We start from the raw sequence: 144,179 nt of genomic DNA on the forward strand, positions 1-144,179 counted from the left end.
TTATGGACTCACAAGACCCCTGTATTTTTTGCGGCTTTATGGATTCCGTGGACCATGCATATGTAAGTTGTTGTAGGCCTTTTAGTTACTTTAGTTATTTTTTGCTTTTGTTTTGTTTGCACTTCAGTCCCACGCTCCTCCAGGCACCTGGTGCGGAGGGGGGGCCGGGAGGGAGGAGGATCTCTTCATGAACCTGCTCCTGGGCTTGGTCAAGTTGGCCATCAAAAGGTCCAGGCAGTGGGCTATCGAGTGGGTCATCCGACCCGACTGTCAGCCCCTCTTCTACAGCTAGTTCATGGCTGGGTGTCCCTGGAGAGGGAGCACACGGTGTCTGCCGACACCACTGGGGCATTCCATGCTTGGTTGGCACCGCGGGGACTGGGGTGCTTTATTGACCCCTTTAATCACATTTTAATTTAATGTTTGTATGTTTCCTTTAAATTTTGTCTTTTGTTTTTACATTTTTCCTTTAAGGGGCTGCCTTTTAATTTATCCCTTGATTTGTTAATTTAGTTTATTTGGTTTGTAACAAAAGAGTTACATCTTCTTAACCTTCCTAACCCTGCTGCTATGTCTTGGTGCTCCCCTGACATCCACAGCGGAGGTGGAAGCAGCCTGTTGACTGTGACGCCATGTCTGTGATGATCTTCACGGGTGTCCTCTGGTGGGCTGAGACATGGAGGGCCCCGGCTTGCTTTTGGGGTCCTGCTGTGTGGCAGTGGCATCCTCCTCGGCCTGTGGAGCTGCAGCTGCAGAGGTCACAGAAAGAGGGGATTTGGATGAACCGGACACTCCTGGAGTCATCTGGGTGGATGGTTCAGGAGTGTGCACCTGCTGATCTCCTCTCTGTGGGTGCTCAAGGGCCCCTGGCTGACTCCTTGAGAAGGGAACGTTGGAGTGAGATCAAGCACCCCTCCCACATTAACACTGTTGGAGGCCAACTATGGCGTCAGCAATGGAGTTCAGCCTGTGCAACAGTGCAGGACCAATGTCTCCATGGCAGCCGCCATCCTGCCAGTTTTGGGCTCGGTGAGTTGACATGACAGCGTGATCATCTCGGACTGAAGGCAGATGGACTTCTCCATCGTGCCTTGCAATCTGAGGAGTGCAGCAGTCAGCCCTTCCTGCTGTTACCGTGATTGTTGCTGCAGCACCAACAACTGACTGAGGCTCACCATCTGACTCAGACTCAGCAGATCCACTGCCTCAGAGTTCCAGCGACCTCGGGTGTCCCTGCCCCTACCTGCTGTGGAACAGATTGTGTGCTGTGCCCTCCAGATAGTGTACCCGAGCCTGCTGTACATCTAGGTCCCACCGAGGTGTGTGTCACTGCGCTGGTGAAGGGTGTGTATGAGCGCTGTGATGGGTCTTCGAGGGTCCTGTCCTCAGGGTCCTCATCCGAGGTGCTGTCGGCACTGGAGTCGAGGCCAAGGTTGCCTGAGGGCAACGTGGCAGAAATGCCTATGAGAGAAAGTGGAGATTATTAATGCATGGCCACCACAGTACAAAGAACAGTGGACTCACAGTTGAATTACCAGAGGGATGATCTGGTGCATGATCCTCGCTTGGATGCTTAGCACTGACCTCACCGTCGCCGCAGGAACTGTCCATGTCCTCTCCGGCCAGCTCTTGTGCATGGACTTCAAAGGGAGTGAGGACCTTGATGTCTGGCACTCCACCACCTCCCCCACCCCCCCAGTCTGGGACTTCTCCCTTTTGTTGTGCGCGATCTTGTCCTGCATAAAGACAGATGGAGAGCAAGATGCATGCCTGGCCAAATGGGAAGGATGCCAGATGTGCATTTGTGTTGTCTGAGTGGAGACATGGACGGGATGAGGAGGCGATTTCCAGAGGCCAGATGGATATGTGAGGGTGTGTGTGAGAGAGCAAGTGGTGATGTCCCTTGAGTTGGCAGTAAGATGCAAGTGAATGTGTGATGGGCTTGTGAATGTGTTTAGAGTGATGAGACGATTGACTTACCCTGTCAGCACGGGTGAAATCATTCATCCTCTTTCTGCGCTGGATGGCCGCCCTCTTGTGGGCAGCATTGGCACTGACCACCGCTGCCACTGCCTCACAAGCCAGATTGGTGATGTTGCTGGCCCTCCTGCAGCCAGAATAGGGGTAGAGGACATCACGGTGGGCCTCCACAATGTCCAAAAGGCATTCCAGAGACGCGTCAATGAATCAGGGGGCTGCAGTCTTCTTGCCTTTTGGGGCCATGTCTTCTGTGTATCAGTCCTGGGCTGGAAGCTCTGAGAGGTGTGTGCATGGCTGCACTTTAAATATGGCGTCTGGTGTGAGGAAGCGGCGAGGACATTTGCCCGCCAGCATTACTACATGTTTCCTGGGAATGCATGGTTAATGAGGCGGGATTGGGATGATATGGTGTGAAAACTCGCCATTGCAGCCAGCAGGTAAAATGTCCTTTTTCCTGCCTGCTACCACACTTAGTGCAAAGCTGGGGCAATTCCGCTCTAAGTATTTTTGGGTTGTGAAACAGTTGCTTCCTGGCTTTTGCTGGATTTTTTAAACTGCTGATGCTTTAAAAAAAAATTTTCTCGATCGGAGCAAGTCTGGCACCACATATTCAGCCACCAACTCAGAATTTGGGCTATTCGTGGTGTGCTTTAAAATGGCTATTCTGACCGCTGCTGACTTGAAAACTTTTAAAAACTCGTTCTGGCCAAGAACTTAAGTTTTTTGGCTCTCCCCTGCTAGGACTTCTGACTCTGCATTCTTTGGGCAAAGAAGTTGAACTTCCATGGGATTCATTGGATTCTTCTGCTGCAATATGGAATTTTATTTCTGCCCACTTCCAATTCTGCTTGGGGCTTTTCTTTGGCGATCTCCTGCAGCTTCACCTCTGGTGTTTTTTCATTGGGTCAGATTTTTCAATCTTCCAGGTTTTAATTTTCTACTTCAGCTTCTATGAGGTTCTGGGTTGTTCTGATAGCTGCCACCATATTGTAAGATGTGGTGTGTAGTTCGATAGGTCTCATGAAGAGTTTCTGAGTCTTGTAACAGTAATTGTTAATTAACTACTAGTAACTATATACATATAGACAATGTAAGGTCTATGCTAGGTGCTGTCTCCATGCTTGCCTCTTTACACGTCTCTGTCCAGTACAAGACTGCCCTCTAGACTTGGTTCACGTGTTCCTTTACATCACAGTGTGGGTGCTATTGTACCCAGTCCCACATTAACCCTTTCTATGCTAGATCCTTATACAATAGGTACCTATTTCGGGGATAGATCTTATTTTAAAAACAAACCTTAGCAACATATGTTTTTAATACTTATCATACTTTATCTACATTATGGCAGTATTACATAGTTATGTCAGCTAGAGTTTCTGCTTTGGGTATAATCAACAATTTGGGCAAAAATGCACTTGTTTTCATGAAGTGGGTTTTTTGTTCAACTTTCTGCTCTAACTGATTTGCATATCATCAAACATAAAGTTTGCCATCAACCAGTACATTCGGGCAACATCTTAGAACATTTTTTTGCATTAAAAATATTCCTTGATATATTTAAGAATGGAACTTCATTAATAGAGATTAGTAAATTTTGTGTGTTCAGAGGGACCTTGTTAACATATAGGCACAACAAGCAATTGGGAAGGCATGTTAGCCTTTATTGCAAGGGGATTGGAGTATAGCAATAAGGAAATCGCTGAAATCATATAGGGCTTTGGTGAGAGCGCACCTAGAGTGCTATGTATAGTGTGGTCTCCTCAGCTAAGGAAATATATGCTTGCCTTAGAAGTGCAAAAAGGGTTCACTAGATTGATTCCTGGGATGAGAGGACTGTCCTACATGGAGAGAATGAGTAGAATGGGTCTATGGTCTCTGGAGTTTAGAAGAATGAGAGGTGATCTCATTGAAATGTATAAAATTCCTAGAGGGTTTGACAGGATAGATGACAGAAGGGCTGTTTGCCTTGGCTGCAGAGTCAAGAATTAGGGGTTATAGTCTCAGGATAAGGGGTTGGCCATTTAAAACTACTGAGATGAGGTGAAATTTCTAACTCAGAGGGTTGTGATTCTTTGGAATTCTCTACCTTAGAGACCTGTGGATGGTTAGCCGATTGAGTATACTTAAAACTGGGATTGATAATTCTTTGTGCACTAAGGAAAACAAGGGATATGGGGACAGGATGGGAAATTGGAGCTGTTACAAAAGTTCAGCCATGATCTGACTGGATGGTGGAGCAGGCTGAAGGGGCATTATGGCCTATTCCTGCTCCTATTTCTTATATCATTATGCAATATTGCTGAAAATGGTTTCAACACAAATCATAAGCTTTTTCAATCAGAGTTTGTAGTCCAGTATTTGTAAGTAAATTGATTTTAAATAACTGAACATAACGTGGAAAAAAAAACTACTTACCAGTTACAATGGTGCATACTAGTGAGTTCCTTTGTCAATTAAGAAAGGCTTTTAAAAGGTGCCTATTAGTGCTCTTGCCCCTAAAAAAAGAATAATTTTAAGTGTCTCTTCAAAGGTCCACAATAATTATCAGAAACTCGGCATGGTGATTAATTTGATCTGGGGAAGTGCCCTGTTTCGTGGGCAGGGCTGGCTTCCAGCACAATATTTTTCAAATGAGCAAGAATAATCAGAGAAGCTAGATTTACACTGTTTGTAATTTGCATCTGAAATTCTTTGATCTTTTGCACTAGTTTGGCTGATTTGATCCAGCGGAAACTCAAGATCCTAATCTTTACAGCATAGAAACAGCCCATTCAGCTGAACTGGTCCAAGCTAATTTTTTATGCTCCACATGATCCTCTTCCCGCCTTTCTTCATCCAGCCCTATTAGAATATACTTCTATTTATTTCTCCCTCATGCTTTCAAAATTATCAGGGGTCAGGACACAGTAGATGGGGAGAAACTGTTCCCATTGGCATAATGGTTGAGAATCAGAGGACACCAATTCAAGGTGAATGGCAAAAGAACCATTGGCGACATGGGGGAAAACTTTTATGGAGCGAGTTGTTAGGATCTGGAATGCACTACCTCAGGGAGTGGTGGAGGAAGATTCAATCATGGCTTTCAAAAGGGAATTAGGAACATAGGAACAAGAGTAGGCAATTCAGCCTGTTGAGCCTACTGCACCATTCAATTAGATCATGGCTGATCATCTACCTCTACTCCACTTTCCCACACTATCTCCATATTGATGTCATTAGTATCCAGAAATCTATCGATGATGAGCTTCCACAGCCCTTTGGGGTAGAGAATTCCAAAGATTCACCACTCTCTGAGTGAAGAAATTCCTCCTCATCTCAGTCTTAAACGGCCTACCCTTATTCTGAGACTCTCTGCTGGTTCTAGACTCACCAGCCAAGGGAAATATCTTAGCTACATCTACCCTGTCATGTCCTGTAAGAATTTCCAATAATTATCTGGAAAGAAAAACTTTCAGGACTTGGGGGAAAGTGGGACTTGTGAAAGCCGGCATGCATGTGACGGGATGAATAACCTCCTTCTGTGTTGTAACTATTCCATGGTTTTATGATCTAACTTTCCCTTAAATACATTTATGCCATTCATCACAACCACCACTTGTGGTCTTGAGATCCACATTCTAATCACATTCGGGGTAAAGACACTTCTCTTGAATTCCCTGTTGGATTTATTAGTGACTTTCTTATATTAACGGCCACCAATTCTGGTCTCTCTAACACTGAGAAAACTTCCTCTATGTCTCCTCTATCAATGTCATCTTAAACACCTTTATAAAGTCACCTCAAGCTTTTTTCTAGAGAAAAGAGACCTACCCTGTTCACTCTTTTTGATGGGTATAATCACTGAGTTCTGGTACCAATGCAGTAAATCTTCTCTATCTGCACCTGTATCTCTTTTGTAATACTAGACCATGCACTCCAAATGTGGTCTAACCAAGGCTTTATACAAATTTAACATGTCTCTGCTGCTTTTCATTTCTCTCTCTCTGGAAATGAACCCCAGAAACTAACCAGTGCTTTGTTTGTAGTGGCCTTATTAACCTGCATCACTACATTTAGTGATTTGTGTAACTGTACCTCCAGATCACTCTGTTCCTCTACTCCATTTAGACACTTATTTCCAAGAAATATGTGGCCTCCTTATTCTTCCTACCAAAATGTACCACCTCACACTTATCTATATTGAAGTTCATTTGCCAATTACACATACATTTTAAAAAGTTTAGTAATGTCTTCCTGTATTTTGTCACAGTCCTTCCCTGTATTAACCACACCCCCAATTTAGAGTCATTTGCAAATTTTGAAATTGTTCTTCTGATTCCTGAGCCTAAGTTATCGATGTAAATGGTGAACTACAACATCCCCAGGACCAATCCTTGTGGAACACATTTTGCCAATCCAGTAAACCAACTATCTTTAGCCTTAATCTTTGCTTTCTGTTTTGTAGCCAGCTTGCTATCTATTATGCTACTTGTCCCCTGACTCAACAGGTCTGACCTTAGCCATAAGTCTACTATGCAGTAACTTATTGAAGGTCGATTTACAATCCAAATATATTGGCCTAGATCTTCAGGTCTTCGGATCATTGGAGACTGGTTGTATGACTCAAAATACACGTTGGGACCCCGTGGAAATCTCGACATGCTCTCGCCATGGGAATTGCCTGGGAAGTTTGAACTTTGGATGGGCAATTTCCCTGATCCCTTGGTCCCTCCGAAAATATCTCCAACTTTGAGTTGGAGTCGGAGACTTTGGACATTTCCACAGTTACCTGAATAGTTACCCAGGAAAATCCTAGTCTCCTCTGTAACTATACAGCTGACTTCCCAATCACCCACACTGACCCTCTCTGACTCTCTCTTCGACCCCCAACTACCCCCAACCTGACCTGACCAGCCTGTATCACGTGACTACTCCCCAATCAGACCTGACTAGCTCCCACCACCCAATTAACCCACCCCAACCTGATATAACTAGCCACCTCACCACCAGACTACCCTTCCACCCCAATCTGACTAGCTCCCAACCTGACAAAACCTCCTGACCTGACCTGTCTACGCCTGACCCACTCACCCACCTGTCATACTACCCACCTGCCACCATACCCACTTAGCTCACCCCCCCTACCCACTTAGCTCATCTCCTATCCTACCAATTCACTCATTCATCCAACACCCATTCACTAACATTCACATTGGACATTTAAACTTACCTTATGGCAGCTAGTGCCATAAAAAGGTGGTGTGTCATCTGTGCTGATTCTCTTCCCTGCTTTCTGTGAGAATTGCTTCACAAAGGGAGTTCTTCTGCATCAAGATCAGAAGTCTGGTCTTTCTAAATATATCCAGATAAGCAGGCAGTTTTCTATCTGATCAGTGGTTTCAATTATGATCAGAAGATTTGGGCCAATAGTTCTACGGTATTACCCTTGTCTAGACTACCTGTTATTTCTGAAAATAATTAATTACTATTAATCAGCCACGACCTTCCCTTCTGAAATCTGTGCTGACTACTTTTTATAATATTTTTCAGTTTCTATTTTTCTATTACACCTTTAAAGATTCCATTATCTTTCTTACCATTGTCATTAAACTAATTGGTCAATAGTTCCCTGGACTTGTTCTCTCCCCTTTTTTCTTAAATACAGGAATCACTTTAGCTGACCACCAGTCTTCTGGCACTATTCCTGTTTTATATACAATAGTGTTTCTGCTATCTCTTCACTAACTTCTATTATATGTGGATGTAAACCACCCGACCAAGGGTTTATTGTTTAAAAGTTTGGTTAGTTTATCAATTATCTCCTTTCTATCGTACATGTTTTTGAATCATTTTTGAGCACTTCTTCTAATGTGATATGCATTTTGTTGGCTTTTCCTGTAAAATACTGATGCAAAGTAAGTATTTAATATTTCTGCATTAAGATGAAAGCAAAATACTGCAGATGCTGGAAATCTGAAATAAAAACAAAAACTGCTGGAAAAAATCAGGTCTGGCAGCATCTGTGGAAAGAGAAACAGAGTTAATGTTTCAAGTCCATACGACTCTGCTGCTAAATTTTTCCAGAATTTCTCGTTTTTATTTAATATTTCCGCCATTACTTTATCATGTTTATCACCTAGAGGCATGATCTTATTCCACATTTTTTTTGTTATTCATGTGTCTGAGAATACTTTATCTCTTCTTCATATTCATCCTCTCCTTTGGTGTATATGTACATAGTGTATGCCTTTAGTATGCTGTAAAGCGCCTCAGTGAATGTACACACTGGGAATTTGGATTCAATATATCTAACAGAGATTAGAAGAGACACATACTGGTTGTTAATGAAGGTCTTTCCACCTTACCCCTGATGCCTTATATTGGATGGATGAAAAACTTACACTTGGAACATCTTGCAATAAATATTGTAATGTTTATTGAAAAATTTCTAATTCTTTTAAAAAATAAGGAGGCAGTAGGCCCTCCAATGTTCGGTTGTATCCTGATAGCACTCAGAGGCTATGGTGGAGACTTTACTCTTCATCAATTATATTTGAACAAAAGCCATCATTATCAGAATATCTGTCAGTGAAACTGTCAGTTTATTTGGGATGAAAACACAAAATGCGGAAAAACTCAGCAGATCTGGCAGCATCTGTGGAGAAAGAAAAAGAGTTAAAGTTTCGAGTCCGTATGACAGTCAGACTCAAAACGCTAACCTTATTTTTCTTTCCACAGAAGCTGCCAGGCCTGCTGAGTTTTTCCAGCATTTTCTGTTTATATTTCAGATTTCCAGCATCTGCAGTATTTTGCTTTTATCTTAGTTTGTTTGGGATGCCTGCATTTTGTGTGGACATGGACACTCGTCTGCAGTTGTTAATTCTACTGGATTAGGAAACCTTTTTGGGTGGGAGCCAAGCGCCATTTTTGGAGATTTGCCTGGGCGGTAATAATGGGGGCTTTCGACATTTTGTGCCTTTGGAGTTTGGGATGGTCGGAGTTTCATGTCCTCTCCTGTTCTTTGGATGTATTGGACTGAGCCAACATGAGCTCACAGTCGATATATTTGCACCAGAACATTTATCATGGATTACAAGCAAGCAGCCTTTGAATAAAGCTAGATTTAAATTTGCTACATCCACTGTGTAATGTATAATTCATATTGACTTTGATTTGACAGTTAAAATACAGAAAAGGTGAAATCTTGTTTATCAATTTTTTTGTTGTGGTTATTTGGTGATTTCAGAGTGAATTGTAATGCTTTTCTTTAGTTCCAATTTGACCTTATTTCTTTATTGAGCAAGGCAGCGTCATTACTGGCTGGCTTGTTCTTTTTTAGTGCAATATCTTTCCCCTGGACTCTATTGATCACCACTTTAAAGTTTTCCCTTGCTATTCTACTTCATTGTCACTAAATTATTTCTGTTTATATTCCCAAATTACACTCTCATCTTCCTAAAATGAGTCTTTTTCCAATTTATTACTTTGGTCCAAAAACAAAATGTTGCAGATGCTAGAAATCTGAAATAAAAGCAGAAAATGCTGGAATTGTTCAACAGGTCAGGAAGCATTTGTGGAGAGAGAGAAATGGGGTGGAATTGTACCAGATTTGTACTAAGTGTGGTATCGACGGGAAAAAAGAATGTTTTACGTACTGGCAGCAATGGTGGCTTTTCACGCCGTATTGTGCCAATTCTGCCTCATTAATCATGCATTCCCAGGAAACACGCCCGGTCGCTGGTGGAGCGTCCCCTCATTCGCCACACCGCCTTCACATCAGGCCTTCAGTAAACCGGGTGCCATATTTGCACAGAGCTAGCACTCTCTAAGGCATCGGAAGCAAAGGCAGGAAACATGCTGCCCCCAGAATTAGTGATGCTCCCTCAAACGCCTACTGGACGCAGTGGAGGCCCGCTGCGAAGTCCTCTACCCCCACTCTGGTCAAAGGCCAGCAAGCAAGTCACCCACTACCACACTCTCAAACCCATCACACTTCCACAGGGATCTCACACTTCAAAGGACAACACCACTAACTCCCACACACACCCTCACATCTCCACTAGACTCATATCCTCTCAAGCTGTCCAGGGCTCTGCTCACCACACAAACATTCCATGCAGTGCCATGTGTCCTGCTCACACTCTCTCCATCTGTTTCATGCAGAACAGGCTGGCTGACAACAGCAGGGAGACATCCCACATGGGGGCGGTGGAGTGGCCCATATCAGGCCCCTCAACTCACTTTGAGGAGCGTGCCATCGTGCTGACTGGTGAGGATGTGGATGATGCCTGTGGCGCTGATGAGGTCGGCGGTGAACACCCACTCTCAACCCTCATCCCTCTCTCAACACAAATGTGAGTCCTCTCTTTCCTGCTTTTGAATCTATTGTTATGCATTAATTATCTCTACTTTGGTTCACAGGGAGCTCTGCCAAGTGACTGATGTCCTCAGCCAGCTGCTCCCTCAGCTCCATCTGGGTCCTCACTTCCAGCTAAGAGGATACTTTCCCTATTGAAGATCTGGAAATAAGCATCCAGGAAGACCCGTCACAGCGCTTACTCACACTCTCCATCAGCGAAGAGACACACATCTCTGTGGGACCCAGATCTAGAGCAGGCTTGGGTTCACATTCTGGTGGTCAATGCACAGACATGTGTCCGTAGCAGGAAGAGGTAGGTTCAGATGAGCTCACCGGCACTAGGAAGACTGCAGGGGAAGAGGCATCTGTGAGGTCTGATTCAGACAATGAGCCTCTGGATTCAGCCTTCCCCATTGTGGAGAGTCAGCTGAAGGCGGGGGAAAATCACACAGAGCTGTTGGAAAGACTCAATAGAGTGGCGCGTGAGACGGAGGAGTGGATCCGCCTGCTCTCTGATGAAGTGGTGCCCACATGCACGCATATGGAGGTCTCCATGGGAAGGATGGCGGATGCCATGGAGACCCTGATCCAGCAGAATGTAGAGATGTGTGCAGAACTGCACTCCATCATGGTAGCATGGGTGACTTCCCGCAGTGGCAACGTGAAGGGGAAACTGGGCAACTCCAGGTGCTACTTCCCCTCAAGGAGTCAGGCTGGGGCCCTCAGGCACCCAAAGGGAGGAGGAGAGGCAACTGTAGACCTCTGGGTCATCCAGTCAGGAATCTCAGAGGCTGTTGTCTCACTCCAAGTCCTCTTTGCCTGTGACCCCCTTAATCTTGTCCTCTGTCAGTGCAGAGAGAGCAGCTGACCCACAGGATACAGCCAAAGCAAGCCAGGGCTCTCAAGGCCTGTGCTCTACAGAGGACACATGCTGAAGTTATAGGAGAAAATAGGGCCAACCATTGCAGGGGCTGACTCCACCCCTACTGCAGATGTCAGGGCAGCAGCTAGAAGTGTTAGGCCTAGAAATGTTAAGATATTCTGATCACAAGTGGCTGCAGGGGTGAACATATTTTGTCGCTTTATAATTTGAAAATATATTCACTTTCACTGAATAATGTGTAATGTTGTCTTTCAGCTTTATTGACAGGCTTCACAAGCCCTCCCCCTGCACCGCCCACCTCCCCCCTCCAACCCTGGCAGTTCAGCTGTATGCAGCTGGCCCACGAATGATTCTGGAGGGAGACGTGTGTGTGTGACAGAGCCTTTCGGAGCTTCGTGCAAGCACTCTCCCACGCATATGGATCCTTCCTCCATCACACTCATCTCAATGTACTGAGCATTTTCTTTGCTGCCTGCTGGGGTTTGCTTTCAGTTGTCCATCTGAGCTGATCTGCATCTCCGCCCACCCACTGATCACACTCCCATACAGCACCTGTTCCTGCCCAACACGAGTCTGCTCGGTTTTGGTTTTAGAAGCATGGTGCTGGTAAAATTTGTCTTCAGCTCCCCTGTCCTTTCCCCTCCCCGAGTCACCCATGTCCTTTTCCCCTGTTGACCATCCCTGGCATCACCTTCCACCTCTCCACCATCACCTACTAGCTACAACACTTCTTTCAGGGTGTCCAGATGAATATGCATGTTTCCTACCTTCCAAAGAATCCCACCCCCATTCACATTGACCTCCCTGATCTCCTTCCCAACCCCAGGGTCCGTGTCTGCCTCCGAGACCCCACCAACCTCCCTCGCCGTCCCTTCTACTGCTACCTTCGCACCCTCACCCTCCCACCCTACCGGCTCATTCTGCCGTCTCTCATTCTCACCATTCTCTCCTACCACGCCCACCCTCATTTCACTGCCCAGGCGGCAGTCATCGACTCCACAGATCCCTCCCTCGCACATTCACCTGGACATATGCTCCCCCTGCTCCTTCCTCCCCACTTACTCCTTTCTCCCCCTGGACTCCTTTCCCCACCCCCACACTCCTTCCCCCTTGCAAACTCCTTCCATCTTCCTGACTCCATCCCTCTGACTCCTTCCTCACCCTGGACTTCTGCCCCCCTGCTCCAGACTCCTTCCTCCTCTTGGACTCCTTCCCCCCTAGGAATTCTTTCCTCCACATGAAGCCCTTCCCCTCTCCGAATTCCTTCATTTCCACCTCCGATCTCTTTCCCCCTCCAACCTCCTTCCCTTACAACATCCTCCCTCCTCACACCTACATCCCCAGTAGCCGTTTTTTCCCCATTACACCCTATTCCCCTGTATTCCCTCCCCCCTCCCAACCTCAAACCCCCCGACACCATTGTACCCCCACTCTCAACCTCACCTCCGACACACCTTCCTCTCCCAGTCAAGCCTGGATCTTCCTCTCCACCGCCTCGATGATCATCAGTAGCAGACCATGGCCAAGACACTGATGTCCTGAAGCAGGCCCTCAATGGTGACCTTCCACCTTCCATGGGCTGCTTCGTGGTGGAGCCATGTCCTTGAGAATCTATGCAGCATGCATGGCACCTTACTCCAGGATCCGATGGCTGTTGGGCTTCAGCATCTTCTGCTCCACGGATGCTGCGAAGTGAGCCCTGATGTTAAGTCCCGACTTCTGCACATCATGCTTGTCAAGACGTGTTCTGTACCAGCGTGTTTTCCCGACGATGTGGGTGGTAAATTTGACATGGGGGGGGGTGGGGAGGGGGTGATTCTGGCGAGTTGGACTTAAAATGATATGTAGATGTAATAAAATGAAGATCCTGACATACAACAGCGGGAATAGTGGCTTGACATTGATTGCAAACTGATTTCATGACGTCGTGAAACCAATTTCTGGCATTCCTGTCATATTTCCACACCCACCATGATACTCAACGTTAACGGGCACGGAAAATTCCACACATGGAGTTAATGTTTGATATGATGATAGGACCTGAAATGTTAAACTCTGCAGGAAGAATAGAAAAGCAGCATATTACTTAAATGGAGAGATACAGTGGGACCTGAGTGTCCTGGTACATGAATCAGGAAAAATTAGTATGCAGGTACAAGTGATTAGGAAGGCAAATGGAATGTTGTCATTTATTGCAAGGAGAATGGAATATAAAAGCGGGGATGTTTTGCTATAGTCATACAAGGCGTTGGTGTGACCACATCTGGAGTACAGTGTACAGTTTTGTTATCCTTATTTAAGAAAGGATATAAATGCATTAGAAGCAGTTCAGGGAAGGTTTACTCGATAGATACCTGGGATGGGGTTAGTTATCTTATGAAGAAATGTTAGACAGGCTGGGCCTGTATCCATTGGAGTTTAGAAGATTGAGAAGTGATCTCATTGAAACATATAAGATCCTGAGGGGACTTGACAAGGTGGATGCTAAGAGGATGTTTCCCCTTGTGGGAGAGATTAGAACTAGAGGACACAGTTTAAAAATAAGGGGTCTCCCATTTAAAATGGAAAATCTTTGGAATTCTCTTCTCCAGAGAGCAGTGGAGGCAGGGTCAATGAATATTTTTAAGACAGAGATAGATAGATTCTTAAAAACAAAAAAACTGCGGATGCTGGAAATCCAAAACAAAAACAGAATTACCTGGAAAAACTCAGCAGGTCTGGCAGCATCGGCGGAGAAGAAAAGAGTTGACGTTTCGAGTCCTCTTGACCCTTTGACAGAACTTGAGTGAATCCAAGAAAGGGGTGAAATATAAGCTGGTTTAAGGTGTGTGTGGGGGGGGGGGGGTGCGGTGGGCGGTGGGGTTGGGTGGGGGGGGAGAGAAGTGGAGGGGGTTGGTGTGGTTGTAGGGACAAACAAGCAGTGATAGGAGCAGATCATCAAAAGATGTCACAAACAACAGAACAACAGAACAAAAGAACACATAGATGTTAAAGTTGGTGATATTATCTAAATGAATGTGATAATTAAGAATGGATGGTAGGACACTCAAGGTATAGCTCTAGTGGGGGTGGGGGGAGCAAAAAAGATTTAAAAATATTTAAAAATAATGGAAATAGGTGGGAAAAGAAAAATCTATATAATTTATTGGAAAAAACAAAAGGAAGGGGGAAGAAACAGAAAGGGGGTGGGGATGGAGGAGGGAGCTCAAGACCTAAAGTTGTTGAATTCAATATTCAGTCCGGAAGGCTGTAAAGTGCCTAGTCGGAAGATGAGGTGTTGTTCCTCCAGTTTGCGTTGGGCTTCATGCAGCAAGCCAAGGACAGACATGTGGGCAAGAGAGCAGGGTGGAGTGTTAAAATGGCAAGCGACAGGGAGGTTTGGGTCATTCTTGCGGACAAACCGCAGGTGTTCTGCAAAGCGGTCGCCCAGTTTCCGTTTGGTCTCTCCAATGTAGAGGAGACCACATTGGGAGCAACGAATACAGTAGACTAAGTTGGGGGAAATGCAAGTGAAATGCTGCTTCACTTGAAAGGAGTGTTTGGGCCCTTGGACGGTGAGGAGAGAGGAAGTGAAGGGGCAGGTGTTACATCTTTTGCATGGGCATGGGGTGATGCCTTTGGAGGGGGTTGAGGAGTAGGGGGTGATGGAGGAGTGGACCAGGGTGTCCCGGAGGGAACGATCCCTATGGAATGCCGATGGGGGGGTGAAGGAAGATGTGTTTGGTGGTGGCGGAAATGGCGGAGGATGATCCTTTGAATGCGGAGGCTGGTGGGGTGATAAGTGAGGACAAGGGGGACCCTATCATGTTTCTGGGAGGGAGGAGAAGGCGTGAGGGTGGATGCGTGGGAGATGGGCCGGACACGGTTGAGGGCCCTGTCAACGACCGTGGGTGGAAAACCTCGGTTAAGGAAGAAGGAGGACATGTCAGAGGAACTGTTTTTAAAGGTAGCATCATCGGAACAGATGTGACGGAGGCGAAGGAACTGAGAGAATGGAATGGAGTCCTTACAGGAAGCGGGTGTGAGGAGCTGTAGTTGAGGTAGCTGTGGGAGTCGGTAGGTTTGTAATGGATATTGGTGGACAGTCTATCACCAGAGATTGAGACAGAGAGGTCAAGGAAGGGAAGGGAAGTGTCAGAGATGGACCACGTGAAAATGATGGAGGGGTGGAGATTGGAAGCAAAATTAATAAATTTTTCCAAGTCCCAACGAGAGCATGAAGCAGTATCGAAGTAATCATCGATGTACCAGAGAAAGAGTTGTGGAAGGGGGCCGGAGTAGGACTGGAATAAGGAATGTTCCACATGCCCCATAAAGATACAGGCATAGCTGGGGCCCATGCGGGTACCCATAGCCACACCTTTTATTTGGAGGAAGTGAGAGGAGTTGAAGGAGAAATTGTTCAGTGTGAGAACAAGTTCAGCCAGATGGAGGAGAGTAGTGGTGGATGGGGATTGTTCGGGCCTCTGTTCGAGGAAGAAGCTAAGGGCCCTCAGATCATCCTGGTGGGGGATGGAGGTGTAGAGGGATTGGACGTCCATGGTGAAGAGGAAGCGGTTGGGGCCAGGGAACTGGAAATTGTTGATGTGACGTAAGGTGTCAGAGGAATCACGGATGTAGGTGGGAAGGGACTGGACAAGGGGAGAGAGAAGGGAGTCAAAATAACGAGAAATGAGTTCTGTGGGGCAGGAGCAAGCTGAGACGATCGGTCTACCAGGACAGTTCTGTTTGTGGATTTTGGGTAGGAGGTAGAAGCGGGCCGTCCGAGGTTGGGCGACTATCAGGTTGGAAGCTGTGGAAGGAAGATCCCCAGAGGAGATGAGGTCAGTGACAATCCTGGAAACAATGGCTTGATGTTCAGTGGTGGGGTCATGGTCCAGGGAGAGGTAGGAGGAAGTGTCTGCGAGTTGACGCTCAGCCTCCGCGAGGTAGAGGTCAGTGCGCCAGACAACAACAGCACCACCCTTGTCAGCGGGTTTGATGACAATGTCAGGATTGGACCTGAGAGAATGGAGTGCAGTAAGTTCAGAGAGAGAGAGATTAGAATGGGTGAGAGGAGCAGAGAAATTGAGACGACTAATGTTGCGCCGACAGTTCTCAATGAAAAGATCAAGAGAAGGTAAGAATTCAGAGGGAGGGGTCCAGGCCTCACCTCAATGAATTTCGGGCTCGGCATGATGCTGAACTCTTCTTGTGCCATCTTCGTCTCTGGGCTCACTTCTTTGGGCAGGAGTCCTCTCCCCGTTCAACGGATCCTTTCACCCACCTCCAATATTCTCCCTCCACCTGGACCCCTCCCTCTGGATTCTTACCTTCTCTTGATCTTTTCATTGAGAACTGTTGGCGCGACATTAGTCGTCTCAATTTCAAGTTCTCTGGCCCCAACTGCTTCCTCTTCACCATGGACGTCCAATCCCTCTACACTTCCATCCCCCACCAGGATGGTCTGAGGGCCCTTAGCTTCTTCCTCGAACAGAGGCCCGAACAATCCCCAACCACTACTCTCCTCTGTCTGGCTGAACTTGTTCTCACACTGAACAATTTCTCCTTCAACTCCTCTCACTTCCTCCAAATAAAAGGTGTGGCTATGGGTACCCGCATGGGCCCCAGCTATGCCTGTCTCTTTATGGGGTATGTGGAACATTCCTTGTTCCAGTCCTACTCCGGCCCCCTTCCACAACTCTTTCTCCGGTACATCGATGATTGCTTCGGTGCTGCTTCATGCTCTTGTCGGGACTTGGAAAAATTTATTAATTTTGCTTCCAATCTCCACCCCTCCATCATTTTCACGTGGTCCATCTCTGACACTTCCCTTCCCTTCCGTGACCTCTCTGTCTCAATCTCTGGTGATAGACTGTCCACCAATATCCATTACAAACCTACCGACTCCCACAGCTACCTTGACTACAGCTCCTCACACCCGCTTCCTGTAAGGACTCCATCCCATTCTCTCAGTTCCTTCGCCTCCGTCGCATCTGTTCCGATGATGCTACCTTCAAAAAGAGTTCCTCTGACATGTCCTCCTTCTTCCTTAACTGAGGTTTTCCACCCACGGTCGTTGACAGGGCCCTCAACTGTGTCCGGCCCATCTCCCACGCATCCGCCCTCACGCCTTCTCCTCCCTCCCAGAAATATGATAGGGTCCCCCTTGTCCTCACTTATCACCCCACCAGCCTCCGCATTCAAAGGATCATCCTCCGCCATTTCCGCAAACTCCAGCATGATGCCACCACCAAACACATCTTCCCTTCACCCCCCCTATCGGCATTCCATAGGGATCGTTCCCTCCGGGACACCCTGGTCCACTCCTCCATCACCGCCTACTCCTCAACCCCCACCTATGGCACCACCCCATGCCAATGTAAAAGATGTAACACCTGCCCCTTCACTTCCTCTCTCCTCACCGTCCAAGGGCCCAAACACTCCTTTCAAGTGAAGCAGCATTTCACTTGCATTTCCCCCAACTTAGTCTACTGCATTCGTTGCTCCCAATGTGGTCTCCTTTACATTGGAGAGACCAAACGTAAACTGGGCGACCGCTTTGCAGAACACCTGCGGTCTGTCCGCAAGAATGACCCAAACCTCCCTGTCGCTTGCCATTTTAACACTCCACCCTGCTCTCTTGCCCACATGTCTATCCTTGGCTTGCTGCATTGTTCCAGTGAAGCCCAACGCAAACTGGAGGAACAACACCACATCTTCCGACTAGGCACTTTACAGCCTTCCGGACTGAATATTGAATTCAACAACTTTAGGTCTTGAGCTCCCTCCTCCATCCCCACCCCCTTTCTGTTTCTTCCCCCTTTCTTTTGTTTTTTTCCAATAAATTATAAAGATTTTTCTTTTCCCACCTATTTCCATTATTTTTAAATATTTTTAAATCTTTTATGCTCCCCCCACCCCCACTAGAGCTTTACCTTGAGTGCCCTACCATCCATTCTTAATTAGCACATTCGTTTAGATAATATCACCAACTTTAACACCTATGTGTTCTTTTGTTTTGTTGTCTGTGACATCTTTTGAAGATCTGCTTATATTTCACCCCTTTCTTGGATTCACTCAAGTTCTGTCGAAGGGTCATGAAGACTCGAAACGTCAACTCTTTTCTTCTCCGCCGATGCTGCCAGACCTGCTGAGTTTTTCCAGGTAATTCTGTTTTTGTTTTGTTGTAGATGGATTCTTGACTAACAAGGGCATCAAAGGGTGGGGTAGGCAGATTGAGGCCCCAATCAGATCAGCCATGATGGAACAGGCTCGAGGGGTTGAATGGCCCACTCCTGCACCTAATTTGTATGTTCGTACAAATATTTGTATTTTTCTCCATAGATGCTAACAGACCTGCTGAGTAGTTCCAGAATTTTCTGTTTTTATTATTGGTCTTTGTCTTGCCCATATCTTTCTCGATCTTTATTTTAAACCTTATTTTGAAGATTGCTATTGTTTACATGTTTCCTTAAACTTATTTTCTTATTTGTCTGTTTAAGTTTTCATCATTATCTCCAATAGTATTCTCTCACTTGTTGAACTTTTTACATACAATCCACAACTTAAAATTAAAGCTGGTCCATCATCTCCATCACAGTAAAAGCTGGTCCACCATCTCCATCACAGTAAAAGCTGGTCCACCACCTCCATCGCTGTAAAAGTTGGTCCACCATCTCCATCACAGTAAAAGCTGGTCCACCACCTCCATCGCAGTAAAAGCTGGTCCACCACCTCCATCGCAGTAAAAGCTGGTCCACCACCTCCATCACAGTAAAAGCTGATCCACCACCTTCAAAGCAATAAAAGCTGGTCCACCATCTGCATCACAGTAAAAGCTGGTCCATCACATCCATCACAGTAAAAGCTGGTCCACCATCTCCATCACAGTAAAAGCTGGTCCACCACCTCCATCACTGTAAAAGCTAGTCCACCACCTCCATCACAGTAAAAGCTGGTCCACCACCTCCATCACAGTAAAAGCTGGTCCACCATCTCCATCACAGTAAAAGCTGGTCCACCACCTCCATCGCAGTAAAAGCTGGTCCACCACCTCCATCACAGTAAAAGCTGGTCCACCATCTGCATCACAGTAAAAGCTGGTCCACCATCTCCATCACAGTAAAAGCTGGTCCACCATCTCCATCACAGTAAAAGCTGGTCCACCACCTCCATCACTGTAAAAGCTAGTCCACCACCTCCATCGCTGTAAAAGCTGGTCCACCACCTCCATCACAGTAAAAGCTGGTCCACCACCTCCATCACAGTAAAAGCTAGTCCACCACCTGCATCGCTGTAAAAGCTGGTCCACCACCTCCATCACAGTAAAAGCTGGTCCACCATCTCCATCACAGTAAAAGCTGGTCCATCACCTCCATCGCAGTAAAAGCTGGTCCAGCACCTCCGCCACAGTAAAAGCTGGTCCACCATCTCCATCACAGTAAAAGCTGGTCCATCACATCCATCACAGTAAAAGCTGGTCCATCACATACGTCACAGTAAAAGCTGGTCCACCATCTCCATCACAGTAAAAGCTGGTCCACCACCTCCATCACTGTAAAAGCTAGTCCACCACCTCCATCGCTGTAAAAGCTAGTCCACCACCTCCATCACTGTAAAAGCTAGTCCACCACCTCCATCGCTGTAAAAGCTGGTCCACCATCTCCATCACAGTAAAAGCTGGTCCAGCACCTCCATCACTGTAAAAGCTAGTCCACCACCTCCATCGCTGTAAAAGCTGGTCCACCACCTCCATCACTGTAAAAGCTAGTCCACCATCTCCATCACAGTAAAAGCTGGTCCACTACCTCCATCACAGTAAAAGCTGGTCCACCACCTCCATCACTGTAAAAGCTAGTCCATCATCTCCATCACAGTAAAAGCTGGTCCACCACCTCCATCACTGTAAAAGCTAGTCCACCAACTCCATCGCTGTAAAAGCTGGTCCACCACCTCCATCACAGTAAAAGCTGGTCCACCACCTCCATCACAGTAAAAGCTGGTCCATCACCTCCATCGCAGTAAAAGCTGGTCCACCACCTCCATCACAGTAAAAGCTGGTCCACCACCTCCGCCACAGTAAAAGCTGGTCCACCATCTACATCACAGTAAAAGCTGGTCCATCATCTCCATCACAGTAAAAGCTGGTCCACCACCTCCATCACAGTAAAAGCTGGTCCACCATCTCCATCACAGTAAAAGCTGGTCCATCACATACGTCACAGTAAAAGCTGGTCCACCATCTCCATCACAGTAAAAGCTGGTCCACCACCTCCATCACTGTAAAAGCTAGTCCACCACCTCCATCGCTGTAAAAGCTAGTCCACCACCTCCATCACTGTAAAAGCTAGTCCACCACCTCCATCGCTGTAAAAGCTGGTCCACCATCTCCATCACAGTAAAAGCTGGTCCAGCACCTCCATCACTGTAAAAGCTAGTCCACCACCTCCATCGCTGTAAAAGCTGGTCCACCACCTCCATCGCTGTAAAAGCTAGTCCACCATCTCCATCACAGTAAAAGCTGGTCCACTACCTCCATCACAGTAAAAGCTGGTCCACCACCTCCATCACTGTAAAAGCTAGTCCATCATCTCCATCACAGTAAAAGCTGGTCCACCACCTCCATCACAGTAAAAGCTGGTCCACCATCTCCATCACAGTAAAAGCTGGTCCATCACCTCCATCGCTGTAAAAGCTGGTCCATCATCTCCATCACAGTAAAAGCTGGTCCACCACCTCCATCACAGTAAAAGCTGGTCCATCATCTCCATCACAGTAAAAGCTGGTCCACCACCTCCATCACAGTAAAAGCTGGTCCACCATCTCCATCACAGTAAAAGCTGGTCCATCATCTCCATCACAGTAAAAGCTGGTCCACCACCTCCATCACAGTAAAAGCTGGTCCACCATCTCCATCACAGTAAAAGCTGGTCCATCATCTCCATCACAGTAAAAGCTGGTCCACCATCTCCATCACAGTAAAAGCTGGTCCACCATCTCCATCACAGTAAAAGCTGGTCCACCATCTCCATCACAGTAAAAGCTGGTTCACCACCTCCATCACAGTAAAAGCTGGTCCACCATCTCCATCACAGTAAAAGCTGGGCCACCACCTCTATCACAATAAAAGCTGGTCCATCACCTCCATCACAGTAAAAGCTGGTCCATCACCTCCATCACAGTAAAAGCTGGTCCACCACCTCCGCCACAGTAAAAGCTGGTCCACCACCTCCATCACAGTAAAAGCTGGTCCATCATCTCCATCACAGTAAAAGCTGGTCCACCACCTCCATCACAGTAAAAGCTGGTCCATCACCTCCATCACAGTAAAAGCTGGTCCACCACCTCCGCCACAGTAAAAGCTGGTCCACCACCTCCATCACAGTAAAAGCTGGTCCATCATCTCCATCACAGTAAAAGCTGGTCCACCACCTCCATCACAGTAAAAGCTGGTCCACCATCTCCATCACAGTAAAAGCTGGTCCATCACCTCTATCACAGTAAAAGCTGGTCCATCACCTCCATCACAGTAAAAGCTGGTCCGCCACCTCCGCCACAGTAAAAGCTGGTCCACCATCTCCATCACAGGAAAAGCTGGTCCATCACATCCATCACAGTAAAAGCTGGTCCAACACCTCCATCACAGTAAAAGCTGGTCCACCACCTCCATCACAGTAAAAGCTGGTCCACCACCTCCATCACAGCAAAAGCTGGTCCACCCCCTCCATCACAGTAAAAACTGGTCCACCACCTCCATCACAGTATATGTCAAATGTAAAGAATCAGGGGAAATGTGCAAGCGAGCTATGGGACAGATATGGACATTGAGCAAACAGTGAAACAAACTTTGCCTCAGTGATATATAAAGAATGTAACTCTTTGGCTGACAATCTATTTTTACATTTTTCAATCAAAGCATGAGAAGTGGCAGCATTATGCATCCCTCCATACAAATGTTCAATGCAGTGTCAGGTTATCTTTCATTTTACTCCATTGGTCATTTTTCTCCAGCTTTTCTGTTCTTTTGGTTATTTTACCTTCCATTTTTTGAAGGCAATTCTATGGTAGATAAACAGCAATGTTTATTTTTTACATCATCAATAATGCAGCCATGAGTGCTAGAGTATCCTTGAACTGTACAGTCAGTCCTCACTTTAAGTCATCCCACTTAAAGTCATTTCGTTTTAATGTTGTTTATTCCTTATGGCTTTTAAAAAAATTTGCGTTGTCATTTTTGGTTTTACATCATCTGTACTCTGGCACCGGACCCACCCACCACCCCACCCCGGCACTCTTGGCCAGCCACCACCATGTCCTGATGTTGGAGCTGCCACCACAGTCACCAGAGACCCAGGTGGCAGGGGGAGTGAGGCACAAGATCCAGGAGCAGGAATGCAGGGCAGGGATAGGAAACTGCTGGCTGCTGAAGTGTGAGAAACCTGGGAGGCGATGGAAGGAGGGAGCAGGGCTCCAGTACCATAGGTGGTTCTTTCCATGGCCCCTCTTCAGGATAGGACTATGACCCCTGCAGACTGTCAGGAAGCGTCCAGGCTCCAGAGAAAGAGAGAGAGAGAAAAAAAAGAGTGGAAAAAGAGAGAGAGAGAGAGAGTAAGAAAGGAGACAAAGAGAGAGAGACAGATTGGGAAAGGAAAGATGGAGACACAGTGGAAAAGACAAGCAAGCAAAGCTGAGCTTCAGAAGTGCTGTGGGTGAGACATAGAAGCTGTGCTACTCGGGGCTTGTTTAGGCAATTTAGTATTATATAATTTGAATGTATTTAGCATCCCTGTTATAGTCAGTGATTTATTTTATTTTGCAAGATATTCCAGCTAGGAATACACAGAGCTGCACAGGTACAGTGCAGTATTTCAACTTGTACATTGGTTTTTCTAGACAAGAAATGTCCAAAGAAATCTAACTCCAGCTTTACTATTGATTCCAATGGGAACCCATGATTCACTTAAAGTTGTGATTTTCAGGAATGCAACCATACCTAAGGGAGGACATACTGTACAGCACCATCAAAGATGCACATTTTTACTCTTCATAACTACATTTGTAATTATGCAAAACAGGAAGTCTGATACCAGCTATGGGGTCCAATAATCTGAAAAACTTGTGAAGCTTAATAATGGCTCTCTTTACTACAATTAGGGGGAGACGGTGGTGTAGTAGTAATGTCACTGGACTAGTAATCCAGAGGCCAAGGCTCTGAGGACATGGGTTCAAATGGGTTCCACTGCAGCAACTGGTAGAATTTAATTTCAATGAATAAATCTGGAATATAAAGCTAGTCTCAGCAATGGTGACCATCACAGCTACCATCGATTTTTGTAAAAACCCATCCGGTTCACTGATGTCCTCTAGAGAAGGAAATCTGCCATCCTTACCTGGTCTGACCTATATGTGACTCCAGACCCATAGCAATGTAGTTGACTCTTAACTGCTTTCTGAAATGGCCTAGCAAGCAAACTGCTCAGTTCAAGGGAATTAGGGATGGGCGACAAATGCTGGGCTTGCCAGTGACACCCACATCCCATGAAAGAATTAAAAAAAACATATATTTAGAACTACAGTATATTACATTTATTAATTCTGTACATATAAAACACTAGTGGAGGTGATATAGAACAGTTTGAACTGAAAGAAATCCCACTCAGGCAAATAGAACACTAGTTCCTGTTTCACTTCAATTTTCAGCAGGGACATCATGTGCGGGGACATCAAGTGCTTTTGATGTAGGCCTGCAAGCAGTCACAAACAAGGAGCTCTGTATCCTCTGGTCCTCCCAGCAGGAACAGTGCTGTAGGATGAGTCAGTCAGGTGTAGGATAGCAGGTTGACATCGTAGGAACCATCCACCTGTGGACAGAATATATATAAAGTATAGTAAGGTTTATTCCTCCATATTCTGTCTGCATCTCAGTTCCTTGTCTTTTTTAAATTTTTCAATAATCTTCCTTTCCTTCCTGAACATCCATTGTACACATTTTAATCCCCTTGCTGCTCTTTTCCTGTGGCCTTACTTCATGTAAGAGCCCAGACTGTTAGCACTGACAAGCTGACAGATTGCAGAAACCATCCAAACACATCCTCAATCCTGTCTTCAACAACATCTACACAAAAGGACTTCCAGCAGGAGTCACTGAATAGTGATTGGGAACAATGTCTCCTCTAAGCTGTGTAAAAGTGAAGGGCCCATTCATTTAAATCATTCAATCACAAATTATAAAAACCAATTAGAAGGTACTTTGACCAGGAGTGGGAACTCTGGCTGATTTTCTTCCTTCATAGCCCAGGGCTGCTAAGATCAACTGTAGTTGCCCTAAACTGACAAGCCAGCTGAAACTAGCTAACTGAGCATAAACTGTGGTTTGAACCTGTAACCTTCTGGTCTGAAGATATTGGTGCTACATCAGGTCATCACTTACCCCTCTGAGCCACGTTTTTACTTTTAAACAACATCATATTGTTGAGACTGCCCCTTTAGACTTAATAAATATAACGTTTATTAGCAGTGTTCACTTTCCATTCTGCCTATTTGTAAACGTACACTGAGAGGGCGATAACAATACTTACATCAAACCGTCCGACGCGGTTAGTCGTTGGATTGTTTCGGACCATTTCAGTTAACACCCACATCTGCTGAACATTGGAAGCTACAACCTCTGGATCTGGTAGTCCCTGTGAAAGGATGTTTATAACTGAACAAAAATGAACAAAGTGTAATGACTGCACCTTGTCCTCCACAGTCTTGTTTGTACACTGGTAACCCTCACACACAATTTTGTGCTGACAGTGTTCTTTACCATGGTCCTTCAATTCAAGATGGCACTCTCTTCTCACCTCTTCAGTGCTGCCACTAACTCCTTTTTCTCCTCTGTCTCCGTCCTCCTATTTTGCTTTCCTTCACACAAGTTTCATTGCCACTGCATCCTTTTGTACTAGCCCCTCCCTCACACCCACTTACTCTCTGTCCATTTACCCTTTTAATTTCCCCAATGCTTGCTCATCTTGCATTTTCTTACACTAGATCTAATGATCTAATAGAATTGCAGAACAGGCTTGAAGAGCTGAATGGCCTACTGCTTTTCCTATGTCTCCTGCTATAGCACGAAAAAATAGAGTAATAAACTTTCTATAAATAAAACACCATTTCCAACTTAGTGCTGAGCAAGTGGTGAAGAACAGGAAGTGGGAGCAGGGATGTGGATGGTCGGAGGGTAGGTGGGTGATATGATACATGGAGAAGGGCAAATGGGGCAGGTGGATTATATTTATTTCTTAAAAGACTAACAAAAGAACAAAGTTACATTTTTAAAAATGATATCAGATGTAGTTACATACTCCAAGAAATAAAATGTTATGAAAGAAACAACCTGTAGCATCCCTTACAAATACTGCACTGGGAGACAGAGGCTGCAGGAGTCTATTTTGTTAGGAGGACTAAGGGTAAGGATAATGGGAATCACAAAATATGTAACCGTTAAACACAGTACATTGTCTGACTTTAGAGGGGAGCATGCATGATGCAGCTGAGAACGCCACTAAGATCGTCATGTAAAGCCACAGTTAGCAAGGCTGATGGTGGGCGCCAGGTCAGTTCAGCCCTGTTCAAACAAGGGGAGTACTTTAAAGGTTTAAGTACTACTTACTTATACTCAAAGGAAGGGCATCAAAGTACAAGTTCATTTAGGACACTATTTTGCCTGAGGCCGACACCGTTATTGAGTATAACTATAACAACTCCTTGTTTAGTCCTGAAAAACTGCGCAATGGTGCACCGCGGAAGCTCATAGTTGCCATAAAGAGCAAACAAAAACAAATAAATATTTACATGTAGAATACATTTTGTCATTCTCACAACTATGTGCCTGGGTACAATGCAAATACTCTTAAAAAGGTTGATCAATATAATGCGAGTAAATTACTTTAAAATGAAAAAGTGAAACAACCTCATTCTGACTTTGCAAATACTTTAGCTGAAGCTGTGGACAATGCTGAGTCCTGTAGAAAGAAATAAGTGAGAAATAAAGAATGAGCACAATTATATAGAATTTGGATCTATGGGATTCAGTGGCAGACAGCTGCAATGTGTTGTGTGCTTACAAATTTTGTCCAATGAAGCAATGAAACCTACAAAAACAAAGTAACACCTCATAACAAAACACCTAGAATAGAAAAATAAATCAAAAAACTTACTTGAACCCCCAAAAAAAACCCACAGTTGTCAGAAAACTCAAGTGACAAATGTAACATTGGTTCTGGAATAAAGCTCTGACAGCTTTCTTCTTAACAGTGTTTTGGATTGCTAGAAGCAAGAAGACCCATATGATTGGAAAGGAGACCATCCTTCCAGCTACTGTAGAAATGTGTAAAGTGATGGTGAGTGAAGACGCAGCACAAAAGTTGAAGACTTTCCCACTTTCTAATGACTCAGTTAGTAGAAGAGTCAAGCAGTGTTCACGAGATATTTGCAATTCGGATAAAAGAGACAACTGATGTTGGGAGTGTAGCACACTATGTTCGCTGTTTGGTTGGGGGGGAGTTTTAGAAAGTTTTCACTTTTGTCAGGTGTTACCAGAATGAGCAATGGATGATGAAATATTACTGGAAACAGAACTGAAGTGGGAGAACTGTATTCCTGTTTGCACAGAAGATGCTATCACAGTGATAGTCAATAGGAATCATGTTGTTGCAAGAGTAAGAGCTGTAATAAATCCACAGGTAATCATGACACATTATATGTAGCATTGCCACGTTCTCGCTTGAAAAAGAATGGAGTCCAAATTACATGCTGTGTTAAATGCTGTGACAGCTGTGAATTTTGTGAAGTCCAGACCTGTGAATTCACATTTATTTGCTAAACTGTATTCTGAAATGGATGCAGGATATGAAAAAAATATTGTTTTACACTTAAATATGTTGGTCACCACGCAGCAGAGTTTTAGGAAGAGTTTGAGCTTCGAAGGGAGCTGCTGGCTTTTCTTTCTGTGCCCAATCCTGCATTAGCTGAAAACATTTCTAACCAATTATAGATAACGAAACTTGTATACCTTGCTGACATTTTTAAACCTGCTGGATCTATCCACATAAGGGGCAATATAACCATAATTGAATTGAGTGACTCGACTGTATCATTTAGGAAGAGAATTGATATTTGGAAAACCAGACTGAGCAATGGAGTTTCAGATATGTTCCCACTACTGATAACTTCTGGATGTAAACACAATAGAGTTGAGTCTGTGAAAGAAAAGATCATTGCTCATCTTGCAACATTGACAGAATACTTCAGTGTTTATATTGGTAATTGAAAATTATAAACAGGTTAGTAAGATTTGGTTTGGGATCTATTTTCAATGTGCACAACAGAAGCAGAGTTAGTGGGACCGTGGTGCGAATGCTCACTTAAAATTATGTTTCAGGAATAAACACCTTTCCAGTTTTTGTGATCTGTTGCTGTAGAGTGTACAAAGTTAGCCAAATAAGTGATGAAAGTGTTGCTACGTTTCAGAAACATCATTCTCTGTTAATGGCAGCAATGAAGATGAAGAACAGGTCCTACCTGGAAGTGCAGAATGATTTACAATATCACTGTCAAACATCACATCAGACTCTGCAATGAGAAGCAGGCATACCCTTCTCACCAATATCTGTAACCAAATATCTGTTTTCTGAAAACATTACTAGAAGGTTAATCAGAAGTTAAAAATTCTTTGTTCTTGAAAGTTTCTCTAGATTGACAACTCTTGCCTCCTGTTTTTGTCTCAAGATTGAAAATACAGTGTAAAATAACCAGCTTTGTTTCTATTTTTGTATTTTTTTCTTGTGACTCCTCATTCAGGATATTGGGCCATTCCTCTCAAATTTTTTCATTTGTGTATAGATATAAATATATATAATTAAATCTGTATATTCAAAATCCGGTGATTTTAATTAAGCAATTTAAATTAAGAGCATGAGTCCAACTTAAATGAACAGATAATTTGAACTAAGCCACAAACTAAGAGGGATAGACTGTAGATAGACGATAGCGAGTCAAATAGAAGGGACTTCCCTTGGTGGTCTGTGTGGCATACATAGAAATTATTCTGAGTTAATTAAGTGAGTAATTAAATTAAGTTAACTAATTCACATAAGTAATAATGGCAGGACAGGTGTTATGTTGCACCTGTGGAATGTGCGAGCATTTGGACGCCAAGGTGATCCAGGAGAAACACTTCTGCAGAAAGTGTAAGCAGCATTCCAGATCAGGATTATTGATCTGGAAGCCGAACTGCAGACAATACACAACATAAGGTAGGGGGAGACATACCTGGACACTTTGTTCCAAAAGACAGTCACACCCCTTAGAATAGGGTAATCTGTTTTGGTTAGCAGTGAAGGACAGGAGGATGTGACTGTGAACGAGGCAGGTAAAGGGACCAAGCAGGCAGTAGTGGAGGAGCCTCAGACCTTGCAATTGTCAAACAGGTTTGAAGTGCTCACAATCTATGTGGACGAAAATGATGTCTGCAGGGTGGATGAGCAGGCTGGCCATGGCACCGTGGTACAGGAAGGTGTTCAAACCCGGGGACCAAACAGGAATGTAGCGGCAGATGGGGACAGCAATAGTGAGGGGTATTGACACTGTTCTCTGCAGCAAAGAGCGAGAGTCCAGAAGGCTGTGTTGTCTGTTTGGTGCCATGGTTTGGGACATCTGCTCAGGGCTGGAGAGGAACTTGCTGTGGGAGAGGGAGAATCCAGTTGTCGAGTTCCATGTAGGTACAAATAACAGAGGAAGGAAAAGGAAGGAGGTTCTACATAGTCTGTATGGGAAGCTAGATACCAAATTAAGAAACGGAACGTCAAAGGTGCCCTCATGGGGCACTGGCACTAGTGCTGGGGAAATTGGTGGCTGTACTATTGGGACGGTCTATACCTGAATTGTGCTGGGATGTCTGTTCTTGCGAAACGCGTAAATAGGGAAGAAGAGAGGGCTTTAAACTAAACAAGGTGGGGGGAAGGGCGAGGAATCAAGCTTGGGTAGATGTGGCAAATCAAGGGGTAGATTCAAAGCTGGAGATAATAATAGTAATATGGGAAATGAGCATCATTAGATAGCAGGAAGGGACAGAGAGATAAAACCTAAGAATACACCAAAAGTCAAGACTAGATGTTACAAATATAACAAAAAGACCAAATTAAAGGCTCTGTATCTGAATGCACATATCAGTCATACCAAAGTAAATGAATTGATAGAGTACATTGAATATATAATCTGCTAGCCATTACGGAGACATGGTTGCATCTTCATATAAACCTTTTCAAGGGCAACTAGGGATGGGCAATAAATGCTACCCTGCCAGCAAAGCCCAAATCCTATGAATGAATTTTAAAAAATAACAAGGATTGGGTCCTGAATATTGAGGGGTACATGATATTCAAGGAAGCTAGGTAAAGGTGGAGGGGTAGAACTGTTAATCATGGATGGCATTGGTGCATTAGTTAGAGATGACATTGGTTCGGGAGATCAGGATGTCAAATTGATTTGGGTGGAGATGAAGAATAGTAGGGGAAAGAAGTCACTAGTGGAAGTGGTCTACAGGCCCCCTAATAGTAAACAAACAGTAGGACAAAGTATATAAGAAGAAATATTGGGTGCTAGTGATAAAGGGGCGGGAATAATCATGGGTGATTTTAATCTACATATAAAATGGAAAAATCAGACTGGCAGTGGTAGTCTGGATGAGGAGTTCACTGAATGCTTGAGATAGCTTTTTAGAGCAGTACATTCTGGAACCAACTAGAGTATAGGTTATATTAGACTTGGTACTGTGTAATGTGACAGGATTAATTAATGACCTCAGAGTGAAGACACCCTAGGTAGCAGCAAACACAATATGATTGAATTCTACTTCCAGTTTGAAAGGGAGAAGAGTAGATCTAAGACTAATATTTTTAACTTAAATAAGGGCAACTATGTGGGCATGAAAGCTGAGCTAGCCGAAGTGAACGTAAATACTAGGCTAGGGGATAGATCAATAGAAAAGCAGTGGGAGACATTTAAAGGGATATTTCATAATACACAATAAGTTCATTCCTACTATAAAGAAAAATTCTAAGGGGAAGACCCACCGCCCGTGATTAACTAAAGAAGTTAGGAAAGCATCAAACTTAAGAAAAAAGCATATAACTGCGCAAAGATCAGTGGCAGGTCAGATAATTGGTTAGAATATAAAGAACGACAGAGAATGACTAAAAAGTTAATCAGGAGAAAGAAAATTAGAGTGAGAGGAAGCTAACTAGAAATGTGAAAACGGATAGCAAGAGTTTCTACAGGTATTTAAAAAGGAAAAGAGTAAGTAAAGTGAGTGTTGGTCCTCTAGAGAGTGACAGTGGGGAGTTAATAGTAAATATTAAGGAAATGGTGGATGAAATAAACAAATATTTTGCTTCTGTCTTCACTACAGAGGATACAAAAACATTCCAGTAATGGCTGTAAATCAGGAGGTGGAAGGAAGAAGGAAGCTTGGTGAAATTACAATCAGTAGGGAAGCAGTATTGAGCAAACTGATGGAGCTGCGGCTGCCAGCTGTCCAGCTCCTGCTGGACTTCATCCTAGGGTTTTAAAAGAGGTGGCTAAGGAGGTAGTAGATGCGTTGGTGTTAATTTTCCAAAATTCACTAGATCCTGGAAAGGTTCCATTAGACTGAAAAGTAGCAAATATAATCCCTCTATTCAAGAAGAAAGGGAGGCAGAAAACAGGAAACTGTAGGCCAGTTAGCTTGATGTCTGTTGTTGGGAAGGTGTTAGAATCGATCATTAAGGAGGTTATAGCTGGGCACTTAGAGAAACTCAAGGTAATTGGGAAGAGTCAGCATGGTTTTGTGAAAGGGAAATCATGTTTAACCAATTTATTGGAGTTCTTTGAAGGAATAATGTGCTGTTGCTAAAGGGGAGCCTGTATTTGGATTTCCAGAAGGCATTTGATAAGATGCCACATCAAAGGTTATTGCGGAAATTAAAAGCTCATGGTGTAGGGGGTAACATATTAGCATGGATAGAAGATTGGCTGGCTGGCAGAAACAGACAAAATGCATAAATGAGTCTTTTTCTGATTGACAGGATGTGACGAATGGGGTCTGTGCTGGGGCCTCAACATTTTACAATTTATATCAATGACTTAGATGACAGGAATGAAGGCATGGTAGCTAAATTTGCAGATGACACAAAGATAGACAGGAAAGTATGTTGTGAAGAGGACATAAGGAGGTTGCAGACAGATATAGATAAGTTGAGTGGCAGATGGAGTATAGAAAATGTGAAGTTGTTCACTTTGGCAGGAAGAATAAAAAAGCAGAGTATTACTTAAATGGAGAGCGGCTGCAGAATTCCAAGGTACAGAGGGATCTAAGTGTTCTTGTGCATGAGTCACAAAAAGTTAGTATGCAGGTACAGCAAGTAATTAAGAAGGCTACTGGAATGCTATCCTTTATTACAAGAGGAATTGAGCATAAAAGTAAGGATGTTATGCTTCAGTTATACAGGGCATTGGTGAGACCACATCTTGAATACTATTCGCAGTTTTGGTCTCCTTATTCAAGAAAGGATGTAAATGCGTTGGAGGCGGTTCAGAGAAGGTTTACTAGATTGATACCTGGAATGAGCAGGTTGTCTTATGAGGACAGGTTAGACAGGCTGGGCTTGTTTTCATTGGAGTTTAGAAGAGTGAGGGGTGTCTTGATTGAAGTACATAAGATACTGAATGGTATTGACAAGGTGGATGTGGAAAGGATGTTTCCTCTGGTGGGTGAGTCCAGAACCAGGGGGCACGGTTTTAAAATTAGGGGTTGCCTTTTTGGAATAGAAATGGGGAGAATTTTTTTCTCTCAGAAAGTTATGCGACTTTGGAACTCTCTGCCTCCGAAGGCGGTGGAGTCAAGGTCATTGAATATATTTAAGGCTGAAGTAGATAGATTCTTGTTTAGCAAGGGAATCAAAGGTTATCTGGGGTAGATGGGAATGTGGAATTCAAAACACAAACAGATCAGCCACGATCTTATTGAATGAATCGAGGGGCTGGATGGACTACTTCTGCTCCTATTTCGTATGTCACTGCACTGGTGCGACTGCAAGGTTTCAGAACTGATGACAGCCAAATAACTGAAGAATAATAAGGTAGGCTGCCTAACTTTGTTTTTATGATACCTGATTTTGCTGATACCTGGCAAATTAATTAAGCTCAGTGGTTCTCAAGTTCTCCTTGCAGTAGCACCAATACTGTGACTGCAAAAACTGTAAGTTTCCCTTCAAGCCGCTCAAATATATTGGAAATATATTGCCGTTTCACTGTTCACTGTCACTGGGTCAAAATCCTGGAAATCCCCCCTAACAGCACTGTGGGTGTACCCACACCACATGGACTGCAACAGTTCAAGAAGACAGCTCACCGCCACCTTCTCAAAGGCAATTAGAGATGGGCAATAAATGCTGGCCTAGCCAGCGATGCCCACATCCCATGAATGAATTTTTAAAAATAGGGGTATCTTCTAGGCAGCCATTACACTAGTCAATCTATAGGTCTGTGATGTGGGTGACTTCCATGGGTACTGTGATCAAGAGAAAACGAGTGAGGAACCTCCAGGAGGTATGTCTTCTCCCCCATGCTCCTATTCTCATCCTGCTCCTCTTGTGCTCTCTCCAGGCTCCTGCTCTCCCCCAGTTTCTGTCCTCTCCAGGTTCCTGCTTTCTCCGGGCTCCTTTTCTACCTGTCCCTGCTACCATCCTTGCTCCTGTTCTCTCTGTGTTCAGTTCCTACAGTGCTCTGCTTTCCCCCTGCTCCTCTAGTGTTTTCTCCGAGTTCTGCTCTCCCTGGGCTCTTGTTCTCTCCATGCTCCTGCCAAGGTGTTATGACTCGGCAGATGGTGTGGATCCATGAGGGAAACTTGATCATGCTATCACAACGGTTTTGCAATTTGTATTTATTTCGAGACGCATGCACTGATTTCAGAAGTAATAGGTCCACTAAGACATTTTAGAGATTTAAAAAAAAATAAATTAAAATATTTATTAACAAAAGAGATTTCAAGCACATACAGAGAACTATAAATTACTACTATAATAACTCTTAAAATTCTAATTAACCTGACTCCCAGTTACACCCCCTTTAAGGCAACAGTCGAAAAATAGATTTTAGATTTTAAACACATCTAGCAAATCAACACAATACCCTGGACAGCAGAATTCAAAATGGCTCTCTCCAGCCTCGGTTTCTGTAGACAGCTGGTTTATGCATAAATACTGGAGGCTTCACACACTTCTGTTAGATCTTACAGTGCCTTCCTGTTAGATCCAGTGCCCTTGGTTTGTAGGGACTAAAGGATCCGGGTTGCATGCTTGTTTCGGGGTGACCAAGTTGGTACAGAGAAAGAGAAGTTCAGGAGATTGCTGTTTATTTATAAACTAAACTCTGCAGCTACACTTGTGTGCTCATAACATAAAACCCTGTCTTCATTCATCAGTGACTAATTCAACACTCTTTCACATAGAGGTAGCCCGCACTACTTTACAATTGGATATTAAGATCATGTGACCTTACATTCCAATACTTGTCTTAAAGGTATATTACATATCAGATTACTACATCCTTCCCCCTTTCCTGAAAAATACATTTTACAATTTTTCAAGATATCAAGTTATTTACACAGATCAATTTTTTACAATGTCAGTCTCTCTGAGGGTTTCCTTATGCGTGTAGAACATCTCAGCTCTGCAGCTTATGAAGTTTGCTTTGGAATCTCCTTTACTGAAGTCGTCTGAGCATCTGGTTCTACAGTAGGTACTGCTAAATTTGTTTCTTTGACTCTTTCGGGTACAGTAGGCCCTTCAAATATATTTGTACTTGGTTGAGTTCTTTCAATAGCAAATATTGATTTAGTCTCGAGCACAGGTGGAATCACTTCCAGATATTTGGTTTCTCCACTTCGTATGTGATCCACACGTCTCCTTACTATTCGATCTCAGACTTTCGAGTGGTAGAAAAAAGGTCCCGTTCGGCCACTTATTTCACCGAACAACCATGCTGGTCCTCCTCTAAAATCTTTCACAAATACCTTATCTCCTACATGAAATGTTCTGTCCCAACTTTCCTGCTTTCTTTCTATCTTCCCCTGCAAAGTTTGGCATGATTAGGCTCAGTCTCAATTGGAGATGGGGCTTCATTAACAATTATGCAGGTGTGACACCTGTCGTCGAATGAGGGGTGATCTTATAATAGATAAGAAATTGTGTTAAATTAATCACAATTGAATCTCCAGATAATTATTTCATACCAGATTTGAATATCTGAACTGCTCTCTCAGCGAGTCTGTTTGTAGTAGGGTGGTATGGAGATGTTTTCACATGAACAATACCAATGAGGTGTGTTTTGGTTAAATTCAGCACTTGTGAATACTGTTCCATTATCTGATACTAGCATTGAGGTAATTCATTTATAGCAAAGCTTTGTCATAGATTGTCTATTGTCGCTGAAGATGTGGGTGACCTCACTTCATATAGATCCATCCATTTTGAATGACAGTCTATGATAAGGAGAAACATTGTTCCCAAAAAAGGTACCACGTAGTCGATGTGTACTCATACCCATGGCCTTCCTGGCCACTCCCAGGGTTGTAACCGAGCTATTGCAGGTAATTTTTGTACTTGTTGACACCGCATACAACTTTTCACTAAGTTTTCTAATTCTCCATCCATTCCTGGCCACCACATATAGCTATGTGTTATTGCCTTCATTTTAGAAATTCCGGGATGTGCACTATGAAGTTCAGATAACAATAGCTTTTGTCCTTTTAGAGAAACAATCACTCGAGCTCTCCACAATAAAATACCTGCTTGGCTGGTTATCTCGTATCTTCTCTGGAAATACGGTTTCATTTCATCAGATTCTTGTGTTTGTGACCAACCATAAAGAACTTGATTTTCTCACTTTGGGTCTGGGTTTGTCCAATCTTTTATTTGTTTAGCACATTATCGGTGATGAGTCTAGGAAGTTCAACAACAAGATATATTCCTGAGGAATTGGGACATCCTCGTCTTTTACTTGCAATTTGATTCCCTGGTCTAAGAATAAAAGTGTACTCATACGCTGCTAAAATCAACGCCCATCTTTGTACTCTTGCTGAAGCTATAGGGAGTATAGCCTTGTCTTCACCAAATAGTTCTAAAAATGGCTTGTGGTCCATTATAATATTAAAATGACGACTATGTACATATTGATGAAACTTTTTAACAGTGAAACTGATTGCCAGGCCTTCTTTTTCAATTTCTGAGTACTTTTTCTCTCAGGTACTAACAGTTTTCGACACATATCTAATGGTTGTACTGATCCACCATCCATTCGATGGGAAAGCACTGCTCCCACTCCATAAGTTGATGCGTCACACATTAATATCAACCCTTTCTTTGGATCAAAATGTACCAGCAGTGTAGAAGATTGTAGCAAGTGTTTCACTTTTGTGAAAGCTTCTTCTTGTGGTGTTTGCCATGACCATCGCTGGTTTTTCTTGAGCAAGTAATACAGTGGTGTCAGTTCTGTTGACAAATTAGGCAAGAAACGTCCATAGTAATTGATCAACCCCAAGAATGATTTCAATTCAGGTGTACTCGTTGGCACTGGGGCTTCCTTAATGGCTTTCAGTTTTTCTTCAACTGGATCTAGGCCTTGTGAATCGACCTTGTGACCTAGGTAAGTTATTTCTTTTACCTAGAAAGTGCACTTTTCCTTTTTCAATCTCCCATCAACCTGTGAGAAACGTTTCATAACTTCTTCCAAGTTCATCAGATGTTCCTTTCAGTGAGTCCAGTCACGAGAACATCATCCAAATAAACTACAACATGGGGCAATGCTTGTAGTAAGCTTTCCACAGTTCTTTGGGATGTGGAGCAAGCAGAAGATACACCAAATGGTATATGGGTGTATTGGTACAATCCCTTGTGTGTATTCATGGTGACAAACTTACGGATGCCTGCTCTAATTCCAACTGTTGGTAGGCATGACTCGTATCTAACTTTGTGTAGGCTGGTTCACTTGCCAGTTTCACATATAAATCTTCTATTTTAGGTATGGGGTGTCTATCCAATTTTGCCACTTTGTTAACTGTTAACTTATAGTCCCCACAAATTCTAATGCTTCGTTCAGGTTTGAGGACAGGTACAATTGGTGTTGCCGATTCTGAAAACTGCACTGGTTGTATCACTCCCAGTTTTTCTAATCTGTCCAGTTTGGCATCTACCTTATCCCGCATTGCATAAGGTGCTTGTCTTGCTTTCATGAATCTTGGTGTTGCCTCTGGGCCTACATGAACTTATGCTTCTAGCCATTCAACTTTTTCAAGTTCTTCCTTGAAAACTGAGGCATATTTTTGTAATAGCTGTGGTAGCCCATTAGTTCCCAGTTGGAAGATTTCAACCCATTCCAATTTATTTTCTTTCAGCCAGTTTCATCCGAGGAGACTAGGTCCCTCGCCTGCTACCACCATTATGGGTAATCTCACTGTTTGACCTTCATAGTGTACCGTGACTTTACATACGCCCTTGACCTGTATGTCTTCTCCTGTGTAAGTTTTTAATTTTCCATCAGTTTCTTCTAAATTCAACTTATGTTCTCCATGATTCAGGTATTTGAATGTATGCTCACCAATCACTGTAGTGGCTGCTCTGGTACCAACTTCCATTCTGAGAGGACTTTCATTCACTCTCATGGTTATATAGATAGGCTCTGTTTTTCCTACCTTTAAATTATACAGCGAATATGTATCAACATCTATTACTTCAGGCTTTTCAACACTGTTTGCCTCATCGAGTTTCTGCCTTTGCCTGAAAGTCTGCCTGATTCTATCTTTACAATATCTCATGAGGTGTCCATTTTGATGGCAGAAGAAACATTCAATCTTTTTAAACCGTTTTTCATTACAGGGCTGTCTGCTTCCACCTCTGTCACTATTATGCCATGTTTTTGCTGAAAAGCTTTCCCTTTTAATTTGTCTGCTAGCGGTAGCCACTTCCAACGTTGGAACAAAGCTCTGCACTTCCGTACTCTTTTTGGTTGAAGCTCCCTGCCCAACGTGGAGGACAGCGCCATTTTGCACTCCTCGTATGGCTTCTGAGTCTCGCACTGCACCTTCCAAGAGCGATTTCCAATGCCTTCTCAAAATCCATATTTGATTCAGCCAACAATCTCTTCTGAATTGCGTTTTAGTTTATACCTCACACATATCAATCTGTAAGCATATCATTAAAAGAAGTACCAAACTTGCAATACTCAGTTAATTGCTTCAGACTTGCCACATAACAAGTGGCTATCTCCCCTGCAGCTCTATTTCTTGAGTTAAATTTAAACTGACAGCTTGGGCTGGTAATGATAATGTTGGAGGGAAACCTAAATCATTAAAACTTTGTGCCTGGGGCACTGGGTGCCAACAGATTCTGAATTAGTACGTATCTCTTACTCCCACACGTGGACAGAAGGATCGTGCATCTCTTCTCCCCCACCCCCGCAACATCATTTGCCTGGAAGAAGAACACAAGGCATTCAACATAGTGAGACCAGTCGTCCAAGGTAGGATCGAAAGGCTCCACTCTTCCAAATTGCAGCATGCTCAAAGGAGATTACTTTGATACTCTGAAGGAAACTTTCTTTCACTTATGACTACCATGCGAGATACGGCCCGATTTAGTTTCTTATGAATTCTTTCGCTTTTCCTTGCTTTTCACCTTGTTTTTATGTGGTTTTTTTGTACTTTTACTCTCATCACCAGTTTGTTGGATCCAGTGCCCTTGGTTTGTTGGGGCTAAAGCATTTGGGTTGCACGCTTGTTTCGGGGTGACCGAGTTGGTACACAACGAGAACTTCAGGCGGTCGTTGTTAGAACAAACACATGCTGTTTATTTACAAACTAAGCTCAGCAACTACACTTGTGTGCTCACAACATAAAACTCTGTCTTCACTCATCAGTGACTAACTCAAGACTCTTTCACTTCCCCAGCACATTTTTAAAAAATTCTTCATTCACAGGGTGTGGGTGTTACTGGCTGGGCCAGCTTTTATTGCCTATTCCTAGTTGCCCCTGAGAAGGTGGTGGTGAGCTGCTTTCTTAAATAGCTGCAGTCCATGTGAGGTAGGTACACCCACAGTGCTGTTAGGGAATTCCAGGATTTTGACCCAATGACAGTGAAAGAACAGTGATGTATTTCCAAGTCAGGATGGTGAGTGACTTGGAGGGGAACTTCCAGGTGGTGTGTTCCCATCTATCTGCTGCACTTGTCCTTCTAGATGGTAGTGGTCATGGGTTTGGAAGGTGCTGTCTAAAGAGCCTTGGTGAATTCCTGCAGTGTATCTTGTAGATGGTACACACTGCTGCTAATGTACGTCGGTGGTAGAGGGAGTGAATGTTTGTGGATGTGGTGCCAATCAAGCAGGCTGCTTTGTCCTGGATGGTGTCAAACTTCTTGAGTGTTGTGGGAGCTGCACTCATCCGGCAAGTGGAGAGCATTCCATCACACTCCTAACTTGTCCCTTGTAGATGGCTGACAGTCTTTAGGGAGTCAGGAGGTGAGTTACTCTTTGCAGGATTCCTAGTCTCTTACCTGCACTCTTTGCAGGATTCCTAGTCTCTTACCTGCTCTTGTGTCACAGTATTTATATGGCTAGTCCAGTTCAGTTTCTGGTCAATGGTAACCCCCAGGATGTTGATAGTGGGGGATTCAGCGACGGTAATGCCACTGAACATCAAGGGGCGATGGTTAAATTCTCTCTTGTTGGAGATAGTCATTGCCTGGCACTTATGTGGTGCGAATGTTACTTGCCACTTGTCAGCCCAAGCCTGGATATCGTCCAGGTCTTGCTACATTTGGACATGAACTGCTTCAGTATCTGAGGAGTCGCAAATGGTGCTAAACATTGTGCAATCATCAGCGGACATCCCCACTTCTGACTTTATAATGGAAGGTCACTGATGAAGCAGCTGAAGATGGTTGGGCCGAGGACACTACCCTGAGGAACACCTGCAGTGATGTCCTCGAGCTGAGATGACTGACCTGCAACAACCATCTTCCTTTGTGCTAGGTACGAATCCAACCAATGGACAGTTTCCCCCCCCACCCCCGATTCCAGTTTTGCTGGGGCTCCTTGATGCGAAACTCGGCCAAATGCTGTGTTGATGTCAAGGGCAGTCACTCTCATCTCACTTCTGGAGCTCAGCTCTTTTGTCCATGTTTGAACCAAGGCAGTAACGAGACCAGGAGTTGAGGGGCCCTGGTGGAACCCAAACTGGGCATCAGTGAGCAGATTATTGCTAAGCAAGTGCTGCTTGATAGCACTGTTGGTGACCCCTTCCATTACTTTACATATGATCGACAGTAGACTGATGGGGTGGTAATTGGCTGGGTTGGATTTGTCCTGCATTTTGTGTACAGGACATACCTGGGCAATTTTCCACCTAGCTGGGTAAATGCCAGTGTTGTAGCTGTACTGGGACAACTTGGCTGGGGGTGCAGCAAGTTCTGTAGCACAAATCTTCAGTACTATTGCCTGAATATTGCCAGGGCCCTTAGCATTTGCAGTATCCAGTGCCTTCAGCCATTTCTTGATATCATATGGAGTGAATTAAGTTGGCCAAAAAATAGTAACTGTGATGCTGGGGACCTCCGGAGGAGACCGAGATGGATCATCCACTTGACACTTCTGACTGAAGATTGTAGCTAATGCTTCAGCCTTATCTTTTGCACTGATGTGCTGGGCTCCCCCATCATTGAGGATGGGGATATTTGTTGAGCCTCCTCCTCCAATGAGTTGTTTAATTGTCCACCACCATTCATGACTAGATGTGGCAGGACTGCAGAGCTTAGGTCTGATCCGTTGGTTGTGGGATCGCTTAGTTCTTTTCATCACTTGCTGCTTATGCTGTTTGGCAAGTAAATTGTCCTGTGTTGTAGCTTCACCAGGTTGACACCTCATTTTTAGGTATGCCTGGTGCTACTCCTGACATGCCCTCCTGCACTCTTCATTGAACCAGGGTTGATCCCCTGGCTTGGTGATAATTACTAGAGTGGGGTATATGCCGGCCAATGAGGTTATAGATTGTGTTTGAGTACAATTCTGCTGCTGCTGCTGATGGCCCACAGTGCCTCATGGATACCCAGTCTTGAGTTGCTAGGTCTGTTCGAGATCTATCCCATTTAGCACGGTGGTAGTGTCACACAACACGATGTGAAGGCGCGACTTCATCTCCACAACGACTGTGTGGTGGTCACTCCTACCGATACTGTCATGGACAGATGCATCTGCGGCAGGCAGGCTGGTGAGGGTGAGGTCAAGTGTGTTTTTCTCTCTTGATGGTTCCCTCTCCACCTGCACAGACCCAGTCTAGCAGCTATGTCCTTAGGACTCGGCCAGCTCGGTCAGTCATGGTGCCGAGCCACTTTTGGTGATGGACATTGACGTCTCCTACCCAGGGTACATTCTGCGCCCTTGCCACCCTCAGTGCTTCCTCCAAATAATTTTCAACATGAAGGAGCGCTGATTTATCATCTGAGCAGGGCAGTACGTGGTGACATAGCCTCATATGGTCTTAACATAGCCTTGCGGTACATAGCCTCATTCTCTTTTATACATGTTTCTCCCTTTTGAATATGTAAAATCCATTGTTTCCATTTCTCTTTGGAACTTTACCTTTCTCATAATATAAATGTTTTCATGTTGCCACTATATATTGTCAGTAGTCCTTGAGAAAAAGATACACACTCCTTGGCTTGCTTGTCTGGCTATTTGTAGACAGACTGAGATCCCTTTGAAAATCAAATCCCCCTTCATCAATCTAAAAATGCAAATTCTCTTTATACCTTACATGCTGAAGACGGTACTCCCTCCAATCCAGCAACTACCACATAGGCCAGTTGAAGAGGAGAAATTACAATCCCTGATTACACAATGGCCACAGAGTCTCAGGCTTCCTTTAACCGGTTTTATTCAAGCTTATGCAAGGGAGCCGCAATCATTCCTAAGAATGAAGACCCAGCTCCCAGATTGATTACATTTCATTACTTTTGTACTTTTACTTATAATAATACATTTGAGTACATTTGAATACATTCAATCTGTAACCGACACACCGCTCTTAAGCATTGAGTACATAAACATGTGATTTTGTTAACCAATTATTCTAAAGGATGTATACATAATTATATTATCCAATCAAAATTAAAACACGTATGCAAAGACCTTGGTCCTCACAACTCAGGACTGTTTGTGTTTCATCAAAGCCCCCTCTTTGCCCATTGTATGTCTTCCCATATCTAAGCTAAAATCATCTGCCCCTTCCCTACGTGAGAGGGGAGTACACCTAATCTAATTTGTGTCTTCCAGTCTGACTCTCAAGTCTGTGCAATGTTCATCTGGTAATCTTCAACTCTTAATATGTTTAGCAGCCATGTCTGCCTAGAGATTTTAGGGTTTTTCAGTAAATTCTTACAGTGTTCTCTTTTAGCATTTTTAATTTTCCCCTAACACATGCTAAGATCCCAACCATGTTCACTTATCAGCATATTAAAGACACCTTATTTCTTTTGATAACTTCAACTTGCAGTCTGCTTGGCTACAAAATCTAACATTAAATCATGTACACAGAAAGACCTAATTATTTACCCCCATAAACTTACTTTACAATAAACTAGAAAACTATTATGAAAATTATTATACTTTCATGACACAAGGATAGATGGACTTTGCAGTAAGAAGCCCTGATACTCACTGATACTGATAAGAAAATAAGTGTTTTCTTAAAAACATTATTAAAACATTATTTACGTGCAGCACTTGCACATTATAAATATTATATATTATAATTTATATGGAAGTCAATGATTATTAATCCATTTGAAAAGGGGTCCTTCAACCAAAAACGTTTGAGAACTCCTGAATTAGAGATAACAGAGAAACCAGATAAATACGTTTGGGGAATCTTGGAAATCAAAAATAAAAGAAGGAGTCTGACATAAAAACAAAAACTGCAAGTGAAAGAAATAAACAGCAGGGATTCAAGGACATCTGAATAGAGGAGAAGCAGGTTAGAGTGTTAAGCACTGACTCTTTGCTCTTTCCGAAGCTTTATGGAGTCATTGAATTTCAAGCTGTAAAAATCTGCATCATACTCACGTCGCTTAAGTTTAAAGGTCGCTCTAGAGGAGTGAGCTGAGAAAGCCATGGTCCCTGTACCTTCTGTAAAATAGAAATAATTACATAACAACCTGTTAATAATGAAATACTAAATCTATTTAGTTAAGATGCACAACTTTAACTCTTAATTTGTGACTAATCTGAGGAAACTCCCAGGACCATTGCTGTTTTTGGTTTTTGCAAGTATCACTGAAATAATCAATATTACAATTATAATTGCTTAAACTGGTTGAAGAATATTAACCCAATAAAATAAAAGTACACATAAAATGCAAGAAAAAGAATTAAAAAGATTTCAATTAAGCGTGTTGGTCATCTTCATTTTGATCCCATTGTTACCTGTGCTCCCAATGTTATTCTCTTTTCTCTTACACATGGATTACAAATCCTTCGGGTACAGTTTCACAGGCTCAGGTAGTCCTGTATTCTCACCCAGGTGAGCATCTTCATCTCTGTACCTTGACAATGACCAGTCAGCAGAATTTATGACACTGGCCAGCATCACAGCCAAGCTGAATCTGTTCTCATCAAAGATGCAACCACACATACTTACAGAAAGGATCACTGAAAATGATTAGAAGTAGGAATGATTTTCCTCCCCCACCTTCTTCAGCATGAACAGTGGAAAGATAAGCAGGGTGATCTAGATAGGAAAGGCCTCGCTCCACCCAGAAAAGAAAACACAAAGGAGGGTGCGAGAAGCCTTTCTGCAGCCAGAAAGGAGAACCTCCCGAAACCGTTATGATCTCATTTCAATAAAATAGGCCATTCCAGACCTGAGTCCTGGAGATTGTGAGGGAAGCCAGTAGGTCTAATATGAGTAGTCCCCCAAAGGATGCCCCAATGGGTACTGCAGCAGAGCAGGCAGAGACTCTCACTACAGAAACTTAACCTTTGGAAGGCATGGCACGATGTGTGTCTGATTTGGACAAACTCCCAGAGAGTTTCTGGAGTTTTGTCCTTTCAGGAACTGTGTCCCCCTACCTGTCCTAAAATGTGAGCAATTCCATTGTACTTCTCCAGAACACAGGGACCACTCAGTCCTTAATGTTGGAGGAAAACCTAAACCTACCCGAGTCCTCCCAGAAGCCCAAAGCACTGATCAGTGGAGTGGGAGGAGGATCGGCGTTTGCCCTCCCAAAATGCGTTACCTCACACTTCTCCAGATTGAATTTCATTTGCCATTTCTCCACCCACTCAACCAAACCATTGATGGGGATGGGGTGCCGATCAAGTGAACTGCTTTGTCCTGGTGTGGAGCTTCCTAAGGGTTGTTGGAGCTGCATTCATCCAGGTACTCTTTGGGTAAAGAGGTTTCTTATGAATGTTCTGTTGACTTTCTTGCTTACTATACTCTTCCCCACAATAGGAATTATTCTCTCTGCATCAACTCTTTCAAAACCTTTCATAATTTTGATCTGTTAGATCACCCTTTTTCAGGAGAAAAAAAATCCAGCCTGTCAATCCTTTTCTGATAATTATACCCACACATTTTTGGTATCATTCTTGTAAAATCTTCTCTGCACCCTCCCCACTGCCTCACAAAGGAGATGGTGGTAATGTCATTGGATTAGTAATCGAGAGGCCCAGGCTAATGCCCTGGGGACATAGGTTCAAGTCCTGCTATAGCAGCCAGTGGAATTTGAATTGAATTAATAAATCTGGAATATAAAGTTACTGGTGACCATGCCAACTATCATTGCTTGTTGTAAAAAAAATCTGGTTCACTAATGCCCTTCAGGGGAGAAAACCTGCCATCCTTATGCTACATGTAACTCCAGACCCATAGCAATGTGGCTGACATAGCAAACCACTCAGTTCGTAGGCAATTAGAGAGAGGCAGCAAATGCTGGCCTTGCCAGCAACACCCAAATCCCATGAAATAATAAATAAAATAAAAAAATCCTTTCCATGATATGGCAACCAGAATTAAAAGCAATTCTCTAAATGTGATCTAACCAAGGTTCAATACAGGTTTTGCATAACTTTCCTACTTTTCAATTCTATTCTTCTAGAAATAAAGCCTAATGGTTACTTTGTTCTGTTTTATGGCCTTGCTAACCTGTGGTGCAACTTTTATTGATTGCTGTATTTGTTCTCAGAGATCCCTGGCTTCCTCTACACCAGTTAGACTTGCACCTTCCTAGTAATAAGTGACCTCCTTATTCTTCCTACAAACATGTACTGCCTCACACTTATCTCTGTGCAACATCATATGTCAATTATTGGGAGTTCCAGGATTTTGACCCAGCGACAGTGAAGGAGCGGCGATATATTTCCAAGTCAGAATGGTGAGTGGGTTGGAGGGAACTTCTAGGTGGTGGGGGTGCCCATCAAGTGGGCTGCTTTGGCGTGGATGGTGTCAAGCTTCTTGAGTGCTGTTGGATCTGCACTCATCCAGGCAAGTTGAGAGTATTCCATTACACTTATGATTGTACCTCGCAGTTGGTGGACAGGCTCTGGGGAGTCAGCAGGTGAATTACTCGCCGCAGTATTCCCAGTCTCTGACCTGCTCTTGTAGCCACTGTATTTATATGGCTAGTCCAGTTCAGTTTCTGGTCAGTGGTAACCCCCCAGATGTTGATAGTGAGGGATTCAGCGATGGTAATGTCATTGAATTTCAAGGGGCGATGGTTAGATTTTCTCTTGTTGGAGATGGTCATTGCCTTGCAGTTGTGTGGTGCGAATGTTACTTGCCACTTGTCAGCACAAGCCTGGATATTGTCCAGATTTTGCTGCATTTGGATGTGGACTGCTTCAGTATCTGAGGAGTCGCAAATGGTGCTGAACATTGTGCAATCATCAGCGAATATCTCCACTTCTGACCTTATTATAATGGAAGGAAGGCCATTGATGAAGCAGCTGGAAATGGTTGGGCCTAGGACATTAACCTGAGGAACTCCTGCAGTGATGTCCTGGAGCTGAGATGATTGACCTCCAACAACCACAATACCACCACACCACTCAAACCCCCCCCACACTCCCCACCCCTCAGTATTGACTACTCCCTCAATTTGGTGTCATCTGCTAATCTAAAAATTGTATTTTTGATAACAAAATCCAAATTGTCATTGTGAATTGTGAACAACAGTGGTCTCAGCACTGATCCTTGTGGAACACCACTTCCTTCCTTCTGCCATTCCAAATAACTCCCTTTACTCCCACTCTCTGCTTTCTATCCTGAAGCCAGCAAATAAGCCATTCTGCCACATGTCCAGTGACTCCATATTCTCTAACCTTATTCATTATGGGGTGCTTTATCAAAGGTCTTTTAAAAATCCAGATGAAATTACAGCTAATGCATAACGATTCTCCCTATTACCTCTTCAAAAAATTCAATAAGATTGGTCAAGCAAGGTTTTCCCTTTTGAAATCTATGCTGACTGTTCATTATTATATTTCTCATTTTTAGGTGTTCTTTTATTCTCTCCTTTTTTAATACTTTCATGGGGTATGGACGTCGCTGGCAAGGCCAGCATTTGTTGTCCATCCTAATTGCTCTTGAGAAGATGGCGGCAAGCTGTCTTCTTGAATCGCTGCAGTCCAATTGGTGAGGCTACATGCACAGTGCTGTTAGGTAAGATTCCATTATTTTTCCTTTCACTGATGTTAAGCTGACTGGTATATAATTCCCTGGACATATCCTATTCCCCTTCTTAAATATCAGAATTACATTGCAGTTCACTGGCACTGTACCTTTCCTAACAAATTATTAAATATGAGTATTAATGCTTCTACTATCTCTTCCATGATCAGCAAACAACAGTTCCATGTACAACTTGGCGATCAAACCAGCTGCCCATTCAAAACCAACAATGGACTCCCACAGGGATCTGTCCTTGCACTGATTCTCTTCAGTATACATACCTGTGACTTCAATCTCACAAAGTCAAGCTCTTCGCATAAACTGACGACTTGACCCTGGTTTTCCAGGCTAAGGAACTCCAGGACATTGAGAAAAGACTCACTAAAGATCTATATTCTCTGGAATCTTACTTCAGAAAATGGAGACTTTGACCTAATGCTGCCAAGGCTGTCGTTTCAGCCTTCCACCTGAACAACTCAAAGGCCAGGGTAGAACTTCATGTCCAGTTCTGTGGCCAGCCACTCGCCAACACTCTTGATCGCACGCTGGCCTAATGGCAACACCTCCAGAACATCGGAGGCAAGGTCAACATGGGAGTGAATCTCAGATGGAAACTGGTGAATACCAGCTGGAGCAGCAGAGCTAATACACTACGTACTGATTCAATCGCCATGGTCTATCCAACAGAAGAACATTGTTGCTTAACCTGGCTCAGCAGCCACCACACAAACATGATAGGTATCTGCTTCCAGGATATTTTTGTAACATCAAGACTAACGCAGTGCAAGTGGTTTCTTGTGCAAGCACGTATTCAACCTGATATTCGCGGGGAAAACATCTTCCTTAAAGAATACCATCAGCTGACAGCCAACAAAGCACTCCCACTGGAATACACTCCCTACTGAAATATACTCCACATCCTACCCCGATGACAGCCCCAACTCTTGATGGCACACTTCTTGGTTGACCGCAAACATCACCAACCATAACCCTGTAATTGACCCGAGTGGTGAAGTCCCTGGTTCCAACCTTCCACAGAAAATCTGGACAATCCTCAACCACATGAGGATGGGCCAGGGGAGATGCAGCTACCTGCTCCACAAGTGGAATATGAGGAACAGTTCAAGTTGTGACCGTGGTCATCCAACTCAGACCATCATCCATATACTGAACTCCTGCCCTGAAAGATTCATTCCTGGTGCCATCACAACCATTCGCATTACATCAGTTGAAGCTGGTGAATGGACTGTTAACCTCGACATCGAACTATAACTGTTCCCTCCGCCAGACAAAGAGAAGACTAATTTTTAACACGATTACCTCTCACTTTATGTTTAACCATCTTTTTTGGCTCCCGTTCTATAATTTTACTTATTCTCTTACCATCAAATGTCCTCCCTTATTTATTCTATCCTGTGTTCTCTTGCCTGTTTTGTTTACATTTTAGCTGCTGATGGTTCTTATAGATTACTCTCCCCTCTTACTAGTTTAAAGCCTTTGCCACTTCTTTATTTATCCTTTCTGCTCGGACATGGGTCCATCCCAGTTCAGTTGGACTGTATCCCATCAGTACAGTTCCTTCCTGTCCCAGAACTGGTACCAGTGTCCCACTAAAGGTCACCCCCCTTTGCCCGTACCTTCAGCCACATGTTAATTCTCCTAATCAGTCTGCACCAATGCCAATTTTCACATAGGTGGGGCAATAATCTAGAGGTTATTACTCTTGAGGTCCTAACTCCCAGGTACTCTTTCAGCAGGACCTCCTCCCTATTCCCACTTGCCAATTATTCCAACATGGACCACAACAAGTGGATTCACCCCTCCCTTTCCAAATTCCTCTCCAGCCAAAATGGGCTATCGCTGGCACCGAGCAAGTAACATATCCTTTGGGATTCTCGTTCATTGCTGCAGAGGACACTATCCAACCTCCTAACTATATAGAGTTGCATCAAGGAGCCCCAGCAAAACCTAAGTCAGTGGAAATCAGAGGGAAAATTTTCCATTGGTTGGAGTCATATCTAGCACAAAGGAAGATGGTCAAGGTTATTGGAAGTCAATCATCTCAGTCCAGGACATCGCTGTAGGAGTTCCTCAGGGTAGTGCCCTAGACCGAACCATTCTCCTCAGAAGTCAAAATATAAATATAACCTCACATTTCTGGTATCACCATTATAAATCTCTTTTGCATCCTTCTTTTTATAACATGGTGACCAGGACTGTACACAGTACTTCAAATGTGGTCTAGTAAAAGTTTTGCATAACTCCTCTACTTTTCAAATCTACTCCTCCAGAAATAAACCAGAGTGCTTGATTTGCTTTTTTTGTGGTCTTACTACCCAAACAAGTGTCAATCTATTCACCTTTACCTACCCACCCACTCACCCCCTGTCAAAACTCACCTTTGGGTCTCCTATTTTTTAACCCTAGTTTGTAAACTTGATTATCAGTTGTTTAATTTTAATGGAGTCCTTTTATTCGGTCAGTGGATGTTGACTGTCCTACTGCTTCTACATGAGTGGCATGGTTAGGGGTTCAAAAAAAAGTTGTCAAATCAAATACAGATGGTTAGTAAATGTGAATGTAATATAACTGTCTGAAAAATCACAACTGCAGCAGAAATAGCAAATTAAGAAATCAATTTGTTTCAGTTTGTGGAGCTCTCTAATTGACGGCAGGCACATTATACAATGTATTGGTACAGAACGTTTAACACGCTGACTAGATTGAAGTTATCACATCAAGAAACAGGACATTAGCTTTAAAAATTAGAGATCTTATTTTTTGAATGGTCCTATCAGTTCTTAGAAAGGGTAAATTGACATATTACAGACTTCTGTAATTTAAACATGTTTATAGATTGTATTCATCAAATTTCTTTTATCAGATTTTGTATTTCCAACCTCTAATTAATTGTAAATATACTAGTTACAGGCCATATTGGAATTGTGGGAAAAATCAAGTTTATATTTAACAAACTGCTGTGCAAGGTAACATGAACCACACAGCCTGTTAGTATGCTGCAGGTACTGCAGTCAGCTACTACATATTGGGGAGACCAAAAGGTTCTCCATTTGGTCTGCTTCCTCCCATTCTCACTCCAACATTTTTGATTAAGTTTTTGCCACTGATCCAACTAACCCACAACCAAGCTTCAGGAACATTAGCCTAGGTTTTGCATTGTACTGCAGGAAATAGCCCTGGCAATGCTACAATCAGGAAGCTTAGCCTGTATCCCACCTTTCTTCTCAGTAATTCACAATCCTCTAGTTGAAACATGAGCAACATCAGACTAAAGCTATTTCTCCCATTTTTCTGTTCATATTTCACTTCATTCTCTTTCATTTTGGAACTGTTTATCTCATCTTTTGTCTTTTTGTTTTTTTCATAACTTGACTCTATCAGGTACCTTCTCAGCTTTGTAAATCGACTAACATGATTCTGTTAAACCTTCTACGTGTCTCTCTATAATAGTATTTACATATTCGACTTGAGCTTTTTATTTGATATATTCCACTTCCTCATGATTTTTCTCAGTGCTAAGAAGGGATTATCATGTATTCCTTTATCCAGTTCTGAGGAAAGTCTCCACACAAAACCCGAGCCAGTTTCGCTTTTATCATTTCAGATGCTAGTTTTGCATTTCCAGTATTTTCTATATGCATGGCAGTGTGGCTTTTTTAATTCATTCATGGGATGTGGGGGTCACTGGTTAGGCCAGCATTTATTGCCCATCCCTAACAGCCCTTGAGAAGGTAGTGGTGAGCTGTCTTCTTGAATCACTGCAGTCCACTTGGTGTATGTACACCCACAATGCTGTTAGTGAGGGAGTTCCAGGATTTTGACCCGGTGACAGTGAAGGAACGCCAATATATTTCCAAGTCAGGACGGTGAGAGGCTAGGAGGGGAACTTCCAGGTGGTGGTGTTCCCATGCATCTGCTGCCCTTGTCTTTCTAGATGGTAGTGGTTGGGGGTTTGGAAGGTGCTGTCGAAGGAGTTCCTGTGATGCTTCTTGTAGATGGTACACACTGTTGCCACTGTGGAGGGGATGAATGTTTGTGGATGTGATGCCATTCAAGCGGGCTGCTTTGTCCTGGATGGTGTCAAGTTTCTTCAGTGTTGTTGGAGCTGCATTCCTCCAGGCAAGTGGAGTGTATTCCATCACACCTGTACCTTGTAGATGGTGGACAGGCTTTGGGGAGTCAGGAGGTGAGTTACCTTCCACAGAATTCCCAGCCTCTGACCTGCTCTTGTAGCCACAGTATTCATATGGCTGGTCCAGCTCAGTTTTTGGCTGATGGTAACATCAGGATGTCGATAGTGGAGGATTTAGCAATGCTAATGCCATTGAATGTCAAAGGGTGATGGTTGGATTCTCTCTTGTTGGAGATGGTCATTGCCTGGTACTAGTGCAGTGTGAATGTTATTTACTTGTCAAGAGCAGTCACTTTCACCTCACCTCTGGAGTTCAGCTCTTTTGTCCATATTTGAACCAAGGCTGTAATGAGGTCAGGAGCTGAGTGACCCTGCTGGAACCCAAATTGAGCCACTTGACAAAAAACAGCTAACTATAGGCCAGTTAGCTTAACATTTGTTATTGGGAAAATGTTAGAGTCTACTATAAAGGATATAATAGCAGAACATTGAGAATTACATAATCTAATCAAGCAGAGTCAACACGGTTTCATGAAGGGGAAATCATGCCTGACAAATTTATTAGAATTTTTTGAGGAGGTAACTAGCAGGATAGACAAAGGGGAACCAGTAGATGTAATATCTTTGGATTTCCAAAAGGTATTCAATAAGGTACGGCATGTAAAGCTACTTAATAAGTTAAGAACCCATGGTGTCGGGGGTAGTATATTTAGCATGAGAGAGGGTTGGCTAACTAACAGAAGACAGAGAGTTAGGATAAGGGGTGGCATTTACAGGATGGTAACCTGTAACTAGTAGAGTGCCACAGAGATCGGTGCTGGGGCCACAATTATCTATAATATATATTGTTGACTTAGATGAGGGAAGTGATTGTACTATCGCCAAATTTGCGGATGATACAAAAACAGGTGGGAAGGCAAAAAAATGGCAGGTGGAATATAACGTGGGAAAATGTGAGGTTATGCATTTGCCCGTAAGAATAGAGATGAATATGAATATTATTTAAATAGAGAAAGACTGCAGAAAGCTGCAGCACAGAGGGATTTGGGAGTCCTTGTGCATGAATCCAAAAAAGCTAACATACAACTTCAGCAGGTAATAGGGAAGGCAAATGGAATGTTGGCCTTTATGTCAAAGGGAATGGAATATAAAAGTAGGGAAGTCTTGCTAAAGCTATACAAGGCATTAGTTAGACCACACCTAGAATACTATGAAACGTTTTAGTCCTCTTATCTAAGAAAAGGTATACTAGCATTGGCGGCAGTCCAGAAAAGGTTCACTAGGCTGATCCCGAGTATGGAGGGATTTTGATATGAGGAGAGGTTGAATAGGTTGGCCTGTGCTCATTGGAGTTTCGAAGAATAAGAGATGAGCTTATTGAAACATATAAGATTCTTAGGGGGCTTGACAAGGTAGATGCTGAGAACTTGTTTTCCCTTGTGGGAGAGTCCAGGGCCAGAGGGCATAAACTCAGAGTAAGGGGTCACCCATTTAAAAGAGAGATGAGGAGGAATTTCTTCTCTCAGAGGGTGGTTAATCTGAGGAATTCTTTACTGCAGAGGGCTGTAGAAGCTGGGTTGTTAAGTATATTCAAGGCAGAGATAGATAGATTTTTAATCAGTAAGGGTTATGGGGAAAAGGCAGGAAAGTAGAGTTGAGGATTATCAGATCAGCCATGATCTCATTGAATGGATGAGCAGACTCGATGGGCCAAATGGTCCACTTCTGCTCCTACATCTCATGGTCTTGACTGCACTGTTGACGACATCTTCCATCACTTTGCTGATGATTGAGAGTAGACTAATGGGGTGGTAATTGGTTGGGTTGGTTTTGTCCTGCTTTTTGTGAACAGGACATACCTGGGCAATTTTCCACATTGCCGGGTCAATGCCAATGTTGCAGCTGTAGCAGAGCAACTTGGCAAGAGGCACGGCTAGTTCTGGAGCACAAGTCTTCAGTACTATCGCCAGAATGTTGTTCGGGCCCATAGTATCCAGTACCTTCAGCCATCTCTTGATGTCATGTAGAGTGAATCACACTGGCTGAACACTGACATCTGTGATGCTGGGGACCTCAGGAGGAGGCTAAAATGGATCATCTACTCGGCAATTCTGGATGAAAATGCTTCAACTTTGTCTTTGGTATGATGTGCTGGGCTTCCCCATCATTGAGGATGAGAACATTTGTGTGCCTCCTCCTCCAGTTAATTTGTTTAATTGTCCACCAACATTCACGACTGGATGTGGCAGGACTGCAGAGTCTAGATTTGATCAGTTGGTTGTGGCATTGCTTAGCCCCGTCTCTTGGATGCTGCTTCCACTGTTCAGCATGCAAGTAGTCCTGTTTTGCAGCTTCACCCGGTTGACACCTCATTTTCAGGTATGCCTGGTGCTGCTTCTGGCATTCCCTCCTGCACTCTTCATTGAACAAGGGTTGATTCCCCAGCTTGATGGTAACAGTAGAGTGGGGGATATACTGGGCTATGAGGTTACAGATTGTGTTGCATTCAATTTTGCTGCTGATGGCCCACAACACCTCATGGATGCCCAGTTTTGAGTTGCTAGATCTGTTTGAAATCTACCCCAGATAGCAAGGTGGTAGTGTCACACAACACAATGGAGGGTATCCTCAATGTGAAGACGAGACTTTGTCTTCTAAAGGATTGTGTGGTGGTTGTTAATAGTATGTTAATTATATTGTTAAGATACACAGGGTGAAGGCTTTGTTTAATTAAGTACTTTGATCACATATAAACAGGGGATAGCTGGAACACTGGGTGTGGGAGGGGAGGTACAAGACTGAACAAAGTCACTGAACTCTCTCAGAAAAGAAAAGCTCTGGATCATGGGGCTTTGACTTCACCAACCAGTTTGGATTCTGTAAACAGTGCTCATGCCTACTGATACTGTCATGGACAGATGTATCTGCGACAGGTTGATTGGTGATGACGAGGTCAAGTAGGTGTTCCCTCTTGTTGGTTCCCTCACCACCTGCTGTTGACCCAGGCTAGTAGCTTTGTCCTTTAGGACTCAGCCAGTTTGGTTAACAGTGGTGCTACTGAGGCAGTTTTAGTGATGGACACTAAAGTCCCCCACCAAGAGCATATTCTGTATCCTTGCCTCCTTCAGTGCTTCTTCCAATTGGCGTTCAACATGAAGGAGTACTGATTCATCAGCTGTTGAGAACTCCCAGGGCAACTCCCTCCTGACTGTATACCACTGTGCTGTCATCTCTGGTGGGTCTGTCCTGTTGTTGGACTGGCACAAGTCCCCAGATGTTAAAAAGGAGGACTTTGTAGGGTTGATAGGGCTGGTTGTGCCATTATTATTCCTGGTGCCTAGGTAGATGCCAGGTGATCCATCTTGTTTCATTCCTTTTAGGCTTTGTAGCAGTTTGATACAACTGAGTGGCTTGCTAAGCCATTTCAGAGGACATTTAAGAGTCAACCACATTGCTGTGGGTCTGGAATCACATGAAGATCAGACAGCAGATTTAGATTCCTTAAAGGACATCAGTGAACCAGATGGATTTTCATGGCCATGATTACTGAGACTAGCTTTTAATTCCAGATTTATTAATTGAATTTATATTCCACCGGTGCTATGGTGGGATTTGAATCTGTGTTCCCAGAGCATTAGTCTGGGCCTCTGGATTGCTAGTCCAGTGACAACACCACTATGTCACCACCTCCCCCCATTGCTCTCCCAAGCTGGTTTAAATTCTCAACTGCGCACCCAAGGTGGAATTTACATTATTAAGCTGTTGATTGGTGCATGATGAAATAATTCATAGACATCCTAAAATGTTTTCTTTTAGTGGGGATTCTATAGCTGTGTTCGACCTTGATGAAGGAATCCATGGCACGAAATGATATCTGCTCGTTCTCTTGACTCTGAGGTGTGGGAATGTTCTCCCTTAGCTTGCTGGAATGTGTTAAGGTGTGAGAAAGCAACTCTTGGGATCAAACTGCAGAAATTCTATTTATCTTTTGCCATTTGTCATGAATCCCTATTTAGAATGGCTCCAATTTTCATGTTAACATGTTTCATGTTATTCATGTTCTGTGTTGTTCCAAAGACATGTTTTAAAAACTTTCAGGGTGGCTGTAATAAAAGAGATGCTCAGTACTGATACTTACATCTTTATCGTGGTCACACTCATACATTTTGATGTCTTCTATTGTAAAGTTCAGCCAAACTGGAGATGGCTGCCGCAGGATCAGGCGCACTGTCGTTACCTCATCTGGTTCAAACAGCATCTATGGTTAAAGCCCAATATACATCGTCAGCCAACTTAACAACTTGTATACAAGCGCCTGACAAAATCTCACTGTCTTACTACAGAGTAATAATGCTGGAAACATTAGCAGTGCATTATATTGTCCATTTGCTGCCAATAGAAGCTCCAAAGTTAGCAGCAAACTTCAAGAGCTGGAGGCAAGAGGCGTTTTGATCCCATGCCTCTGACAACAAAAAAAAACCACCAAGCAGCTCATCATTAGAGGAATCATACCTTTTGACAATTGACAGGCTAAGCAACTGGGATACCCGCTCCTTCTCCCTCATAGAACAGGAGAGTGATTGCAGGAAAGCTGGTGGGGATTGATGGTGTGTGTAAGTTACAACGTGCCGGGATGGGATAGCTTCAATGAAGCAACTTGTCGTTTCATGTCCTTACTTGTACATAAATAATTTGTTGTCATGGCCTATGTTGATTTTCTCAGCTATTGGGGAAGTTACCAATCCCAACAAGATAGTTAGTGCTTGTGACTTCAAAAAGAACTGAATATTTATTAATTCAAATGTGCACTGTTGTTTTAAAATGTATCCAGGGAGTATAGAAATCATACTTAACAAATCCGCGCTGACTGGTTTCTAGTTGCCAATAGAAAAGGGGCTGTTTCTACAGCAGAGGTATCAGATAAGCTGGCTATCGTTAATTGATAAATCACCAGGACCGGATGAAATGAATCCAAAGGCATTGCCAGACGTAAGGGTGGAAATTGCAGAGGTATTAGTCATAATTTCCAATTCTCCTTAGGTACAGGGATGATACCCAGAGGATTGGAGAACTGCAAATGTTACACTATTGTTCAAAAAAGGGTGCAAGGATAAGCCCAGCAATTACAGGCCAGTCAGTTTACTCAATTATGGAAAAACTTTTAGAAATGACAATTTGGGGCAAAATTAATAATCACTTGAGTAGTTGTGGACTAAGTAAGGAAAGCCAGCATTAAGGGCAAATTGTATTTAACTAACTTTCTTGAGTTTTTTGATGAGATAACACTGAGGGTTGGTGAGGGTATGTGATTGGTGTGGTGTACATGGACTTTCAAATATTAATGGATAAAGTGTTGCATAACAGGCTTATCAGCAAAGTTACAGCCCATGGAATAAAGGGGACAATAACAGCATTAATATGAAAGTGGCTATGTGATGGAAAGTAGAGAGGAGTGGTGAACGGTTGTTTTATAGACTGTAGGAAGGTACATAGTGAGGATCCCAAAGGGTGATATTAGCACCCCTGTTTTCCTTGATATATATTATTACCTAGACTTGGGTGTACAGGGCACAAGTTCAAAATTTGCGGATGATACAAAACTTGGAATTATTGTGAACTGAGGAGGATAGTGATAAACTTCAAAAGGACATAACTTAATGGAATGGGCAGACAAGTGGCAGGTGAAATTTAATGCAGAGAATTGTGAAGGAACACATTTTGGAAGGAGGAACAAAAAGGGGCAATATAAAATAAGGGGTAAAATTCTAAAGGTGATGCAGGAGCAGAGGGATCTGAGGTATATTTGCACGAATCATTGAAAGTGGCAGGGCAGGTTGAGAAAGTGGCTAATAAAGCAGATGGGATCATGGGCTTTTTAAATAGGAACATATTGTACAAAAGCAAATAAGTTATTATATATTGTACCTGTATAAAATACTGGTTTGGTCTCAACCAGATATTGTGCCCGGTTCTGTCTCACTGCTTCAGGGAAGTTGTGAAGGGATTAGAGAGAGTGCAGTAAAGATTCATGAGAATGGTTCCAGGGGAAGAACTTATGTGGACGGATTGATAAAGCTGGTATTTTTCTCCTTAGAGAAGAGAAGATTAAGAGGAGATTTAACAGAGGTGTTAAAAATGATGAAGGGTCTAGACAGAGTAGATATGGAGAAATGTAACTAGAGGACACTGATTGAAGGTAATTAGCAAAAGAACCTGAGGAAAAACCTTTTTATACTATGAGTGGTTAGAATCTGGAATGCACTACCTGAGAACGTGGTGGAGGCAGGTTCAATTGTGCTTTCGAAAGGGAATTGGATAATTATTACAAAAAATCGCAGGGCCAAGGGGAAAAGGCGAGGGAGTGGGATTAGATGAGTTGCTTTTGCAGAAGGCTGGCACAGAAATGACAGGCTGAATGGCCTCTTTCTGTCCCAAAACCATTGTATGATTCAGTATGATATCAAGGATTTCAGGAAATGATTTATCAATATACATACAGCACAGTATTCTGAGATCAACCAGATTAAAGTACAAAAATCCAACATAAACATTCAGTCTTTAAACTATGAATTCTATCTGCATCCATAATTGCTAGCATACAAACAAAAGGTAATCTTTGCAAATTTGGTATTAAACTGGTAATCTCACTGCAGGACCACAAGAATAGCTGATGTAGCAGAAGTTAATATTAAACTGGTGTTCTGAAACTGAGGTTAATACACGTTATTGAACTAATAGAAAGAAGCTTCAGTTTACATCTGCCTCATATTATGACTCTCCCCTAAGTGCTTAAAATAACACTGGGCAAATCAGATGTTCCATCCCTCACACTGATGGGTTTGAAATTCTCAAAAAATGTAAAACTAAAAAGAGATTCAGATTTTTATTTCAGATGTAAGATATGGTTTCATGTTTTTCCCATTTGGCAGGTTATTCACATATTAAGTAGTTGAATGATGTTATCTCCAGAATTTCAATACTAATGAAAACAAATCAGGCTCTGAGCTTCTAGACTCTAGAATATAATCTTTGTAGCATTATAGATGGTCTTTCTATTCCCTTGGATCCTTTTACAGGTAGTGACCAATACTAGTTACCACCGTCCCAGTGTGATCTTTGGAACTCTCTATTCAGATACTAACTCCAATGTTTTGTCCTGAGCCATGATACCAAAAATCTTTCTCGAGGATTGTGGCAGCTGCTGTTTCATACTGAAGCCTTGATTTCAATCATGTTGCTGTGGACACTTTCCAGCACATGACATCCAACAACAGATGTGATCTGGTTGTGTTAAAACAACATCAGTTGTTTAATTTTAATGGATTCTTTTTATTTGCTCAGTGCATGTTCACTGTCTCACTGCTTTTACATTAGTGGAACGGACAGGGGTCCAAAAATAAGTTGTCCAATCCAAATGCATTCAGTTGGTAAACGTGAATGTAACATAACTGTCAGAAGAACCAGCTTGCAAACCTATCCAAAGGCACCAAAAACAGGGAAAGTTAGGATTGCTGGGTCTTAGCTTCTGATTTATCCCATGCAACTCCTTAGGGTCTGTCCCTAATTTACTTCATTGTCTCACTGTTAAAAGGTTCAAGTGAAATTGTTAAGGTAATCTCAAACTAATTCCTAGTGGATGCGTAGTCACTGCCCATAATTTGGCATAAAATTGGCAAGATCATTCAGAGATGCAAGAAAGAAGGCTAATCTGGGAAACTGAAAAATATCACATTGGTGCAATAGCCGATAATAACAGGAGATTAGGCTAAATTGAACCAGCAACCAATTCTGGATTTGTCCAGCCTCTGATGTGGAGTAGCTTAAGTATCAAAGATTTAGTGTGAAATAATAAGAATATTCAGTCTGTTAAATCAAACTAATTTACTGACGAATCTGACCTGATCTCTATAGATGGAAAAGTAATACTGTGATCCATTCTCAGTGTGGGGGTTGGGCATCAGACACTTGTTCCGGATGCAGGTCTTCCATTTCAACAGCCTCCTGTCAGACCCTGCAGTCACTCGTCGTTGAAGACGTATGGTTAAGAAAGCGGTGTAATAATTCTTAAATGTAATCATCTGAAGCTGGTCAGTGAAGAGCAATATAACACAGTGTTAAGAGGCAGCTGAATGATAAGTTCTTCCAATGAAGGAGATAAACATTCAGAAAAAAGACATTTCATACAAATGACTGGAACATTACGATTGAAGAAAAACATGATAAATCTGCAATGGTTTAAGATTATTCATCTATTTTTTATAAGAGAAAAGGAATATAACAAAGTTAACTGGATGAACAATGGATTTGCTCTGCCGTATCGCAGGTTAGATGTTACTCTGGTTTATTAACTAACATCTACAGTTTACAATGCAATCACTTTATAAGCAGATACTCCACATTAAAAGATAACATTACTCCCAACAACAAAAAATGTCAATCCTGATGGTAGAGACTTTTGGGATAAAGATCAGCCTTTGTTTCAATGCATTTGTATTTTAAACTACGAATGCATTGAAACAAAGGCTGATCTTCATCGCATTTCTTTAAAAACTACTGTTCCTCACTCTCAATTCCCAGTTACGAAGACTGACCGTTCAACATGCTTTAAGAGTTTTACCAATATGTTTCTTTTACCAAGGTTTTTGGTGTACAGCAGTAGTTTAGAGTTAGCATCAATTTGCCATAAGACCATTAGATGTAGGAGCAGAAGTAGGTCATTTGGCCCAGTGAGTCTGCTTCACCATTCTATGATATTATGGCTGACCTGATAATCCTCAACCCCACTTTCTCCCCATAACCTTTGATTCCCTTACTGATTAAAAAGCTGTCTATCTCAGCCTTGAATATAGTTAATGACCCAGCCTCTACAGCCTTCTGTGGTAAAGAATTCCACAGATTCACTACCCTCTGAGAGAAGAAATCCCCCTCATCTCTTGTCTTAAATGGGCGACCCATTACTTTGAGATTATGCCCTATGGTCCTAGACTCTCCCACAGGGGAAAACAACCTCTCAGCATCTACCCTGCCAAACCCCCTAAGAATAAGGTTGTCTCTCATTCTTCTAAACTCAAGAGAAGTACAGGCCCAACCTACTCAACCTCTCCTCATAACAAAATCCCTCCATATCCGGGATCAACCTCGTGAATCTTCTCTGGACTGCCTCCAATGCCAGTATACCTTTGCTTAGATAAGAGGTCCAAAACTGTTCACAGTATTCTAGTTGTGGTCTAACTAGTGCCTTGTATAGTTTTAGCAAGACCTCCCTACTTTTACACTCCCTTCCCTTTGAAATAAAGGCCAACATTCCATTTGCCTTCCCTATTACCTGCTGAACTTGTATGTTAGCTTTTTGGGATTTATGCACGAGGACTCCCAAATCCCTCTGTGCTGCAACTTTCTGCAGTCTTTCTCCATTTAAATAATATTCAGCTCCTCCATTCTTCCTGCCAAAATGCATAATCTTACATTCCATAGAACCATAGAAAAGTTACAGCACAGGAGGAAGCCATTCAGCCCATCTTGCCCATGCCAGACCAAAGACACCCAGATGCCCTTTCTAATCCCACCTTCCTGCACCCGGCCCATAGCCCTGCAGCTTATAGCACTTCATAATTTTGTACACCTCAATCAAGTCACCTCTCAGCCTTCTTTGTTCTAAGGAAAATAACCCCAACCTATCTAATCTCTCCTTGTAGCTACACTTTTCTAACCTTGGCAACATTCTTGTAAACCTCCTCTGCACTCTCTCCAGAGCTATTACGTCCTTCCTGTAATGTGGTGACCAGAACTGCACACAATACTCCAGTTGTGGCCTCACCAGTATTTTATACAATTCCAACATTATATCCTTACTTTTATATTCTATACCTCTGCCAATGAAGGAGAGCATTTGCCAAGTTTTTACCCATTCACTTAATCTGTCCATATCCCTCCGTAGACTCTTGTGAGATCCTCACCACTTACTTTCCCACCTATTTTTGTATCATCCGAAAACTTGGTGATAGTACTTTAATTTCCCTCATCTAAGTCATTATTGTATTGTCATATTGTCTAATATGCTTAGTCATATTGTAAATAATTGTGGCCCCAGCATTGATCCCTGTGGCACTCCACTAGTTATAGGTTGCCATCCTGAAAATGCCCCTCTTATCCTAACTCTTTATCTTCCATTAGTTAGCCAACCCTCTATCCATGCTAATATACTACCCCCAACACCATGGGCTCTTATTAAGTTGACTTATGTGCAGTACCTTATCGAACGCCTTTTGGAAATCCAAATATATTACATCTGCTGGTTCCCCTTTATCTATTGTTTGTTAGCTCCTCAAAGAATTCTAATAAATTGATCAGGCATGATTTCCCCTTCATGAAGCCATGCTGACCCTGCTTGATTACATCATCATTTCTAATGCTAAACTACTACATCCTTTATAATAGTCCAACATTTTCCCAATGATGGATGTTAAGCTAACTAGTCTATAGCTACCTGTTTTTTGTCACCCTCCTTTTTTGGATAAGGATGTTACATTGGCAGGTTTCCAATTTTCTGGAACTTTTCCAGAATCTAAGGATTCTTGCAAGATTACTGCCAGTGCATCTGCTATGTGTGTAGTTACTTCCTTTAATATCCTAGGATACAACCCATCAGGTACAAGGGTCCTATTGACCTTTAGTCCCATTAGTTTCCCTAGTACTTTTTCTCTAGTGATAGTTATTGTATTTATCTCCTCCCCCCTCTTTACTCCCTTGATTATTTAGTATTTTTGGAATGCCATTAGTGTCTTCTGCCGTGAAGACTGATGCAAAGTATTTATTCAACTCCTCTTCCATTTACTGGTTCCCCATAATTGTTTCCCCAGCCTCATTCTCTAAGGGGTCTATGCTCACTTTGGCCTCTCTCTGCCTTTTTATATATTTAAAGAAGCTCTTACTGTCCATTTATATATTACTTGCTAGTTTACCCTCAAAGTTTTTTTCTTCCTCTTTGTTTTTTTTGGTCAATTTTTTTTGGTTTTTAAAACTTTCCCAATCCTCTGCCTTACCACTAATCTTTGCCACATTGTATGTTTTTCTTTTCAATTTGATACTATGCTTAACTTATTTGGTTTAACCATGGTTGGTTTATCCCCATCCTAGAATCCTTCTTTCTTACTGGGATATATCTTTGTTGTGAGTCATGAACTATCTTCTTAAACGTCTGCCATTGTTCATCAACTGTCTTTTCTGTTAATCTCCTCTCCCAGTCCACTCCAGCCTACTCTGCCCTCATTCCTTTGTAATTACCCTTATTTAAGTTTAGCACAGTTGATTCTGACCCAAGTTTCTCATTTGCAAACTGAATGCTAAATTCTACCACATTATGGTCACTGTTTCCTATGGGATCTTTTACTTTGAGATCATTTATTAAATTTGCCTCATTACACATTACCAGATCCAAAACAGCCTGATCCCTGGTTGGATCCACAAGATATTGTCCTAGGAATTGGTCCCGACCATACTTTATGAATTCTTGCTCGTTGTGATCTCTGCCAATTTGATTTTCCCAATCTACATGAAGATTAAAGTCACCCATGGTTAATGCACTGCCTTTTTTACATGCCTTCATTATCTCCCGATTTATTCTCTGTCCTACAGTATAGCTACTATTAGGGGGCCTATATACTACTCCGATGAGGTCTTCTTCCCCTTATTATTTCTTATCTCCACACATGTGGATTCTACATCTTCCGAACCTAGATTATTCTTTGCTATCGTACTTATTCCATCTCGTACTAACAAAGTTAACCCACCACCCTTTCCTTCCTGCCTGTCCTTTCAAAAAGTCACATACCCCCAAATATTTAGTTTCCAGCTTTGATCTCCTTGTAACCACGTTTCCATAATGGTTATAAGATCATACCCATTAACCTCTATCTGTGCCGTTAATTCATTTATTTTGTTCCGAATACTATGTGCATTTAAGATCCATTAATTTTGCCTTTTCACCATTTTTTCCCCCCTTTTGACCCTATTTGCTGCTTTTTTTTAAATGTTTGTACACTCTGTCCCTTCCTGTCACACTCTGGGTATCAATACCTAAATAGCTGCCCTGCAATGTTGCCATATCCTTTTGATTTGTTAGCCTACATATCCCCTGTCCAGAATCCTCCCCTTCCCCCCTTATTTAGTTTAAAGCCCTTTCCAAAGCCCTAGTTATTTGATTCGCCAGGACAGTGGTTCCAGCAAGGTTCAAGTGAAGCCCGTCCCACCTGAACATCTCCCTTCTACCCCAGTACTAGTGCCAATGCCTCATGAACTGAAACCCATTACTCCCCCATCAATGTTTGAGCCACACATTTAACTTCTTGACTTTATTTACCCTATGCCAGTTTTCCTGTGGCTCAGGTAGTAATCTCGAGATTATTACCTTGGAGGTTCTGCTTTCTAATTTAGCTCCTAACTGTTCAAATTCTTTCAGAAGAACCTCCTTTCTAGTTCTATCAACGTCGTTGGTACCAACATGAATGATGGCAATCATACCACACTGGGCAGTTTTGTGTCAGTGGTTAGGCAGGAAACAAAAAGTTGGTCCAATTAAAGTCATAAATGACATCCTCTGTAACTGTAGTGTATTATCTCTGCCACTCAACCACTTGGCAGCCTTTGACATGGTCAACCACATCATGGTCAACATGTCTTGGTAGGAGCAAATAGGAATGTCACTTATTACTTGGAAGGTGCAAGTCTAGTTGGTGTAGAGGAACAAAGGGATCTCAGAGTACAAAGATACCAATCACTAAATGTTGTGCTCCAGGTTAGCAAGGCCATTAAAAAAAAATCAAACCAAACACTGGACATTATTTCTAGAGGGACAGTATTGAAAAGTTGGGAAGTTATTCTGAGCCTGTATCAAATATTGGTTAGACCACACTTAAGAATACTGTATGCAGTTCTGGTCACCATATTATAAAAAAGATATCGAGGTACTGGAGACGGTGCAGATGAGATTACAAGGATGATACCAGGAAGGGACTGACTTGCTGGGTTTGTTTTCTCTTGAAAAAAAAGGCTGAGGAGTGACCTATTAGAGGTCTTTAAAATTATGAAAGATTTCCATACAGTGGATACAAGCAGAATGGACTGAATCTTTCCAGGAATGGCAATCACTGTTGGATTGCCACTCCACTCCTATTTACTTACTTTGCCTGGAGCACCACATTTCTTGCTGGGCCTCCTGAGAAACGTGGAGTGTATGTGCTCCTGAAGTCTTTCCCTTGAAGTGTAAGAGCGATGGGGGAAACCAAGCCATGCCCCCTTTTTACAGCACTAGCTGCCATATAGGTAAGATTAAATGTCCCAAACAAACTTTGACAAGCTATAGATAGGTGAGTGTGTAAGGTTGAGGGGGTAGGATGGCAGGTGGATGAGGGAGTTGGGGTTAGTCAGGTGGTCGGGGGTGTAGTCAGGAGGTGGGAGAGTAGTTGGGTGATCAGATGAATAGTCGGGAGTTGGGAGTCATCGGGGAGAGTGGAGGGGTTAGTCAGGGCGTCCAGTGGGGAGTTGGGGAGAGTCAGTAGTACGGTTACCCAGGAGCTTCTAACTTCTAACCTTTCCTGGCTAAGTATTCTGCTAAGTGAGTCGGAACCATCCAAAGTATCTGACTCTTAACTCAGTTTTGGAGGGTTCCAGGTGCAGGGGAATTGCCCATCGGAAGATGGAACTCTGCAGGGATTGCCTGTGGAGTCCTTGCATTGGAACTTCTGAGGGGTCCCCCAGTGCATCTTCTGGGTTACCTCCGGGGTATGGCCTTCTGGAGACTGGAAGATCTGGGCCAACGTTTCCTCTTGTGGAGAAAAGCAAAAGTAGTGGCCATTGTTATAAGATAGTCACCAAGAAACCCAATAGGGAATACGGACAAAACTTCTTCATCCAAAAAGTGGCGAGAATATCGAACTCGCTACCACAAGGAACGATTGAGGCGAATGATATAATTGCATTCAATGGGAAGCTAGACAAGCACATGAAGGAGGAGGGAATAAAGAATTACAATAGTAGATTTAGATGAGGAAAAATGGGAGTGTCATGAAGATATTAATGTATATAATGTTATTAGAAATTATTTTTAAATTGGACTTGTAGTAGGGTCTGTGACTGTGGGTGTGTGCGCGACTTAATTGGATTAAAGCCAAATAGTCTGGGTGATTTGATGTATAGTAGCTTGAGATGTTACTTCGATAAATGGAAGGCTAGAAGGTAAAGAGTTCATTTGCATTTGTTGAATAAACCATTCAAAAGGGAGTAAAATCTTACACGTAGCTAGGAGACGCCAAGCAATGTATTTATATTGCTAATAAAACTGGTGCTATGAAAGGGGTTTTATTGTTAGAAGAAGTGCAGTTCAAAGACCTAGGGATACCATGAGAATTTACATTCAAAGGGAAGGCTAGGTATAAACAGAAAAGAGTTTTGTATGTGCAGGTCAGAGGCATGTAAGACCTAAGCAGCCTGTAAGCCAACAACTGTCTGCAAAGGAACAAAATTGTTGAATTTGTAAGGTTAAATTTGCTTTGCCTGGTGTCTGTTTAAAGTCTATGGGGTATTGTAGCCTTGATGAAGACTTACCTGGGAGTGATTAATTTGGAGATTTAAAAAAAAAGTTATTATGGCAGTAATTTGTAGACATGTATATGTGTTTAATTTCTTGTTAAATTAATAAATGTTTAAATTAGTTTATATAAAAAACCTCTTGAGGCTTGGTGGTTTCATTTTTGAATCCAGAGCTGCATCTCAAACATACCATTTGAAATTATAGGTTATGACAGTTGTTCAAGTTTCCCTCTGGGATTTAAACAACTCAACCTTTACTAATGGCTGTGTCATAACAGGAGAACACTTGAGTGGAGCATAAACACTGGCGTGGACTGGTTGGGCTGAATGGCCTGTTTCTGTGCCAGATATCCGAAGTAATTCTATTTTTATTTTGTTGAAGTATTTCTTTATTTTTTCCACACACTAATTTGGCCAAACCATTAAATGCTAGACAAACATTTTAAAAACTTATTTCCACAAGTTTACATAAACCACCAATCCATTCCCATCTCTATAGCCATCTGCATTCCTGGGTGCGCTCTTTTCTGAACTTTCAGCTCCTCTGCTTCTGGCCTTTTATACCCATTCTTTTGCCTTACCAGCTACCTCATGACCAGCTGCTTCCTTATCCCCTCAGTGTCTCTCTCTCTCTCTCTCTCAAGACACCCTTTAAAACTTACCACTTCTATTAAGCTTTTTTGTCATTTTCATTTCTTTAGCTATCTATCTTGCCATTCAGACCACAACTTAGACATTTGAGCACAACGTACTGATTGTATACTTTAATACTGAGTAAAAAAGCAGTAATATTTCCATTGTTAGTTTTGCATTTAATAATTAATATATTTGAGAGGCATGGGACTCACATACATTAATGATTCTTTCCCGTGGAAAAGTCACCTCAATTACAAACACTCCTGGTTTTGCCAAGTCTGTTTTCACATCGCCAGTCTGTAGTGCAATCGGACTTTTGATTATACATGCAATACTCCCGTCTGCCATTTTAGCTGTGTGGATAGAACAGGAGATTTGTGTTAGATACAACCAAATGGTCAGTGAAATAATAGAAGACTGGCATTGTAATTGGATAGTGCCTTAAGATTTCAAATTACTCAAGTTGGAAGGAATTCATCATTGGAGTTCTAAGCCTCTGGATTTTTTAGGCGTCTAACCAATATTGTATCTACAAAACACGCTAGAGATAATAAGACCATAAGATGTAGGTGCAGAAGTAGACTATTCAGCTCATGGAGTCTGTTCCACCATTTAATGAGATCATGGCTGACCTGATAATCCTCAACTCTGCTTTCTTGTCTTTTCTCCATAGCCTTTGATTCCCTTACTGATTAAAAACCTTTCTATCTCAGCCTTGAATTTACTTAACAACTCAGCCTCTACAGTCCTCTGCGGTAAAGAATTCCACAGACTCACTACCCTCTGAGAGAAGAAATTCCTCTTCATCTTTGTCTTAAATAGGCGACCCGTACTCTGAGATTATGCCCTCTGGTCCTATGCCCTCTCCCACAAGGGAAAACAACCTCTCAGCACCTACCCTGTCAAGCCCCCTAAGAATCTTATATGTTTCAATAAGGTCGTCTCTCATTCTTTTAAACTCCAATGAGTACAGGTCCAACCTACTCGACCTCTCTTCATAACAAAATCTCTCCATACCCGGGATCAGCCTAGTGAACCTTCTCTGGACTGCCTCCAATGCTAGTACATCTTTCCTTAGATAAGGGGATCAAAACTGTTCAAAGTATTCTAGGTGTGATCTAACTAGTGCCTTGTATAGTTTTAGCAAGACTTCCCTATTTTTAAACTCCATTCCCTTTGAAATAAAGGCCAAAATTCCATTTGCCTTTCCTATTACCTGCTGAACTTGTATGTTAGCTTTTGGGAATTCATGCATGAGGGCCTCTGAATCCCTTTGCCGCAGCTTTCTGCAGTCTTTTTCCATTTAAGTATTCAGTTCTTCTATTCTTCCTGCCAAAGTGCATAACCTCACATTTTCCCACATTACATTCCATCTGCCAAGTTTTGATCCACTCACTTAACCTGTCTATATCCCTCTGTAGACTCGTTGTGTCATCCTCATCATTTACCTTCCCACCTATTTTTGTGTCATCAGCAAACTTGGCGATAGTACATTAATTTCCCTCATCCAAATCATTAATATATATTGGAAATACTTGAAGCCCCAGCACTGATCCCTGTGGCACTCCACTAGTTACAGGTTACTATCCTGAAAATGACCCCCTTATCCCAACTCTCTGTCTTCTATTAGTTAGCCAATCCTCTATCCATGCTAATATACTGCCCCCAACACCGTGGGCCCTTATCTTATTAAGTAAATTTATGTGTGGTACCTTATTGAAGGCCTTTTGGAAATCCAAATATATTAATTTACTGGTTCCCTTTTATCTATCCTGTTTGTTACTTCCTCAAAGAATTCTAATAAATTTGTCAGGCATGATTTCTGATTCATGAAGTTATGCTGACTCTAGGTGATTATATTATGCATTTCTAAATGCTCTGCTATTATGTCTTTTATAATAGAATTTAACATTTTTCCAATGACGAATGTTAACCAAATGGCCTATGGTTAGCTGTTTTTTGTCTCCCTCCCTTTTTGAATAAGGATGTTACATTGGCAGTTTTCCAATCTTCTGGGACTTTTCCAGAATCTAAGGATTTCATGGAGCAGGAAAAGCTACCAGACACCAGCTAGGAGGCTGTTGGAACAGTCAAGTCCAAAGATAACAAAAGCATGAATGAGGATTTCAGCAGCAAATGAGCTGAGACAGGGTTGACATAAGAATATTCAAAATAGGAGCAGAAGACTGTACAGCCATCGACATTCAATATGATAATGGCTGATCTTGGGCTTCAAGTTCGCTTTCCCACCTGCTCCCCATATCTCTTGTTTCCCTGAGAGATAAAAAATCTGTCTATCCCAGCCTTAAATATATTCAATGATGGTACATTTACAACCCTGTGGGGTAGAATTCCAAAGATTCACAATCCTTTGAATGAAGAAATTTCTCTTTGGCTCAGTCCTAAACGATCAATTCTATATTCTGAAACTGTGCCCCCTTGTTCAAGATTCCCAGCCAGAGGAAACAACTTTTCAGGATCTACCCTGTCAAGCATCTTTATAATCTTGAATGTTTCAATGAGATGACCTCTCATTCCTCTAATTCCAGAAAATATAAACCCAATTTACTCAGCCTCTCATCATAGGTCAACCTTCTTATCCAAGAGACCAATACAGTGAACCTTCGGCTGTATTGCCTCCAATGACGTCAAGAGGTTGTTATGATGGTGGAAAGAGGCAATGGAAAGATGGTGATGAAGTAAATATGATGTCAGAAACTCATCTTAGGTCAAATAAGACCCCAAAGTTGAGAACAGACATACTTATTCTGAGGCTGTTCCAGGGAGAATGGTGGATTTAGTAGCCAGTGAATAGAGTTTGGAGTGGGGACTGTAAACAATGGCTTCAGTCTTTGTGATGTTTAAGTGAAGGAAATTTCTGTTCATCCAGTGCTGGATGTCATATAATCAGTCTGATAATTTAGCAAACCTGAGGCAGTCAAAAGAGATGGTGATGAGGAAGAGATGGGTGTCATCAGCATCTGAAAATAAACAGTGCTTTTGGGAGATGTCACCGAAGGGCAGTGTGTAGATGAGAAATAAAATAAAAACAAGTAGACAGAAAATGCTGGAAATACTTAGCACATCTGGCAGCATCTATTGAGAAACAGAGCTAATAGTTCAAGTGGATGACCTTTCATCAGAACTGAGAAATATTAGGAATGTAATAGGTTTTAAGTACAGAGAGGTTAGGAAAAAAGGGGAAGTCTATAGTATGCCTTCCATCCTATCACAACCCTCCCTTTTGTCTAGTTCAGGGAGTGGTAATGTCACTGGACTCCAGATCCGCAGCAATGTTGTTGACTCTTTACTGCCCTCTGAAATGGCCTGGCAAGCCACTCAGTTCAAGGGCAATGAGGGATGGGCAACAAATGTTGGCCTTGCCAGCAATGCTCATATCCCATCAAAGAATAAAAACCAACCCATGCTTAAAATCTATCATATTTCTAACTTTCCCAATTATGATGAAAGGTCATCAACCTGAAACATTAATTCAGTTTCTATCTCCACAGTAGTTGCCAGACCTGCTGAATATTTCCAACATTTATTGACTTTATTTCAGATTTCCAGCAAATGCAGTATTTTGCTTTTGTGGAAATAAATAGAAATAAATTTGTCAAGGTATTGAAATAATAGCATTGGGAGACAGTTCCATTATTTGTCTCACGTTTTAAAAGAGACATTTCCCATTTCTCTTTAGGTCAGTACATGGCAATTTTCAATTTGCCAGATGCTCATGCACTTCAGACAGACATTAGGGTAGCAGTGAGAGGCTTTATGCAATTGGTTTCAATATGACAGACTAAGGAGGAATGGGTAATCAGGGGATGTGGAGGGAATGCAGGAATCATCTTGTGTATGAGTACTGGGTTCAGAGAATTTATGCTGAATTGTGATGCCTCACATTTGAAGTGTGACCGCATTACAGTCTTAATCCCGATTATAAACTGCTTCATAAAGTGGGTCTTGAACCCCAAACCTTTCATCAAATGAGCCAAGCTGCCAACTGCAGTTATTTACACCTAGAACAAGTTGTACCATGGATTCCAAATGTATGTCAGTGTTTGGGAGAGAGGAAAATGAGGAAGGAAAGGGAAGATTTATTTTACTGGGAAGTGGAATTATTTGTGAATTTTAGGCTTTATTACTCAATGTAACCATGTTCCTTGATATAATAATTTAGTAGGAATATCATAAACATTTAATATCTCAGATATTCTCATGATGTAGCTAGAATAGTGAAACCTCCGGATAATAATGGACTTTATTTAAAATATAATAAAATCAAATGCTCTGAAAATATCCATTGTGATCAGAGATTGGGTCAAAACCTCGTACAATTCCAGCAGTGTTTATATACTTAAAAAATTACAGGGCATCATAAAAGCATATCTTACCGTCAGTTTACTAATTTTGGAATAAATGATGGTGATTATTTTCCGATTTTAACTGATCCGTTTATTAAAGAATCGGTAAGTTGAAGGCGGAGCGCGAGCATTGCGACGGTCACGTGATAAGAGAAGGCGGGGCATGGCGCGATGACGTCATTGATCGGCGAGTCCAGGAGGAGGTGACCTAGACGTTAGCGGAGGCGGCGCAGCACGTGATGATGATCGCGTGGTACACTGACTATAAATAGGACGTAATCAGAACCCCCGCTCACAAGCGAACGCTCTTTTTGGCTTTTGAGTTGGAAGATATACGTGTTGGGGAGACATTTTTAATATAAGAAACTTTCAGCTCTAGCGTGTAGCTTAACTGTGAAATAAAGTGCTAACACAAAAAGGCACAGTTTCTGTGACGCAAATTCAATTAAACCAATGATAAGATTGGTGCTGTGCAGTCCTCGTGGCGCGGTGAAGCTGAGACGTCAACCTTTATTTTAGGCGGGAGGCCCATCTAACGGACAAACTGCCTAGAAATTCCTTTTAATAGGAAATTTAACCGGCTTTTTCTCAAATAATGTGGAAAACATAGCTCATTTTTAAGTTTTTTACCGCCCAAAAATTCGACCTTTGAGATCAAAACAGCACATTTTGTTTTTAAATTCGAATGAGTAATAAGCTATTCATTTGACTTCCTATTTATCAAATGTATTTATTGTGACAAATGTTTTAAAGATAAATGGAAAGTAATCAAATGAGATGAAAAATGATTGAATGTAAAACAAGATAGTGTTCTCCAGAGCCCTCAGATTTGAAAATCTGAGGGAAGGAGGGCAATTGATATTTGAAGTGGAGAACTTCCACATAAACTAATTCTCTTGAAAACAAATACGCTTTTTTACTGAAGTATGAGCTTTTCCTGGGCTGTAGCTCAGTAGTTAGTTCATGCTGCCTTGGTGTTTCATCCACATAGACTGACCTCAATCTTAATTTACAGATGTGAAGACTGAAGTGTTTTGAGGTTTGCCTTGAATGTTGGCTAACCCAATGTCACTCAGACAGGAATACTGGTTAATCAGGCTCTGTTTCTTATGAAATCTGAGAGACCAGATTGGGAATGGTTCAAAGGCATCCTTTGAGATGGATATTTAATTTAATCCTGTCAACAATTCAAATATTTGCCTGTAAGGAAAATGGTAAATTATAAGGACCAATTATGCTTTCATGGATGTAGCGCAGTGCTTGTTAGTGCATTGTTAAACTCAGTAAATGCAATGGCATTGGAGCTAATTTTTTTGAAGTCAACAAATGAATGTTCCCAGTGTTGAGAACCCTGATAATGTTAGTAGTAGTGATCTGACTAAGGACAGGTTGCTCATTTCTCCAGTCTTCTAGTGCTGTACTTTGGCCTTAAGTTGCTTGTAGTAGCCTCCTATTTTCAACTTAATGTTTGACAGCTTTGTCCCTCTTGGTCTATATCTCTCTACTTTCAATTACCTTCAAATTCAAATGCCTTAGAATATGGCTAATTCAATCCTGTTGCTTTTCTTGATATTCGTTAACCACCCTGCGAGCTTGTTTGAACCACATTTTTGAAACATTCTAGATGTGGATATCTGTTCTTTCAAAGTCAGTATTTGTTAGCATATGTTCCAGTTTTTATGAAGTTCTAAGGAGTTTCAGACCATGGGAATTTCTAGCATAGGTCCAATTGAGCTTGCTGTCTACCAAAATACTACAAAATGAACCATTAGACCCCAGTCTACTAGTGCTATCTGTTGCCATTTACTCAACAGATGGAATGGTTGAGTCTTTGAATTGTGAAGCAAAAAATGTATTTCAAATGAGAAAGAGAGGGGACTTGATGAATAAAAAGGATTGAAGATTAGAATTACCATATGGCAGATGGAGACCTAGGAAGTTGATGTGTGTACTGGGTAGTCATGGAATTCACTAATAGCTGCAGAGGATGCTGTATGTTGGAGGGACACATTTAAGTGTCCCTATTTAAATAGGGACCCTATATGATGCAGGCTCTGCAGATCTATTAGTTATGTAACAATGTTGAATCAGTGAATGGCTGTTATGGTAAGTGGGTGAACACCAAGAGTTGCTTTAAAGTCGATGATCTAAAACTGAAGTGACTTGCTTGACAAATCTCATCCTAACAAAGCAAGGAGCAAAATAAGCATTTCCTTTCTTTTGTGCTAGCCAGATCTTTTGAGAGTCCAGCACAATTATCTGAACTCATGGCTTCAGTTCAGATTTTTGGAATACATGGCACATGATTGCCTGAGTAAGTCTATACAAGTACAGACTTGTATTGCAGTTCTTAAATGCCTGTTAGCTACATAAATACCCTGCATGTATAATTCAGGGATTGTAGAGCTGGAGGACACAGTTCAAGTTTTGAGGGATTTAGACCAGTAAAGATTCGCAGAGACCTTGATATTAGTTTGACCATTGAATTTTTAAAAAGTGTGCTTGTTACAGGGAATAGAAGTTGTACAAGAAAAGTGTCTTCTCAATTAAAGCAAATTTGTAGTCCCTCCCCGATCCTTGAGTGAAGGGAAGTAAATTCCTTTTGAAAAAACCAAACTGAACATTTCAATGCATTGTCAGATGCTAGATTAGAAGCCTAGGGGTTGTTCTTGGCTTTACTGAGTGCTGATGAGGCCCATACCTGAATGGTTCATGCATTCCTAGCTGTAATACTTAGGCATAAATGTTGGGTTGCAAAGAAAAACGGTAGTAACAATGATTCAAGGGTGGTGAATGAAAGATTGAGACATCTTAGATGACATCAAGTGAATCCAGAACATTCCTTGAAAGTACACAAAGCAGATGGTTTTGAAAAGAACCTTGGTTGAAATGATGAACCTTAAAATAATCCTCAGGATAAGGATGTAGGGCAGGAGTGGCCAAGCTTTGCCGCTTGAGGTCCACATCTGTACATGGATATCGTGTGGAAGGCTATAAACCTCAGGCATGTTGGAAGAGGTGCATCTGTTTTTGAATACAAATTAGAACTTAAGGAAAAAGAAACAGTTGCTGAAGCTCAGTTGACAAATGTTTGTTTAGCGTAATAAGAAAAAGATGTGGAATTGTTGAATAAATGAATATCAAGCCTTAGTTGAATATAAAAAGAAACTCTAAAGTTCTTAAAGCAGCTAACGAGGACTTCACCTGGCAGAAAAATGAGCTTCTTGCACAACAAGAGACTGGATTAAACCTGCATTTTTTTGGAGAAGGAAAAATAATGGTCACCACAAAAAAACCTATGCTCCTGAATGTGAAGAAGCTAGGTCAGTTCTAGATGCAAATCTTGAAAACCTGCAGATGTGTAAGGAAATGGGGATCAGGACCTAGAACCTGATCAGAATGGTTGTCTGTTTCTGAAACTGAAAGCACTGAGACCAGCATCAAAGAGCCCTCAACAGAGCCTGGTGTCTGGCTTTGAAGAAAAGAAAGGTTGAACAGGTTGAGCCTATATTCATTGGAGTTTAGAAGAATGAGAGGTGCACTCAAGATCCTGAGGGGACTTGATAGGGTGGATGTCAGGAGGATATTTCTACTTATGGGGCACACTAGAACTCGGACACAGTTTTAAAAATAAAAGGCTGACCAATTAAGACTGGGATGAGAATTTTTTTCCTCTTAAGGCTTGTTAGTCACAATCACAGTGCAGAAGAGGCCCTTCGGCCCATCGAGTCTGCACCAACACGTGAGAAACACCTGAACTACCCACCTAATCCCATTTACCAGCACTTGGCACTTTTGTTGAGAGCGCTTTTCATCTTTTCTCGGTCCACCTGAATGGAGTTCTTGGACCACAGTTGAGAATCCCTGGTCTCGATGAAAGCTTGTATTTGCATTATGCTGATGTGAAAAATGTGTAAAAATAAAAAAAATGATTGATGCATGAATGGAAAACGTTTTCAATTTGAAAAACAACTACTCAGCTCTTACTCTACACTTTCTTTACAAAACTGTCAATTAAGTCATTGTAAAGAGGAACCTTTAATTGTCAATGTTGCCGAACTTCTCAAATGCCCTTGACTCATACTTCACAAGTATCTATTAACTTGTTTCAATACAGAAAATGTTCTCCAGAAGCATTTGTGACAGGTATTAAAAATATTTCTAGAATGGTTTCTATTATAGAAAGTTCGCCTACAAACCGTTACATACAAATCTATACAAATCAACTGGTGATCCTGAAGCACAGGCCTCATCATTTTAGATAAAATTAATGAAATGTTTCACTTCATCTTCAAAAAGATTTGCGCTTATGTCCTGTTACAATTCACTTAATTTCTTACTGTAGTGGCTTTTAGCATCTTTGTCCATACTTCTGTCAAAAAGCATGCAAAATTAATTAACAGTTTTCATTAGAGATTCACCTTTAATGTGCAGTTGCATTTTTGTGTCATGAATAACATGATGGTTTCAACGATGATCTCATTACCATTTAAATTGATTTCATTGTCTCTAGTTTCATCGAAAAATAACTTCCTGCTTTTTTTATGCTTCTTATCAGATATATCACAGGAACCAATATCTTTTGTTAATGTTAGAGCCTCTGCTTCCACCAAGCTTTAGTTATTTTGAAATTCCATAACAATTTTTTAACTTGAGGCAGCGATTTGCTGACTGTTAATTCTTTGAAGTAAACAGTTCCAGATAAGAGTAAAAACAATAATATTGTACTTATCAAACTTCTGGAATGATTTTGCTTCAGTTTTCACGTTTTTTCTGAATTTGATGAGGTTATGTCTAGTAAGGTTTTCTTTATATCATCATAGCTCATTTTCAAAGCTAAACACAGCATCTGCATGAGCAGACCACCTGGAGTCTCAAATTCTTTTGACTCATGTTTTTCATTTGCCTGTTCCAAGTGTGATTGTGGATGCTTTTATTTTTGGTTCCCACGCATACAAAGCTTTTAAACGAAGTAAAAAAAAATGATACTCGCTCAAGATTTGGCTGCAGTGTTGCAGATTAAATTTAAGGAATGGCTGGAACATAATATGAATAAAGCAGAGGGGCTTGCATTGTTCAGTCTTGCCTGTAGACCTGAATATTTTCTTGCCATAATTGCAGCATTATCAAAGCTCTGCCCACAACAAGTTTTGAGTCCAAACCTAAATTTGCTATCATTTCTGAAACTATTGTCTCTAAACATTCAGAAGTGTGGGATTTTAGCGGGACCAAACAAAAAAATCACTACCACTTCACCACTGCCAGTCAAGTAACGTATCTTAAAAGTAATGTTAATTGGTCTACATGACTCATATGTGACTATTATTGAATAGTACTTAGTTGAACAGTGAATTGGTTTCTGAGCTGCTCTGCCCTTCATAACGAATTCATCGTGGGTTTGGTGCGTTAAAAAGCTGGTCTTCCCTGAGTCACAATACTGATAACTTTTCAAATGCTCTTTGTGAAGATTGTCAAATTCACTAAGATATTCAAGGCAGATTAAAAAATTACCTTTTTGATTTGACAAAAATGACTCGTGGTCTAAAAGGTAGCCCCAAAAAAGGCAGTAGTTTGATCGTGGAAACACATCTCAGTACTTTCCTCCAATAAGAACGCTACTTTTCAAACTGAGCTGATAACACAATTAATTCTTCCAAATAATTTACATAATTGAACGAACTTACAGATAGTATGAATATGAGCTTTGGAAGTTTCATGATCCGCAATATCTCTTACAATGTTTCTCCATTTAGAGTGCTTGTCAACAATTGTTTGTTTCCCTTTACTAGGGTCAGGGGATAATTTGGAAACATAACAGTAGACTGCCTCAGTTTCTGGAAAAAATCAACCAAGTTCTCATTTGTCATCCCATTTTTCTTCATCCTCAGTAAATGGGACTCATGAAGACCTTTAAATTGCTTTTGGCCTCCAACCTCATACTCTCAAATTTTCCATTTTGCCATTTTTTTTGGTTTATTTAGTAAATATTGTATTATATCCAGTGAAACAGATTTTGGTCTTAATGCAATGTCTTAAGGGCAGGTTTCTTTTTCTTCGACAAAATCAGCAATAATTTGTAGTTCCATTGTCACTTCAGAGTCCACTTGTTCATCTTTTGCAGTTGTGGTATCCCCATAACCCTGCAAGTGATCAGATAATTAATATCTTTCCTCGCTCATACCTTTTGATGAATGCCCACTATTCAATACTACAAGCTTTTTAAAATGAAATAACAAAGTTGTCTTTTTGCTTACCTTTGTTGTCTTGTCACGCCTTCATTTTTTGACTGACTACCAGACTGTTGCTTCATTATCGCTAAAAAAATTCACTTTGGTTTAGGCAGATTAAAAACGTTTTATAGAGAGCGGTGTGTAGTCACAGGTGGGCTGTGGATCATTTAATTGGGTTTAAGGCAGTTAATCCCACATTTTTATCAGGCTCTAAAAATAGGATTTTGAGCCATTACATACCAGTGACAAATCATGGGCATTGTTGCAAAGTGCGGGGGAGGGTACTTTTTTGTTTAATTGGATAATTGGTTAAGCAGACAGACTTTGGAAGTGGTGGTTTCCCCTAGTTGCTGTTATATTATTGTTGAGAGTGAAAAAATAGCAAAGCAAAATTCTTTGCTAGACTACTTCAAAAATACCATGCTTACTTGCAACACTTAGTGTGTTCAGTCATTTGTCAGATTTGCTCTGCGTTTTGGAACACCTTGTCACCACACGGTTTGCTTCACAGTAATGGGGGAGGTCCAAGTTGCCATTGATGTGTTATTTCTCACCCTATTGCCTTGTCCTCCTCGAATAGCAGGAGGGGGTGATAATTGAGAGGACTGGTAACCACTGAACCCAGAGTTGATTTGAGTCAAAAAGTAGTTGGCAGTGGAGGTTGTTGATGCTTAATAGCAACACAGGAACGTTGAATAAGGCATTTCTAAAATCAGAACCGATTAAATTCTTCCATAATATTTTCTGCCTTCAAAACGTAAGCTGATAAGTTTGCCCCCAGTAAGTTCTTCTATTCTCCTAACTCCATGTAAAATGGAATTGTAAATCCATTCTTTTGAGCTTCCTTTTGAGTTGCTGCCTTAAATAACTTCTGCTTATTGCAATATCCAAAGATGTAACCGTACAAACTAAGAGGCTGTGCTACTTTGTTTGACGTTTTAAATTGAGTTTATTTTTGAGCTGAGGCCCGTTAAAGAAGGCCAGGCCAATTCACACAAACAGGATATTGCAGTTTCTCTGTAAGTTCAGTTTTGTTAGATTTAACTTTCCCCTTCATAAGGACTAAAATGTCCCCACGTTCAAGCAGGCCAAATTTCAGATTGGAGAACCAAGTCGCCATTTGTGACATCTATTTCCTGTAAAACAAAATTAATTCTCAGAATTTATGAAACATTACCACCTTGAATTGGGTTAGTAACTTATAGCCACCACTTTCATAGCATCAGCTTGCTTCACTGGCTTTGCACACAGTGATCCTTGATAGAATCCGTGAAGTATGGGAAACTTAAACACCATTTAATCAGAAGTCCAGCAATGCCAACTTGCATTCCAACCATAGCCTTTTTGCCTTCAGTCACAATAAATAAGCATTTTCCAAAAACTCCATTCTCATAAACACAACTGTTGCATAACATTAAAAATGTCAGTTCTTTTGCAAGTCTCATGCAGAGAGGCAAGTTTGAGTAATGCTTAGTGTATTCTGAATTATTTTAACATGGATTAAAAGTTGATTTCTGTCAATTTGGTCAGTGCTTTCAACTAGCACAAGGAAAAATAACATCACTCGTCAATAAAATGACACTTTGCACATATGCCTTTATTCATTTCTTCTATTCTTATTGACATGGCTGGAGTTTCAAATTCTACAGTACCAAAAGCTTTTGCCATTCAGTTTAACTACAACTATCCAATGCAAGATGCTTGGAAGACTTATGTTTGTATGTTATTAATTGAACAAAAATATCCCGTTAGCATGCTCAATTTATTTTTGTACTCTTCAACCAGAGCCATTCAGAGACTCATTCCCTTTTCATTTTGAATTATTCTTTGTAGTGTTTCATAATGGTGCTTCACATTGCATATTTGCAAAACATCACCTGTATACAAACAAGATTTTGAAGTTTGCTTAATTGTGATTAAAATTTAAAGATTAAATTAGAACTTAACTGTTTGATGTTTGATCTTGATTTTATGAAGTAGGTGGAGTGAGATAATGTGCGATCCCATTTTGCGCCTGTGCAGACAGCCTTATAAGTCAGGACAGAGTTAAACTCTTAAGTGCTAACTATTAATTTCATTTTATACTTGGCAATGAAGAGTGGCACACGTAATCAGTAATGAAGTATATGTGAAAACATGGACCCACTATGTAGTTCAATACAAGTGTTCTATAAAAAGTCGTGACGGAGGTGGAGGGCACATTATCTTACTCTGCTTACTTAATAAAATCTAGATCAGACATTGAACAGGTAAGTTCTTCTAAAATCTTTAGTTTTTATTCTGTAACGGTGACTGTTTGAAGTAATGAGATTTTCAAATCAAACTTGGCTTCAAAATCAATGCTAGCTCAAGAACAAATACGCAGGTGATATTACATTCAAAGTTTACATACTACACATGAATGACATATCTTGTCAAATTTGTGGTTTCTGAAACACTTGTAATGCAATCCATTGACTGGTGCGCTTGTAAGAAAGCAGAGACAATAATGCACAACACTGCTTCACCTGTCTGTCTTGTAAAATCCAAGTACATGTAGAAAATAAAATCATTACCGTGGGCAGTTACCCTCTCCTGAGGATTAAATTGCTTCCAACTCAAAAAACAAAGAACAGTTCAAGTGCATGTCCCTTGATTAAAACTGACACGTGTCCTTCCTAGCCCTGCAAGAATGCCGTTGCGTATGTACTTGCGTTGTCTTTTTTGGGTTTGTTGTAGAATGTTTCAAAAATTTTGATCCTATGTGTTGCTTAATGTCCATTATTGATCATTAGCTAAATTAGTTACAGGCTGTTGTACAATGAGGACATGTTAATAAGAAACACACAAAATTTATTAAATTTTTAAAAAACGGATATGAAGGTTCATCCTGCCAGTGGATGAAGTTTCATGAATAATCTGGGGCTCCTGGCCTGCCAGCCAGCCTTAAGCTTAGACGGGCAGGGTCTTTAACAAGGTTAATTAGCCTGTCAATAGCCTTAATTGGCCATTGACAGATCAGCGGGCGGACAGCTGATATTGCTGTCCACCTGCCTTCCTGAAGATTTAAATGGACTGGGATGACTTCGGGGGTTCATGCCGTGTCATTTTCCCCATGGTGAGCGGGCCCCGCCCCCAAATCCCTGAGGGGAAAATCCTGGCCATAATCTGTGGTCATCCTTTTTGTGTGGCCTTCTGAAATTCACAAAAAAAGTACTTCTCACTTTCACAGTGTTCAGTGAAGCAAATATTCTTGCAGATGATGGGTATGCTTTCAGTGCAAGTTGGCAACCAGTATATCCTGGTTCATTGTGCTTCAAAAGACAATTCACTTGAAAATTTAAAGGATGCGTATGTTTTCACCTAATGCTTGTGTCTAGTAGATGTATGGTCTGTTGATGCTGTGCAAATATCAGCAGTATTTCATTGACCATTATTAAAGGAGTAAGTGACGAAACGGCGAAAGCTCTCTGAGGTAGTCTAGCACAGACTTCACATCCCAAGTAGTATTGGCACTGGTGGTTTGAAGCTAAGCACACCTCAAGACAAGTGACCAGTGTAGTATAGGGGTGTTTAGCATAGCAAGCGTTAATGTGGGGCTGGAGAACAGTATCACCATTCGTATGATGTGAAGGATCACATGACATGAGTCTTAAAGTATGCAGAGACTTGTGTAAAAGTAACCGTGGAGTTAGCTCATTGTACAGGGTATAACCCAGACATGCATATACAGTTCAGTTATCAATAAGCAGTTAATATTCAATCTTACAAGCCTCTGAACCTCTTGAGACCTATTGAACAGAACATACAACATCTTACAACATGGTGGCAGCAAATGGAAAAACCCAGAACCTCTGAAAAGCTGGTGAAGAAATCCTAAAAGGAACAGTATTCTGACTTGACTGAAGACACCTGAAGGTATAAGACCACAGCTGCGGATAGCCTGAAAAGAAGCTCTGCTGCAGATTTGAAACATCCATTGATTGCAAAGTCAAAGGACCTAGCAAGGGTGAACAAAAATTCAGTTCTGAGGCAGAACTAGCCTTCAAGAAGCTTTCAGGGCTTTGAATAGTCATGCTTTGTGAATCACCACGGCTAGCTTGGGTTCAGAGTCGGCATCTTACCATGTGATGACTAGCTTGTTAAGGGTGGGATGAAGGTTTTTAACACTTCAAATGCCAGAAAATTCTCAAAACGCTGAAAATGGTTCAGGTTGATTTTAAAAATAGTTGCAGAAAAGTTACCCTCTTCAGGTCGGTGCTGCTAAAACATGACAAGTGCAGGAAGAAGCATTGAAAAAATGGTTATTGTGGCACCATTTGTAAAGGTTCAACAACATTTAAAGCTGTATTCCCCTGAGTTTAGAAGCAACCATGTATTGAAAATCAACTGTACCAGATCAATTTGGGCTGATCCAAGGGACAAATCAGATGCAAAATTGGGCGTCTTGGAGAAGAAAATTTTTGAATTAGTGGAGTACATCAGGGTAGTAATCCTAATGGATTGATGGATCCTCAGCCAGCTTTGATTGAAAGCCTTTGTCAAATATTTTAATCTTCAAGTTGTGGAGTGTGCAGAGGAGCTTAAAAGTAAGAATAGAACACCCCCAATTAAGTGGCATAAAGACAAAAGACTGCCCAAACAAACCACATGGAGGTAGCAGACCATGTCAGCACAGTGAAGTGCATGAGCTGGAATTTTTAAACATAGATCTTTCTGAAAATGCCCACACCTAATCCAAACTCCAGATACAATGTAGCAGTGCTGAGCCAACTGGCTGTAATTGAGGAAAACTGTAGAGCGTTACAAGCTACGAGCGGATGATGAAGCAACGAGTAGCACGATTACAGAACTGAAACAAGCTAAGACTTGCCTGGAAACGGATGTGGCCAACAGTGAAACCAAAATGCAGGACCAGGAAAAACTGCTGCAGGCAGAGGAAGTAAAGAAATAAGATGGGAAGATATTTGTATGAAAGCTGAAGTGGAAGACTTGAAATGCATGGTAAATTAAAGTCTCAGAAGGTACAAAGAGGTTTTGAGAGAAACAAAGGTTGAATGTTAGGAATGCAATAGTGAAAATTTGAATTGTGTGCAGACTCTTGTATCTCCAAAAAAGCATAAGGAGGAAATAGCAATGAATTCATTGTCAGCAAATCGAAGAGGAAGTTGGAAGAACTGGACCAGAAGTACAGCCATGCTGTATTAGAAGACTCTTAGAAAAATCAATACGTGCCCCTTGAAAAATGAGTTTTAAAAAGTGGAACTATCAGTAGCAACAAACCAAAACACTGAAGTGCAGCATGAGTTGCAGCAACAGGTCAACAAGAAAAGAAACAGTTGAAAGAACAGATAATAGTTCTTCAAGACCAGTATGCAAAGGGAGTGCATAATCCTTGAGCAGCAGAATGGAGAAACAGTAGAACAGAATCAGAGATTGTTGAATTATAAGAAAACTCAAGAAACAATTCAGCTTCATAAAGAAAAAGAAATCTGTTGAAGCTCGCAGCTTTTTTCTCTGGAAAATTACGAAGAGAAGCAAAATGAACTCTGAAAGAAGTGAAGAACCATTTGGCAGAGAAGACACAGCAATGTTCTATATTATAGTAGAATAATGCCAGGCTGCAATCAGACAGCCAGGCATTGAAAGAGAGAATACAGTTACAGTACATTGCTGTTGAGAAGAGTTTGAGATAATAAAAACCTCTGAACAATAGTTTTGGAACTGCAGGAGGGAAAAGGAGAAGATGAAAAACTCCTGTGTACATGAGCAACAAAATGGAAAACTTGAAGTTCCAATTCAACAGTCAGAAAAAATGCTCTATTTTCTGCAGCATGCCCAATTAAGAGTTGAAGTTCATACAAAGGAGCGTGAAGAGTATCAAACTCTTGCCAAAGTGCAGTTAATTATATAATGTGAGTTTGAACAATAGCACAAGATTTATGCTGTGCTGTGGAAAAACTGCTCAACACAGAGAGCTAAGTTTCACATTGCTGATGAAAAGCGAGAATGATGAGAACACTGGAGTGTCGCTCACACTTGGAAGAGGACTTGAAACGCCTCACTGAACTTTGTAGAAGCACGTTCAAAGGTAGATCTTCAATTAGAACTTGAACTTATTATCGGAAGCTTCTATTCAGCATTGTGGAAAAATGCCTTTAAGGAGTTGGAGATGAATCAGAACAGTTGGTTGAATGCTGAATTAACAACAAAAATTATGAAATTCTTGAACTTGGATCCAATCTGAAGAACATGAAAGATGATATAGTTATGAGTTACCAATAAACAGTTAATGTTCAATGTCTGACCCTTTTTGTGACACCTATTGAACACAATGTACAACATCTTACAAATGAGTATTCCTGAGTATCAAGCTGTGCACCACTGTGTAACTACATTCTTGATGAGCCCAACCCACTCTAGATGAAGAAACTTGAGATTTTCACGTTGTGCTGCCGATGAAGAGAAGTGATTGAAGAACTGACTGTCCAGATTAAATGCCAGACATGATTGGCTAGGCCCTTTGACTGCAGACTCGGGTCACAAAAGGGCGAGTAATTTTTTTTAAATGCCAAGCAGCACTGTCTTACTTGATAGTTTCAAAGAAAGCAGCTGGAAGAATGTTGCAGCCTGGGTCCAGACTTGGCGCCACAATTGAGTGCGAACAGAAAACATTTTAAAATAAAAGTGAGTGAGGAAAACCTACTTCCATTTGATTCTCCAAGCTTAAGAAAGCAACTAATTGACCAAAACAGGTTGCTTAGAAGATGACCTGCAGAATCAATAAGTTTCTAAGACTGCTTTGCTTTGTAATTGCGACGGAAGCTAGCCAAAACCCAACAAGTGTGGAAAAGAGAGAAAAGGTTGCTGCACTGCCATTTCAGGGGAAGAAAACTGCTGTTTTGTGCTGCAAAGCAGCCATGGATTGTAACTCAACACCATTGGGCTGATGCAAGGGCCAAATCAAACACAATTTGGCATCATGGAGAAGAAAATATTTAAATTACCGAGTATATCAGGATTAAGTAGGAAACCGGAGTACAAGTTAAATACATTCTTGTATTCGTGGTGAAATTGCTGACAACAAATGTCAAACCTCGTAGGAAACCGGAGTACAAGTTAATACGTTCTTGTATTCTTGGTGAAATTGCTGACAACAAATGTCAAACCTCGTGAACAAGAACCCCCTTGTAAATATAAATAGTTTCCAAGGATTTTATCCTTTTATCTGAGTATAAACTGTCAAAGCAGTGATCTTGGAAATATTACATTTTATTTTTCTTAATGACATTTAATTGCACAATAGTAATAATTACATTACTTATCATTACATTATTAATTTGATAACATTAATGAAAACACCAACACTTGGAGGATTTTACACTGTAACTCGTATCACTTTGATTAAGCCTAATCTTGTAGATAAACTGCAAGATGCTTTGATCGGCATAGTTCTTGGAAATCTGGAACCATTGAAGAAACAAAGTCTCAAGTCTGGTTCGGCATTGAGTCTCCTGTATATTGTTTTCAGATGTGCATATGAGGAAAATGATTTCTCATAAATATGTTGTTGAAAAGGTTAACAAAAGCTGCACTAGTTTTTTCTGCCAACTGTGGATATTTGTTGATTATACTTGGCCAAAAATGATCATTGTTAGACTTCTGAAACTTATTTTCAATTTGTAATCACAGGTGATTTCAATCAATTGCTCTTTTTCCTCTACGCTCAACATCTGTGATGAGAAAGTGATATTATCAAAGGGATTGAATTCAATCATATTGCCTAACATAGCTGGAAACAATTCCTTCTTGAACATTGTGTAAAGTCCTTTCAGGTGTGTAGTTATATTGATTTTAGTGCACTGATCGAACAGAAGATCATTTTCTGCCAGGAGGTCATTAGCAGTACTGAAACATGCAGTTTGACTATGATTCAAACACCTTTCCCAGAACCGCAACTTCTTTATCATAAATTCAACTCAGTCTTGTACGTTGAAAACTTAAATTGAGGCCTTGAAGAGAAATTTAGCTCATGATCCCTGAGAAAATGTCTGCTAAATAAGTGAGACTCTGGAGCCAGACATGATTGTCCATGCAGCTGACGAGGTGGAAGGGGTGGGGGCAGGGTGGCTTTTGGGAAAAAAAACTTGAATTTCTACTTTAAGCTCAAACAAACATGCATGGAATTTTCCCCGGGCAAGCCATCTAACGTCGGTATGGGTCACCAAACAATGATGCACACTACCCATTTTTTCTTACAGTGCATGAAATATTCTAGAATTTGGCTATGATTTTATGAAATTCATTATTTTCACTACATGGTCCACCACTTACCTCAGTACCTCAGGCATGCTTTTTGTCGTGAGAGCTTTTCTATGGATACAGCAGTGAGTCTAAGGTGTTTGATGCAACCTTTTTTGTTTGAGCTCCAAATCTGGTATACTTCCCTGTCATTAATGTGGCCCCCATCAGAGCAGATGCCTAGGCAACGAGACCGCTCTCTATCTCATTTTCTTCAAAATATTCATTAGTCTGATTGAAGATATTGTCTCCAATGGACAACAAAACAGCAAGTCTTCAACTGTACCATCAGGTACATAACATAGAAACACTAGCAAGTTACATTCAACTGCATAGCATAATGTGGATTATTTTTCACACTAGAATTGTGGTCTCAACATATTTTGCCATGTCATTAATTCTCTGCCACAATGTATTATTGAACAAAGGTATCACGTCAATCCTTTTTGCAGTCTTCGCTGAACATGTACTGAACTACATGTTGTGTAAATGAACTGAACAAGTTCTGTTATGGTATGTGCTTCTGCAACTATTGCTGCTCTGTAGCTTACTCGGTACAACGCTTCAAGAGCATTTTCGTTCTCAATATTTGTTTTGGATACGTAACTGGTAGTGAGTTAAAAAATATTATGAATATTGCTTAAGGATAGCTGTGTTGGAACTATCAGTACTGACAAAATGATGCACAAGCACAGTGAGATAGCAAGAGCTGAACAAGAAAATAGTTTAGGAACAGCTAATTGTTCTTCAAGATCAACGGCAAAATGAGTAACCCATCAATCAACATGAAGAAATCAAATGGAGGGACAGCAGACCAAAATTGAGAGCACTGTTGAATTACAAGAAAACTTGAGAAAAAAACGAGGCAAACCTTTTAAATGAGCTTTGCATACTAAAGAACTCCTCAGGTCACAGTTTGTTCTTCTGGAAAATTATGAAGAGAAGCTAAAAGAACTTAATATCACTGAAAGCACTGAAGAACCAGTTGGCAGAGACAACTCAGCAAAGAGGTACAAGAAAGAGACTGCAAAGCTGAAGAAAGTGGTTGGACATTTGGAAGAGCAAATTTGTTCTTTTTTCATATGGCTAGGTACAGAGCAATACAATAATTTACATCAAGGTGTTCAAGCCAATATCTACATCAGGAATGGCGGTGTGTATCACTAATATCTCCTTTGTATTTAGTTGGGCTATGAATCGTTACGTGTCCCATGGTCTGTTCTGGGTGACCATAGTCACTTGCCAGGAGAGTTTTCAATTTTCCAATTGTACATCAGGTACGGATGTGGTTTAGAGGTGCCTTTGTTTCTTCAGTATTGGGTCTTTAACAAGGTGTTTATTCATGACTTCTTGTGAGAACTATTCATTTTTCCCAGCTTCTTAAGTGTTGAAATTTCATTGCCTGAGGTTGTGTGCGTGGGTCCAAAAGAGTTTGCATGACTTAAATGGACATGAGGGAGGGACTTGGTGAGGTCCTGGTGGATGGGAAGGCATTTGTTTTCCTCAATTAGCTGAGCGTCATCGTGGGTTTGTTAATGCTATGGGTGAAAAGGGTGAGCGCTTGGAAAAAATGAAGTACGCAGATGTCAAAGAGCAAAGTGAAAGATCACAGGAAGACAATGACAGTCTGCAATGAGACATTGCAGGCATTGAAAATTAAAGCATCACTGGAAAAAGGATGAAGAATTCTTGTGCACAGGAGCAATAAAGAGAGAAATTGCAACTCCAATTCTACAGCAGCATACCCAATTGAAAGAGAAGCTGAACATGGATTTTGTTAGGCTGTAAACCACTAACTGAAAGGAAAAGAGGCATTGAATAGAAAAGTCTATAGAGATTTCCAAGCTGCATACGGATACTGAAGCCCATGAATAGCACAATTACAGAATTGGACAAACTTAAGTCTTGCTGGAGACAGACCAGGCTAACGGAAACCAAAAGGACAAAGCTCTGCAAAACATTGGAAAATACAAACCTGAAGGAAAAGGGAAACATTGAGTTGTTAAAAATGAATTGGCAGAAATGAAAATGAAGAACCTGGAATGTCAAAAATATAAAAACAAAAAACTGCGGATGCTGGAAATCCAAAACAAAAACAATTACCTGGAAAAACTCAGCAGGTCTGGCAGCATCGGCGGAGAAGAAAAGAGTTGACATTTCATGAGGACTCGAAACGTCAACTCTTTTCTTCTCTGCCGATGCTGCCTGACCTGAGTTTTTCCAGGTAATTCTGTTTTTAACCTGGAATGTCAAAACAGTTGAAGAGTTGCAAGGGAAAGTGGAAATTCTCAAAACATGAAGAGTCTCAAACAACTAGAAGTGAAATTACAGAATGTGACCTTGAAAGACTGCAGAGGAATTAAGACTGCTAAACAAAAACTGTTCAGTGTAGTGAACTTCTGAGAGCTTTCACATAACAAAAGATGAGCTTGCTAATGCAAAACTAGAACAGATGAGGACACAAGTAGAGAACCCTTGAATAAAGACTTGAAATGCCAAAATGATAACATTGCAGAAGAAAATTGATAAATGTAAAATATCAGAAATTTCAATTAAGTATATCATGAAAAATGCCTGGAACAGGAGAAGGAATTGCTAATTAATCACGAGTCAGTTGAATGTAGAATTAACAACAAAAACTGATGAAATTTTGGAACTTCATTGTGATGAGGCATCTCAGCATGAAAAGAGGAATGAAATCCTTGAACTTCGACCCAATCTGAAGAACATGAAAGATGAGATGCACAGCATGGAAGAGCAAAACCAGACCTCGAAAATATATCAGTTTGAGGATCTGCTGAGTGAATTGAATAAGTCTGAGGAGCATTCAGTGACTATTGAAGGAAGATTCCAAAAGAAACTGAATGCCCAAGTGAATTTAAGCTTGTATAAGGGTTCCTTTGAAACCAAAGCAATCAAACTCACCAGACTAGTTGCTGAGATCAATAAGCTTGAAAAAGAGCTGGAAAATAAGTACACAAATCTTTGGGTGAAATTGTGAAACAAGTGAAAATGAAGGTTCCACTTTTGAAACATCAACTTAACCATTTTTACCTTAACACAAATATATAAATTCAATTTATGCATTGTTCATAACAATAGACTTGAGTATGGAAACTGTTTTGTAGAAGTCGGTTATATTTTTCAGTAGCTATATCATTGAAGAAAAGTTTTTTTAACGACCAATCCTCTTTTACATCACAAAGTCCTTGTTTAGGATTCCAGTTTCACAGTACATAAGTATTCCCTTCAGTCTATGGGGTGAATTTTTCTATGGCGGGTGGGCTGTTCAGGAGTGGGTGTGGGTGGGCACGGAACCGCGTTGCCATTTTACACGTGCGGGCCAATCAAGGCCCACCCAGCGTAACACGCAGCCGGTCAGTGCTACCTGTGTGGGAGGGGGCAGGAGGGAGAGTCTGGGCCTGTGCCCTTTCACACATGCACGTGAAAGAGGGCAACAATTTCCCTGAGGCGCAGAGCTGCCCCGGGGAGATTAAGTAGATAATAAAACTTGTCTCAGCTCATGTGACATGTGACAAGTGTGGAAAATTTATTTATTTTATAAAGCCTTCAGGAAACCTCATCGAAGGCTGCTTGGACTCTTAAGGTTGGATGGGCAGTGTTGTTATCAAACTAAATTACTTTCTTAAAGGCCTTAAGTGGCCATTTACAGTTCGGTGGGCGCGCAGCTGATGCGGGGTGATGTCAGGATGTCGCCCCGTGTCATTTTACCTGTCGGCGAGTGGAAGATACAGCCCTATGTATCTATTTACTTCAGCTGGGATTTCGGGCTCTGTCACATTCACAACTGAATCATCCATCTTTGAAGAGGTGGATGCTTGTGGTTGCTGTGGGCGCGGCTAACTTTCTTGAGTATGAGGCGTTCCTCTTTTTTAATGTGAATTAACTTGTCAACTTTCAGCAATTGTTTTATCCGCCCTTCAAGCTGCTGCTGCTTTTTTCTCTTCTAACATTCACTTTCAAAAGTCCGTTTCATTTTAACTAGCCTGTCTACGACGATGGAGACAATTAAATCTTAGATAATTTCTTTGAACTCATTCCTTTATGTTTGCAAGTAAATATGTAGGGCTGAATTTTGCCCTTGATGGGCGGGCGGGCATGACCGACTTGGCGGCAGGCGGGCAGCCAATTGCTGCCATCGAAATGACCCTGCCGCCATTTTATGTGGGCGGGCCAATTAAGGTCCACCCAGCGTGCATTCGCTGTGTGGGTGGGGGGGGATTCCCCAACTGCGAGAGCACGCTCTTTCACGCATGCGCACAAAAGAGCACACATCTTTAAGACTAAGTGGTGCCTTGGGGAGAACGCTGAAAGGTTGTGAAAGATTAAAAATAGAAAAATAAAAAAATCCTTAACATGTTCCCCTCATCTGAAAATGTCACGTGAGATGGGACATGTTAATGAAGTACACAAAAACTTTATTAACAAACCTCATACCGCCACTGGATGAGGTCTGTTAAAAAATCACTTACCCGCCTGCCTGTTGGGCCCATGTGCCGAGCTGAAGTTCGCACGGGCCCCTCAAAATCCTGGTCAATTGGTGACTTAATTAAAGGCCTTGTTAAGGCCATTAACGGCAGGCATGCGTCGCGCTGCATAGCATGCCCGCCGACCTAAACATTGCAATGCTGCGCGCTGACACCGGGATGCTCTCAGGACATTTTAAGCGCTGACGTGCGGGTTCCGCCACCCGCACGTCAGCCAGAAGATTCAGCCCATAGTATATATGTTCATCTAGTGTCGAGAGAAGACATCCTTTTGCGTCTCAGACCAGGCACAACCGATGCTGCTAAGCAAAACCTTCTGCAGACAACAGTATCACAGATTACAACTGCATCACGTGTTTTTCTCATTGCATTAGTTTTTGGAATTTTAAAGAAAGATATTTTAAAACAAAAATAACTTTATATATATAATTTATTGTCTTGAAAAAGCCACATAAGGCACTCTTATTTAGTGATCTATTTGTCTAAAAGTATAGTTTTTTGTCATATTAGAACCAAAATTGATCTTTCACAGTTCGTCTTTTATTTTTTAGCTGACGATGTAAAACTTGGAATTTAGTTATCTTTTCATATTTGGAGCCCCTCAATGTGAGGCCCTAAGCTGTAGTTCAGTTGGCTTAATGCGTAAATCCAGCACTAGTTTCACCAAATAGGAAACCAGCGCAATCTGCTTAACACCGAACGTCAGGTTTTTTTTTTGGAATTCTGAGCCTTGCAAAGTTTTTTTGTCTTGAACACAAACATCAATTTTTCCATAACCTCTCCTCCTCTGGAATTCTGAGCCTTGGGAATGTCTTGAACACGAAGATCAATTTTTCCACAACTTCTCCTCCTCTGGAATTCTGAGCCTTGTGAAGGTCTTGAACATGAAGATCAATTTTTCCATAACTTCTCCTCTGGAATTCTGAGCCTTGTGAAGTTCTTTTGTCTTCAACACGAACACCAATTTTTCCATACCTTCTCCTCTGGAATTCTGAGCCTTGTGAAGTTCTTTTGTCTTCAACACGAACACCAATTTTTCCATACCTTCTCCTCTGGAATTCTGAGCCTTGGGAAGACCTTGAACACAAACATCAATTTTTCCATAACTTCTCCTCCTCTGGAATTCTGAGCCTTGGGAAGACCTTGAACACGAACATCAATTTTTCCATAACTTCTCCTCCTCTGGAATTCTGAGTCTTGGGAAGATCATGAACACAAACATCAATTTTTCCATAACTTCTCCTCCTCTGGAATTCTGAGCCTTGGGAAGATTTTGAACATTAACATCAATTTTTCCATAACTTCTCCTCCTCTGGAATTCTGAGCCTTGGGAAGCTCTTATTTTCAACTTATGAACATTAGCTTTTCCATAACTACTACTCCTGGAATTTTCCATATCTCTGGGGAAAGATAACAGCTTTTAAAAGCATCTTTTGACAATTTTGCAAGTTCTTTTTTCCATAACTCCTCCTCCCCTGCAATTCAATTGCAAATTCTGGAAGGGAGTAGGTTTTGCAAAAAGAAAACGCGTCAAAATGACTGATAATCCTGTAAATTAACTCTTCTTAGAACTTGCTATTTGAGTGAAGTTGGAGCAGTGTGTGGAAAGTCAAAATACCCGAGTGTTGGGGGAATGCATTTTCCATCTACTAAGTCAGGGGTGTCTACCTTCTGTGCATGAGGGCCACATTTTATGTTCACTCACAGAACTGATGAAAAATGTATCTTTATTTTTCTCAAGTTCCAAATGAGAGTGTAATTGAATACCATCTTCACCACTATATTGAGGACTGATTCAGAGATATCTGGCATTGTATTTGCTTGCGCAAGTAGACAGCATCTGTCTGTACACTTGGTGTAGCGAGGCGGAGTATTCTGGATAGACGTCCCATCTGTCAGGAGTGATCTTGATTTTGTTTTGACATTTTTCATTCGTGAAAAAAGTTGTTAACAGCAATATGTGCTGCCCAATTGGTACAATGAACCGAAGGGCACGTTTTGATGGATTTGGATAAGACTGTCTTTAAAATATTTAAAGGTCATGCTCTGCAAAAGCTCTCTTCATGTCGCTCTCATTTTGAATCTTGATTAGTTCCAGTTGGAACAGGTCAGGAGCATCAGTTCCAAATGGATCTGCAAACAACTAAGATTTTGGGTTCAGGAGCCACAGATACCCAAGATGGGCAATTGAGTATTTAAGCAATTATTTAGAAGCAACGGTTTAGATATGCATTAGTTGAATAGACAAAAGTTATATGACCTGTGACAGTAGAGAACAGTTCACTGATCCCAGAGGGCGAAGGGACGGTTGGCACGCTGTGTTGATCTCAGCTTGTGATGGCGGCATTCTGCTCTCCAGTTGGACTGTTAACGAACTCTTTTCCGCCATCCTCCTCACTCTTTCCTGGTCCATATTCCATCTGAACAAGGTGGCTGCCTGACAAGGACTGCCACCAGACAAGGACCTGCTCCCTTTCTACAAGCACCTGTTAACATACTTCTATTCCTAGGGCAGGTAGTTTACCCCATGTCAATCACTTGTTTGAACCTTTCTAACCAATGATCACGGGACAGGAATCCAAGATGTCTGGATGGTCTCCAGCCCTGTCCATCATTTAGCTCGAGGTCACTTTTTAGTTTACCTTAGCACCAGACACTTGCATAGATAAAAGAATATATAAGGCACCAGAAATCTCCCTGCTATCTGTTCTGGAATGTTTTGCCTCAGACTCTGGCTGCTTAGAATGTTGTTTTTTTTTGAAGAGACAGCACTATGGCCAGAATTTTCTGTTCCAATTGGCGTCAGTCGTGAGCGGACAATATGCGGGAAGGCCAAAGATTGGTTTCACAACATCGTGAAAACAGTTTGTGATTGTCTGCTCCACCTGTCAATAGCCTTTCCCACTGCTGCATTGTTGGGAACATCCTTTTAATAAATTCATATCTAAATATAAGCCCTGCAGGCCAGAATCATCCCCCCACGTGAAATCTATTGCTCACATTGGTGGGAACACAAACCAACCTTGGAACACGCCTTGATAATTGTGACGTGCAGAAGTCGGGACTTATGTTAGTGCCTTGCTCACACTGCAGACATGCGAGGAGCAGAAGGTCCGGGAGGTCAACGTTGATGGTGGTAGGATTCTCGGGAAAATGAATGAGTTCTGCCTGGTAGGTGATGTGGGGAAGTGGAGGGTCATGCTAGGGGTTCAACAATGATGGGGGAAAAGACCTGGGAGCTGAAGACTTAATTAACAACCAGCATGCTTCTAAAATCACAAGTGAAAGGAATTGGGCAGGCACAGGTGCTGCATGGGAGTGAGATCAGTGGGTGGGCAATGATGCAAGTCAGCTCAGATGGACAAGGAAGGAGAAACCCAGCAGGCAGCATTGAAAATGCTTGGGACATTGAAGGAGGAATGCTCCACGTGCATGGTTGAGTGCTTGCACGAGGCTCCAAAAGGCTCTGCCCCACATACTTCTAGAATCACTCTTGGTCTGGCTACGTGCAGCTGAACAGCTAGTGGGGGGAATGCAAGGGAAGGACTCATGGAGTCTGTAAACACATTCAGTGAAAGTGAATACATTCTCAGATTATGAAGTGACAGAACGTGTTCATCTGTGCAACCACTTGTGATCAGAAATTCTTAACTTTTCAGGCCTACCACTCCTAGATGCTGCCCTGACATCCACAGCAGGGGTGGAGACGGCCTGTGCAATGGTTGGCCTCTGTCTTTGCCGTGGGTCCTCTGGAGAGCTGAGGCTTTGTTCTGTGGCCAGCTGCTCCCTCTGCAGTGACAGGGCGAGGTTGAGGGACTCAGGCGAAGGGGACTCTGAGGGAGAGGCCAGCCTCTGAGATAACTGAGTGACTCCTCATCCCTACTATGCCCGAGGGCTCCAGCCTGTCTCCTTGAGGGAAAGAGTACCTGGAGTGACGGCGAGGTGCCCTGTTTCTCCATCATGTCGCCACTGCAGGAACTCAACCAAGGCTTCTACATGCATGCATCACTTAATGCTGGACCAGGGTCTCCACTGGCATCCACTATCCTTTTCATGGAGACCCCCATGTGGGCACCACTTTATCAGAGAGCAAGCGGATGCACTTTTCCGACTCGCGTGCCACTCTGTTGAGCCAGCTCTAGATCTACGTGCCAACAAGATGTGGGTCTGCCTGCATTGATGGAGGGTGTGGTTAAGCACTGTGATGGGTTTTCCAGGCTGCTTATTTCCAGCTCTTCAATGGAGGAAGTGTCCTCTTCATTGGAGATGCGGACCTGGCTGGCTGAGGATGTTTACCACTTGGCAGAGCTCCCTGTTAACCAAGGTAGAGATGATTAGTAAAAAACAAAAAAACTGCGGATGCTGGAAATCCAAAACAAAAACAAAAACAGAATTACCTGGAAAAACTCAGCAGGTCTGGCAGCATCGGCGGAGAAGAAAAGAGTTGACGTTTGGAGTCCTCATGACCCTTCGACAGTTCTGTCGAAGGGCCATGAGGACTCGAAACATCAACTCTTTTCTTCTCCGCCGATGCTGCCAGACCTGCTGAATTTTTCCAGGTAATTCTGTTTTTGTTTTTTGTTAGAGATGATTAGTGCATGGCAGCAGAGTCAAAAGCAGGAGAGAGCACTCTTGAGTTGTGTTGAGAGAGCGATATTGTGGTGCAGGATTCTCAGGTTGACGCAGGCACAGTCTGCGTACTCAACGCAGAGTCAAGAATCGATGGCACACTTGAGTGAAGGGGCCTGATGTGGGCCATTCCACTTCTGATCTGGGACCTCTCCCTGCAGTTCCAAGCCAGCTTCTCCTGCATGAAAACAGATGGAATGTGTGAGAGCAGGACCCGTGGTCCTGCATTGCATGTTTGAATGGTGAGTGGAGCCATGGATTGGATGAGGATGCGAGCTCCAAAGTATATGAGCCTGATGGAGATGTGAGGGCGTGTGTAAAAGTTAGTGATGTTGCTTGAGGTTTGAGACCCCTGTGGATGTGTGATGAGTTTGAGTCAGAGTTGAATGATGAGAGTGACTTAGCCTGGCAGAACAAATAAGACCATTCATCCTCTTCCTGCATTGGGTGGCTGTCCTCTTTTGCAAGGTGTTGGCGCTGACTACCACTGCCATCACTTTCCCATGCAGGGTTGGTGACCTTGCTTGCTGCCTTTCACCCACAACGGGTGCAGAGGACATCATGGTGGGTCTCCACTGCATCCAGTAGGCACTTGGAGAAGGTGACATTAAATTTGGGGGCAGCATGTTTCCTCCCTTTCGCAGCCATCAGTTCCTAGTATCTTCCTATCTCTTGAGCACCAGCTCTTTGCAACGGTGACCTTTAAATATGGTGCCTGGTTTACTGAAGGTCTGAGTTGACTGTGGGGTAGGTGAATTAGAGGATGCCCTATCAGTGACCAGGTGTGTTACCCGGGGATGGTATGATGCGGCCTGAAAACCTGCCATTGTGGCCAACAAGTAAAACTTCTTTTCCGCCCGCTACAGCACATTATGCAAATCTGGGACAATTGCGCCCTATGACTCAAACAAAGAATACAATCTTAAGCTAAGGTTTTACACTACAATGTCTGCTTATTGTATAATATTTTTAAATACACCATTTTTTTTACACTTCCCTCCTTAAAACAGGCATTGGCATATGTACGGAGTGATTGATAATAGTCTGATTGAGAAAACAGGTACGCTTGGAGCGAGTGTTGCTGCGAGCTGTGGAAAAGTGTGTGGAGATTGAGTGTATTGCTGATAGGCTTTCAGAAAGGCAAGAACAAGTTAAAGGAAGTTTGGAATAAGTTAGTCTACGGTGCACTCGTGTGTATTACAGCTGAATAAAAAGTACAAAGAATTAAAGGAACGGGATCAATAAGATGCAAAAGGAAAGTGCTGGCTGGCAGGGGGGCAGTGCTCTGCACAAGCAGTTAAGTTGGGAACAGGACACAGCAATAGAGGCAGTGTGAATCAAGAGCAGGAGAAATAGGAGCAGGAGTACACTACATGGCCTGTTCAGCCTGATCTGACATTCAATATGCTCGTAGCTGATCTTGGGCTTCAACTCCACTTCTCTTTGCTATTTGCTCACCATTTCTCTTGATTCCATGAGAGACCAAAAATCTGTCTACCCCATCCTTAAATGTATTGAACGATGGAACATCCATCACCTCTGGGGCAGAAAATTACCAAGGTTCTGAACCTTTTGAATTAAGTAATTTTCCCTCCTCTCAGTCCTAAACAATCAACTGTTCATCCTGAGATTGTGCCCCTAAGTTTTTGATTCCCTGACCAGCGGAAACAATCTCTCAGCTCCATGAATGTTTCAATAAGATTGTCTCTCTCTTCCAAACTCCATAGAAAGTTGACCCAATTTACTCAGCCTCTCATCATAGGACAACAGGGACCAATTTAGTGAACCTTCAATATACTGCCTCCAACGCAAGTTTTTAAATATGGAGATGAAAACTGCACTCAGTATCCCTTGTTCCCTTGCAATAAAGACCAACATACTGTTTGCCTTCCTAATTGCTCACTATACCTGTATGTCAACTTCTTGTGTTCCTTGTACAGGCACACTGAAATCTGTTTGGACGTCAGCATTTAGAAGTTTCTCATTTTTAAAAAAAAATCAGTTTTTCTATTTGCACCATAAGTGAATAATTTCACACTTCATTATGTTATAATTCATTTGCCACCTTGTTGCTCACTCATTTAATCTATTGTTATGATCTTTGGCCAGACCCTTTGATGTCGGGTTGGGGGAAGATCAGGTTAGCGACCAATAATGTTTAAAATAGATAAAGGTTGAGATTTATTCAAGACACCTGCCTGAGTTTTGAACAAAACGAAAATAAAAAACTTTACAAGTTCAGAAAGATGAAACAATTATCTCATACATTCCAGATAAGTATGAGGTACATGTGAATTAACAGATGACATGTGGCCAGACACAACGTACTACAGATTAAATGACAGATGCAACCAAGGCAGAGTCCATGGATTTCTCAAGAAATCACCCAGATGTCAGTAAACACCAAGTCAAACAATCGAGAGCTTTGGAATTCTCTCCAAATGTCATTCCCACTCGGATGGCACCCAGGGACACAATGAATTGAATACATGACACTGCCTGAATCTCTGCAGCCTCTGTGTTGTCCTCACAGCTTACCTTTCCAACAAGCTTTGTATCATCAGCAAACTAGATGAGACAGAGTAAAATAACTTGATATTGTTCATAAATAGCTGTGGCCCCAGCACTGACCCTTGTGGTACTTTACTTTAAAAATTTCCATTTGTGCTGCTACTCTGCTTCCTACCTGTTAACCATTCCTCTATCCATGCACACTTTTATCTTGCCTATTAACCTTATTTTTTGTGGCACCTTATTGAAAGTCTTTGAAAACCACCTTAATAGTTACATCATTGAACAAAAGTAAAAACCACTTTGACTTGTTCCAATCATGTAATGCTTTTTTAAGTGCATTGTGAACACTTCCTTAACAGACTCCAATATTTTCCCAACAACTGATGTTAGACTAACTGGCCTGTAGTTGCCTGTTTCTTCTGTCCCTCCTTTCTTGAAAAGCAGATTAATGTGCCAGTTTCCAGCTTGATAGACTGTTCCTGAATCCAATGAATTTTGGAAAATCACAACCAGTGCATCCACTATCCCTGCAGCTATCTCCTTTGAGAACATAAGGTTGCAGGCTATTAGGCTCTGGGGATTTGTCGCATTTTAGTGCCTTAAGTTTCTTTAATACAAAGACCAGTCGATGATGCTGTTGATAATTGAGGCTGTCAGCAATTATTGAATCTCGACTTCACCACCCACGATCCTTGGCCCAAACCCAGAAAACTGTATTCTTGATCATCTGAGCGTGTACAGTACATTCAAAACAGCAAGTCATTCTAAAGCAGGATGTTCCTTATGAACATTAAGTTACTGGGTTAAAGTATGAGGAAGTATGAATTAAAAGGCTCTATGGTTTGTCTCCCCAAATATTAAGATGAGCTTGAAGTTTGGCAGAAATCCAATTTGAACTTTTTCAAAACATTTGTACTAAAGCTAAAGTAGAACTGCCAAAATTTAAATTTAAGATGCAGATTATTGACAGTTTATTTCAAATATGATTAAGTAGCGAACATTGGAACTTGAAAAAGAGATATGGGAAATATTCTGATCCTTTGCTGCAGTTAGTCCATAAGGTGTAGGGTTGATTTTTCAATAAGTTAGTGGTTCTCTAAACTCTTGGTGCAGAATTTTCCCGTTGGCTTGTGGGGGTGTGAAATGACATGCGCCAATGTCAGGCAAGCGTCCGGATGTCACTGTGTGCCATCGCAATATTTCACTGGGCAAGAGCACAATTATATCCAACGTATACCTGCCATTAATTAACGGGCCACTTAAGGACCTTGACACCAATCTATGCCAATTTTTCGGCGCCTGTGCAATCTTCAGGTCAGTGCATGGGTGCAACAGGCAGGTGGGCAGGACACATGTATTAACCTCATCCATGGGCAGGATAAGGGGTCACTGGGGTCGTGAGTGTGCACAGTCAAGTATTTATTTTTGAAACTGGCCTCTGTGATCTGCAATACTTCAAAACGCATACCAGCTGCTTTTTCTGGACTCATAACCTTCAGGTCAGCATTCTGCAGTGAGTAATCTTTTCTGGGCCTGCAGGTTTCAGGAAAGGAAGCCTTCCCTTAGCTTGGGAATGGGAGTTGAACTCTCCACTGGAGGCAACTCCTCTGAGGAGGAAGGGAGGGCTAGAAAGGGAGAGCAGGCCAGGAGTGTGCATTCAGCCTCCAGGGGAGAACAGGCGCAGGCACAAGGGGTGCAGCGCCAAGAGTTAGTCCAAGGTGAAAAGGGCCGCAGAAGATGTCACTATCTTGCTGCCACGGTATACAGGTGGCAAAACAGCTACCTCAATATGACTGAGGTGCAATGCCGAAAAAGGCTCCATCTCTCATGGGAGACAGTCAACTATATTTGTCAAGTGATAGGGCCTGAGATCTCTGCTGTCTGGGTGGACGCCTCATGCCAGTGGCTCTAAAGGTCACAGTTGCCCTCAACTTCTACTATGCCTCTGGCTCCTTCCAGGGGTCGGTGGGTGATCTTTGCGGTGTCTCCCAATAAGCTGTCCACACTTATGTCAAGCAGGTTACAGACACTCTGTTCAGGTGTGCATTGACCTTCATCTACTTCCGCTGGGATCAGGCCAGCCAGACACAGTGAGCCAGAGGCTTCGCAGCGATTCTGGCTTCCCCCGTGTCCAGGGTGCAATAGACTGTACACATGTGGCCATCAAGGCACCAGCAGGTGAGCCCGATGCCTTCATCAACAGGAAGGGCTTCATTCCATGAATGTGCAGATAGTGTGTGATCACAGGATGCTGATTCTGCGAGTCTGTGCAAGGTGCCCTGGCATCTCCCACGACACCTACATTCTCAGACACTGCCAGATGCCGGGGCTCTTCAGTGCTCCGGCTCGGCTGGATGGATGGCTGTGGGTGACAAGGTGGCTCATGACGCCTCTCCGCCATCCAAGAACAGAAGCTGAGCAGCGGTACAATAGGAGCCACACCTCCACAAGGGCTGTGGTGGAGAGAACCATTGGTCTTCTCAAGATGCACTTCCGATGCCTGGACCACTCAGGGTGCGCACTCCAGTACCCCCCCAGGTTGTGTCTCGGTAATGTTGTGCGCTCTACAATCTGGTGCTGGAAAAAGGGGATGCAGTGGACAATGAAGATGTGGACACAGTGGCTCCGGCTGCACAAGATGAGTCTAGTAGTGAGTCAGAGGATGAGCATGCACAGGGAAACGCTGAGGGGGTAGACGCTGAGCCGAGTATACTCCTGGGAGGCAGCGGAACCCGGGAGGCTTTAATCCAACGAACCTTCAGCTAGCAGACCACAGGTGTACCTCCAGGACAAGCCTGGGTTGTTGGCTCGATACTTGGCATTTAAGTGAAAAATCTGGCAGCTTAGGAACAGTCACTAAGGGCTTTGTAATAAAGCTAAATGATACACAAAGCATTCATTACAGTTTTGGAAACTATACACATGCAGAAGAAAAGAGGCACCCTCAGCCATGGTGACATCTCCGAATTCAATATCACAGGCAAAGAAACTTAATGAAACAAAATGACAAGGGTGTTCCAGTTCAAAGCAAATCATAAAGATCTCATCTCGGGCCAACACAAAAGCACCAGCGATAAACCCGTGGTGTGCCTAAGGTGCCTTATGTTTACGTTTTCGGGTAGTACGTCTTGGTGCTGCTCCATTGTTCAGAGTGGATTCTGAGACAGCCTGCTCACTGTGCTGTCCAGTTGGCCTCGATGACCTTGGCGGCCATCCTCTGGCCCGTGGAGCCTGTGCTGGCCCCGTCTGGGAGGGAGTGGCCAGTTCCACAGCTGGCATCTCCCCAGTCATCACAGCCTCACTGGATGCTACGGTCACTGGCAAAGGGGCGGAGGAGCTGCTGCCCTCATCCAGAGCACTCTGAGAGGAGCCCACAGAGTTGCTTCGAACCTCCCTGCTCACCATGGATGGACAGGCACCAAACTGGGAAAGTTAATGTCCAAACCATCTTCCACACTGGCACTAAGCAGTTGACATCAATGCCAATGTGAGGGCTTGCTGGTCAGAGTGCATCCCCAGGAAGCCCTGATGGATCTCCTGGAGGAGCCTCTCCACGAGAGTTGCCACTTTCTCTATGGAGGACACATGGCGCTCGGACATGTGGCTTGTTGCTTCGGTGATCGTCCACGTAGAAGACATCACTACGGAGACCAAACCAAGCATAGCCTCATGTATCTCCCCCAGATGGTCCTGCACACCTGGCTGCATTTCCTGCAGCTGCTGCGTCAGGGACGACTCCAGAGGCACATCATCAGGCACCGACTGAACATGTGCCTGGTCCCCTGCAGTCCTTGGACTGCGCCATGGGCACTCTCTGTCTCCGCCAGCTCCTCCAGCGACTGAAGTGCCCTCTCCACTGTGACCCGGGACACTAGCTGATGTTCAAATTCCCATCGAGGTGCTGCCTCACAGAAGGTGCTGGTGAGACGTCAGGCTCCTCAGCTGTGAAAGGGGTCCTCTGCTGATGCTCCTCCTGGCCCTGCTCTGCTGATGCTGAAAGGAAGAACAAGGACAGTGGTCAGTTAACATGGAGACAATGGAAGTGCATCCCTGTCCCCCGGATCATTATGCGCTCATCCTTCCATAAGCAATAGTCAAGCTATGTTGCAAAATTAAATCAATTAACATTCAGCAGTGCTATGGTTGTTGGGAGAACAATGCTGACCTCACCGTCAGGCATAAATACTAGTTGTGGCATCCCAGCCTCGCTGAAACCAGTGGATCTGGGCGCATGGCGTCTCTCCAGATCCCGGATCTCCTGCTCAAAGTGGCCAAGAATGGCGATATGCGCCTGGCCGCCGCCAGTCCTCAGCCGCTCTGCTGCGTTATGAGCATTGATTACTGCAAATTGCACATGGACTCCCTTTACGCACGGCCCATCTCAACCAGAATGGGACATTGCAGGGCTCCAGAGCCTCCTCACCCTGCTGCTGCCGAACACCCACACAAAGGTGCTAGACCTGCCCCCCACCCCCACTGTTGGACACATGCTGCCAACATCACATTAGGCAACGCGGTATATCCTTCCATAGCAAGGGGGTGCAAGCATGTGGAACACAGCTCAGCAGATGGTTCGTTGCCATGCCACCTTGAAGCTCCCCTCCCAGCATGTCATCACCCTGATTGGACATGTCCCGGAGTTCAAACACAACGCCTAGGTGCAGCTCCTCCAGGTTGCCCCCAAACCAATCATATGGGACTCTGTAACACATGGTGCGGGGGCAAAACACAACCCTTCATCACCCTCTCAGGGTGATCTCAGCATGGGCAATACCTGCTGGCCCACCCAGCAAAAGACAAATGCCGTCAATGGTTCAATGCAGTCACTACACTCGGGAGTCAGGCGACCTAGGTTAAATGACCAACATGATATTCACCCTGCCAGAGCGCAGCAAGTCGTTGAAATGCTTGCGACACTGGATCCAGGTGTGCTGCACCACATCGCGGGAGCTCACCACCTCTGCCACTTCCTCCCAGGCAAGTTTCGTCGTGGGGGGGGGGGCCTCCTCCCCCCATCCTGAGGAAACGGCTCCTCCCGCTGAGCTGCCACCTCCTCAAGGATGGAAGCAAGGCAGTCATGCAAAAAACAAGGGGCATACTGCACCCCCCCCCCGCCTTTGAAAGGCAAAGCCCTTTAGCCCAAATTTGATGTGTGTAGATAAGCTCTTGAATTTGCAACACTGCAGTCCCTTTCTGTTGGATCAGTACATATGACCTTGGAAACCGGTTTAAAAATACATAAAATCCATTTTGGCTCTGCTTAGAAGCCCAATGGGTTAAAATTATTGACTTATGTCTGTAAATGTGGAAGAACTTAATCATGCCCAAAGTATTTCAGTAATATGCATGCAATTCAGCCACCCAAACTTATGAAAAAAGTACCGTTCCATTTTTTTTGTCCATTTGCTATCTTTCCTTCAACTTTGGCCTAATATTATTGTCTCAAAACATTTTAGCATTTTGTAATTTGGTATAAGCAGCATTTTAAGACCAATGGCTGAATTTTCTGGTTGGCGGGTGGTGGGGGTGGGGTGGTGTGCAGAGAGGGAGCAGCCGTGGACCCGATCGCTGCCCACAATAGGGTCCACGCCGCCGTTTTACATAGGCGGTCAGTGGCGGAAGTGCATTGTCTGCCATGTCCAATGGCGGCCCGGCGGCCTATTTATATGAAGCGCTGGCAGCCTTTACAAAGCTGCTCACAATGGCAAGTGGAAGGGCTCACCAGAGGGCTTCTGGTGAACAGGCCAGTCTGGAGGATAGGCCACCAGAGCGGGCAAGGCTGGAGGGTAGGGCAGCGGGACAGGCCAGGCCGGAGGGTAGGGTCTTCCCTGTAGCTACAGAACAAATGAACAGAGGCCAATAGCATAAAATAACATCTCATTTGATTGTGAATGTGAAACACAGCTGAAATGAACATTAACCGGTATTTTTAATCACACCATGAAAAAATATAAAGGAAAATGGGGGAAACAAATATCACCATGATAAGGCCAGGCCGTCTTGTGCTTAAGGTGCTTTACATTTACGAAACGGGTGCTACGTCTAGGTGCTCCCCCCTTGCTGGCACTGGTATTGGAGACAGCCTGCTCACCATGCTTTCTCATTGGCATTGATGACCTTGGTGCTCGTCCTCTGGCCAGTGAAGCCTGTGATTGCCCTGCCTGGGAGGGAGTGGCCAGTGCCACAGGTGGCATCTCCCCAGTCACTGTAGCCTCATCAGATGCCACGGTTACTGGCAGAGGAGCGGAGGAGCTGTTGCCATCACCTGAAGTGCCCTGAGAGGAGCCCGCAGAGATAACAGGCAGCTCATGTGCTAATGTCAGGACACTCTGGACCTCCCTGCTCACCATTGATGGATGGGCACCTAGCTGGGATACTGACTGCCCAGTCCATCTCCCACGTTGACATTGACCAGCTGAGGTGTACTGCTGGTGTGTAGGCTTGCAGGTCCCTTACTGTGTCCCTGGATCAGCCTCCATGAGAGTCGCCACTGTCCATGGAGTAGGCATTGCGCTCGGCCATGAGGGTCATGCTCTGCAGGGGGGACTCCACTACGGATACCATGGTATGCATTCCCTTATGTATCTCTGCTAGATTCTCCCACACGCCTTGCTGGACTTCTTCATGTGCCACCTAATGGACAACTCCAGAGGCCCATCATCAGCCATCGATAGATCATTGTCCTGGTCCACAACAGCCCTCGGAGGCAACTGCCTAGGCACTCTGCCTTCACCTGCACCTTAAGCGAGTGTGAAGTGCCCTCACCAATGTGCACCGAGATACTAGACAGTGATCTTATGCGCTGGTGCCTGCTTGACAGAGGGTGTGACTCGTGCGTGCTCAGTATGGTGGTCCTCGGGGTCAAGGGTGGGCCTTCAGGGTCCTCATTGTGACTGCCTACTGGTGAGCCTAAATGGGCCAAGAAGGATATGTCATGACACTGTCACTGTGCATGCCAGGCACCCTGGTGAGACAAATCAGCATCGTGGTGCCCTCATCTTTCCATTATCAATGGGATTCCAGTTTCGAAGCTCTAATCAATATAGAGACTACACTAGAATTGTTGCAATAACCAATATTCTCACCTCAGTGCACTACACTCTTACTTTCCTTTGGCACCCCAACCTCACCGCAGCCGCTTGACTGAGGTGCATGGTGCCTCTCCAGCTCCAGGGCCTCCTGCTTATAATGAAAGGACAGAGGAACATTGATTAGTCCACTCAATACCTGCAGCGCCCTTGCAGCCTGGCCAACCCCACCTGAGGAACACATTGCGGGGCTCAGCTGGTTCGTGACCCTGGACCGCAAAGCACTCAGTCCAAGCAGCCAGGGTTTTCCCCCTTGGCCAGCTCCTGCCTCATTGACATTTGCCACTCTCAAACTAATACCTCCGAGGTCCACGGGGGGATGGGTTGCTCTTAACTACTTCGCAAAGTGACCCATGCCAATTTGGTACTCACCCTTCCCAATCGCAGAGATCCTTGAAGTGCTTCCGGCACTGCACCATAAGACATAGGAGCAGAAATTAGGCCAGTCAACCCATTGAGTCTGCTCCGCCATTCAATCATGGCTGATAAGTTTCTCAACCGCATTCTCCCGCCTTCTCCGTGTAACCTTTGATCCCCTTACCAATCAAGAACCTATCTATCTCGGATTTTTTTTTGCTATAAAAATTCTGAAAAACCGTGAACTAAGTGTAAACTAACTCACATTAAACACCCTCAAAACCAAAACTAATTAAAAGAAACAAATTGCTCAGCTGAGTGCTTGCTAAAAGCCACGTGGGTCGCTACCTCAGTCATTGGAAGCTCATCAACAGTCATGACTTTAATGCTTTGCTCTATATTTGAGTGTGCCCGCATCTCATAACCAAAGGTCCGGTTTAGCATTGCCACAACATCCCTAGGATTGCGAAAGTTCACCTGCAATTGATGCTTTGACAATGTGTCAAAGTCCACATAATTACCTATATACATTCCCTCACCTGGCTCCTGAACCTTTGTTTGCTTCACGTCCCCAACCAAAAACACCACCTCCGCAGCATTGTTATACATAATACACGCCAGATGCTCATACGGCAAACTAGTGAATTCATTGACAAAGATTCTGCGGCGCTCAGCTTCCTCCATCGCACGATGTGTGGTCTTAAATATCAAGTCATATGCCTCACCGTTAGCATCACGCAGTCCCTCGTAATCGGGCGGGGCCACCACCAATTCACGTGTGGTTACAATTTGTCTTATAGCATAGCTCTTCCCACAACCAGGGCCTGCCTCAATATAATACACCTTAGCCGTATGTGAAAAGCCCATTCGAGGGATAGCCTTAGCTGCCCGCTCCTTGACAACTTTCAATCCTACAGGATCCAAATCATTGTCAATCAGTCGGGTGTGCAGCGCTTTCACCTGTCATCCGTAAGTGCAAAATGAACCCATCCTTCCTTGTGCTCACACTTCACTACCTGCTCTCCCAATTTTCCATGAAACTGAAAACAAATGGGGCACTCAGAGATGTCCTCCTCATTCGGATGGTCACAATATAATCCAACTGAGACCTCCATCCACTCCCCCGATTTGGGATTTGAACGTACTTTTGTCCGCGCCATCTGCACCAACTCCGCTTCCGGATGTAGAACTATACTCTCAGTTAGATGCTCCATCAATAACCAATCCAACAATATGCCAGAGGATAGAATACCACCCTTCCCACACAATACGCCAATTGCACAAACTTTTCAGTAATTGATCTTAACATGTAAGTTGCTGAACATAACCTCGTCAACTTCTCTACACACTTTTGTCAACAAGGTCACCGCCAAACAAAAGACACAAACACGCTTAGCTGGTAAGTCCCATGGGGCTAACAATTCCTTTGTCACTAAAGACATTCCTCCCATGCGCCTATGCACATAGGCCATACAGTTCTCCATCTTCAAGGATTTACCATCCAATGTGGATGTATAATTAAAGGTCTCCCAAAACTTTGATTCCCTCACTGAAAAGTAACGGAGTGGCTTGGTGGTTCTACCAGTGCGCTTGTTAATAGATTGCATAATATCAAGAACTCGCACATATCTTTCCACAGGTCTCAAAGCCACCTGGTCTCAAAGCCACCTGGTGAACGATACCCTCACTGACAGTAGTGCGCATGATCTTAAACACACACATAGGCCCAATACACTCATGTGGTCCTCACCATGTCGTGGCTGCTGACCCTGGATGCCACCACCTCCCAGGCCTTTTTGGTGAGGTGTTGGGGCCTCCTCCTCCCGTCTCTGGGAACAAGGGTTTCTCTCCTGACTGCAACTTCCTCTGGGAGGGCTGCGAGGCACTCATCGGAGAAACGCAGGGCCAACCACACCTGCTGTATATACACCTGCCGTATCCAACCGCAACAGGATCGATGGAGACGTGAGTGTCCTTCCGTGGCAGCCTTCCAGGGGACGGGCGGCCTGGGCTGGCTTTGAATCGGCCGCGCCATTGGTCCCGGTGGGCATCAAGCCTCCGCCTTCCCCTTAGCGCACGTTCCCCAGCTACCTTTCATGCTGGGTGACCCTTAATTGACTTGCCAGTGTGAAATCGCGGTGCGCTGCCGATCATGGGCGGTGGTTGGCTTCCCCGACAGCTCCCCTGCACATCAAGGGTAAAATTCTGCCCCTGGAAGCAGGTCTGGTTTGACACTGAGTCTGCTTCTGTATTTGGTTTTCAGATGTGCATATGAAGAAAATACTTTATTTGCGTTAAGTACATTGTTGAAAACATTCTTGCCTGCAAGAGGGTACTTATTTATTACACAGCAAGAAGTTGATTGTTAGACTTATGAAACTCCATTTCAATTCTTACTCTCAGGAGATCTCAATTGCTGTTTCTCCCCAGCACTCTGTCTGCGATGAGAAAGTGCTATTATGAAAGGATTATGAATCCAGTCATTATCGCTTGTAGGTAGAAAGTATCCCATGAACGTTGTGCAAAGTCCTTGTGTGTGCAGTTATGTTGATTTCATTTAATGCACTGACCCAACCGAAGTTCACTTTATGCCAGGAAGACTACTGAAGCACTCAGTTTGGTTGTTTTCCAAACACCTTTCCCAGAACTGCAACCAAGATTCAACTAGGTCTCACATGTTGAAAAACTGTTATATCAAGGCCTTGAGGGGAGAACTTAAAGTCATTGATCCTCAAAGATGTATGCTAAGTGAGACTCTGGAGCCGGACGTGATTTTCCATGCAGCTGATGGGGTGGAAGGTGGGTGGCTGATGGGGGTGGGGGGAGGGGGGCACTCAGAATTTCCATGAGGATTTTGCCCCATGAGAGCCATTTAACTTGGGTATGTATGGGTCAACACACAACTGTGTTCACTACCCATTTCTTCACAAAGTGCTTGAAATATTCTGGAGTTTGTTTGCTGTTATTTTATGAAATTCATTATTTTCCCTGCATTGTCCAACAATTCAGTCCCTCAAGCATGCGGTTTGTTGCGAGGGTTTGTCTCTGGATACTGTGTATGGTCCAAGAGGTGTTTGATAACAGCCTTTTTTGTTCGAGATACAAATACGGAATACTTCCCCATCATTGGGGTCCCAACGGTGCAGATGCCTGGGCAACGAAACCAAACTATCTTATTTTCTTCAAAACATTCATTAGGCAGATTGGAGATATTTTCTCCAGTTGTACATTGTTTGAATGAATGGCAAAACAGCAAGTCGAATTCAATCATGCCTTCATGTATATAATGTACGAACACTATCAAAATAAATAGCTAGATTAGCAACATCAGTTGATTCATCCAACTGTATATATGGACTATTTTTCACTCTAGAATTGTGGTCTCAACATAATTTGCCATGTCATTAATTCTTTGTGACAACTATTATTGGACAAAGGTATCAGGTCAATCTTCTATTCTCTGACCATGCACTGATCTATGTTTTGTATACATGGACCAATCAAGCTCTCTAAGGTATGGGCTTCTGCAGCTTTTGCTACTCTAGCTCACTCAGTATGACGCTTCAAAAGCATTTTAGTTCCCAGCATTTGTTTTGGATACATAACTGGTAATGAGTTAAACGAGATTTTGGATATTACTTCAGAAAAAGCTGCAATGCACTGAAGCACAGAGTGAGATGACAAAAGCTGAACAAGAACAGAAGCAGTTTCAGAACAGCTAATTGTCCTTCAAGATCAAAGGCAAAATGAGCAACCCATTGGGCAGGATCTTCCTGTCAGTGAGTGGGGGCAGGGCCTGCTCTCTGACGTGTAAAATGACTGGGTGGAACTCAAGACGTTACCTCATGTCGGCGGGGGCGCAGCCAAATCAGCTCCGCACCCGCCAACCAATCTTCGACTTATTGAGGCCATTAAAAAACTAATTAAGGTAATTAATGGACCTGCCCGTCCAAACTTAAGGCTGCCGGGCAGGCCGGAAGCCCTGGCAGGCTTCGGGAAAAGCATGAAACCTCATCCGCCGGCAGGAAGAGGTTTCATTAGAGTATTTAAATTTTTATCAAATCTTTCAATACAAGTTATGGACATGTCGAAATTTTTTTATCATTATTAAAAGTTTTAATTCTGAGCCGATCTCCCTGAGGCAGCACTTAGCCTCAGGGAGATCTGTGCACTCTTGTGCACATGTATGAAAGAGCGCAATTCCGGCTGAGTGAACCCCCCCTCGCCCGCACAGGGAGCGCATAGCGTTTCCTGGCGGATATCATGCTGGGTGGGCCTTAATTGGCCTGTCCATGTAAAATGGCGGTGTGGCCCCTATTGGGGGCACCGATCAGAGGCATGCCTGTCCGCTCCTGCACTTACACCCCCGATGGGGGAATAACTTTTCCCATTAAGTTGTTCTGGGAAGAAGTAAATTGAACACAATTTTGAAATGCCAAACAAAAATGTCAGGCACAAACTAGCGGGTTACTTCTGAGAAAATAAAATGCTGAAGAGAAAAAAGAAACGAGCAAAACATTGTAATGCCTGGTACTAAGTGAGAATGTTCAACTTCATTTTGAAAGATGGACTGTAATGTTTCTCCAGGACTCATGAATGAGATAAAATAGTAAGTACTGCATCTGTAAAATGGTATCAGGGAATGATTGAGGGTAGGAGGTAGAGTTAGGAAAAAGACAACATCAAATGCAAATTGTAATAACATACCTTGGGTATGTTTCAATGGATGGATGAACATTCAAGTGAAAAAGTAGGTGAGATGAGTAAGTTGACAGTTTGCTTTCTCTTGGAGATATTTGTGTCCTTGCCTGTGAACATTTGAAGGGAATTAAATTTGATAGCCTGGCCACCACCGGAAACTTTGGGATTGTGTAGGGGAAAATAAGCAAATATCTTGAGACAGTAACCCCCTTTGATCTTTTGAGAAGATTACATGAAAGCCAGGAAGGATTACCAAATGGTGCATCCTTCTGAAGTCAGTGAAAGCTTGGGTGCTGAAGTTGATTGACAGGAGATGTGGCATGATCTCTATGGACTTGATAAACTTTCAGCAAATGCAAAATAAGGATTTATAATCTCTAGATATCATAAGTGAGACACATGTCAGAAGCAACATTGCCCAAATAGAAAATTTGGGGAGAAAACAATGAAGGCCGAGCCAAACTGTGGAAACGTGAAAATGACTTGGGATTAAAGGAGGAATTGGGATACCATTGTGAGTGTGTAGAAGTGATTTGTTATATGTGAACTAGCTAACAGGTGGAGTGCATGGTGAAGTTAAACTGAAGAATGAGTAATATGGCCTGAAGAGTAACAAAACATGTTTAAATCTGACACATACTCAAAGAGAAACTGACTTTAAGACAATTAAGTTGGTAATGGTCAGAGGGAGTAAAATTAAAGTAAAAGGAATCTTGGCTTGGGACAATTGAAGGCAAAATCTTACAATAATTAATTGTTACTGAATCAATTCTGACATCTGAATGAATGCTTGGACATGCTCATACAGTTTGTTGACAATTTGATCCTTTCTGCAACTTGTTTGGTGATGACGTCTAGAAATGCCAAGCCATTCAACCACTTTTCATCATCTGTGAAGCTACATCTTTTGCTTTGTTGGTCATAAGGGTTTCCATTTCTTAAAGCAGTGATCTACAATCTGGTGAGTGTGGCTGTACCGCTGAGCCAGCGAACATGTTAGAGGAACCTGATGCTATCATGGTCTAATCCTACTTCTGAGAAAGGCTTAGAGCTGAGCTGCTTGTACCTTAGGAAATTGACTGTAGAAACAACCTATTCCATCACGTTTCACCTCCAGGGTTTTTGTAAACAGCTTTTAATAACTAGAGGGAGGAACTTTAATTGAGGGTGCACGTTACAATGCTTACACGCTTGTCGCCATCTCTCTACCAGAAGCCTCCTCCCATAACAATGGCTGATTGACAGGAGGGAGGGACAACTAATTAATTACTATACAGCTGTTCCTGGTCAATGATGCAGTTATGTGTGATGACTTAATGTGACACAAATTAGACGAATGAATCCTTGCCTGTAACTACTGGAGTTCCATCAGTTGTCAGATCACAAAGTATGTCCCCTCCCCATAAGGTGAATTTCACCATGCAGACTTCACTTCAGCAATAAATATCCTTTTGCGCCTTTTACTCAACAACTTTGAAAGTTTTGGTGTCTCCTTGTACAAAGATTGCCAGTTGAACTGTATCACTCACATCTGTGTCATTGAGTCCTAAACCGTAAAACTGATGGGCATTGAGTCTTTTGATCAGAGAATTTTGAAAGTTGGATGCTAGGTCGTCTATGTTCCATATACTCTGGGTGTGGTTGTTGCCTTCTGGTATGGTTGACCTATCTTACTGAGAGAGACTCTAGCCTTATTCTGGTATTTGCTTTAAGCTGGTTTATTAACCTAATATATAAGAGAGATTACAGAGAAAGTATGTGTTGTTGGATCTAGTGCCCTTGGTTTGTTGGGGCGAGAGGATTCGGGTTGCACGCTTGTTTCGGGGTGACTGAGTTGATACAGCGACAGAGAACACCAGGAGATCGTTGTTAGAATAAACACAGGCTGTTTATTTACAAACTAAACTCTGCAGCTACACTTGTGCGCTCACAACATAAAATTCTGTCCTTACTCATCAGTGACTAATTAAAGACTCCCTCACAGAGGAAGCCCGCGCTACTCTGTTATTGGACATTTAAGATCATGTGACCTTACATTACAATACTTAAAGGTATATTACATATCAGATTACTACAGTATGCCTCTCCTGAATAGATAGGACAGATTTTGCCCTTGACGGGCGGGCCCGACTGACTTGGCGGCAGCTGGGCAGCCGATAGCCGCTGCCAAAACGGGCCCTGCCGCCATTTTACATGGGCAGGCCAATTAAGGCCTGACGGGTGCTTCCTGTGTGGGTGGGGGATTCCCCAACTGCAAGAGTGCGCTCTTTCACGCATGCACGTGAAAGAGCACACATCTCCCTGAGACGAAGTGGTGCCTCAGGGAGATCACTGAAAGGTTGTGAAAGTTTAAAAATAGAACAATAAAAAAATCATTAACATGTCCCCCTCGTGAAAATGTCACACGTTAATAAAGCCCACAAAAACTTTATTAAACTTTTTTAAAGCCGAAATTAAACCTCACCCCGCCAGTGGATGAGGTTTGTTATAAAATCACTTACCTGCCTCCTGTTGGGCCCGTGCGCCGAGCTGAAGTTCGCACGGGCTCCTCAAAGTTGTCGTCAATTGCAGACTTATGGGCCTTAACAAGGCCTTCAATTAATGGTGGGCGGGTGCACGTCCCGCTGCATAGTGCGCCCGCCAACCTAAAGATCATGATGCTTGCGTGACATTGTAAGCACTGACGTGCGGGCTCTGCCAGTTGCGCGTCAGCCAGAAAATTCAGCCCATAGTGCTCTATCCTTTCTCTTCATTGATATATTGTAGACTACATCATTTAGTAACATATCTATTTTATTAGCCCCATGACACTACATACTACTTTTCTAGCAATGGTCTGATGTGACAGGTTTTTTTCCATCACCTTTTTCATGACATGCCACAGATGTAAATATAACTGTTGCCCTCTCTTGGTTATTGTTTCATATGAGAAAACTGATCTTTTCGCAGATTTGAAGAAGAATTGTTGCCTGATAATGTTTTGTTTCGGTGAATTCACTTGATCGATTCTCAACTGACCTAGGAAGCTGTTCAATTTGCCGTGTTTCCTGTAATAACTTGGGTTGATATTGTACTACTTGAAAACAGCTATCTTCTCTGACATATCAGACACAATAGTTGCCTCCATTGTGCCAAATAACACAATTGCTGGTGCCAAGAGCCTTTGAAAACTTGACATTCAGTATCAATTTTCCATTTTTCACCTGAAATCAAGGGAACCACCATCTTTGTTTTAATAAGTTTTATGCGAGGGTGCTGTTTTAGATAGATACCAGGTACATAGCGATACTTGAAATGAAAAATTTTGAAGTTGGTGCAGTGAAGAACTCTTGGGTTCAGAGAAGAAGAAAAGTCAATTTGCCTACGTCTTTCACTACCAGTTGGCAAATGCTGAAGGGCCGGATAGAAACCTTTGGTGAACCAGACTTCAGCTCACAGGCTTGGCCGTATATTGGACAGCCCTACTCTAAACTCAAATGCAACCTCCATGGGCAGCCTTAAAACTTTACTATGCACTCAAGAATAATGAGATTTTGATAGTGAGTATCTTGGAATTTTCAAGAACAACTAAAATGGGCCAACAGTGGCTGTCCTGCATGGTAAGTAACATTGCGTTGTGAAAATGCAAGGCATGGTCACTTTTGATTCAGCGAATGTTTTAACATCAGTGAACGAATATCAACACTAATGTGTATATAATCTGTTATTGCAAAGTTAGTCTACTTGTGCAGGGCAGTCATGTTCCTTTTCCTAAATGGTATATTTCAATAGAAAGGCTTGTGATGTACCCATAGACTTCGACAATCTATTTTTCCATAATTTCTCCTCCTCTGGATGTCTATTCCCTTCTGTTAAAAAAAAAAACTTTTATTTGGGAACAAATGTCTTGTATTACATTATGAAAGCAAAAACACTTCCATCACTTTCATAACTGGTGTCACTGATTAAACCTAAACTGGAAGTTTCAGCCTACACAGTGTGAGGGATGCGGTTATTTTGATCGGCATATCTCTTGGAAATCTGAAACCACTGAAGAAAGATAAAGGCCAGAATTATTATTTTGGATGGGCGGGCGGGCCCCACCGGCTCGGTGCTTCCTCTGTGGGCGGGGGGGAGGAATTCCCCATTTGTTAAAGTGCACTCTTTCACGCGCATCTCCCTGAGACTAAGTGCTGTCTCAGGGAGATTACTGACAGTATAAAAAATCTTTAAAAATAGAAAAATATTAAAATTAACATGTCCCCCTGATGTGACTGTCACACGAAATGGGACATGTTAATACGAAGCACATAAACTTTATTAAAGTTTCACCCCGCCAGTGGATGAGGTTTCATGTATTATCAGAAGCCCGCTGCTCCTGGCCTGCCCGCCAGCCTTAAGGTTGGACGGGCAGGGCATTTAACAAGCTTAATTATCCTGTCAATGGCCTTAATTGGCCATTGACAGGTCGGGGGGCGGACAGCTGATTTTGCTGTCTGCCTGCCTTCCTCAATGTTTAGATGGACTGGGATGACGTCGGGGGGTTCCTCCCAATGTCATCCCGCGTCATTTTCCCGTCGGCGAGCGGGCCCCTCCCCCAAATCGCTGACGGGAAAATTCTGCCCAAAGTCTTCGGTTTGATTCGACACTGAGTCTGCTTCTATATTTGGTTTTCAGATGTGCAAATAAGGAAAATGTTTTCTCGCATAATAATGTTATTGAAAATGGTAACAAAACTGCAGTAGCCTTTTCTATCAGCAGAAGGTACTAATATCTACGAATCAACAAAAATTGATCAATGTTTGGCTTCTAAAACTCCATCTCAATTTGTAATCACAGGAGATCTCAATCAAATTTCTCTCTTTCCTCTGATCAATATCTGTGATGAGAACATAATATCATCAAAGGATTGTGAATCTCGTCATTTATCATCTGACACAGCTGGAAAGTATTCCCTGAACATTATGCAAAGTGCTTCTGGTTGTGTAGTTGGTTTGGTTTTAGTACACTGAACCAAAGCCTTATTACTTCTGCCATGAATATGCTCCAGCTGATTATAATCTGAGCCTACTTTAATCCTATCTTTAATGAGATCATCTTTTTACTTGCCTCTACAGCATTCTGCGAGGTGTGTTAACTGCAGTCACATATGGATCAATACCTTGAGCCCTAAGCTGGGATTTTCAGCTCCTGTTTGTAGCTGGCATCATGGCAGGCGTAGGGTATTCAGTGGGAGGGACAGAAATGGATATAATGGGGGAAGAATAGTGTGAGGAGATGATGGCAAGTATGCGTTGAATATGGTAGATGGGGCGGTGAGGCAAACACGGCCCCAGGGGGTGGGAAGGAGGTGGTCAGTGAGTTCAAACATGGCCATGGAGGTCAATGTGGATGTGGGTGGGATTTTCTGGAAGGTAGGGAACGTTCACATTTACCTGGACATTCCTGATGGAGAAGCTTTTGAGCTGGAGGGTCATGGTGGGGAGGTGGAAGGTGATGCCAGGGTTTTTTTGTGGGGGTGTGGGGAGAACCGGGGAGTTGACAATACACTTGATCACGACCATAGTTACTGAAATTGAGCAGGATGCATAGGTACTGCATGGGAGTGTGATCAGTGGGTGGTGGAGATGCAGGTCAACTCAGATGGTCATCTGAAAGTGAACCCCAGCAGGCAGCATTGAAAATGCTCGGGACATTGAGATGAGTGTGTGAATGAAGTCTGCACGTGTGTGGGAGAGTGCTTGCATGAGGCTCTGAAAGGCACTGTACTTCTCAGATTGGCTCGTCAGACTGCGTGCAGCTGAACCGTTGGGGGACAGGGGATGCAGGGGGAGGACTGGAGAAGCTTGTATATGAAGCTGAAAGGCAGCATTACATGTAAAGTGAAAGTGAATATATTTTCAGATTATAAAGTGACAAAATGTGTTCACCCGTGCAACCACTTGTGATCAGAGTTTCCTAAGTCTACCACTTCTAGGTGTTCCCTGACATCTGCAGTAGGGGTAGAGACAGTCTACGGAGTTGTTTGCTCTGTTGCTTCTGATGACTTTGGGGTGTATTCTCTGGAGAGCTGAGGCCTTGAGGTGATCCCCTGGCTTCCTCTGGCTGTCCTCATGTGGGCCAGCTGCTCGCTCTGTGAGGACAGAGGACAAGGTTGAGATGTTCACAGGCAAATGGGACTAAGAGGGAGCAGACAGCCTTTGAGGTTCCTGATTGGATGGCCTAGGATGTCCAGCCGCTGCTCCTCCTTCCTTTGGGTGCCTTAGGGCCCTGGCCTGACTCCTTGAGGGGGAGGAGCACCTGGAGAGATGTGCCCCATTTCCTCCTTGCGTTGCTAATGTAAGAACCTGCCCAAGGCTGCGTGTATCTCCATGCTTTGCTGGACCATGGCATCTGCCACCCTTCTCATGGAGACCTCCATGCATGCATGTGAGCACTACTTCAGAGAACAGGCAGCGTATCACTCTGCTGAGGACTTCTAACAGCTCCGCATGGTGTTCCCTGCCTTCTGCTGAGTCTTCACGATGAGTTGGAAGGTCGAATCCAGAGGCTCACCATCTGATTTGTACCTCATGGATGCCTCTTCCCCAGCAGTTCTCTGAACGGAGCTCAGCTGAACCTGCTGCAGACATCTTTGTGCGGTGACCACCAGGTTGTCAACCAGAGCCTGCTCTACATCTTGTGTGTCTGCTGTTAGGAATTAGATAGACATATAACTTAGTTAAATTATATTTGCATCTTAGGAATAAGGTATATCTTAAAAGTTGAATTTGCATATCTCTGTTTGTTAAATGGGCGAGCTTTGAATTTTGGTATCACTTCAAAAGATACCTACACCCTTGAAAGGAAGTTAGAACAAACACAAAGTGGAAGAAAATGCAAATAAGTAGTTGAAAGGAGTTGCCAGGAGAAGCAGCATAGGAGAGGGATAGATAGGAAGTCCCAACCTAAAGAAGAAGCCTTAACCAGGGAGTGGAACAGGAGAAAGGTCACAAGAAGACCTAATCAAAGGAAGAACATGAATCTGGAGAAAGCCCTGTTAAGAGTGAGGAGCAGCAGAAGGCTTAATGGGAGAAAGCTGCAGGATGCAGACTTAAAGCAAAATTGGCTTGCGAGAAGCCAGAAGGTTCTATTGGCACGGCTGAGTATCTGAGAGAGAGTGTGTGTGGAAGGTGAAGCTTGAATGCACGTAGTGACTCAGAAGAGAAGAACATTGGAAGAAGAGTTAAAAATTCTGGAGGTGTGGACCTTTGTGGAAGGCATCTAAGAGAAAGTGGGAGAATATTCGAAAGTGTTCCTTCGAGCGTGGAGAGTAGAAACCTTGTGTGAAAGGTGGAGTTAAGTGAAACCATTAGGCTCATTGTTTCTGGGGAGCATCTGGGGAGAGCTGATGAGATCCATAGCATTTTTTTGGGGTGGCATCTGTCACTTGATTTCAGAGTGTGGTGTGCCTGACCGCAGGTCGCCTCTTAGTTTCCATGGACTGTGTACTTAGCGTGAACATGAAGTATAAGATACCTTTGGTAACTCCTGTTCTCCTTATGAACCTGTATATATCTGTAAAGGTATAGTTGTGGGTATTGTAATTTAGTTCAAATTGTTTAATAAATGTTTTATTTTTCAAAAGTTCATAAGCTGACTCCTATGACTTTGTTCAGTAGCAGCCTCCATGTTTCTAAACAAAAAAATAAAAATTAGGATCTATCAAGTCAATTTCCACCCTGGGATCCGATTTGTCCAGTAGTAACGTCAGCTGCGATCGTAACACTGTATGTTGTCATTATCCTCCACGAATCTGGCAGCCATGAGAGCCTTGCCTCCCGAGCACGCCTGCGTCGCCTGGACAGTGTGAGAGCCTCATAGCTGTCATCCTCACCTTCGAGGATCTCATCACCTGCATCCCTATCGACAATGTCCTCATTGGAGGAGAAATGCAGCTCCTGCACCTCCCACTGCTGCAGCACGAGGTTGTGAAGGGCGCAGCAGGTGACTATGATACATGACACCCTCTGGGCTGTATTGCTGGGCTCCACCAGACCAGTCCAGGCACTGGAACTTCATTTTCAACATCCCAATGGTTTGTTCCACGAAGTGCAAGTTGCAGCATGAGGATTCTGAGGTGTGGATATCATCAGCCACATGCTCTGCGGGTAGCCCCTATCCCCAAGGAGCCAACCTGGAGTCCTGGACACTCCTGGGAATTGTGCGCAGACCTGTAGGATGCATTTGTGGTGATTGCAGATCAGCTGCACATTAAGCGAAAGGAATCCCTTGCGGTTGACATAGTTGATCGCGTGTAGCGAGAGAGATCTGAGCGCCATGTGAGTGCAGTTGATGGCACCCTGCAACTGTGGGAAACCTAAGATCTGGGCAAATCCAATCACTTTTGCATCTTGGCTATCCTGGTCCTGAGTAAAATGCACAAAATTGTGTGCCCTTGTGAAGGCGGCATTTGTGCCTTTATGGATGCATTTGTGGATCGAGGCTTATGATGTCCCACAGAGGTCACCTGTGGAGCCCTGAAATGAGCCACTGGAGTAGAAATTGAGCCCTGATGTCACTTTCACAGCCACTGGCAGTGGATGCCCTCCATGTCCACAGCAGCAGCTTCACCCACTGGACAGCATGTTGTGCTCTCGGCTCAGGTGCAGGCACTCTCCTAACCTGCACTGCAAGGCTGCACTGTTAGCTTGAACAGTGGGGCCACTGGTCCAAAACAGAATGATGACATTGGAAGGAGTTGTGAATGCCTCCACCAGTATCTGTTCCATGGCCAGCTTTTGCAAGGAGATTGTACAACTTGCCCAGTCATCCATTGTTCCGCAGCTGCCTAAAATGCTTAGTTGTTTGCAGTCTGTGCCTAAGGCGGCACTTTCATGCTTGTGTTGCTTGAGTGGGCAGATAAGTTGGAGGCATGACTCCAAGCATGTCAATGTGGTTATGCCTAAACTGTCTCAGTTGTGGAGGAATGATCACTTTGTACAAGTTTGCCTTAATGTGTGACAATATGTTAGTGTGCACTCACCTCAGAGTTCCCCTCGAAGTTCAGCTAGGCAGGTGCATGCCTTTTAAGTGCTGTTGAATCACAACGTTCTAAATTCATACCGACATGGGAGGTAATTGGACCTGGGGGGATGATTGCAGCTCTGCCCATCAATCTACTTTGCAGGAGCAGTGTCCAGTTTTCTTAGGGCCACTTCATTTGCCTAGCTGCTTTGCCAAATAATATGAAGAATGTCTCCACATCCTTTTCTTCAAACTTTGGAAGGGCTTGTACAAAACATCTTCCTACAGGGCTTTAGGTAGGCACTAGTTTTTTTTCTCATCAGAACTTATTTCAGCCTCAGGCTTTTTTAAATTCCAGCCTTTTAATCTGGTATAAGCAATTTGGTATCTGTCCTTTTATCTTTTGCCAGTTGGTATTAGTCTGTACTCAATCATCTGTTGTCCGTGTTTCAAAATCCAGCAAGAGCCCCCAATTTGTTACAACCTGGATGAGAGGAGTGCACAGTTTCCTTAGCCCCACTGCTCCACAGATTACCCCATATGTGTAAATCTTTAATTCACAAACCAAATTGGCCAATTGTTTACCTTCGCTATTGCTACACCCAAAATAAAATTGAATTTTAACTAGGCGTCTTTAAATAACTCAGAATAATTGATATTTTAAAAAGTTTTTTTCAGAATATAAGTTGCAAAATTGGTTAACATACAATTTATTATCTGAGGTGTAATGATTTACCCCTTTTAAATTCCCCAAAACACACACACACACGACAAATAAGGTCTCTGCAGAGAGTGGTGTAAGGGAATACTTTATCAAAAAGAATAAAGTTTGAAAATGTCCTGATGCTATCAATCAAGTGTTCCTGAGTGGGAAGGCTGATCGCTGGTCACAGCAATTGTTTGGAAGTCCTTTCCAAAGGGTCTTTGGTGAAACACTCATCGACTCTCGCTTGCTACAGCTTTGCAGGCTTTCAAAAACAGACGAGTTCTATTGAGATGATAATTTTCTGGCTGATGTGAGCATCCACTGTAGATTGCAGGCAACACGGAGAGGGAGAGAAAGAGAAGACACGCTGAGTTCAAAAGACATATTCAGACAGAGCTCCCAGGGCAGGTGTTTTTTTAGCCAATCAGCAGGGGCCCACAGCCTGGCAACAGCAGTTCTTTTTATATTAAAATCACTCATCTCTTCAGCTGTCCTGGTGGTCATTTAACTGGAGTCATGTGATTTCTTGATAGAAGTAGCTTGCTTGCAGACCAAAAAGAACTTGCAAACTTTTTTTAAAAAAAATCTCTGGAGAGCTTCCAAATAATTCAATGCCTTTCCAATTTTTTTTTTAAAAGCATATAGTTCTTGGAGAGAGATACTCCTAACATTTTTACAACACCCTGCCAAGGAGCACCCATCCCAGTGATAAAGAATCAAAGGCAAGAGGATACAAATGGAACTGCGGGAGAAATTGTATCCCAGGGATATTTCCAACAGTACAGCATAACCATACAGATGTAAGGACCCACTGAGGTGAGAATGACTGCGGTCAAGAGTGTGTGGTGGCTTTGATGTCTTCATGAGCGCGAGAGTAGAAATTTCTGCACTACTGAGGCATCCAGTGTTACTCAGTATGTGACAGGTTACCAGATGGTGTGGAATGTGCTTCATCCCTTAATGACTGCTTCTAACCACCAGAATTTCCAGGTTTTGCCTGACCTGACTTTCTGCTCTCCCATATCCTGGTTATCTCCATTGCCATCTACATGGGATTATTTGATAAGGGACCCTTCCTCCTCCTTCAGCACCTTCCTTTGCTTTGTTTCTCCTGCAGGGACAAATAATAGTGAGACATGGCACTGCTGTCCTCTGTATCTAGTGTTATCTACCCCTGTGAATTAGGAGCTGCATTTCTGAATGGTGATAGCTATGATGCTGCTAAGGACCTGTGAGCCATTGAGGAGTCAGTAAGTTCCCTGAGGAGCAGCATGTGCCCTAAGACTGCACAGGTGTTGTTTGCCTGAGAGCTGGTCTGGGGGATTGAGATTTGCACTCCCCTTTAAGGGTCTGAGGTCATTGAGCCTTTTTCAGCACTGGATCCAAGTTTTCCCTGTCTTTCAGCAATTTCCAGCCAGGCCTGGTTACTGGTACCTTCTGTCAAATCATTGTGGTTGAGGTGGGCCTGAAAAGGATCTCCCTCCTTGCCCTCACAGCTTAAACTTGAAGATAGGTCATTTCCAGATACAAATCTGGAGAAAACTTGGATGATGCAGATGCGGAAGGAAATGGGGATCAGGAGCTGGAACCTGAAAAGAATGGGGTTCAGATTCTGTTTCTGAAGGTGAAAGCACTGAGCCGGAAATTGTGGAAGTTGCTGAATTCAGAGGGCAAGAATTGATCTCACTGGGAATTTCTCCTTGGACTTCGGATCGTGAGTATCCAGAAGCCAGATGGATCGTGAGTATCCAGAAGCCAGATGGAACGGCAACAAGGATTCAGAATACTGAAGAGGCAGATGAATTCAACAAACCAAATTACGATAAATGAGAGAAAAGTTTGTGGGAGAAACGGAACCATGCCCATATGCGCCACAGGCTTTGCAACATGTCCTTGGTATGGATAATTGTGAATTAGCATTCCAATGGTCATGTTCATCCCAGTACTTGTAAGTGTTGGCGTTCGACACAATGGCTTCAAATTTCCTTCCATCTTTAAGTAATGTGTCAATTCTCTTGCCGGACTTTTTGAAAGCCCTGTACTGCGGAGGACATGTTGACTAGTTCCAAAGTACATTCCAACAGCCTGCCATTTGATGGGAGGAGACAATCGCTTCCTGGATTCGTCGCTAGGAAACATGCAAAAAATTAAATGCTATTAAATGAGCCAAAAAGCTGACTGCTGCATTTGGAGAGTTACTGCATTGTTGCAGTGACTGCTGAGTAGTTAACCTGCTTCACATGCCTGTTGCTTCCCACACTCCCGAGTTGTTGGAGCGACCCTTGACCCCCATCTGACCCAGCTCTGAAAAGTTCAAGTTGCATTTCCCTGGACAAATTCCATCTTGAGCGTTTCTCTAGTCCCCAGTGACCCAAAGTGAACACAGTTCTTAAGTTGTGACCTTATCAAAGCACTATCCAGCTTCTGTGTGGTTGCCTTAGATTTAGACTTGAATTAAATATCATGGATAACAGGTGATGTGGCCTCAATGCTGAGAGAGAAATTCATGCTACTAACAGCTTTAAAATCCCTCATCACCAGAAGAGATAGTTGTGCAGAAAAGAACGCCCTTAACAAGCCCACTTGTTTACCCATTGCTTTGTCAGCAGCTCATATCCCCATGGCAATCCAGGTCATTTGGGCATATCTTGGAAACCTAAGGATGTCAGAATCAGAAAGTGGGGAGTCTGGTGGGGGCTGTGGGGGCGGGGGGGTGGTGGGGGGAAGAGAGTCTGCCTGCTGCTGAGGGTGGTGGAGAGATGAGCCCTCAAATGGCAGAGGAGTAACAGCAGGACCCAGCACAGCTGAAGTATTACAGGAGAAACTGTCTACATTGGTTTTAATCTCCAAACCACGTGGGCCCGATGGGTATGGGTGAATGAATGGCTGTCTGTGTGTGTGTGTGAGAGTGGGCTAAATAATACGCTCCTGCTGCATGATGATATTGGACATTGTTTATGATGTCATCACATCGGTTTGCGGGCTGGTCAGAAAGTCAGAAGCCCCCCCCTCCCCATGTTATTTAAATCGCAATTGAGAAGGTAATTAACGACCCAATTTAACAGCTATAATACATTCAGAAGGCAATAGTACACCACAAAAGGTGAGAATCATGATGGGTGGGGAATCCATTTTTCAATAGGCAAACTTGTTTGGGCAGGTTTTAAAACTGCTCATCCACTTGATCACAGCCAAGGACAGCAACAGCAACATCGCCATGGTCCCTCAACTCATCATTGCTCTTCACATTAGAGGATTGGCCCCCATCTGGTGTGTGTGCTCATCCTCCAGGGCGTCTCCTCTTTTGATGGCGATGTTACGGAGTGCACAGCAAACCATGACCACATGTGACAGGGAAGCACTATAATGCACTTCCAGATTGTCTAGGCACCTGAATCACATCTTCAGGAGACTAATGGTCTGCTCCACTCCCAGCGTCAGATCTGGTCGACCAAACAGGTGATATTAGCCATCTTTTCAGTGGATAGCCCCTGCCCTGTCACCTAGCAGTCATCCCTCCAATGAATCCAGGCCAGTGAAAAAGTCTGGAATTTGAGTTGTGCATACTATTAGTGGGGTCCTCTCTTGTTTATGAAGGTAGCCTTTATGGCTACCTGTGTTCAGTCAATGGCTCCCTGCACCCTGGGGAAACTGCAATAGTTGCAAATCCTCAGGCTTTATCCATTTGACTGTAGAGATCCTGCGTGAATGAGATGTAATTCTCTGCCCTTTGGAACATTGCATCTGTGAACACCTTGATGCAGTGGTGTGCAGCAGGCTGTTATCCCAGTGAGGTTTCCAATGGAATGAGCCTGTTGCAAAGAAGTTGAGCGCCACTGTCACCGTCAATGCGACAGGCATTGGGTAGCCCCCAATGCAATTTCCCCTGCAAGCATCTCACAATGTAATGTTGCATTGGCTCTCAAAAGACTCAATCTTTTCCTGCATTGAGTCTTGCTCAGTTGCAGGTAGCTAAATCTCTGCTTGTGTATTCTTGAGACAGTATAAGATGTCTTGTCTGCACCTCTGCTGGGAGTTTCTGGGTTCCTCATGACCTTCGGGGATCTGGCGCTGCTCTGACCCTTTTCTGAAAAATCACAGCATCCTAACCCTCCCTGTGTTCCCTTCATCCTCTCACCCTTTTCTCTTCCTCCTCTCCTCACTGGAGGATGTGTCTCCAGCTGAGACCACAATGCCCATCTGTCCCAGAGACTTCTCACCCCTCGGTAATGAATGGGATATCAAAGGAACCCTCTGAATCAGAGGAGAGTACTCCTGACGAAACAATATGCAAAAGGTTTCTCATTCACATGAGCAGTCCCTGCAGTCAATGAGTATTAACTGCAAAGCTGAGCGTGACACCAGGGAAGCCTTAATACAGCAATAGTTTCTACAGTGCATCTTGCCACCGCTACAGAAGGCATCTGGTGAAACCTTGGCCCTTCTTTTCTCATGTTGCGACAAGAGTCCTGCAGCCCTTGTATTCAAACATTCACTATCATCCCACATAAGAACACAATTTCTCCTGCCCTCCCTCAACCTTGTTTTTCTTCCCTAAATCTCCAGATACCAATCATACAGCCATAGCAATCAATAAGAACATCGGCATGAGGGAATGTGAGATTCATGTTATTCACAAGCTTGAAAGATCTAACAACAAGGAATAAAAACTTCACCCATGTGCCTCTCTGTCACTAAGGTGATTTTCCTAACACATTTGCGAGTGCCCTGGCACAGTGCTGCCCCCTTGTTTGCAGCTGCAGAGGAGAGGTGGCTGATCTGCCACCTCTCTTGCCCTGGATGACTAACGGATGTACTCTGTCCAGCTGTGGCCTTCAGCCAGCCACTCCAGGAGACTCTTGCTGCAACGTATTCTAGTCTTCAGTTACAGCAGCCATGGTGGAGGCCCGTGTCAATGATGATGGATGGATGAGATGCTGCCTCCATCAGAAGTGCTATAGGAGGGTGAAGGTGTGACAGTATCGATAGAAGGGACAGCGAGTGTGGTTGGTGGGGACTTGGTGGCAGACATGGAATATGGGGGGTGAGAAGGTGGAGGTAAATGTAGATGGTGGTGGGAATCTTTGGAATATAGGGAACATGCACAGTCACCTGGGAACGCTGGAAAGAAAGGGGTTCTGATTGATAGATGATGCTCGAGAGTTGGAATGTGATGCTGGGGGGGCGCGGTCAATAGTGATGGGAGAAAGGACATGAGTGACTGGCGAGGAGAAAGGACGGGGGAGCTGAAAACACACTTCACAACAACCATGCTTCTGAAGGGAGTGTGATCAGTGGGTGGGCGGAGATGCAGGTCAGCTCAGATGGACAACTGAAAGAGAACCCCAGCAGGCAACATTGAAAATGTTTGGGACATTGAGATGAGTGTGATGGCTGTGTGTGTATGGGAGAGTGCCTGCACAAGGCTCTGAAACACCCTGCCCCCCACACACACACTTCTTCCTCCAGAATCTCCCATGGTCTGGCTGCGTGCAGCTGAACAGCTAGTGGTGGGGGGGGGGGAGGAGTTAGGAAATGCCGGGGGAGGTCACTGAAGTGATAAAATATGTTCACCTGTTCAACCACGTGATCAGATATTCTTAACTTTTCTAGGCTCACCACCTCTAGGCGCTGCCCTTACATCCGCAAGAGGAGTGCAGACAGCCTGTGCAATGGGTTGGCCCTGTTCCCTCTAATGACTTCAGCATGGGTCCTCTGGAGAGTTGAGGTCTTTGGGACCGTAGCTTGCTTTGGTTGTCCTCCTGTGGGCCAGTTGCTCTCCCTGCAGTGACAAGAGGACGAGGTTGAGAGGGGTCACAGGCGAAGGGGACTCAGCTGGAAAGAACAGCCTATGAGATTCCTGAGTGGATGACCCAGGGGTGTCCAGTGCCGCTGCTCCTTCATTCGGGTGCCCAAGGGCCTTGGCCTAACTCCATGAGGGAACTCTGTCATGTTGCCACTGCAGGAACTCAACCGCGGCTGACGCAAGGGAGTGTAGGCCTGCGCACACATCTGTGTTATTATGGAAATCGAAAAGTGCTTCCACTTAGACCTATATTTTGTCCGAAAAATCCCACCCACCCCGCGCTAAGAGCTCACTGGTGGAAGTCTCTGCAGTGCATCACATGACCTGTGATTGACGGGGAGGGTCAATAAAGGGGGAGGAAATGTCGTAACTGCATGTAGTTTTTTTTTATAATTACTCAAAATTGTAATTTACAACTACAAAACACATTGGAACATCCAACAAACATAATACAATTTCAGGTGATTATAAATCAAGTCTGAGGTGCTCTTCGCATATGGCTAGAGCAGCGTAGCTCCACCACTGGAGGTTTCTGAACAGGAGCAACAGGCTCTGGAGCTGTACTGAGACACATCATCTAAACTGGGCAGTTCAGGATTTTGCAGCTCCTCTGTATTATCTGGAATGGCCGTTACAGATTGATTACACATCTCAGAAGTCAGCGGTTCAATGTTAATCACAGGTTGATCAGTTAATTGTTGGAATGTCTCTGGCACGGATGTGATCTACGTGCTTACAGACGATTCTATATCGCACTTGCACTTGGAAAGGTAATGGACCAGTCTCTGAAGCAATGGTTCCGGGAGCCCAATAGGGTCTACTGCCACAAATTCACGTGTATACCATGTCACCCACACTGCGATCTTTACTGTGCATGACATGGTTAAATTTCTGATTACTCTGGTTCCGTTTTACCTTTCCCTCTAAATTCAGAAACACCAAGGGCAGAATTTTGCCCTTGATGGGTGGGCGGGCAGCCGACTGCCGCTGCTGAGATGGGCCCCGCCGCCGCCTGATAGGAAGCGTTATGTGCTTTCCATGCGGGGGAGGGGGGGGGGAATTCTCCAACTGCAAGAGTGCGCGTGAAAGAGCACACATCTCCCTGAGGCTAAGTGGTACCTCAGGGAGATCGCTGAAAGGTGGTGAAACTTCAAAAATAGAAAAAAAAAAATGAACATGTTCCCCCTCGTGAAAATGTCACACGAGATGGGACATGTTAATGAAGAACACAAAAACTTTTAATTCCAAAATCAAACCTTATCCCGCCAGTGGATGAGGTTTGATTAAAAAAAATCACTTACCTGCCTGCCCATTGGGCCCGTGCGCCGAGCCAAAGTTCGCATGGGCCCCTCAAAATCCTTGTCGATTGGTGACTTAGCCTTTAATTAATGGAGGACACTTGTCCTGCTGCATAGTGCGCCCGCCAACCTAAATATCGCGATGCAACGCATTGATGTCGTGACACATGCACGACATTTTAAACGTTACATGCGGGCTCCGCCACCCGCACGTCAGCCAGAAGATTCAGCCCCAAGTGTAAACATGTATGCAGACGGTATTTCATTAATATCTCCGATGGTGTTGAATCCATAGTTATGATCCCAGCTGAGGTTACCCCTGGACAAGCCTGATTTCAGGATGGAATCCAGCTTGATAGATGCTAAGTTTTTGTTTAGGTACAAAGAAAAGTACAGCACAGGAACAGGCCCGTCGGCCCTCCAAGCCTGCGCAGATCATATTGCCTGTCAACTAAAACATTTTGCACTTCTGGGGTCTGTATCCCTCTATTTCCGTCCTATTCATGTATATGTCAAGCTGCCTCTTAAACACCACTATCATACCTGCTTCCACCACCTCCTCTGGCAGCAAATTCCAGACACTCACTACCCTCTGCATTAAAACCTTGCCCCGCATATCACCTTTATAGTTTTCTCCTCTCAACTTAAAGCTATGTCCCCTAGTAATTGACTCTTCCACCCTGGGAAAAAGCTTCTGACTATCTGAAGTTCCATACAGCTCCGCATTAACTGCTACTGTGACAGCCGAGCCGCGAGTCTTGATCACGTCTAACCAATCTCTGATATTCGCACCAATGCTTATAATCTCGGAACCTATGCCCAGAAATCTTATTGAGCCTACACGGCAACAATGGGACAATGTGTTCCTCATACACGGTCAAGCCACAAAATTCCGCACCCTTTCCAATCTTCACACGCAAGTTTAGAGCACATGCATCATTAATTTGGCGAAGGCGGTCCGTATCGATCTTCAAGTTGCACTGTCATTTGCAAAAATCGTCCCCTTTATACACCAACGCCATAGGTCCCTCCCCACGGAGCAAATAGTTACTAATCATCTTAGACATAACTCCATTATTAACCTATGTTCCAGGTTCACCACTTGTTTTTTGATAAGCAGCACGACCCTGTCCATATGGGGAGAAGATCTTATAATTGCGTCGGAAAGAGGAATAATGGTCCAGGAGCGACTGACTTACACCATACCTGTGCCTGTACAACTGCTCCAATGTCTGAGTAAATTGGTTCTGATTACCGTCAAATGTTTCGGCATCTGTTATACCATTGAGTGCCGCAGATGGAATGGCACCAAACATGCTTGTCACCTTATCAATAAAACCAGCATCTGTCCGATAAGAATCCATCAGAACAAAATCCCGCTCTGATTCATTGTTAACAATCGAAACACGCTGCAGAACATTGCACAAACATCTGCTCCATGCAGAAATACCCTAACCCACCTTAGTGATATCAAAGTTGAATTTCGGTTTAAATATGCCTTTCAAACGAAACTGCACAACGTGACTATAGGCATTATCAAATCCTCCCATACCAGCAGAACTCTCCATCATGTGCTTTTGTGTAATGTGCACAAGAAAGTCGTTAATGACATCTTGTATTACCGCGTCATCAAACAACGTCTCATGTTTAGCAGGCACCACACACTCTTTAAACCATAAGTGCGTAATAGCACTTGCCAAAACCGCTTGAGATCCACCATTTGGGTAATACGGCACCTTACACAGGTACCGTCTATTTAACACTGCCAAAGTCTGCAGTGCAAATTTTGACTCGTAATGTAACCCCACACCCAGACCAAAAGCAAAGTACCTGACGTAAAGTGCCATTGGATGACCACACTTATTTATTGGCATGACGATGTCGTCTGCATAAGTCTTGCCGTTTGAAAATTGCCCATTGAGCACCTGGCTTGCCTCCAAGTTCCAAGCTCATACACTCAGATCCCACTAAAGGTGCCGGGATGAAAGTATCTGACAATAAATATGAATCCTTGGCAGGTTGGGGTTCCCGAATTACAAGATCCACACTCTTATCCACCAAAGAGAACTTTCTCACTGGCTCATTAGGGAAGTGCAACCAGGTCTGAATACAATCATAGAAATCCGAGCTCAAGTCAAGTCCGCCTCTAATGAATTGTCCGTGACCAAGTACAACTGCTCCGTGTGCCTTGACAATCCCACAATCTGCAACTCCTCAATGGATAATAACTTACCGTCTGATCCATTGAGATAGAGCACAGCCGTACTGCATGTTCTCCCTTGGTTAGCTCTTACCGTAGAATGAGCGCTACCACACAAAAGCTCAGCTGAATGCTTGCGTGGAGAGTGGCTACTGAGCAGAGGCACAGGAGTTGGCTGATTAAGTTTTAACAAAAGCATAACATTTATTAATGTTGTAGGGGTGGCCGAGTTGCTACTATTAATGTTTCCACCCAAGAGGTGGCTGCAGATCAACTCTGTCATTGAGTTTATATACAACATACTTAGCAGCAACGACGTGTACTTTCAACTCCAACTCTATCTCTACACAGACAGCAGAGGTAGCCTGCACTACTCTCCTATTGGCTACTACAGATCATGTCATCTTCCTTAACAAACATTGTTCTTAAAGGTACATTACCACTCAGAACCATAACTTCTACATTCCTCCTCCTTTAACTTGGCTATATTTACAAGTACAATTTTTTTTAAGACAACGTAATATTTACATTGGGTAAGGAACTTAAAAGTTCAGTCTTTCAGGTGGTTTCTTGATAAATGTGGAACATCTCAGCTCCACAACTTTAGCTTCTTTGTCAGGTGCTTTGGTGGGCACTTGTAGTTCTGTATCCTCAACTCTGACAGGAACATCAGACATGTCTATCCTGGGTTGAGTATCCTCGACAAGAAACACAGATCTGGTCATGATCACTGGTGGAATCAAATTTTGATGATTTGTGTCTCTTCCTTAAATGGTCGCATGTTTACGGATGATCCGGCCTTCCGCTTCCACATGGTAAGATAGAGGTCCAGTCACTGCACTTATTTCACCCGGTAACTACTTTTGTCCTTCTCCAAAAAGTCCTTCATGTACCCTGGCTGTCACATGGTAAATTTCTCTCTTGCAACTATGCCATTCGTGTCTTGTCTTTTGGCTTTCCTGACTCCTTTCCAACCTCCCCTCTAAATTTGGTATTATTATTCTCAATTTCATCTTGAGTTGGCATTTCAACAATAACTCCACAGGAGTGACACCTGGTGTGTGAGGGGGAGTCCTCTAATGAAAAAGAAAGCATGCGCTAGCTTGGTTGTCTTGAATGTTTGAATCGTCCTTTCAGCCAGTCCATTTGAGGAAGGGTGATATGGTGCTGCTTTTACGAGTGATACTGTTGAAGCTCAGCACTTGTAATTACTGTGCTGTTATTGGAAACAACTACTGGTAGTCCATGAATGGCAGAACTCTGATGTAGTTTCACAATTGTAGCTCCTGACTTTGGTGACTTCACCTCATATGTCCAACCATTTTAATTAGGCATCAACAATGAGCAGAAACTCCCCCTCTTGGGGTGGGGGGGTGGGTGGGGGAAAGGGTTGTGTGGGGGTGGGCCTGATCGCCCACCCTGATTGGGTCCGCGCCGCCAGTTTATGTGCGTGGGCCAATTAAGGCCCGCCCAGCGTGACGTGCGCCTGGAAGTACTGAGCGCTCCCTGTGCAGGCGGGTGTGGTTTCTCTGAGTTGGGGCCTGCGAAATCTCCCTGAGGCACAGAGGTACCTCAGATTATTCAAATTTTTAAAACTTAAAATATTTTCTCTTTAGTTTAAGACATATCCCCTCATGTGACATGAGCTGCGACATGTCAGTGAACATTAATGAAAACATTAACTTATAAACCTTAATGAAACCTCAATCCACCCCGTGAATTCAGGCCATGGGCTACATTGGACCTTTAATGGGAACAATGTGTAGCTGCACCCAAAATCTATCTGGCCAATACCATGGGTGTACTAGAGCTGTCACTGGCAACTTTTGAAGTAGCTGACATTGCACAGGGTTTTACTAAATTCTATTTCACTATCCATCCCAGGCCATCATAAATAGCTGTGCGCTATTCGGGAAATTCCTGGATGGGCACTGTGTAGTTCAATTAAAAGTGACTCCCTTTTGGAGAAACTATTACTTGTGCTCCCCACAATAAGATGTCATCCTGGCTGGTTATTTAACGTCTTCTGTTGAAGTATGGTTTCATTTAGTCAGATAGAGGCCCCTGTAGCACTTAACATACTTGATAGGACAAGTCGGGACCCATTCCTGTCTGATTTGTCATGCACGTACTGTTAAATTTCTTGGATTCCTCGCTGGTAAGACAAGCCTGTGCTCATCATTTTCTTGTAAAGGCAAACAACTAAGGGCATTGGCGTTTGCGATTTGATTACCAGACCTATGTACAAAAGCATATTGCTGAGGCTTTGGATGGTATAGTCTTGTCCTCAAATAATCCTAACAATGGTTTGTGGTCTGAAATGATTGTAAAATGGTGGCCGAGTACATACTGGTGAAATTTCCTGACACCAAAGATGATGGGCAGGTCTTTTCTATCTGCGAGTATCCTTTCTGCTGTGGTGAGCACTCTTTATAGGCAACCTATTGGTCATTCCGTGCCGTTGTCCATCCGATGAGAGCACTGCTCCCAGTCCATAGGAAGATGCGTCACATGTCAGCACCAATCCTTTCATCTGGTCATAATGCATTAATAGATTGGATGAGTGCAACAATTGTTTCACCTTTATGAAAGCTTCTTTCTGGGGCGCCTCCCAAGACCAATGCTGGTTCTTTGAGTAGAGAATGCAGAGGGCCAGCGCTGTAGACAAATTAGGTAAGAACCTGCCCAGCCATCTCAACTTAGTTAATTAATTTATTAATTAGCTTTGCAGAGTTTTTTTTCAAATTAGTGCAGATTCCCTACCAACCAATCAGGTCACAGCTTTCCTGTGATGTCACTTTTTCAGCTTTGGCTTCAGTTACTCTGTGCCCCAAGGTCACCACTCCAGTACTCCTCCCTCCGAGTCTGCTCCCTGGAGACAAGGCCTTCAATGGCCTATTAAGACCCTTTAAATATCAATTTAAATAATTAACATAGCTGCCTGTCCAACCCTGAGGTTGGTGGGCAGGTGAAGAGCCCAGGCGACCTTCACATTTATCATGAAACCTCATCCATGGGCAGGATGAGGCTTCAAGAAGGTTTTTAAACTTCAATAAAAATTCTTATATCATAGACATGTCCCAGCTCGTGACACTATCACATGAGGGGACATGACATGTCTTAACAAATTTTTTTTTTATTTAAATTTTTGACAGTCAAACTAATATCCCTGAGGTAGCTCTGTGCCTTGGAGATTGCGCAGGACCCGACTCATCCTAATCCCCCCCGCCCCCCATCCGCACAGCGAGTGCTCAGCGCTTCTAGGTGCGCGTCACACTGGATGGGCCTTAATTGGCCCACCCATGTAAAATAGTGACACGCAGCACCCCCAACAGGGAGAAAATCCTCCCCATAGTGATATTCAAGAGTTACACCGGAAACACCTATTAATTATTCCCCACGTATTCCTGGGATTCATTCACTGTCAGCTATCACTCCAATCTTGCATTTTGCCTTGATTCATGAATCTATTAAAAGTATGACTCACCTCAATGCTTTCCAGCAATTCCTTCTTTGTACACAGGCCTGAGTAGACCCTCGTCGATTTTGAGATACATAATCATTGAGTCCTCCATTCTCTGTACCACTGCTGAAATTCCAACATCTCTCGAAGGTAGCTTGGAATGATTGTTTCCACAAAAATTCTTTACAACAGCAGTCATTTGTTCAAAAGGAGAGTAATCACCATGAAATTGAACACCTGTCAACACCAGAAGTCTATCCATGTGTGAGATTTGTGCAAAATCTAACAATTTAAATGCAAGTACAGACACCAGAATTTCTAGGTCAAATTTCTTTAGTCTTTTATATAACCTCTCAAAATCCATAACATATTCTTCTATTGACTTCCATCTCCTTAAATTGATCAAATATTGACCATGCCTCATACATTTCTTCTAATAAGTCATCTTTTTTGCAAATTCCACCCATAAATTGCAGTAGAATTAGCAATCCCTCTTCAGTATCCAAGTCAGTTACATTCAGTTCCAAAAATATTCTAATCTACCTTCTTCCTGGTAAAGACAAGGCCAAAGCCATAACTTGCTTCCTCTTGGCTAGAGAAATGACCCAAGTCCACATCTCCACCTCATTCTCCATTGTTCTTATGACTCCGTATCCTCTAGATGTGCTGTTCAGCCGTAGCTGTGACCTGTGACATGCATGGCTTATGCCCAGTTTGGTGTAGGCTTTTCCTCCAGCTAGTTTAGTACACAGATTTTCAATCTCTGGGATAGAATATTTACCTAATTTAGCAGCTTTGTTCACAAGTTAATTTGTAGTCTCCACAAATGCAAATAGTTTGATCTAGCTTCATCACAGACACTATGGGCACTGCCCATTCTGAAAATTGGACTAACTGGATGATGCCTAGCTTTTCTCTAAGTACTACATTTGTGCACCCACTTTCTCCTTTAGGGCATAAGGCACAGGTCTGGCCTTAGAAAGCTGGAGTGTTGCCTCCGAATCTACATATATTTTTACTTGTAAGCCTTTTATTATTCACAATTGGTCACGAAATGTGCTGTTGTACTTCCTTAATAACTCAGGAATTTGTCCTGTTCGCACTTGGAATATTTTTGAACAGGAGCTTAATTTTTTTGTTACCACTCACAGCCCAGAAGACTAGGTCCTTCAGCTATTCCAATGATCACTGGAAGCTGGGCTGTCTGTCTATCGGACACAGGTACTGTGGTGATGCCGTAAGACATAGGAGCAGAAATTAGGTCAATCGGCCCATCGAGTCTGTTCCGCCATTCAATCATGGCTGATAAGTTTCTCAACGCCATTCTCCCCGTAACCTTTGATCCCCTTACCAATCAAGAACCTATCTATCTCGGTCTTAAATACACTCAATGATCTGGCCTCTATAGCCTTCTGTGGCAATGAATTCCATAGATTCACCACTCTATGGCTAAAGAAGTTTCTTCTCATCTCTGTTATATTATTATCAGCAGCTCCTGGTTTAGTCATATTGTGCACTTCAATCATCTTGGTCTGTCTGATTGGCTGTCTCAATTTTACCCTGCATTGCTTCATTAGTGCCCTTATTTGTGGCAGCAGTGGCATTCTTCTGCCTCCTTAAATATGCAGATTTCCAGTACATGGTTACCCCCACTTCTGTAACAGATTAATTCTTGAATCGCTGCTGTGATACTTCCACTATGCCTTTTTGTTTTTAGAGCAGCAGAGACTGTCTCCCGCTTTGTGGTTGTCTCTCTGGTTTTCATGCCATGCCTGGCAGTAAGCTCCCGTCCCAACTGAAGAATGGCGCCATGTTGCACGCTCTGCAAAGCCTGCGAGTCCCTCAGCACTCTCCATTGCTAGAGCTATTACCATGTGTGCTTCAAATCAATGGGCAGAATTTTCCCTCCATCGGGGGGACGTTTAAGAGTGGGTGTGCGGAGGCACGCCTCCAATCGGTGTCCCCAGTTGGGGGTGCGGTGCCATTTTTTGTGGGTGGGCCAATTAAGGCCCGCCCAGCATGATAGCCGCAAGGAAGCACTATGCACTCGCTATGGTGGGAGGTGGGATTCCCTGAGCCGAGGGTGTGCCCTTTCGCGCATGCACATGAAAGAGCGCACTCGTCTCTCTGAGGCTAAGTGCTGCCTCAGGGAGATTGGCTCTACAATAAAAAATCTTAAAAATAGAAAAATTTCCCTCACATGTCCCCTCATGTGACACTCACATGAGTTGGATCATGTTAATCAGTTGTAAATAAATTTAATTACATTTTTGTAAACCTACATGAAACCTCATCCTGTCAGTGGATGAGGTTTCATGCTTTTTCTAATGCCTGCCAGGGCTCCTGGCCTGCCCACCAACCTTAAGATTGGACGGGCATGTCCAGTAATTAGTTTAACCGCTTTGTCAATGGCCTCAATTGGCCATTGACAGGTTGGTGGGTGCACAGCTGATTCTGCTGAGCCCCTGCCTACCTGAAAATTGAAATAGGGCAGGGTGAAGTCCGGAGTTCCGCCCAACATCATCCTGTGTCATTTTACGCGTCAGCGAGTGGGCCCTGCCCCGACTCGCCGACCGGGAGATCCTGGCCAATGTTAACTTATGCAAGTAAACAGCGCTGAATGGTGGTGTTGTGTATGCCACAAACCAACCGGTCCTGCAACATGTCATTGAGTGTATCTCCGAAGTCGCAGTGCTCCGCTAACTTTCACCTTCACTATATAAATTGCAATGGACTCACTCGGCCCTTACTCTGGATTTGATCTTAAACTTATGTATAATTACCGATGGTTTCACCAGAAAAAGCATCTTCACGAGTTCTACCAGCTCATTAAGAGATTTAGAATTGGGCGTGTTTGGGGCTGTCTGACTAAGGATGAGCTTATATGTCTTTCTACCAAAGGCAAGGACTGTTTTCTGCTTCTTCTCCGCTGTTATTTCATTTGCCACGAAATAAAAAGCTTGGCGCTCTATGTACTGGCTCCAGTCTTCCATGGATGAGTTATAAGTGTCCGTTCTGCCGAAAAGTAGCATGACTTTTCTTTCTTTCCTTAGGAATTGAAGTACTCACATTCACAAAGGTGCGATTCAGCGTCGGAGCTGCTCATCATCACCAATTGTAATAAACGATGTACCCGACTGGTTTCTTACTGGAAACAGAACTTTTTTACAGACCTCTTGTAGAAGCTACATGCTTGAACCAGGTCCCTGACTAGAAAGCTCCGCCCCTAAGATTACCCACGCTTAGGGCTCATTTGTCGGTGCAGTCACATGACCCCCTAAAGGCAACAGTAAAGGTTTACCTACAATCATTACAACCGGGCGTATAAAAACAAATTGTTGGAAGCAGAATGGTAAATCTTTGTTGGTAATAAAGATGCCTAAGGAGTCTTCAGGAAAGGCAATAGCAATGGTACAATTGAGAAGTGTTCAGAACCAGTTAGAAAGGGGATATGGCTCAGGATTGTCAAGGGAGTTCTTTTAATACTGCTGAAGTGAGGCATTTCCCTTCAACAAAACAAGTAAACTAATTAATATTCTGAGAGCTACAGGGCAGATCATTCGTTGATGGCGGCTGAAGATGCAATTTGTGTTGGTTGGATGGTTTGATGAAGGAAAGTATTAATAGGGGATCTTTGTCAAACTTGTCAACCCGTTTCCTTGTGTAAAGTTAATTTACAAAGTGACTTCGTAAAGGAGATTTTGCGGTGGGAGTTGTCCCTAGTCTACCAACGGAAGGGGGATAGATTTTATCCTGTGTAATGATGTGGCAGGGTTGAAATTTTTAGCACCTCTGAGCCAGTTGAAGTAAAAGAAGCAGATTTTGCGGGAGGAACATCCTGGATTGTTACCCAATTGCGCGGTAGCTAGAGCTGAGGCTCGTCAAACTAAACAAGACGAAGTAAGAAACACGAACCAGGATCAAGAAAAGTTAGTGTCAGAAATGCAGCAATGTCAAAGGATGCATGAAGAATTCAGCTCTGCTAAAGAAAAACTGATAAGTGTGGAGAACCAACTTCCACGCACGAATGATGAGTTTGCTAATAAAAAACGAGAACTGGTGGAACACGAGGACTTGAACTGTCTAAATGATAAACTTGTAGAAGCAAATTCAACAAAAGTAGATCTTATTGGAGTTGATGAACTTGAAACATCAGAAGTCTCTGAAGTTTTGTGAAAAACGCTTTGAATAGGAATTTGTGATGGATCAGAACAGTTGGTTGAATGCATAATTAAAAATCAAAACTGATGGGACAGTTGGAACTTAATCGTGAAAAGAGCAGTTAGATTCTTGAACTCACATGCAATCTGGAGAACAAGAAAGATGAGGTGAAGGATTTTGAAATGAATGAAATGCCAACGTGATGTTGTTAACCTTGGTATAACCTTGTATAAGGGTTCCACAAATGACTCAAACAAAGGCAACTGAACAATTAGCAGTGAAATTGTGAAAGAAGTCGGAATTCGAAGTGTCAACGAATATGAAGGTGTGCAGAAAAGTAGCAGATCTCTTGGATAAGCTAGAAAATGACTTGAATAAAGAGAGGGAAACTCCAGTGCAAGTTCATTTGTCTGCTGTTGATCAGCGCAATGAAAAGTGAAAGTCTGTTTTAGAGGAAGTGAGTGAGGGAAGATAATTTTGAAGCTGGTTGTCAATCAGATATACGTGGTTTTCTCTGCAAACATCCCATTGAGGGCATGTTCCCATTATCAGAGGAGTAAGAAAAAAACCCACGTTCTTATTGAAACCTATGTAGAAATAATGTAGCATATAGCGTGACTAATATGTATCCATATGTGAAGAGGGGAAGACCACTAGAATAGTGGTTTGTTGTCACACCAGGAAGGTTGAAAACCCTGGTGTAAAATAGGAATATATGTACTGGACCCCATATCTGGAACGCTCGGGACTGGACATGTTCAGATTTTGGGATTTCACGGATTTTGGGTCCTCTACGTTGCACTTATATAACATGAAAAATGTATGAGAAATGAAGATTAAAAGGTATTATTTATTTTTGTTGTTTCATTGTTTTACTTTTTATTTTCATAAATTACATCTCAACTGAAGAAGAGCCAGCTTCAGAAGCAAAGTCTGGGGTGGTAGCTGCTGTACAGGCATAGCCTGAGGAAGTTGAAGGTTGAGGCTCTGTCGTACCATGTCCTGAAGCTTAACTTGTTTCAAATATGTGGGCTTTTCTTTCAAGGACACTTATTGTACTTTGTCAACCCGCATGATATGCTACTGTGTAATGAAGCTCTTAGGCACCATCCCACAATCAATTCCTTCGTTATGCTTATGTACCTGTCAATAGACACTTCCTCCTGCTTGTCCAACGCACCATTTTCATCGTCATTATTATCACTCTCATTCTCTATATTCTTATGACCATGTCGCATATTGCACTCTCTGGGCAGAATTTTCTGAGTGACATGCGGTCACTGGGTCCCTGTTCAACGGACAGCATCTAGGGAGTTGACCACCTCCTGCCAGGCCCACTTCATAATGTGGGGGGCCCTCCTCCTCCCACCGTCGGGAAACGGGACCTCTCGCCGTGCTGCCACCTCCTCGAGAAGGACAGCAAGGCAGGCATCAGTGAAGCAAGGGGCACATTGGCCCACTGCTGGCCTACCCTGCAGCCTGCAGTCCTCCCCTGGCCTTCCCTCCACCGGAGCCTGCTGTGCAGATCCCCTGCACCTGTAGCTGGCCTTGGTGATCAGCCTAAAGGAGACTGCCTGGCCTTTCTTTATACAGATTGCTCGTTCCCCATTGCAACCGGCGGTCTGTACATGCCCGCAATTTTATAAATCCTGCTCTCCACAGGAGTGTGAAATGCGCTGGGCGAGCCTTAATTGGCCCGCACATGCAAAATGGCATCGCGGCCCGGATCGCCAGTGGCGATCGACTCTGCGCTGCCTGCGATCGAGTCAGCCCCGCCTGACGAACGGTAAATTTAGCCCTATGAGTCGGAGTATCATTGTCAATATTCAGATAATCCTCAGCAGCTTCCTCGTCTAGCAACTGGGCTTCAGCAAGGCTTTGGCTATGCCAATAAATCTTCAACGATTTTTTCTCCTCAGTCACGGAAGCCATTAAAATCAGCTTCAATTTCGTTGTCACCATTTAGGAACATGGGAACTGGCCGCAAGTTGTTCCACCCATCTGTCAAAATAACTAGTCGTACATTGGCCCAGGCCTTTGCAGCACTCCAGAGTGTATCTTTTACATTGAATTCTTGGAATTCCTTAAATTCCAACCTTCTGTTGTATGCATTTTGTGCATGAATTCAGCCTTGTACTTTGGTCTCGAATGCCTTGATCCATGGGCTGGATAAGGGACGCACAGTTGGGGTGGGGGGCAGGAGGCAAACTAACTCCAAAAACATTGCCTCCGATGAAGAGCTCTGCAGCACAATTATCAAGGAGTAACATAATTTTGTAGCCCCCGAGAAGATGTACAAACGGACAATGTACCTTGGCGTTGGACAAAATGGTCCTCGTACCAATCAAGTCTTGTCATCCATGTGCCCTTATTGGTCTTATAAACAACAGGAACAAACCTGATTCTTTTGAAAGACCTAGGATTCTGACTTCTATCAATAGTGGGCAAGTTACTTCTGTTTGTACCTGCTGCATCTGAACATCCAAGTACGGGGAGTCATTCCTTAGAATCTTTGAATCCTGTTGGTGCTATATCATCTGCGGTTACAGTGGTTTTCCTGAAAACGTACCTTCATTGTGATAAGGTCTCAACAGCATTGTACATTTGCTGTTAGACCTTAGATATTACTGTGGAAAATCCATCCAAGTATGTCTGCGGCTTCATGGTCAGCTGAAGATTTCTCATTGCATACTTACAGCAGAAGTAACCATGGTGTTTTTTAAATTTGTTAATCCATCCTGAGAAGGATTCACATGTTGTTTATACCTAGGTCTTCACGAAAATCTTGCACTTGGGCCATGATAATGAAACGATCCAGTGGATATTTCTCGCTCCGATACTGCCAGATTCACTCTAGTAACACTTGTCTAAATGGACAGCCTTTGGTGGAGTGTTCTCCTTTCAGTAACTCCATAATATTCAGTGAAAATTGTTTCCTCTTGGCACTCCCGCCAGCCACAGGACTTTCTGCTGGTCTTTTTGACAGGGATAATAAAAAAATAAAATTACAGAGAAACACTTGTTTGAACAGTTTTAGAACTGCGTGTACAGGACACTGGAATCTGTGGTGCCACCAAATAAAGCAGGAGCTCAACAAATAATCTGTACACCAATTTCGAATTGCCACATGCCGCCATTGTCAAGTATAGCTGTTTTTTGGGTCCTTCGGTTTTTGGGATGCCAGATAAGTGGTCCGGTACCTGTACAAGCTGGTTGGGATAGTTTCACTATCTTTGACCATAAAAAGATTTTGGCCAAAAACTACGTAATTGCTGATGTTCTATTCAGAGTTTTAAAGAAAGGGTGTGTGAGAAAAGGCAAGTTCTGAGTTAGGATAATCCTGTGATGTTTATTGTTGCTTATACTGGCCCTTGTTTTGGTTAAATCTTCGTAACTTTATGGGCTGAATTTTGCCCTTGACGAGGGGCCCGACCAACTCGGCGGTGGCCGGGCAGCGGATCGCCAATTAAGGCCGGCCCAGCGTGACGCCCGACGGGAAGCGCTATGCGCTTCCTGTGGGGAGGGGGGATTCCCCAAATGCGAGAGTGCGTTCTTTTGCACATGCGCGTGAAAGAGCTCACATCTCCCTGAGACTAAGTGGTGTGAAAGATTAAAAATAGAACAATAAAAAAATCATTAACATGTCGTCCTCGTGAAAATGTCACATGAGATGGGACGTGTTAATGAAATACACAAAAACTTTATTAAACTTTTTTAAATCAAACCTCATCCCACCACTGGATGAGGTTTGTTAAAAAATCACTTACCTGCCTGCTCGTTGGGCCTATGCGCCGAGCCGAAGTTCGCACGGGCTCCTCAAAACGATTGACAAGTTAATGGCTTAACGAGGCCTTTAATTAATGGCAGGTGTGCGTTGCGCTGCATAGCGTGCCCGCCAACCTAAACATCACAATGCCGCATGCTGACATTGGGACGCTCACGCGACATTTTAAGCGCTGACGTGCGGGTTCCACCACCCGCATGTCAGCCAGAAAATTCAGCCCTATAATACAATATGTATGGGGCAAAATTTTCACCTCGGCGGGCTGGCATGAGCCCAACTTGTTCGAGCATATAACGATGCCCATTGACATTGGGCGAGCGTCCCGATGTCGACACAGTCGTGTGATACTTCGGCTGGCAGGTGCACACAGGAATCAGCAGTGTGCCCGCCGACAATTAAAAGGCTTGTTAAGGCCATTAATATATCAATTAAATTAATTTTTTTGCAGCCGTCCAACCTTACCATTGCCGGCTGGACAAAAAGGCCAAGTAGCCTTTGCATTTTTTTGGAAACCACATCCACAGGCAGGATAAGGTTTCCAACACCAAATTAAAGTAAAATTTTCAAATTCCACTTATTGTCCCTACTCATGTATAACATTTTTCACACTTTTTTTGCTAACTCTTCATCTCCTGTGCCACGGAGATTCTCAAGCGTGCACTTGCACGCATGCACGAAGTTCACCCTCGCCTTCCTCCACATCTCCTCAGCACTGAGCACTGCCGCTCACGTTTCATGCTTAAGGCCCGCCAGCGTGAAATCGCCTTCCAGCCTCAATCGCAGTTGGCTTGCTGCCCGCCCCTGCCGAGCCTGGCCGACAAGGGCAAAATTCTGCCCATAATTGTGGAAAAGAATGAAGAGTTTATCTGCAAAGTATGTAGTAAGCTATTTGTTACAAGTCTATGATAAGTACTAGTAAATAAATTGTAAAGAAACCTTCACAAAGACTGGAGTCTGGAGCAGAGGTTGGGAACTCCCAAGCCCTGACAGACATCAGAATTTCTGCATGTGTACAGACTACTCCCAGGCTGGGCTGCACATGTGCAATTCAGCTATTTCAGTTCTTTGGGCAGAGGATGGGCAACAAGGCGACACAGAGCAAAGACCTAGGTCGTCTGACTGGGAGAGGAGTGCCATTGAAGCCAGGGGACAGGGAGACGTCCAGTGAAATTAGAAAGGAGCAGTGAAAGTAAAGAGGCTCCAAGTAGGAAAAGGGCTGCGGTGTTAGCAGGCTTAAAGTGAAGAGAACTCGAGAAGCCCGGAAGATCTAAGAAGGCAGCAGAAGGTTAGTAACTCCATGCTGTGGCCAGTGGAGCAAAGATATCTCCTTGGAGCAGTAGTGCTCTGCTCGGTGTGGCTGAAGGGCTGTGCTTGCAAGTTGGTGCTTGAGAGCATGCTCAGGAATCCTGAGGAACGGAATCTCGGAAGACCAGATTGAAACTCTGCAAGGTGGGCTGGTGTTGAGGCCGTCTGATTTGGGCGACCTGTGGAGGGAATTCGAAGGTGAAGCTGGGTTTGTTTGACTCGGTGTTTACTGAGTGTTACTCGGCGTGGGTCCTTGAGAAATCCTGCCTTGCGTAGCTGCTGCATAAGCTCACCCATGGCTAGAGCGATGGAACGCAGGTCTGACTGCATATCAGGCAGAAGCTGTGCTTACTGCTGGACCATAGTGTCCGTCACGTCCACCATCCTCCCCATGGAGACTTCCAAGCACTTGCATGTCAGAGCCACGACATTAGAGAGTGTGCGGACAGACTACTCCGTCTCTCATGCCGCTCTGTTGAGGGCCTCTGACACTTCTACCTGATGTTCACCTGCCTCCCTTTGATACTCCAGGGGCTGGATTTTCAGCTCGGTGTGTGGACGTGCACCCAACACGCACGAGTATGAAATAGCGCGTGATGACCTCAGGCAAGCTTCCCAGTGTAATTGTGCATTTGCGTGATATTTCAGTTGGCGGGTGTGCGTCGACAAGAGGGCTGAAAAGCCATTAATTAACTAATTAAACAATTTTTTCGCTGCCTGTTCAACCTTACAGTTGACAGGCGGGTGAATAGGCTAAGAAGGCCTTTGGATTTTTTAGGAAATCTCATCCATGGGCGGAATAAGGTTTCCGATGTTAACTAAAAATAAAAGTTTTCAGAACTCATTTCCAACAGAGCCACATTAGGGAATATATTTTCCTTTTTTAAAAAACTTAATTTATAATGTGAAAAATTTTCAGCTCCCTGAGGCAGCTGTGTACTGTACCTTCAGGGAGCTTTCTGTGAGCACACCTGTATGCATGTGCTGACTTTCATGCTAGCCCTCCGCCACCCACCCCCAACCCAGGTAGCAGTAAGCATTTCAGTGTGCGATTCATGCTGGCTGGCAGTTAACTGGCCGGCCAGAGTGTGGGCATTAGACCATTGCGTGGCCGCTCCCAGGCCCACCCACTGCGCACATCCAATGAGGGGAAAATCCTCGCTTCCAGAGGCTCATCACCTGACAGACTCAGCAGGGGCATCTTCTCCAGCAGTTCTCCAAGTGCCAGAGACCTTGGGCAGCATTTTCCAGTTGGTGAGGAGGGGGTGGGGCCCGCTCACCGATGCGTAAAATGACACGGGGTGAAGGGTGTGCATCCCGACGCCATCCCGCATCGTTTAGATTTTCAGTTCGGCAGGCGCGCAGCTAAACTGTCAACGCCCTGTATTAAGGCCATTAAAAACGCAATTAACATGATTAATGGACCTGCCCATCTAACGTTAAGGTGGGCAGGCAGGCGAAGAGCTCAGGTAGCCTTCAGAAAAAGTATGAAGCCTCATGCATGGACGGGATGAGGTTTCCTGAGGGATTTAAGATGTTCGGAAAATTTTAAAATAAACGTAATGGACATGTCCCAGCTCATGTGTCAGTGTCATATGACGGGACATGTCAGGAAAATGTTTTCTTACCTTTAAATGTTTAAAAGTTCAACCAATCTCCCTGAGGTAGCACCTCTTGTGCTCTTCTGTGTGAACGTGTGACAAAGCGCACAGACCTGCTCAGGAATCCACCCCCCCCCACCCACACAGGGAGCGTTCCGGGTGGATGTCACACTGAGTGGGCCAATTAAGACCTACCCACATAAAATGGCAGCGCACCCCCGATCAGGGCACCGATTGGGAACCCACCCGCTCCCACACAACACCCCCGATGGGGGGAAAATGCTGCCCCTTGGCTGTCACTGCCTCCTGCTGTGGACAAGTATCTGTGAGGCGACCACCAGAGTGTGACCCTGAGCCTAAATTAAGATATGTGATCCACCAAGGTGCGTGTCTCTGGGCTGTTGGTGGGTGCAGGCCAACATTGTGATGGCCTTACAGGTATGAAGTAGTCCTCGTCCTCCCCTGAGGTGCTCTGGGGGCTGGGGCTTACTTCTGGTGCGGGAGCTGATCTCCCCCCTCTTCCTGCTGACACCTAGAATGGAGGGAAGAGAGAATGAGTGACTGCCCAGGCTGGATCAAAAGTGGCACTCATCAATCACCTTGATTTTCTGAGGTTCTCGGGATTATACAAGCTTCCTCACCGGTTATTTGGGGGAGGCTGACTTTGCCATTAGTACAGGCACGGTCACAATCCTCCTCTGCTAGCTCGGCAGCCTGCTACTTGAATGCAGTGAGGGGCCTGAGCTCAGGCGTACTGCCTTCTCATCCCCTCCCTCCTGTTGTGGGCTGTCTTCTCCTGCATAAAGACAGACAACTGGATTGTGAGCACGTATAATGAAAAAGCAGCTCGCATGCTATTAATTCTGTGGCTAATAACTGACTTTGTGACTCCCCCAAAACCCGTCTACAGTGTGTGTGGCACAAGTGAGGAGTGAGGTGGAATACTCTCCAATAGTCTGTACGAGTGCAGCTCCAACAACGCTCAGGAAGCTGGACAACATCCAGGGCAAAGCAGCCCATCCACCACGCTCAACCTTCACTCCCTCCACCGTCGACACACAATGGCAGCAGTGTGTACCATATACAAGATACACTGCAGGAACTTAAGTTTCCTTAACAGCACCTTCCAACCCTGTGTACTCTACCAGCTAGTAGGACAAGAGCAGCAGATGCATGGGAACAGCAGCACCTGCAAGTTGCCCTGCGCTCACCCCATGGTTGTGCCTTCACTGTGACTGGGTCAAAATCCTGCAGCTGCCTCACTAACAGCACAGTACCTGGACTGCGGTGGATCAAAAAGTCAGCAGTCTGCCCCCTTCTCAAGGGCATTTGGGGATAGGCAACAAATGCTGGCTTGCCAGGGACACCCACATCCCAGGACAGAAATACAAAATGAGTAGTGATATGAGTTGGGAGAGTAGAAACTTCATTTAACCCAGTGGTGTGGATGAGATCATTCATCCGTTTCCTACAATGGAAGGCAGTCCTGCTCTGGACCCCACGGGCACTGACCGCCCTGGCAACCTCCTCCCACTGGGCCTCCTGCGGCCATTCCCACATGGCTTTGATGGGATGCTCCAGGGATGCATCGCTGAAGTGGGGAGCTGTAGCTTGTTGCCTTCTCCTGCTCATCCTTCTTCCAGGGTCCTGGTGCTATTAATGATTAGCCTTTTAAATCTGGCACCTGGACATGAGGGCAGGGCATCCGACCTCCTTCCAACCCATCTTGAAACTCTACATGATTGAGCATAACAGCCCGCCTCGTTCTGTGGTGGGAGTCACTCCCAACTTCCTGGTCTCACCACAGAACTTAGAGCAGGAGGGAATTATTCTGCCAAGACTGTTTTCTGGAGTCAACATCCATGCATTTCAGTTCACCTGACGGCTTTTCAACAATCTTTGCATTTAGGTCAAGTGAATCTGAAGAGTTTTTGGATAACGCCTTATGAAAGACAACAATGGTTTCACCAAATAGGAAGTCAGGACAATCATCAGGACATTAGTTTTTCCATAACTTATCCTCTGGAATTTTGAGCCTTGGGAAGGTATTCAACATGAACATCAGCTTTTCCATAACTCCTCCTCCCGGAATTTTCCATATCTCTGGGGAAAAATAACAGCTTTTAAAGGTATCTTTTGACAATTTTGAAAGTTCTTTTTTCCATAACTCCTCCTCCCCTGCAATTCAATTGCGAATCCTGGAAGGGAGTAGGTTTTGCAAAAAGAAAATGGGTCAAAACTACCTGAATCTTGTAAATTAACTCTTTCTAGAACTCTGAGTGTGTGGAAAGTCAAAATACACTTGAGGGTTAGGGTAATACGCTCTTCTTCGCATTATAAATTTAAAAGCAACCTCCATGGGCAGCCTTAAAACCTGGCCGAGTGCTGGAGAATAATGAGATTTGATAGTGATCATTGTGGAATTTGAGAGGACAATTGTAAAACCGGACAACAGCAGCTGTCATTGCAATTTGAAAATGCAGGACAAAGTCACTTCAGATTCAGCCAAGGTTTATAGGTCAACACTAATGTATATAAACTTAGTGCAGGGCAATCATGATCCTTGTTCTGAATGGAATATTCAATAGAAAAACTTCTGTTATAGCTGTGGAATTTGACTATCTATTTTTCCATTATTACTCCTCTGGATATCCTGGTCTGGAGAAGAAAACTTTTTCTTCAGTTTAGTTCATGGGGCTACCATTTTAAGTATTATTATAAATTGTCCCAGAGCATATGTATCAACAAATCGTATTGGAAACAAGGCATCCAGGAATGTCCAAACATTTATTAACTAACCATATACAACAAGTACAGAGATAAATAAGCATGAGGCTCCTTCC

General features: G+C 43.4%; 1 protein-coding gene across 2 annotated transcripts; it reads right to left on the bottom strand.

Moving 5' to 3' along the window:
- Window positions 1-23,761: 23,761 nt before the first annotated feature.
- Window positions 23,762-69,850, bottom strand: LOC121280279 (nicolin-1-like). 2 transcript variants are annotated; one of them, XM_041192098.1, is made up of 7 exons: window positions 69,751-69,850; window positions 65,570-65,706; window positions 58,030-58,215; window positions 54,270-54,389; window positions 42,372-42,434; window positions 24,761-24,865; window positions 23,762-24,043 (listed from the first exon to the last, which is right to left on the bottom strand). In XM_041192098.1, the coding sequence occupies exons 2-7, from the start codon at window positions 65,699-65,701 to the stop codon at window positions 24,002-24,004; spliced, it is 648 nt and encodes a 215-aa protein (XP_041048032.1). In that variant the 5' UTR covers window positions 65,702-65,706; window positions 69,751-69,850; the 3' UTR covers window positions 23,762-24,001. The 2 variants fall into 2 exon arrangements, with proteins under 2 accessions (XP_041048032.1, XP_041048034.1); XM_041192100.1 differs by lacking the exons at window positions 23,762-24,043; window positions 24,761-24,865 and adding an exon at window positions 27,649-27,746.
- Between the last annotated feature and the right edge of the window lie 74,329 nt (window positions 69,851-144,179).

This window comes from Carcharodon carcharias, chromosome 7, assembly GCF_017639515.1.
Source record: "Carcharodon carcharias isolate sCarCar2 chromosome 7, sCarCar2.pri, whole genome shotgun sequence".
Lineage (NCBI taxonomy): Eukaryota > Metazoa > Chordata > Chondrichthyes > Lamniformes > Lamnidae > Carcharodon > Carcharodon carcharias.

Excerpts from the sequence above, each read along its gene's own strand:
- LOC121280279 (XM_041192098.1), bottom strand. The coding sequence starts at position 65,701 with ATGGCAGACGGGAGTATTGCATGTATAATCAAAAGTCCGATTGCACTA. Across the intron at positions 54,390-58,029 it reads TTTCCATCTATAGAGATCAG|ATGCTGTTTGAACCAGATGA; the intron begins GTCAGATTCGTC and ends CTTTAACCATAG. Across the intron at positions 24,044-24,760 it reads ACCGCGTCGGACGGTTTGAT|GTGGATGGTTCCTACGATGT; the intron begins GTAAGTATTGTT and ends TTCTGTCCACAG.